This window comes from Scomber scombrus, chromosome 13 (genome assembly GCF_963691925.1).
Source record: "Scomber scombrus chromosome 13, fScoSco1.1, whole genome shotgun sequence".
Classification (NCBI taxonomy): Eukaryota; Metazoa; Chordata; class Actinopteri; order Scombriformes; family Scombridae; genus Scomber; species Scomber scombrus.
In genome coordinates, this window is record NC_084982.1 from 20,178,823 (window position 1) to 20,323,001 (window position 144,179).

The window sequence follows — 144,179 nt, forward strand, 5'->3', positions numbered from 1 at the left end:
TATATATCATTTGTGTACGTAAATTAAAGATGTTGCAAAATTAAGTCTATTCAATTTAAAAAAAAATCTTTTCAAATGGTTTGACATGTTTGCCACAACTGTTTTTGCTGATAACTGGCATTTACACACAAAAAAACTGAAATGTGTAACATCAAAGTGGATGATTACACTGTCAATGTGAACACGTTTATGTATATAAACATACATTGCATAAGAATAGTATGTATATCAGTAGACCTTATAACAGAGAAGACATTTTTTGGCTCTGTGAGTCGACATGTTTAGGTTATGCTAGAACATAGGAAAAAAATAAAAAACTTGATTATATGTCACCACCAGTGATAACACAAGGGTCAAGGAATTGTGTAACCACCCTTCTGACTCCCTTTCCTTCAGCTTCATTTCAGTCTGTTTGATAACAGTTTTTTTTCTGCATGGTTGGGGGGGTTGTGGTATTCCTGGTCAAATTGCATGGCTGTCATCAATCTGCTGTCGTCGACTGTCTCTTTAAAAGGCCTCACAATAATTATGTAGGACAAAACATGCATAAACAACAAAAGGAAGGTCATTCATGTTTATGTCCATAGCCCTTTGAAGCACTCCAAACCTTGCCTTCAATCGTCCAAAAGCACATTCAATTACCATTCGGCTTTGACACAGAGACAAGCCACAGAACTGTTCTTGAGTGTTGCAGCCACCATTTGCATACTCCTTCATGAGAAGGGCAATAAGGGATAAGCTGGGTCACCATGCAGAAAAATTGGGATCAGCTCTTCGTCTTCTACAACCCATTTTTTTAAGACAGGGATATAGCCATTCTTGAAATGGTGTTCAACTGGGATTTGACAAACACTTCTGATCGTGAATGCTTCTGATCACAGCATAGATGAATTTGCACTTACGGCTTGGATGTTAAGTGAAAACCACCCCTATCTTAATGTCACATGTGTTGGGAAGTTGGTGAATGTGTTTCATTTGCTTGTGATTAACCTATTTGCATTGTTTTTTCACCTCATATTCAGAATGATTAAACTATGATCTTCATTTGCTTGTTCCTTAAGTTGCAGTGCATTGAGCTTTCTCTGCAATCATAGAAAACCCATAATTTCACATTGGATTTTTCACTGAAGACATTTTGACACAGCTGGAAATAATAAAATGAATGATGGCGTAATTCCATTTAGCTGCTTTTGGTTCAGGGTCCTGGTATTGTGCACACGGCTCACACTGTCATGGCTTACTGGGACACTTAAATAGTGCAGAGCCATCATTCAGTTACATTAGTAACACCTGTGTTTATGACAAGAGAAAAGGTGAAGGACAAGACCTATTCTCACACTGAGTCAATAAACACCATATCAGAATAATAAAAGCTGGGTTTTTGAGCCGGCTGATTACAAGCTTTGTTGTCCCAGTTAGCTGATAACATGGACCAAAGTTAGGTTTAGTAAGGCCAGCTAACTCTAAGATAGTCTATGTTGAACTCAATTTGTGAGACAGAGACAAAACTAGCATGCATGCAAATGTCAAAAGAAGAGGGAGGACAGCAAAGAACAGGACTCAAGAAAGCTACAGCTAAAGAGAGTAACACAACCAGCACATCATCTCTGTTCAGGCCACTGATGTGATTGAATATACAATGGCAATAAGTTTAATTGGGTTCTCCAGCATTGTATACTAGACATTGTCATAAATGTTGCCATAACTTCTATCACCAGCAGATCAGCTTTTACGTTTTTTGTCTGTTTGTTTGTTTGTTTTTCAAACACATATACTGTCATATAGCGTATACCCCGGTTAAATATCAGGAAGGTATGAAGGTATTAAAAAACAGATACTGCCTGAGCCTAATATCTATACAATTTCTTTATTGTTAACATGAGAATCATATGTAAAGTGATCCACACATTTTAATAAAAACAAATACGTTTTTTATAATTTGTTAAAGTGTAAGAGTAGGATATTTGTGGGAAGAGCATGGTACAAGTACATGGTATTCTCACCTCCACCAGTGAGTCTGACTATCCTGCCATTAAAACTTTAAATGGCACCCATATTGCTCTTGCTGAGTCATATAAATACTCAGGAATTTGGCTTGACAGCAGACTATCACTCAAGACTCACATTCAGCATTTGACTCAGAAATTAAAAATCCAAACTAGGCTTCTTGTACAGAATTAAAGGTTTTCTTTCTTCTCCCAACTGTAAGACTATTGTGCATTCAGCCTTCACGTCTGTCCTTGACTATGGAGATATTCTGTATAGTCACGTTGTATTGTCAACACTTCAGCAGTTGAACCTTGTGTATCATAGTCCATTACGCTTTATCACACTTGACAAATTTCATTCTCATCCTTGTCTCTGTATCACAAGGTTGGAAGGAATTCCTTACAGTCAAGAAGAAAGATCCATGTAACTTTATTCATCTATAAAGCTCTGTTGAAGCCTCCAAACTACCTCACCTCTCTTCTCTCATTTAAATCTACTAACTACAGTACATGATCCAGCATCTACATAATGTTAAATATCCATCATAATGTTGGCAGAACTGGTTTCAGGTACTAAGCACCTTTCAAGTGAAATGAACTGCAAACTACCATAAACTTGAGTCTTACATTCCTCTTGGAGATTTTCAAGCTTTATTATCTCATGTTTTTTATTATTCCCCTTACTGTTTTTATCATATCCTTGTTTATAGTGTAGTTGTGTTGTTTCTGCTTGCTGATTGTGTTCTATTCTTATGAATGTTTCTTGATCTCAGATCTCTCTTGGAAAAGATATATTAATCTCACTGAGACTGCTTGATTAAACAAAGATTGAATATAAAAAATATTGATATTCAAATTATTTATATTTTAACCTGAACACTAATATGACTGTTATGCAATTGAAGATTTAACATGTTGTATTGTTGGGAAAGACTAAAATGTACACATATTTTTAGAAAGACATACAACGGTAATGAATGTTTCCTGGAACTCAAAATTGAGCTTTGCTGAATCTCTTAAGTACATAGAGCTAATTTTGGTAAATGGTCTATGCTGTTAAAAAAAAAATCAGCAGCACCATGAATTATAGTTTTTAAAGAATAACATTAAGTTAACCATATCCCCTCTACTTATTATTGATTATCTTTGAGTTTCAAGCATCCAACGGCATTCTTAAAGAACACTTGGAATCTTACCTGCTCCGCTTGGTGCAGTCAGTGTGTTTGCTGTTGATTCAAAACTCATCTAATTAATTATTCAAGGGTATTATTTTCTACGGTGAATCTATTTCCTGCATCAGCGATGCCAGTAATGGTTCCCAGAGGACTCTGGAGTGCCACGCTTTCAACTCCTCTGCTTATAACACACTGCCTTCATATTAGTGCTGCAAACAAATTCAACATGCATGCACACACAGACACACGAACATATACACACACAGAAGGGCTTGCAGTGTTTTGCAAAATACTCTACTAAGTGAGTTTCTGTTCTTGGCAAAGTGCAAGGTTTTTGTCAGTGTTCTCACGCCGACAGAAGACGTTTAAACATGCAGACATGCCGAGAGGCCAGAGTATATTTGAACAGTGTGACTGATATTCAGAAAAGACTTTGCTCCTCAATTTAGTTTTATGTCGTTGGAGATGTAACAATTAGACAATTAACAGTCAATTAAACAAGAAATTGGTTAACAGACAGAAAAATCAATCAATAGTTTCTCAAGTCATTTTTCAAGCAAAAATGTTTAACTTTCTCTGGTTTGCTGCTTTTGTGCGACTTATATCACAGTCAAGTAGGGAGTCAAGAGTTTTGGCTCAGATCCCAATATGAGTCCTTTAATATTGGATATCTGTTGATACCAAGTATAAAAACTATTAAACTAATCAGCTTCATTGTTTGATATGATATGAATGAAAGTCTGACGGGAAAATGTGACTCTGAAATTGATACATCATGTTCTGCTAGAGAGAAGACATGTCACTCTGTTGAAGTTGTTGGAAGTACAGACACACTAGCAATTGAACAGCAGGGATACAGAGTGGATGTTCCTCCCTCACAAATGATGTTTGGCAGAGTACAGACATTTTATACCTACAAGGAATAAACAATCTTATTATGTTATGAAGCTGCAATTATTTTACAGTGGGTTCAAACATGTTTTTTCTACATTGTAGAAATGACAACAGGTGTGGCATAAAGAGCGCACCAGCAGAGCAGCAACAGCAGCTTCAGTCCTCCATTTGTGTGAAAATAGACTAATGTGTAACAAAAAAAAAAAAAAGGGGAAAAAAGCATCCGACTGTGGTTAGGAATGTCAAGTGATATGTGAGCCCAAATGCAGCCTGTGTAAACTGCTGATTTGATTAAGATAGAAGCTTATCTTATGCTTAAAAAAGCATATCTGTTCGATCAGACACGCGTGAGACATATGACAGAAAAGTATGGATTAAATGTTTTCTGTGTACACCCTGTGAAAGTTGGAAGCACCTCCACCAGAGACTGAATTAAGGCCCCCACCCTGGTGGATGAGTACTTAAAGGATCCACTAGAATGGCTCTCAAAAAACTCAATGAATTGAAAAATGACATTTTAAAAAAACTCAACAAGTAATTTGTCTCTCTAACAATGTCCAATTACCCAGTACTGGCGTATATGTCAGCCGGTAAGTAATAAAAAACTACATTACAGAAATGCACAAGACAAGTTTTTTGGGCAGTTTTGAACTATTGTGACCAGAGAGCTCCAAAAACTGTAAATTGTCTCATAATTCTTAATTAATATTCAAACTTAAGGGATCCTTATCAAAAACATTCATGTAAAAAAATGAATATCAGCCAATATAACATAATCATTTATTTTTTACTCTCAACTATCAGTGTCTCAGCAATCCAGTATTGATCTGCTCTGAAAATGAGCTGGCCTTAATCTGTATTTGTTGGTGGTTTGTTTTTTGAAAAAGAGGCTGGTTGGAAAAGAGCTGCAGTCACTTATTATAGAGGCAGTTTGGGCATGTAAATTTCACAAATAATTAAAGTAAGCAGTTTCCAGCTGAAGTCAAGCGCGGGCAGAGCATCATGCAAGCGCTTTAAGGTGATTAACATTAGGAGACAATTGCAGAAAAGCTAATGGGCTGCCCTTCAAATTAAAAAGTCAAATGTGTGCAGAAAAAAAGGCATTCTCTGCTCCATTCAGTCAGTTGTAGTGCTCCAAAATGTCTCCTGCATTGTATTGCTTTATTCATCACATTTGTTATCTATCACTAAAACAGCAGCATCACTGTGGGAGACCTGTTGTTTTATATTCTACTCTGTTCATTTGTTGCAGGATAATGTTAATGCATAAAGTTACTGTTGAAAATTAAAAATGAATACTGGATAGGGTTGATTATCATCCGTTAATCAAAAATAAAGCACTCACAGTGAATTCACAGTGCTTCTTAAAGAGACAGACTCCCAAAGGTACTTTTATCCTGTAAAATTATGTCAAACATTACAAGCCATTGACTGTCAACTGCACCAGTGTGCTGGTAAGGAATTTATTGAAAAATGTTTTCAGGTAAGAGAATGAGTCACCTGATGGCGGCATCTGACAGTATTTTATCACAAACTGCTATACTGCGGATATAATCTCTTCTTTATGACCACTGGTAGTGCTGAAAGTTGACATGCCTTGTCTTTACACATGATGACAATTGCCCCATGTAGAATTCTTTGCTTTTGATAGAGGTAATACCCCCTTCAAAGAATCAGTTAAAAAGAAAAAGAAGATAGCAGGTTTAAGAATATCTGTATTACTATTATTACTTATTATTATATGAATATACGGCTGCCAAGGATCCATTAGCTTTACAAAAGATAATTGCATTTCTAAGAATCTGGCTGACAATAAGATCTTTTATAAGTGATTCTCCACATGTCTTGGTGGAGGGATGCAACCGCCATCCAAGGGTTCGATTCTTGGTAGTTCGATTCTTGGTAGTGCAACTGGCCGTGCTTGTGGTTAAAGCAGCAGTTTGTGTCCTCTGTGAAAAACCTGCGCACTTGCAAAGTGGGGGGAGTGGAGCATGGAAAGCTCTTATGGTGAAACTCATTGTATGCTGGTGAAAAGCACAGTAAAAGCCGAGATGTGTCGAGATCATGTGACACAGAGGTAGCGCACAGCCTTTTTACACCCTCATCATCAGTAGTGAGTTAGTGGTGACGATAATTTATTTTGAATAAAAATGCTTCTCAAATTTCAGTGTAGTTCTAGAGTCACAATTCTGTTCTTCTGTTTGGTATACAGTGGTGAAAACAATAAATAACATTTTTAAATATCTTCACTATAGTGGCCCATGGGCCAATATTGCACTGTATTAGTGATATGAGGCAAGATAATACATGATACAAGATAATACATCCTGTATTATCTTATCAATCATATGTATTGTCTTGTCAATCATCTTATGTCCAGTTTACATAATTTTCAATCTCCTGTTAGATACAGACTAAACCTAAACTTGTAAAGACATATTTTTCTCTGAAGACTTTTTTCTCATTAAAGATTTTTTGAGGGGCATGGGGGTGCTTTCTCTTATCCGAATTGAGGGTCAAACAACTTTGGAATCTAACACCTAGACCCATCAGTATTCTAGCTGTAGTGTCCAAAGTGGCTGGAAAATGGGTAGCAAAGCAGCTCAACTGAGCAATGGCCGTATCCCTCTACACCCGATGCAATTTAGAATTCACACCAACCACTTAACAGAAACAGCAAACTGCTACTTTCTTCAAAGTGTAATGTCAAAATTACGTGAAAGTGGTGAAATAGGTGCAGTTTTTCTGGATTTGAAGAAGGCTTTTGACGCTGTGAACCATGAGGCACTCCTGTCAAAACTTCCCTTTAATTTGTCCACTGATGCCATTAAATTGGTGAACTCATATCTACCAAACAGTAGGCAAAGTGTACGTATTGGCAATACTCAGTTGACAAACCTTTACTGTAATATTGGTGTTCCTCAAGGATCGATACTAGGCCCTATTTTGTCTGCCGATCTGTCAATAGACAAACCTATGCTTATGACACAGTTCCTCATGTACATGCTAATAATAAACAACAAGCTGCAAACAAATATCTGATTGGTTAAGTATTTCATGTTAACACCTGAACATAAACCCACAGAAACTCACCAACCTGATGTTTTTATTAAAGGAGAAAAGCTGAAGGTGGTGTCTGATTCTAAATACCTTTACCTAATCATTCAAAATTAAAATCTGTCATTTAAAAAGCATATTAAAAAGATGGCCAGTACTATCAATCTAGTCAATAATTCAATCTAGCTAATCTAAAGGCATATAAAACCTTACCTAATGATTGAGACAGCTAACCTCTTTATGCATACTATAATCTTCTCTCACATAGCATACTGTGTTCAAGCTGTTCATAAACCAGCATGACACCTCTGAAACCGACTGAATCTCTTTACAAACTGACACTAAAAACATTTGACTGCAAGGTCAGTAACTATGTAACTATCACCACTGCCATACAGTACAAAAGTACAAAGTCTTTAATTCAAATTAAGATACATTTAGTTTTAAACATTTTGCAGATGCTTGCTTCATCTTTAAGGTCTTACATGGGCTTGTACCTCCCCCACTGAGTCTTTTCATAATGCAGAAGGATTGTAGCAGCAGGGCAACAAGGCCAACTACTAGAGGGGACTGTGTTGTACAATACAGATGTAGCAATTTTGGGAAAACTCAGTCAGAGCCACCTACTGATGGAATAATCTACTTACTGAAGAGAGAGAGAGCAGAGCACTAATTACCTGACATTTAAAAATAAACAGATATGACTTAAAGCGAACCAAACTTACAATCTTGAGAAATCGTGCTGCCACATCTCTGGCACTGCCTTTACACACTTTCATTGTTTTTATATTTCTGTTACTTCTGTAATGTATTTATGTATTATATTGAATCGTACTGTATTATATTGTATTGTTGACGCATTACATTATATTGATTACATTAGGTCACTAATTTGTAATAACCTGCCCAGGGACTACGGATGAAAGTTAGCTCATTAACACATTAACACTGATGTGGAAACTGAAATTCTGATTAATGTGCACTGTTCCTGGTAAATAAATAATTAAGGATAGGGAGATGTCGTATGCTGTGCAGATTGTAAAGCACCTCGAGGCAAATCTTTGGTTTGTGATAGTGGGCTACATAAATAAAAACAGACTTTACTGAACTGCAGGTAAGAGGACAATTAATAGCAATGTCAGGTGCCCACAAATAATGTCTTACACAGATAAACCCCATTTCATTTAAATTAATGTGCCAAGTAAATCCAATGTCTTATTACCGCCAGCTGATAATTTTGAGTGTTTTATAAACAATGTTTTGTAAAGCCAGGAGCATAACAGATTCTGCATGACTATTCCCATCAGAATGACACTTTTTTATCTACAAGCTTCAGCAAGAGCATTTAATTTAGAGAGCAAAACTCATTATATACACAGAAGAAAAAAAAACAGATGAGGAGACTGGAGGGCACCAATATTTTAAAAAAAAAAGTGTGTGCATGTGCAATAGGAGAAGAGTGAGCAGTAGTAGAGTGGGGGGTAGAAAGAAAAGGTTGGGTAAAAGAGAGAGAAAGATAAATCAGAAATTGCCCTACACAAAGGATCCAAAGGATCCATTAATATAGCCAGATTCTCATTCAAACAGACAGCATTATAGAGACTGTGTGATTAAAGTGGTAGTGTAGTGGAAACTAACCAGAGAGATTTCACATATTTTTTCTCCTCTGATGTATCTATTCTCATTTGCATCACTGTATGTACTTATTTATTTATTTGTTTATTTAAGAAAAAGAAAGAAAAAACAGCTTTTCTGCACGTTTGGTCTATGTTAATGTTTGCTTGCATACCATATTCCTCAGAAGATGCAGTTTACATGTGTAAATCAACATCCCAGTGTTAAGATTTTGTGCACTCTACTCATGAATATATCAAAGACTAAACAAACACCTGCTTTTAGGCTTATGTCTGCATCTGCATCTAGCAGTGGGATCCCAACCTTCTGAGCTGCAGCAAAGGTTTGTTCGATCAATAAGAAATGTGATGTATTTTAATTTTTGTGTGCTTTGCTGTCCTTACAGGTGCAAGGGGAAGAAATAAAGTAAAAGGTAAAAAAGCCTCTAATGCTAAAAAGTGCCACAAAGTCAACCAAATACATCACAGCTTTGCTCAAACACTGCAATCACTGGGGATCACACACAGGACGCCTGGCCTTAATGAATACCCACAGTGCCCTCTACTGGAGAAAGAGAGACTTTTAACTTGATCTTTGACAAGAGTCATAATGAAACCATTTAGGAAACAGGGGTCTTCATCGATAAAAAAAATGAAATTTTGTTCCTACTTGTAATTGCACTGCCCTGTGTTTTGGCCACACTCTGAAAATATGGTGTAAAAACTGGCCGAGTTGGTAAACCTCTGGAGATTTGTAAAATCAACAGACAACAAAGAACAATAAATAACAAATCAATGCCCATTATTGTGTATATCTATGTTTCTCAAATATCAATATCCACAGGGACTGTTTGTAACAAGACAAGGACGTCACAATAAGCTGTAAGTAATTGTAGTGGGTATTTATTGCTATTTTCTAATATTTTATAGAAAAATTAATAATCAAGAAAAAAACTGGCAGATTCAGCAATAATGAAAATTACAATTAGTTGTAGCCCAACTTGTTTAATCTCGTTTGAAGCATACAAATCCTCATCTGAAGGTTACTTTTCATTTCAAAAATCTAATTAGGAGGTTTTTGTCCAAGTTATGGGTTTTTGTTTTTGTTGTAAAAATAATTTTCAAAATAGCAGGATATCCAACAAAATCAGTAATTGGTAGGCAGAACATATTATTCTGACAGCACAATGTGTGAACCGTTCTAGTTGAGTAACCTGTATTAAGAGGAAGGGAAGCTGATATGTTAGTGAACATAACTATACTTTGACAAGACATCAATATACATAAGTCTATTTTAATGCAGGAGCTGTCTGACAGCTGCTGCCAGCACAGCAGAAGCGAACCCCTCCACCCCCCCACCCCCAGGACAGGCTCCGCAGACGCTTTAATCTTAAATGTACGAAATGTGCAGAATTATGATCCTATGGAAATGATGCAAATAATCATACTGCCGTCCTCCATTAGTATGTGACAGCCCTGCATTATGTAATGCAATGCATAGTGCTCTGTCCACCCACCACCACTGCATTCAGAATGCACTGATGGTGTACATGTCTAATAAATATTGCAGGAGGATACATTTGGACCATCTACCTCGCTGCATAAATCAAGACTCTTTCCAGCCTCACATTATCAAGGCTTCACTTGGCTGCATGGCTGCTTGGCCCTTCTGCTCTCCAGCAACTGTCAGTGGTTACTCATAAGCATCTGTGTGACTGTACTACCATATGTTTCTACACGTTCTATGGATCGGGGTCTACTCCACAGTATGTGTAGCCTGTTTACACTCTGAATACACTGAATTCAAGCACATAAAGGTTAGTTCATGAATGGCAAGAATAGGTACTGGTTTAAAGTCCAGAGGTCCTCCCCCAGGAAATATTGGTCATTTTCCCCCACTGCACACTTAACCACAGTGTGGATTTTTCATTATGAAGAACAAATGACCTCAAAATCCTGTAAGACCTCAGACAAAATTTTACTGTGTAGCAAACATTTTTACACATGTAGGTTCAATGATGCAAAGTACATAAATACTTTGTAAGCTGATTTACTTCTTTCACATTTAAGCATATTTTTATATAGTATTTCACTTATAATAATTAACCTCGTTCCACCATTAAATACATGCTCTTTCTTTAACATAATGAGGTGATTAAAAGCTATGTATTGTTTAGCAAGTCCTATGATTGTTATAAACAGGTATGTAATGCATATGCAATGCATATCAAAATTATTAACTTAAAATTGTTGTGTATATAGGCCTTTGCATGGCAGCATTATTTCACTTTTCACAGCAGAAAAAAACACTAGGGTAACAAATAACATTAACTATGATTCTTATTCAGCCAATGATACAGTTGGGGTTCCGGGAATTTTCAAAATGGGAAACTTTCCATGGGAATTAACGGGAATATATGGGAATTAACGGGAATATATGGGAATTTACGGAAATAAACTGGAACTTACAAAATTGACACACTTTTGAACCCAAGGACTACATAAAGTCAAGTAAGTTTTGATATTAGTGGGGAAAATATATTTGATTGATGTTATTAAAGTTTGATTTGCAAATATTAAATTAAAATGTGTTTGTAGCTAGCTGGTAAATCAGATATGCTATGTGAGCTAGCTAACACAATTTCATTGGCCATTTAAGAGGCTAGTTTATCATGGTGTTAGCTACCTCAAATGTAAATGTAAATAAACGTTACAGTTGATAAAGTTTATATAAATTGCCCCCAATTTCCAGTTAAATCCCATTAATTCCTATATATTCCCATAATTCCCAACAAGGAATATTTCCAAAATTCCATAGTTTAATTTCCCATGGGAAGTTTCTGGAAATTTACCGAAAATGTATTGAAAATGTTCCCGCCATTTGTAACTCTAAACACAGTATATTGAATACTAGTATATTGGTTAATTAGGCTGTTTTAATCAATATAAAATATATATTTAAAGCTACAGGTTATCATCTCTGATACAGACACCTGGTTCTTTAGAAGTCACATAAGTTTAATATAAATTATGTCTAATCAATCAGGGTAGTGTATGTTTGCATGTTGTTGCTACTGCTCAACATTTAAGTTCATTTAGCTAACTTTCCAGGTACTAACTTTCTTATATACAGTCTATGGTACTAACACCAAATTCATCATTTTGAACTTTATGTTGGTTGATTGATGACTTTATTTAACGACACTTACCTCCCTGCTAGGTGAACATCCTCTATTTTTCATCCAGGTAGGATGAAAAATTTCTGTTGCTCGACATTGGTCTGAAATGTAGGTCACTCATTAGTTTGTGGACTCAAGCCTCAAGTTTGGCATTTTGAACGCAGCTGTCCTGGATTTCTCTTGCCAGAAGTGTTGAGAAGTGACTGTGTATGGGCGCAAGGGTGGAGCTGACTTTAACGCCAGCTGCTAATTAGCTAGGTTAGCAAGGTGAGTCATTAACTATGCTAATGCAAATGCTAATTTCCACTTGCAATAAATCGGAAAATATGGAAACGGAATATCCGACTCCTTGGAGGGTATTTTAATACAACCAAATGCTGAACAAGACTTTTTAAGCAACCAAATGTTATATTTTACAATTAACTTTCATTAACTGACAACACATTGAAATAGCAATGACTACGGGTATGCCTATATTCTGTGAATAAGAGTTCACGTTACGTAACCAACGTTGATGCCGCAGTAACGACACAAATGCACAAATGTTCACCTTTCAAGCCTACAAAAAGGGTATTTGATGATAGAGATGAAATGGAAAAATGTCACTCCACTTGATGAACACCAACTTCTAATATACAGGGTTGGGAAGGTTACTTTGGAAATGAAATAGGTTACAGCTATGACCCTATTTAAAATGTAAGAAGTAATGTAACAAATGTTACATAATCAAAGTAATGTAACTTATTACATTTGATTACTTTTCAAATTTTCTAACAAATGTTTTCAGCTGTTAGAGTAAGTGTACCCATTAAGCCCACCAAAAGTTCAGGTATTTTTCATGGATACTGACATTATATTATAACTTATTATTATAAGAGATTATAAGGACAAAGATTTATCTCTCATTTAAAGTCAAAGTCTGGCATGTGTTTAATTGACACCATTTGAGCCCACATGGGCTCCAAATAAGCCCACATCGTGATTTATGTCCAAAATATAAAAAATAAATTGTTTTCAAAGAATTATAAATATCAATAAATATACATATTCAGTAACAAGTTAAATATTAAACAAAATGGGAAAAAACTCTCCTCCTGAGCAAAATCCAGGACAGCAAGGAGAGACCATACCATTCAACCATGCATATCAATAAATAATATTAAAATAATTAGGTGAATACTCTTATCCTCTTGGAGGTAATTAATCAAACAATAATATAATTATATAATAAAGTAAATCATAAAGTAAAATGGCTCTAACATATGGGTCATCGGTGTGATTTGTTGATAGTGTCTCTATATATAAATGCTTTGTCGATACGACATATGTATTGAAATCTAACTGAAACTTGATATATGGACAGACTGAGATTATTATACTATATTCCATGTGTTTCTTTTTCTTGAGGATTGCATAATTAATGTTTCCTGGAAGATTTAAAAAAAGAATAGAAATGTGTTTGAGATTGAAAACATGACATCTAACCAATCTCTCCCAAAGCCGAGTTAATTGTTAAAATAAAAATATTAATGCAAATTTATTATGTGTTCGATTTTTAACAGAAATAACCACAAACTTTATGAGAACTTTTAATCCTTCACCTGTTAAATCAGGAGTGCAATAAACAAAACGTCCTCTTATTTACCATTTAGTGCATATACATACTCATTGTGTTTTTGTTATTAAACCATTTACATAAACAAGGGGGGCAAAATATCAGGAACATTTTTCAATAAAATCCACACCCACTTCGACAAATACAATAATTTCATGAAGTAGAGTCATCACCTTTCTGACAATTTCAACACAGACTGGAAATGTATAAGCTTCATAAAAGTAGATTTTGTGGCAGAGCCTTTGTATTGGATTGCATTAGATTGCACAGGGCTTCTTAACAAAGTGCTCAGTGAGTGTATCAACAGGCAACGAAGAAATGACTGAAGGCAGAATATAGCAGATCAAAGCTCATAGAAAATTATACTAGAATAAAGGTTATGCAAGGAATCAAACAGAAATGACATTATTCAAAGGAGGCTGCACACAGTGGACAAAATAAACGCCATAGCACCTTGTATTACAACAAAGTCAAACAGCACCACAAACTACAAAACCACAGTGATTATTCAATACAGTATAGTGCACAAAGACACAGTGGCTCACTCAGTGATCATGCTGATAAAAAAAATAAATGGCAGATTTCACTGACAGCACCTTATGTTACAAACAGACACTGCTAGCTTCAATTATAGAGACAAATGCATATAATCGTTGTGTTAAATCACTGTAATAAGGTATCAATCTTTTCGTTTTATGAGAAATATGTTATCTCTAATAAAAGATTAGTTAAGTCAAAACTGTCATAAACCCTTGCCATGATGTATGGGATAATGTACCTTAAATTAATATATTTTTGTAGGCTAAAAAAGGTTTTTAAAAGATATCAGGAATTCAATGTGACTTTTTCTTGCATGATCTCATTGTTATTGGAGTGGTTTAAGACTTTAAGGCTTTTCGAAAGCTTCCTGCTGAGATGAAGCTCAAGAAATACAAAGAGCAGCTGATGAAATCAGTCATGGTCAAAGCGTTTTAGAGATGAAACTGAAACCCGCCCACTGCCAGGTAGAGGTGGATATGAAGAGGTGCTTCAAAACTGAGACATATATATGGTGAGATTGTAAGACAGCAAAGCTGGAGATCAGTGGCTTTTGCCCAAACTCTGTGCTTTTCAATCACATCTTTACGGGTGTAGAATATTGGATTTATTAAAAGTAAAATAGGACAATGAAATAAAAATCACATACAGGGAAAAAAATGTTTTTTAAAACTCTGGGGAAGCTGAAATATGCTATGGGTAAGGTAATATTTCAGTGTCATTTTATCATTTTTGTACTGCATCATAGCTCGATGTTTGCTGCTCCACAGTTGAACACTTGCATCATTTAAGTACAAGTGAGCGATCTGAGTATTTTTAACCTGAGGGCAGAGTCTGACTTTGGCACCCTGTTGGTTTTGCGGCAGTTGATTTGTGGTTTCTGGTCCATGACTGAAAATACATTGCATGTCTGAATGATGGGGAGAAGTCTCCACTGGCTAATTTGGACCGCCCGGGAGCTAATGTCAGTCTGCACAAGAGCAGTAAACTGTAAGAGATGCAGAAACCGTTTTGCAACACCACAAATATTTAGATGTCCTTTGTGATTAATTACTGATATGTTATTTTCATTCTGGTTGTCAGTCATTGATGAGTCTTTTTTTTTTACACTCAGATATAAGCTATGACAGAGCAGATGGAGGCATAGGATTATCATTTTAAATAACATAAACAACTTGTTATTTACACTTCATAAAAAGGTGTTTTTCATGTTCTGACACATTTCGTCAATGGAAATTACTTGACTTGACATGACTCATTGCAGTGCTGACACATTAAAGCACTACTCTAACAGGGTGCAGAGATCCTGTAGCCAGAATTTGTATGCAACTGATTGTATGAATTGCAGCTGAACATAAACATAAAATGAGCACATTGCCATTTCATTTGATTCAATTACTATGTTTAATATCATGTAATAGGCCAAATCACTGAAAATATCAGAGATGTGCTTTACAGGTGTCACAGTTATGCATGCAAGTTAACCAAAATGCAGACAGCAGGAGACAGGAACTAAAGAAAATAATTATTTATTTAGCAGATTCTGGTTACTGGCAGATGGAGACAAAAACCAAACCGACTGACTTGCAACATGAGCTGCAAACAAACGAACAGCTGCACTCACTGGGATATGTTGACCATGAACTGACAAAGAACATGCAGGTATAAATACACAAGGACTAATTACAGAGTAAGACACAGCTGGAATGGGACAGGCACTGGAAAAGGAGGGAGCACAAGGACTGGTTATCAATGAAGACAACGAGGGTGTGGCAGGCAACAAACAGGACGAGGCTAACAAGACTAAACACTGAACAGGTGTGCAGGGGAAAAGAGCCTGATCAGGGCTACAGCAACACATGAGGAACACAAGGTTACAAACTGCCAAGAATAAAAACCAAAGCAAGGCAAAGATAAAACTAAAGAGAACAAGACTCAAAGGGAAAACAACATCGAGCACATCCATAATGCACACAGAGCAACACCAAAAGAAAACCAAATAACAAACACCATGACAACAGGCCATTAGGGGCAGAGGAGGCAATTCAAACAGAGATTACCCCTTTTTGGACAGCTCTTTACTATTTAGTATAGCAACATTTATAGAATATGCAACATTATGTTTTGAAACATGAAATCCACTGGATACATCTTTCAAACTGATGACAAATGAGTGCGGCAAAAAGACTTTTTGCCGCAGACTAATCATTTTAAGTTGCATTAAGTGATTTTTTGATCAGAGCCAGTTTATGCTATCAACTTTTCAAGTGCTTTTTTGCTAAAGTGTCAGCAAACACTTACAGAAAGTGGTCTTTTTGTCTACCATCAAATACACGTATTACTGAAATTTTGGCTCTTGTCCACCACCTCCTGTGAAAACACAGTACACAGTCAGCTTGTGCAAATAACTTTGGGTTGAAACAGCTACTAATGTGTTTATATCAAGGGAAGGAACTGTAAAAATGGGCTGAAAGTGGCTGTAATTTACATAGAATTGTGGAGTGATGTGTTGATTTCTATCACTACTTTCAGTCTTATAATACAAAAAATTTGAACTTAGCAAGCTTTAAATTACTAATATGATCATAAAGACTGCCAGAATGTTGTTATTCATTCACTCAGGTATTAATTAATGTGTTTACAGCACCTGCTCATGTAACATGTAGACCAGTGCATTGTTGTGTCAAGTGCTGTAAGTAAAGCTTTTATTTGGCCAAAGGTCAACCACTTTGCACCAATGGTCCACAGTCAGACACTAATAACACCACAACACTGCCAGTTCAAAGTAATGAGTGCAATATTTTGTGTGCAATAACTTTGTGTAGTCCTGATGAATGCCTCATTATTTAATTCAATTGTTTTACTGTATAGTCTGTTGGGGGAGGGGAGATATTTAAGCCCAGACTAGTTTGTTATTTTATTAATTCCTGTATTACATATTTAGAAGCCCTCACCCAGTTTTAAAAGGAGCAGAGATGATAGAATACAGTGTGCTGTGCTTTGTATTGCAAGGTTATGGCAGCATTGTACACTGTGAGTAAAAAACATTCACCCAATTTCATGTTCATGCAGTTGTACTGCTCCACATTTAACGATTTTTACATATTTTCAGACATTGTCTGTGTTAAATCCTGTGTTAAAAGGTATTTGACCAGAGAGAGAGCAGCCGCGTTTATGAGAGTTCAGTCTGCTGAGAAGTGGAACTAAGACTGTTTTCAATGTGGGGATTGTGACGTGGCTTTAAGCCCCTCAGTATTAAACTTGCCAAAGCATACAGTGGAAGAGACAAAAATACAAATTGAGGTAAAAAAAACATGGAAATGGGGTTTAAATCATAGCAACTTCATGACTTTATGTCAAAATCAGATGAAAACTGCCAGCTGCTATAGTGCCTAATCACAACCACACCACACACACTTTTGTATTTAGTGTATTTAGTGAAGGTTCAAATCACATCAGTATTAGTCACTCAATATTTTAGCAAAAATGTCAGCGCTGTATTTATCTTTTAAACCGTGACTCAGTAAGTCCTTGTCCAAGGACACTTTTCTGAGGATATGTTATTGAGTAAATAAAAACATGAAGAGAGACGAGTGTGTCACATACCTCTATAAATATACATATGAGAGGATTACGTGACAAATTCAGACTTATTTAATTTGTTTGTCTCATCAACTGCAACTGAAAATTTATAATACAAAAATACAATATTTTCAGTTATACACATTACACTTTTTCCTCTTTTCTAATATTCTGTATTTCATTGAAATGTCGTAGTAACTTCTTCCTCTAAAGTAGCCTAATGCTCATTCCACATCAGAGTTTTTTAGAGTTGAATGATTTAGAGATGATTGAAGGATTGTACATTCTGCACAGTGCTGACAGTAAGAGCAACTTAAAATCTTCAGTGTTGAGGCAAACTTGTCATCTAGTTTCTGTCTCAGGAGGCATTACATTGCATTTATCAAAGTCAGAAGTCAACAACTCTGACTTAACATCTGTGGAATACAGCACATATGCTGAGTGAGGAACAAAAGCACCTGCTTTACACCTCTAAGGGGAACTGGGGAAGTGGCACTCTGATGTTGCAGAGCAGAGTGTAGCAAAACATTAGCATTCACTGGTGATGCATGACAGCCAAATGCTATTTTTCTTTACCATGTGAATTTGAGCAGTGTGAGATGTCAGTTTCTATTTGACAGCTCATTTGTCAGTCCTTTAGGCCTCGGTCAGGCATCATCCTTTCAGTGTACAGACACGCAAACCCTCCACCTGCCCTCTCAGGTGGAAACATCCCTGGACCTTTGCCCGCAGTCAACCTTGCTTCCAATGCCAGACCTAAACACACACACACGCAAACACACACACAATAGCTGGGAGGAAATAAAGGCCGCTGGAGCTGATTTTCTTTTCTTTAATTCTTTAATATCAGCAGACATTGAGTTGTCCACTGGGGTGCAGCCAGTTATTCTAATCTCTTAGCTGGTCTAAACAAAACAAAAACAAAACAAAACGTGATGATAGTAACTTCTTTGCAATTACCTTTCAGTGTGGAAAAATCATAGACATCTGTGATAGTGTTTGCTTTGCTGTTTATTAACACCGGTTACTTAATTGCATGTGTTATGCAAACTAATGCTGCTGTATTTGGTTGATTTCTGTTTTTAAGGCTTTCAATCCAGTCAACATTTCTTTACTGTTAATATGTTGGAAATCTTTCAATGTGACAAAGATATTCTAGATGTTACCAATAAAGAATCTCGATTTCAAGTTTACTGCATAATCACATACTGTGATACAAAAAAACACCCTAAAACAATAATAATCACTTATCTCCTGTTAATTTTCTTCCCTTGTAAATATTTATATTGTGAGTGTTAAAGCTTTGCCAAAAGCGATCCACTCTGCAGTTTCCCTCTTCGCAGTTAATAAAATTAGTAAGAGGAAAATGTCCCAAGTGTCTCCAGCAGTGGGGGTGTGTACTCCTACCTCGCACGAAAGCTGTTATGATGTTTGATCTTCTTCTCTTGCACCTTGTCTTTACAACTTCTCATCTCCTTTACAGAGTACCTCAGGGGGAGCAGCCAGAGAAGGAGACGTGTTCTGTTTACGCTCAACAAAGTGGACTCTTGTTATCCGTGGCCTTGTCAAGGATTGCTTTGGAGAAACTAAAGGAGACCAGCATCACATTCCGCTCCACAGTCATTTAAGAAAGGCCTCAGGTATTTAGTATTAGCTTGTTAATTATCTGTGCATCTTAAAAAGCACACACTGAAAGAATACAGATTTTATGGAAGAGGCACTTCACTCTCATTCGACACACTATATTATTGTAAGCATTGCAAGCAGTGGAGAATAAGTCCCTGCTCACACCTGAATTGACTCTATGCAGTTATCAAGATTGATTATATTACATAAGCTTTTTTGAAAATCATTTTTGAAGCCTGGGTTTTAGGTTTAATAGTAACACTCTTCAGTAGTTGGAAGCCAGTAGTATCACTATAGGACAATTGTCAGTTATTTGCTATGCTTTGCTAATGGCTTTATGGATTGAAATTCTGGTCTGTCAGTTGTTCCAGAGTGAAATATCTCAACATCTATAGTGATGGATTGCCATGACATTTTTTAAAGTCGTTTATATCCCCCTCGGGATGCACTGTGATCTTGAAGAATAAGTATTTTCCATATTTCTCTTATTGTCAACAAATCTTGTATGCAAGGCCAAATCCTTTTAATTTTTCATTTTGCACTATCATTATTTTGGTTCCTGACCAAATACTAGCAAAAATAATCCCAACTGTCTCAGTTAAATGTTGTGTTTAGTGCTCTAGCAAATTATATCCCACCATTTATAAATATTATACGTGCTAAACATCAGTATTTTGGTATCGTCATTATAATAATGTCAGCATGCTGATGTTGGCATTGAGCTCAAAGCATAGTCTCACAGAGCTGCTAGCTGTAAGCCCCACAGCATCATACGTATAATCTTATTGTGATTGAACTGGTGCTAAATTCTGATTGGTGCAATGAGGTACAGTACGTGACATCACATTTTGGATCTCACCATTAGGTCAATTGATTATCAGTTCTAGAGCTTTCCATTGTATTGTATGATCTTCCTCAGCAAAGGGTGTAGCTTAGTTGACTTTCTGTCTTTGTACTAAACCTCTACCCAGTTGTAAATTGGCTAGTATGGCTAAATGTGGTTGAAAAAAAAAAGCTCAGCAGCCAGCAACCTTCAAAATCTGTGCCTCAAAGAGATCTGAATGTCAGCAGAGGACATGTAAGTAGCTGCTAAAAGGACTTCGAACCTGTGGAAGTGGAAGGAATTGATTTTTAAAAGAGCATATTTAGATGCCTGCCTTGAAAGGGATGTACACTTTTTACCTCCAGCTTTCAGTTCCTAGAGTAGTTTCTTTGGACCACTTTTGTCCAAATGGCAATTTAACACACGCATGTAGGCAGTTATTAGAGATCTTCAAATAATAATGGTAGAAATACAATAGGAGTGGTTGACACTGAAGTATTGTTATGCTACCATTGATAATGAACTCAGGTTGTGAAATATTAGTATGTGCATTATTCTACTCTTCCAGGGTAAATATGTTTGTGTCTGTATCATAGTAAGGCTACATATACCCTGACATAGCCAGAACACCTTGTTTACTAAATTGACACGGATGTGAATATTTGCAAGCACCTTTGCTGTATTAATGCCCTCGTTTACAACCTGCACTGTCACATCTTATTGCCCTCTGATCAGCTCATAACTCTTACATGTATCCTCATCACAGACTCCTGTTAAAACAGTGTGACCATAATGCACTCGGCCACAGGAGACTGTCCATGGGGTAATTGAAGCACTTTGGCTTTCCTCATGCTTCATTTACAGATGACCTGTTATACTTTGGTGAGCACAACCCCCGGCATAACAGCGCCTCGTCTTATTATGGAAGTCGTTAGTGTAAGAAAAGCCTGAAATGAGTTGCAAATACATCATGGGAATACGGGAAAGTAAACACCTACAACATAATGTGTGACAAAGCTGCCTCCTCGACTCACTTTGAAGCTTTTTATACATTTTGTTGTGCCTGCCACAGAGGTATTGATTCAACTAAATTATATTATTTGGCAGTATTTTGTGGTTGCAAAGTATTGAACAGACCCTTTAGGGATTGGTGGAGCATCTTTTTTAATGACTGTTTATTCTTATAGCATCATAAAGAATCCACAGTGTCAAATGGACCAGACGATTTCATTACTTGTTTGCCTTTGATAGTTGCACAGAGAATGTCTGAGCCGTCTCTGATTCCCCTTGTGAGAAAAACACTTTCATTTGAACTAGCAATGAGTGAAGGTATTTAATCTGACAACAGTTATCGTCAGGAACAAACTACAGAAAGGCGACATCACTGAGGTGGCAAGTCTCAAACTTGTGTTGGCAGCAGCAGTATGATGGCTGCTGTGCTGTTTGTTTGATTGTTGGACTTGTTCTTTCTGGTTTGACCCCTGAGGAGACAGTGCACTGCACAAATATCACAGGGGGCCTATGATTTGAATTTTGTTTTTTAACTTTTTTTATTTTGTCGAACTGCAACGCCTCAAAAAACATTTTACTGAGCAGTAAACAACATTGGCAGTGTTTCCTTTACAGAAGCTTAGAACCACCATGATCAACATGTTATACAAAAATATGGAAGAAATTAAAATGTCAAGAAGAATATGATACCAGTGGGGTTTTGAATGTGGTCCTCTCAGCATTAAGGCTGTTATTCTGGACTCATGTTTTTCTGAAAAAGGCTGTTTTCTAACTTCACTACATTAAAAAAACAACACCAGTTTATTTAAATATACACTATACTAAACTAGTGTGTCAACAGTTCTCACCTGTGACATTTTCTTTCCCCTCACTTGGTGACCTAAGGTTGCCTGGGACACATTATAACAAGAATTATAACCAGAAAGCACAAAGATTTGACTTGTTATCGTTGTTATTTTTGTGGCAGCTCACTAACAGTGTCACAGAAGAGCTGCCACCTTTGAGTGACCTTTTTTTCTTCCTGCTGTCAGTGCTAATTATTTCAGCTTGTCAAAACAAAGCCTTGCACCAAAGGCTACTGTGGGTTATGTCCCCATGTTAAGACTGTATAAATAAACAAGTTGCATTCATTTTTTAAAGACCAAAATATATTATTGACAAGGCCACAGTCCCATCACTTGCATACTTGGAAATTATACTAAACAATTATATCAGTACACCTGATAAATGTTATCTGGTGATAACAGTGAATGTTACTTATACAGGCAACCTACAATAAGGAGATTGATGAAAACAAACCTCCCAAAACAACAAGGGAAAGCTGTCAGAAAAACTAAAGGAGCAGAGAAGCTACACTCTTTACTTCATTTATATTTTATAGACTAAAAAAGGTGGGTACTGGGTACACACACTTGCTGACAGCTGAATGTCCTCTGACTCACCAGGTTAAAATGCAGCTCATGTCAGAAAAAAAACATCTTAAAAAGATTTAAATCCAGCTTTTGTCCCACGTCACCTTCGCTATCTTGTCCTCCTTTCAGCTTATGTCATCCTGTCCTGTATATTTTCTTTAAAAACACCCACATCCCTGGTTCTGTACTTCCCCTGCTGAGCACCGACAATGTTTCTGACCTCAGCTCCCTCTCACAGGCAGGAAGAAAAACCTGAACAAGCATTCAGCAACATGTTATTAACTTTTCAGTAAATAATTCTGTGTTTGGATCTACAAGCTGTACCCCCACTGTGGGCAGTTCTCAGCATAAACAAATGTAATGTTTCACCATTACGGGAGTGGAAAGCCTATTTGATCTAATATATTTCAGGGTTGCCTTTCATGTGGAGTGTTGAGGTTGTAGTCCAGTTGATAAGCATCCCACCAAGAGGATAAAACACTGTAATGAGGGGCCCTGGACTGGAGTGAAGCGCTTTTTTGAAGCAGCGAGGCATCTGAATAAACAATGAAACTCACAGGCACCTACATATGAAAGCTGAAATAAACCCGTCATGAATAAAAACGTACATTAGTTTGTTTATTTTGCCTTTCATCGGAGGTGTGTTAAGAGACTTGAGACTTAAAATATATTATGCTGCAGTTCCAGCATCACAATTTACATCACTTCTTAATAGACACTCTCATTGCAATAATTGGAACAAAAGTGCTGAAGTGATCATGAGTGCTCGAGGGCTTAATAAGTAAATGTTAATGTGCTGTATCCATAAACTACAACGGTTCCTCTTGTGATTGTGAATGCACAATTTAAGTATGTGCTGTTGCTGTTTATGTAGCAGAGCCTCGTGGCCCCCCTGCTAAGTTCACATTTTAAAAAGCAGCATTACTTGATTGCAATGTAAATCCCAACCCCACTGATTTATTCTGCTAGCAGTCAATGTTTTACTGACGATCAAGATGCTACAAAGGTCTTAATCAGAGCTTCACACAAATAATTACCTCTAAAAATTAACCACAGTCTGTGGCCAGTAATTTTTATTTTCTAATGTTTCCTGTTAGTCTCAAGTTTGACAAGAATGCCCTTGAGAGACATGTCATCATCTATAAACATCTTCTTTTTTTTCTCTTTTTTTTTTTTTACATCACATTACATCCAACCAAATATATTACACTAGTGTCAGCAGTAATTTTATAGTTCGGTAAAGTTAATAAAAAAACAATATAAACATCTGGCATGACAGCACTTTTCAAGGTGAATCAACATGCCTGATTAGCTTCTTCCTAATATTGCTGACACCCAATGATGCATAAAGCCTTGAGGACAAATATATAAAAATAAAAACCAGAACTCTAACTATTTAATGTATGTCCCATATCTTCACTTGTGACATCTTATATACAGTAACTCAGAGGCAGTGCCGGTGTGCGTCCAGCTGCATCCTTCATCAGTGACAGTAAGTGGACAGGGTGCAAGGAAGATTAACTAGAGAATTATTTGGTTTTTGAAGCTACGGTTGAGGTCTTTGTGTGGAAGGACGATGGAGTTGAGTATGATCACCTCGCAGGGAATGTTCACGTTACAACCTGAGGAGACAAACAAGGTTGTATTTAGTTTGTGCAGTGTAGTACAATGTGCAGTATCATGGCATTACGTTTCAGTTGTAAATCTCACTTCTGGCATTTTAGGCTATGATGTATTTCACATTTCTGGTTTGTTAAATGAACAAAAAACAAAAACATGTACTCAGCTTCACACAGAAGAATCTCACAGACAACGAAATGACAAAGACTCCGGAGAGCGCAGTGCAAAAACTTCAAAACAATGTGCATTAAAGATAGAAGCAAATAACAGATGACATAATGCATAAAGTTGCAGTAATGCTTCTTCATCTGATGAGCCTTTACTTTTCTGAGAAACTCAGAAGAAACTGCTGAAGAGAAATATACAGCTTTGGTAGTGATGAATATTTAACAATTCATCTGGGGAATGCAAGTTTCACTTAAGGTCAGATGATACTTACCAAGAATAGTAATAGATGGGGTGAGTTTTCCTTCTCTGAAGAGGGTCTCGCTGTCAATCTTTGCATAGGGATCGTTGGGATTCGGGTCACTTGGGGTTCCTTCTACTCTTGCCCACTTGCCAATCGTGCTATCCCATCCCACAATGCTGTTCAAAACACAGCAGTGATCCTTTAGGAGAAAGAAGGAGGAAAAACGTTAAACATAAACACTGTGTTTTAGGTACTCAGATATGGTCTAGATAGCAGATACTGTTCCTACACGTGGCAAAGCAGGGGACATGGTGAAGTCAGAGTACGTACAACATCAGATTAAAAACATTGGATCTTTATTTGAATGTGTAGTTCAACTAACAAATTGTCCTTGTAGGCAATACACAATGAAAGCCAATAAGTCGTCCGCAGTCTAAATTCATTTTGGAGGCACCCAGTCATCACTGGAGACATGGGATTCAATTATGTCAGCCTCCAAATCGTTAAAAATGACATCTTTGTGAGAGATATAGGCTATAATATTTCTTGTGAGACATGAGAGATTAAATATACAGGATGTCACCAGCAGTGAACTGGCAGATAAATTTGGAATTTATTTGAGACCCAGATTAATTCAAAAATTATTCACAAACAGCACATACACAGAAATCTGCACTTAAACCATGCGTACCAATGTTTTAAGCACAAATCCCAGATTCATTAATATGTTCTAACCTGAATTTGTTCTTACAGTAATGCAAAATGCAGTAATTTTGCATGCGCACTTATTTTGTGCTCAAAGTAATTTCTATGCACATATTAGTGAAGGAGGACCAATGTTTTGTACTGAGTGTGAAGTTAATATGTTCAGTGTGAAACATCTTGGCACCAAAGTTGCAATGGACCTCATTCCACTGCACAAAATCAGAGCAACCAGAAAACTCTGGAGCAGCTTACCTGAAGAGTTGCCCCATGAAGGATGATGGATTCACGAACTCTGACCCCAGCACCGATAGTCACTCCAGTTCCAATGGAGACATTGGGACCCAACTGCATAGAAGAAAGAAAAAAAAGAAATTACCCAAAGTGATCATCACTGTACAACTTCAACTGTTAAAACTGAAATAACTAACATCAACCATCCAGGTAGGAACCAGTGACACTGTGTAATGTGTTATGTGTAATATAATAGGGAAAGACACTTACCATAGCAGTGGGGTCAATGTTGGCTGTTGGATGAATATAGACATTACCTAGAAAAACAAAAGGAAGAATGAGAAGACTCGCCTCCGACATTATAAAGGAACAAAGCTACAGAGGGTCAATGAATCTTACCGCTGATTTTGGGCCCTCCCTCCTTATTTAAGGCGAGTCTTTCAGGATGAGTTGTGTGATACTGGTTCAGGTACAATCGACTGGCATAAATTGCAGACCTAAGAAAACAACAAACAACAAAGCACTTTTTACAGCCATACATCTGCATTATACTGTTCATTAGGGCCTGGATTGGGACCTAGACTTATTCCCTGTTGAATCTGACAGCATTCATTACACATGGACTCACCCTGCAGATTTTATCTGGCTCCAGAAGCTAAGGGTCTTATACACGTAGAGTTTACCCTGTCCTGCCAGGGCAGTGAAGATGTCCTGCTCCAGCCGGATGGCCTCTGCTCGGTGCCAGCCGTTGGTTGGCTCCTCTCTGCAGGAGACAGATTTAAACAGCAAAGCCAGGGGCCTCATTTACTGAGATAAATCCTTTTGTACAAAGTTAAAGGAGAAAATGAAAATCAAAAAGGGAAAACAATCAAGTAAAAGATTTATAGAGCGATCAAGTAGAGATTTATAGAGAAAAGTATAGTATAACCTTAAGATTGAACTGACTAAGTTCAAAAACTTAAATCAGGTATGGCTGCATAGATTTCAATATTTTCTTTCCCCAAATTTATTGAACAATCAAGTGAACATTTAAAAAAAAAAAAAATAAGGCCTGTTTCCCAAAAGCCATAGAATAAAATTGGGTGTATAACATGATAAACTAAATACAAAGTGGATGATGAAAAATCGCAGCTGAAGGTTCTCCCAAAAAATCCTCCAGGATCTGCAGCCTTACCGAAACATACCAATGTAAAAGCTGTATTTAGTCCTTAATGTCCAACTTTACCTTCTCTGACTGCCTAATGACCAGTGTATACACAATTTATACAGAATTTCTTCTGCCAAAAAATGTGCCAGTAATGAAAAAAAGAGATTTAAAAGAATTGAGAATAAGTTCTCAGTGCTTTAACTTCACTGCACTTGTACCTAAATAGTCTCTGAAGTTTCTAAAATATCCAGTAATGTTCAAAACCAACTCAGTCATCCTTCTTAAAGCTAAACAGAAACATGAATCTTTTGCTCTACTATCCAGCCTCCAGAATTAAATGAGAGCACAGAGTTAAAATGCATCACTGGTAATAACTTTGATGGTGTCAGTGCTGGATTGAAACCAAAGCTGATTACCTAGTAGTTATCCAAAACTTAAGTAGATGGGTCTACATGTTCCATATTAATTAGGGTCTCTGGCATAGTGTATTGTGAGAGCCCCAAGATGAAACAGTGTTAAATATTAATGAAAAGAATATTTTAAAGGAGTCCACCCATAATCCAAGTTTTACCAAAAAGGAGGGGATATGGTTAGAGGCAATGTCGTCCCTGAAAGATTTTGCAGCGCAACTCTTTTCATTTCTTTCAAGTATCTCTGATGTGTTCATAAATTGTGCTGATTCAGTGCCAATCTTGATTTAAGTACTATTGATGTTAGCAGATGAATTATGCACAGTGTGCTTTGACCTTTCGTGATACACTGTATTTCAGCTGTCCTTGGCGTGCCACACGTCAGATCTACCACACCATAATGAATATATGAAAACACAAAAAGTCAAAACAAATTTAAAAACAAACAAAAAAATATCCCATGTGTTATCACAGCCTCTGTGAGTGACCAGGGTGCAGTCCTTCCACGTGCACATTTAGGCTGTAATCAGAAAGGAGCTTTCTTTCAATGTCCAGGGAAAAACAAAGTGGGGAGTCTATCGACTAACAAATAGAGGGAGAATTCCTAACTACTCACTGGCAAATAAGTGAGCATCAACCTCTCTACCTAGTCTTTTGCTAATATAGAGAACAACAGAGACAGTGTAAAATAAAATAAAAATAGACATGAGGAAATGTGACAACCTCTTCAGGAGAACAAGCTTTAATAGGGTTTGCTTTTCTGGGCAAAGATTAAACCTAGTACTAGACTAAGGAGTTTTCCCAATGGATATTTTCATTGAATGTTGTCTTTAATGTGGGACAAGGCTTAATCTCTGCCATGCAAACTCCCCAAAATGCTTCAAGTATGAGATGTGTGTGAGTGCTGACCGAGGATGGAGCCGTTTTAAATTTCGTTGTATTGACCTCAATGCAATGACAATAAAGACAATTCAATTCAATTGTGACTTTTTTTTGGTGCAAATTAAGGAGAAAAAGCTGCATCCAAAATGGAAGTTTTATAATTTACAGGAAAAATGCGCAAAGGCCGGGCACAAGCAACATTCAAAAAGCATCCTATGCTCAATCTCAACCTTATAATGGGTTGTATTTAAATAGCTCACACCACATTCTAATTGCTCTATGACCACACCGTGCAGCCTAAATGTACCAACTTACCCATCGTATGGATATCTGATGATTGTGTGAGGAAACACAAATGGCAGGAGAAGGGAAGGAAAAAAAGACAAATGAAGAGAGCAAAAGAAATGGAATAAATAGTATTCACATGCATTCCCACGCACAGATCCCAGAGAAGGAGTACTTAAACTCACAACAACATGTCCTGTTGATTCTTCTGGAAGACGGTGCCAATATGCTGGAAGATATCTGGGTTAAAGAGGTATATACCGCAGTTGATGATGTCACTCACAAATGTGCTTGGCTTTTCCACATAATGCAAGACCTGAATAGAAAAAAAAAAAAGAGGAGCAGTTATGATTTCAAGTGAAACAGTAATGCGTGATTATTGGGGGAATTAAGTCAGGAAGGGTTAAATACCTCGTTTGTTTCCTCGTTTTCAACAATGCAGCCGTAGTTCATGGATTGCTTTCTGTTTGCCTGAGAAAAGAAGAATGGCAGACTGATTTAGGATACATTATTTTCTGTGTTTTAACATCAAGGATAGGATTCAAATATTTCAATATAGTCAAGATCTAAACCAAGGCAAAATACATGGTGACTTTTACACGTTGTATTAAAGACAACACTTGATAATGAAATCTCACCGTTGTCCCGAGGATAACACAGCTATTTGGTTCTCCATGTTCCTTCTGGAAGCTGAGCATCTCTGCTAGAGGAAACGCTGAACAGACGTCTGCATTCAGAACAAAGAAAGCCTCCGGATTGCCGGAGACAATCTGATCTCTGAAGTGATAGATGCCCCCTCCAGTGCCCAGGGCTGCATACTCCTGCAAATACCTGTGGTATAGAGTCAAGAAGACCAGCAAACCTGCAGTGATTCAACCGTGTAGGTGCACCATGGCAGGAAAAGTACTCCCACCATTATATGAAATATAGGTCATTGCTATATGAGTATGCAAGGTATTAAGTATGTCTGCACTTGTTTATAGAGATGTAGCTAGGAGCTCTGTTGTTTACCTGATGGAAATTTTGAATTCCTGCTGTGCATTACAAAGGAATCTGGTCAGCTCTTCGTTTGGCTGAAAAAAGCCGATGAGCAAAATCTCCTTCATATTCGGTACCTGTAGCACAAAACGTGTTCATTATTGGACTTAACACAGGTTAACACCAACCAACTAGAAAGACAAGCTCTTTACCATTTAACAGGATGTAAGGGATGCTATGCAGGGCCAAAGCTTACCAGGCCAAAATAATTGAATTTAACACTATCATGACCCAAAGAATGAAATCTTGAATAGACCTCGGAAGGAACCAATGAACATTCAGATATCTGAAACTGTAACTTCAATCCACAAAAGTTTCACAATTGGCCATGGAACATTGCAGTGACACTCACCTTTGCACATGCTTCAATGTGATGCTGCAGCATGGGCACACCGGCTACTGGAAACAAGGGTTTGGGCACTTCAAATGACAGCGGCCTAAACCTTGTGCCTGCAAAGTGATGTTTAAATCAAAGATCAGATACATTTTTCTTCCAGACATAATAACCCCCCTGAAAAGTAATCTCTTTTCCTCTCTTGTGGAAAAACTAGAGAAAACTAATTTCAAAATTCTGGCATTTATAAAACTTTCTTTACAGATAAGCAAATGTCTGTATTGTGGATTTGGTAATAAATACCCCACAAAAGTGATCTTCAGAAGAAGCACTTCATTTCTGATTTTAAAATTTACCACTGTGTGTTATTGAAAAAATTAGCCAGCTGATATTTTAAATAATGGTGGAGTGATTGCATGGCGAAGTGAAAAGCGTATCAAAATGCTATAATTGCCAGAGGATCTGAGAGCAGCTGGAACTGTTGACATTTTAAACTAATAAAGTAAACTCAAAAACCTACCTGTTCAGCATGGCTTTTGATTGATAATTGTTTATAGTGTTTTTATTCTGTTTTATTGTATTTGTTTTGTTGTTTTAATTTTTTTTCTACTTTATGTTACGCCATATTATTATTATGATATGGGTGTTATCTTCTTGTCAATTTTAATTGTCTTTTTCTCTTGTTTTTTTAATCTTTTATTTTTTTTAAAATAGTCTTAGTCTAGCTTTTATTAAACTTCATCTCATTTATTTCATTTTACTTTTCTTTTGTCATTGTAATTTATTTACATATACATTTTATCATCTTCATATTCTCTTGCGTGCATTGGTCTCAATTTTTGTCTTTTTATTTGTTCTCTCACCAATTTGATCCTTTTTCTTAATTTTGTCTCTTGTTCTGTCTTATCATCAGCTTGTCAATCAAATTGTAAAGGCTGTATGAAAGGTGCGATATAAATCAAATGTGATTGATTTATTAATAATTATTACACTATTACTGCAGTAGTAGATCTGCAGTTATGCTAAAATACCTATTAGTTTAGTGCTTAAATGAGCTAATGCTGTGCTACTAACTGATACTGTTGTGTACATGTTGTCATTTAGTATTGTGGTCATAAAACTTATTAGGATATTCATTCTTAAATGTTATAAGTCGGTGTGCGGTGCCCTCTCCTTACGCCACGTCAGTGATACTTATAAACAAACTGTTAGCATTAGCAGCTTAGCTTCGCTTTTATAACCACACACACATGACCCTTAACAATCATGACAGGGAAGAGATGTAGGTTTTTCTCACCTTTCTGGGGCCCTCCAATTAAAATGACCGCCTTCAGCATGTTGACCAAGAAGCCGTGGTTTGTGACAGATAAGTTCCTGCCTAATAAATCACACACTACCTGCTGCTGCTCTGTGTACCTTTATTTTTGTTCACATCCGCATTCCGCAAAAGACCCGCCTTCCTCTGTCTCTTATTGGCTAGTGCTCGCTGCGTTTCAGGGGCAGAGCCAATCAGAGGCAGCGTAGGGACGTCAGGTTAAAAAACGGAGCGGAGCGCAGTGACGGAACCAGAGTGGAGATTGTAAAGAGCTATTCACAAACAGGGTTGGGAAGGTTTCTTTAATAGGTTACAGATTACTAGTTACCCTATTTAAAATGGAATAAGTAATGTAACTATTTCATTATTTAATCAAAACAATGTAACTTATTACATTTGATTACTTTTATAATTTTCTAACAAATGTTTTCAGCTGTTAGTGTTCCCATTAAGCCCACCGAAATCTAAATTCAGGTGTAAGGGAGATAATTTCTTATAAAACAAGATTGAACTTTGAAATGTGCAATGATCTGTTAAATGAAGATCAATAAAGGGGTAAAAAATCGGAGTGCTTTCCATAAAAGGCACAAGACTTCTTCTATAAAAGAAGCATAATAAATTAATATTTTTAAAACACACAATTAAGGTAATTTTAAGGTAATTGGAAATTTAAGGATCCCCTCCAGACATTTTCATATAGTTTTTCTGTGGAAAAAAAGGGAAATATCCTGTTCAGATCCTTAAAATAATATCTACTACTTCTCTCCCTTAAAAAGAAGCAGATATATTTAATTTCAAAAGTTTAACTGCTGGACACAAGATGTCCCTTTTTCACTGCAAAGTCTATTCTCAGTGTGTGTGCACTAGAGGCTTCAAGTTTCCACATCACACTTGTGTAAATTGAATACTGGATCAGGAGTGGCTTCTTAACTATTTGTGATGTCACAAGTCATGCTTTAGGTCCACGCCTTAAAACTGGATTTTCAGTAAGCTCAGAGAAACTTTCCACTTTCTGCAAATGAATGTGAAAAAATGTTTCTAGTGTCAAACTCTGCACATAAATCATTCTGCACAGTGAAGCTCAAACATCCACATTTTTGAGTGGCGGTGGACTTTAATTCTTATTTCTAGTTTAATGTAATTATTATTTCTTTTTTAAATTTAGTTCAATGTTCAACTTATTATTTCATCTTTTTGCTGACACAGACCGTTCACCTGTCAACCAATCACTAGTGAGTAAATTAACTCAGAAACATGATGTAATCCCTAGCAACGGGTCTACCCTGCCCCTCCCTCTCAGGAGCTTAGGGATCTCCAAGTCCCCCAAAGGTGCTCTCAGCAGCTTTGTGAATTGGTCTTGACAGGAAACTCCTTGTGCTTTTATCCTGTTTCGGAGGACTTCTAAGATAAGACACTTTGTGAATTTAGCTCCTGAGTCCTGACTGACAAGAAAGTGAGAGCCTCGCAAATATTACGTGTAGATTCATTAATTTAATAATGAATTATTAAGTGATATATAACATATTTGTATTTAATGGTCAGAACAAAACAGACAGTAAAAGCATAACAATTAATAGATTTATAAGAAAATTGATATTAAACGTATCCATATGCATAGATAAACTAATTATAAGTTACAAGCATTTTGATTTTAGAATTGTTAATTTTATCATAATTGTGGCTTCTATATTTCCAATATAGTTGTTCAGAAAAATCTCAATTTTTAGGGTAAATTAATTCAGTTGTGGTAATTTGAAGAAGGTGATTAAAGTTATTGAGCATTTTGAACTCTGAGGTAAAGAGAATGAGAATTACACTTGAAAATCTCTCATGCCTCATAAGATATGCATGACCTCACACTCCAGACTTTACAGACGAGATTTTAGGTCTTCAAGGTTATTGGAAGAAAAAAAAAATCAGCAGCCAAAGCAAGTCTGCTCCTGACTGAGTCAAAAGCATCACAGGTTTAGACTTATCAAGGGTGTTATAGTGTTAAACTTAACAGTATTATCTTTATTTTCCTCCTTTTTGTATGATTGCTAATTCCCTACTACTTATGTATTCCTGTGATTTATACAGAGTATTTCAAATCTGGCTCCAGAGGTTACCCAGGACACAACAGTTTGTTGCTCCGTTGTTTTATTATACTCGTCTATCACCAGAAAGTTCAGCTTACCCTTTTTCTGTCAGAGTATTTTATACATGCACATAAGGTACGTTATAATCCTATTTGAGTTGAGGGAAGTTGTAGCAGTGGGAAACAACAGCTGTCAGTTTTGAAAACCCATAAAGACAACAAATAACACATACACACCTAATGGAGTTCACTTTCATATCTTCTCATTAAAACGTAACCTGAAGTAAAACAGTCTCCCATGTGGTTCTATTCATAACTCAAATGTATGCAAATAAGATGCGAAATCTGCATCAAACAAACAGAGTAACATTTTAGTAGATGATCACCAGGGGACAAGGTGCTTTGGTACGAGCTCTGCTGCTGGAGCAACAGAGGAATCTGAAGAGCTTTCATATCTCCACCAAACTTTAAAGGTTTATTCCTTTACGTTCTGGCCCATCCCCAACTAAACATAAATGACAGCAGCAACAGAAATATTCAAATGTGCATGGGAAGAAGAACGTGTTTATTATACTGAAATATCTTTCTTCCACTATAGTGTCATAGTATAATAAGACATTAAATATATTAAAAAATATGTACACTTTTGGTTTCCAAAGCTTTCAAATTGTTTATAAAAAACATTCCTTCTAAAATTTTAAAGCGAGTGTCACGATCAATGGCACATTCTCGTCATTTTAGAAAAGAAAATGAAAGGTCTCATAATTCAATCACCCTCTTACTCTGAAAATATGACACATTTCAAACATCAGTCAAAACTGTTTGAAAAATAAAGTGTATACAGATTGCTTGATTCAACATCACCCTGTAAGTTTAATCGACTGAATTATAACTGCTGGCAGTCAAGAGTAATTCAAATAACATAAATCATCCCCCAAACAGTGATTCAGTCATATATCTCACACATTGTAATGCAAAACCAGTCAAATCCTTCACATATGTTGCTATCCAAGTAGTTCAACTTCTAAACACTTGAAAAATACAATTGAATGAGAAACAGTTCAGCAAAAAACATCTGCGGAGAGGCACAAAACTAAAGGTCTAAACTAGAAAATATGTTTTCCACTTCAGGCCCACATGCAGATATTTTGTTGTTGTACCATGAACACGTTACTGAAATATTGGAGGGAGAGAGGAGGAGGGGAGGGGGGGCTGTTAGTGTCCCAATCACATGCACCACTAAGGACCAATGTGAGTTACATCTATTCTGAGTCAAAAGAAGACTAAAAATCAAAAAGAAAACTGGCTCCTAGATTCAGCAAACAAAGATTCACATGTAAGGCGAGTGTACAGACAGACTTTCATACACTGTGCTGACTTTAACACAAAATACCAACAACAACAACAACAACAACATGTGTTCGTGATTTGTTAAATGAACAGTACCATTCCTGTTGAATATAATATCAAATATTCACAATCAAATACTCAGGCTCAAAAGTCATACCTTTGTGGAGAGGGGAATTAACTATAAATGTGAAACAGCATTTGTAATACAGACGGCAAACCAAACCCTTTTATAGATAATTCATTACCCACCCTAAAAATGAACCAGGCTGTGCAATAAACAATAAAGTACCTAACGTGTTGAATTATTCTATGTAGTGTGCTGACCTTTTGTCACCTAGTGTTTCAATAACAATAATCAGAGATCTGGTTCTACCTACCTGTAAAATAATAAAGAGCTACTCATGCAAATCTACAGTTTTATTCAGGGCTGTTTAAAGAAGCAATAAATATGCATGTTCTGTCTGAAAACACAAAATTACCATAGTATACATGTGGAGAGGTAATGATTAGTATTATCTAATAATGCAACTATGCCCCTAGTGGTCACTGATACAGGTTGATAAAGGTCAAAACTTAATGCCACTTTAAATTTTACAAAACCGATGTGTTTAAGTACCTCACAGATCAGTTTATCATGACTACAACTGCAGATGCTGCTGTCGTACCACTGGCCAGTACAGGTGAGCAGACGTCGGTCTCAGTGCTCCCAGTACTATCTCCTGTTGTAGAGGTCTTTGCGTTTTCGCAGCTCCTCCAGCACCCGAGCCCTAAACTGGGTCCAGTCCTCATCCTGGAACTGCTGGAGGCCCAGGGCTAGATGGAGCTCCGCAGAGTGGCTGCGCAGGAAAGGATTGTAATCCTTCTCTTCTCCGATGGTGGAGGGACACTGAAAATGAAGTCAAATGTCAAAGAGCAGTCATCCTCAAAACTGACATGCATGAGCTGTGTCCCAAATCCAAACTACACACAATCTAAGCACATTTGTGGTGTTCCCACTGGAAAATTGGCAATATTTAGTACGTTATAGTATCCATATTAAAAGCTTTCTTTCAACAATATTCTCAACTTCTCTTTAACAATTTATTTACATTCATAAGCATTTATCTGAGCATAATCCACAGTGGTTATCAATCCAGATGATACAATCCTGGATTTCAGAAATGAGAGAGCTACAACAGTAACAAGGAGCTCAAGTGTCAAGTAAAATTTTTCCCCAGTGCTGACTAGGTGTGTAATAAGCTGAGCACTTGATATTCTTATTGTTTATTATAAAAGGTCTATGAGCAGACCCTGCATCCCTACCACAAAGCAAATTTGATAGGTAGCAAATGGACATAAAAACGTGTCTGTCTGAAGACTAGACAGGGCTGAGGTAATATCACACCAAGCAAGATAAACCTTTGTACTTGCTTTTTATATTGTGTGGATTAATTAAATTTTAGCAGTAGTAATAATCAGTACATCATGAAGATGATAATAGGCTATTCTGACAGAAGCCATTTTGACATGTCACAGGGGGAAAAGCACACGTGTAAATAATAAAGTTAGCCTTTAAAGCTTCAGGGTCTTAGTATTGGGCATGTGCTGGCTCACTGTCACACTTTCAGAACAGAACCATTGTTAATGTTATTATTAACACCTGTGCTTTTTCTTCTATGATGAAGTCAGAGTGTCTGCTATGAAAAGAGACAATTACAGACCAGGCCTTTAAATATGAATGATCACAGTCGGATAAAGTCTATCTGAAGACAATCCCTGCAGTGTGGTATGTACAGTGAGATGTTTACTTTGACTCACTCGCTCAAATTCAGCATCTCACACTGACTATATGATGAGTTCAATTATTTTTCTAATTATATTCATGTAATAGCAACAACCAATAATCTCTGGGATGATGTGTTTTTAAAGCCTGTGTAGGATTTTAAAATTGTGTCTAGCAGTGGTGTAAAAAAACAAAATGAAAGTGACTCTGACACAACCAGACACAGGCTTTCACATTAGCTAATTAAAAGTATAATGCCTGCCCACTGAATCTTTCTTTCGTGGCTCAAAAAAATGGAAATAGGTGTTTGGTGCATCAGTTTATACACTGTCTTTGTTGTTTGTAAGCATTTTTTTTCTCTTTACTTTATCTTTGCTCTGCCAATCCTATTCAAAAACAGGCCAAAAGATCAAAATATGTCAAAATCACTCTACCCACATATACCCAGCATGCACATGGCACAGAAAAAACAGTGTAGTCAATCATTTTAATTTGTTTGGGTATAAAAATTACTTAAATTCAGGAATGTGCAAATGTGTGAACTAGGCTCTAGTGCCATGCAGTATGGATGGCACAAAAAAACTCATCTAAATTCTGCATACACACTTAACAGCGAACCTTTGCTCCAGTGCAGACTGTATCATAGATGAGACTCAAGTGAGAGTCTGAAAGAGGAGGAAGTGAGAGGAGAGTGAGCACTCAGCCACTGACAACTCATACACTGTAGGCAGGTGATAAGCCCTTCTTCCCAGGTGCTGGGCAACATGAATCCTTTCTGGGCTGGCGTGCTGGAGAGGCATAACAATGGCAATATATCATTCTCACCGTGCACAGCTTCTGGCCTCGCTGCTGCAGCACCCACTGATATTTGTTTTCCCTGGCAGTGCTGCGTGGCTCAACCTCAGCAGCAAACAGCAGATTGTCCTCTGCATACTCATGACCTTCAGGGTAGCCAGAAGACAACAATTACAAAAATCATGCTGACACGGATACACTTAAAATCTTACAATCCATAGAAGTGCACACAAAACTCCTTTCAAGACCGTGACTGTAAGTAAGTGCATTTCTGCTGTAAGAGGAAATCAGGCTGTTACACATACAAACCACATCCACATGACAAACGCTGACACACTTGTATGGACTGAGACTCTGACAACTGTGAAGACGTTCCTACCAGGCCATAATAGAGTATCATCATTTAAGGAGCCAACCGTGTCCAGAGATGACAGCATGGTCGTGGCGCTGCCTTCAAACATCCTCCCTGAAAAATAACAAGAACAGATTTGACTGAACTCAAGTTTTAATTCAGGGTATCTACACATTTTAGGGGGTCTTCTTATATTTAGAATATCACATTTTTAGGATATTTTCTTTGCTATCTGACATGTAACTTATTTAACTTAATTTATATTAAGTGATACTGGTTGTATGTTACTGTACTACTGACTGTTCTGACCTGTAGATTCCTTGTAATTAAATCATATAAATTAAAGGCCAATAATGAATTTACCTGGCATACATAATATACAAGGTAGTAAAAACCATAACCAAATGGTGCAATTAAAAAGCAAATAACATTAAAAGTATTCAATACTAGCAAAAAGCCACACTGAAAGGATTTTTACTTTGCTTGAACAATCACCCCGTTACATTAGGATTAGCAAAGCAAAATTAAATTGCTTGCTGAGGTGAAATAGGACATGACTAAGTAGAGTAAACCACAACAAGCATCAAAGGAAGGCAGATGAACCATGGATTCATGAATTTAAATGTTATTCACTGTAATTTAAGACAGATGTAGGCTGTAGAAAATAGCTGGTCTTGAGGTCTAAGATCAGTATGTGAATATATAATTGTGGTCCAGATAAGCCACTGAGTATCTGCACAGACAGGATTCTCCCACACAGATAAAAATAGTACAGAGATGTTGTGGCATCTTCCTCCTTTTAAGGTTGACCTGACCTATGGATACCAATGCCATTGGACACTATAAGCCATTTATGCCAAATAATTACATATTCAAGTAGAATCAACTTAACTTCATGCAAAGATCTGTATTTCTTTACAATGGCAGCATTTCTTAGCTTTGCATTAGCCAACAATCTGTTACTTATCTCCTTATAATCTCTGCATTCAGTGTCTCAACAATTGCAAACAAACACATCGCAAATGTCTCTGTGAGAGGTTACAAAGGTTTCTGTGTCTCTTCTGTATTTTACCATAAAAGAGGGAGTTGCTGTGGAGCAGAATATATTATTATTGTATTTTGTTTTTATGTAAATTAATTTTGTTTTATGTAAAGCACATTGAGTTACCCCTGTGTATGAAATGCACCATATAAATAAGCCTTGCCTTGTCTTGTTATGGATCCTGTCTCTATGTAACTTACCGCAGCCTGATAGGAAAACCAGGTCACCAGAGAAGAGACTGGAGGGGGCACCGACTGCCCGACCATCCAGGAGGTAGATCATGTGGCCCACTGTGTGTCCAGGAGTGAAGAGGGCCTTAAAGTGCAAACGACCAACTGTCACCGAGTCCTTGTGTGAGAGAGGGCTGACAACACAGAAAAAACACACAACAGCAGCGTCAATGCAATTACATTCACTCACTACAGCCTGCTGCCATGAGGAGCCACTATTTTGCCCAGCTGCACTGCGTAGCTTCAAATACTAATATATATGTATGTATAAAAAAGACAAATCTGAGTGAGAAGTTGATTTTTAATTAATAATATATATAATCAAATCAAGGTAAACTTTACATTTAGGGAAATCTAGCAGCTCTGATGTAACACACTGAAAGTGTCTGATGCACATTTTGAAGTCCACCTATTACTTTAAATGGATGAACGCACAACCAAAAGTATACGAGGTGTGTTAAACTGCTCTGCTCTGCCCTACCTACTCCAACCTTGTTTTGATTTTGGAGCGTCAAATGAAGACCCAATAACCAAAGCTGATTTCTGAGCTGCAGCACAAGTGAGCTAAGAAGGAGACAACGCTGCAGTAGAGAGAAAAAAGCAATGAATGAGAGAAATAAAACATTATTTTCTCATTGTTTCATGGCAGTTACGTTCTATGACACAAATAAATAACCATCAGACACTCAAAAGATAATTCAGAAAAAGAGGCTGTTAGGCTGATTTTCCTCCTCTGCATTTTTCCTTTTCATTCATTCATAACAACGCAGCAGTAAATACAAAGAACAACAGAACAAATCTGTGTTGGTTTTGTGGTGTTGGCATTTCAAATCTGAAGCCTGCAGTGCCCCATACAGGCATCAAATGAGGCGAGTCAAATTAGGAATCAAATGAAGAGTCAGTTATGACTTTCAGTGTTTGGGTCTTGATACCATACAGTCGGACAGTCAGAGCAGCAGGTCGTTAAAAGAGAAACTTAGGCCACCCCCCCCCCCAAGAAATAACTCAACAGTTTATCATACCATCATAATTTACTGTGAAGTCAGCTGCTCCGAGTGCTGACAGAGAGAACAAGACAGGACTCAGTATGCAGAGTGCTATACTGTACTAGCAGGGACTTACTGTGTGAGGCCAGGAATGTTATCAGCTGCATTTCCATAAACTCGGCATGAGCTGTGAAGCCTTTTCAACCCTTTGTTTCCCCCACTGTGATCCCTGAAAACAGGACAGAAAGCAGATGCTTGCTGTGGTGATTTGGACAGGACAGACTGCAGAAACATTGGACATTTTTAATATTTGTTTGGCCTTCAATCTATGCTCTCCATTTTCAACCTAATTTACTTTATTCTAGTTGTAGTCTGGATGGTAAACTACTAAAATATGAGAAAATATATGATGTTTCTTTTCAGTTTTTTCATTAGTGTGGGTGTTTCCCTTTGATTTGATATAAAATATGTTTAAATCAGTGATTGTTAACACCATATTTACTTCCCTTCCTTTCCAGTTTTTGTAATATGTCCTGCTGGGTATATTTCACCCCATCTTCTCAAGTTATTCATACATAAAATCCTAAAAACAAACCACAAATTAAAATAATAAGGACATATGAAAAAAAAAACTATAAAACTCACCAATGCTTGTGTGTACAGAGTATTGCCTCCAACATCACACCCTCCTCCTTAAGGACAGCCTGAAAAGTTATGAGAGCTGTTAAAACCACCAATGACTGTGTTAAATCAACTATTCAGCAGCAGTTTATTCATAAGACAGCTGGGCTACTTCAGATTGTTGACACAGTACGAAGTTAGTTATTTTACTATCCAATGCAGCTGAGAATGCCCTTCAACACACACTCATTCATTACAACTATTGATTGTCAACAGCTACAGCTATAGTTAAATCAGTGACTGAAAATGTAAGCACACTGAAATTGATGCTGAAAAGACAAAGAAGTGACTTTATGGTAAGAGAAAAGGAATAATTGTTACCAAGCTTCTTTGGGTGTGTGAGTTTAAAATAACTGGTCTTTAGTCTATAATTACATCATAAGAGATACAATCACAAATATACCTGCAATTTTGTTTCTGAAAACCTAAATCTCACAATGGGTTCCTCTATGTTAGTATGCTGGCTCTCTTTCAAAAAGGTAGCTTCTGTAAGTATGGGATTATGCTATTAATGTTATATCTATTCTTATATTAACTAATATAGTCATTATATTGATTGCAGTTTATATTTAATCTTTTCTGAAATAAAACTCAGATACCAATCAGTATGTCAGAAGAGGTACACATGCAACAGGCCACTGAAAAAGAGGCGAAGTAATTTTTTTTTTAACCCAAATGGTGTCGCAATGAGATCTGGCAAATATTTGGCTTGTCTCAATTTTTTTGTACTGCCAACAAGCATCAAATAATCTCCTCTTGCAACAGAAAAAAGGCCTATTGTTGAGGGAAATGTCTACTGCTTTTTTCAGTGTCAGTCTGAAAGTCCATAATCTGTCTGAACACAGCCAGGAACTCTGTGTGTGTGTGTGTGTGTGTGTGTGTGTGTGTGTGTGTGTGTGTGTGTGTGTGTGTGTGTGTGTGTGTGTGTGGGAATCAAGCAAACACGTAGCCGACAGTTGAGGCTAACCCTTGAGGCACTCACCTGAACTGTTTGAGGGTCTGCTGGGTCTACAACCACTGCAACACTGGAGGCAGTGTCAATTACAAGATAGCTGTAGTTGTCAGACAGCACTGGGATGGGAATTATTTTGATACCTGTGGGCAGACAAAGACATGATACATTTTTCATCTAGATTGGTAAAAGACTCAAGATTCAACATGTTTATTGTTACTCCGGTTATACAAGCATAATGTTTGACTGGGAGGCTCCATTACAGTAAAAAACAGTGACTAAACATACATAAAAAGAAAAGGATGATAACAAAATATAAAACGCAATAAAATAGATATAAAAAGACAGAATCAGGTAATTTAAACCCTATACATAGTTATTATACACCCAAAAGGCTGAAAAGGCACAAAAACATTGCATATACAATCAGTGGTTTGGAATATGGTAAAGAGGTTAGATTGTACTTTGTGGTGTGTGTCAGTTTGTGATGTGCATATGTGTGTGTGTGTGTGTGTGTGTGTGTGTGTGTGTGTGTGTGTGTGTGTTATTTATAGTCATATGGCCTGTGGGAAAAATTTGTCCTCAGTCTGCTGATGTGTATACATGTAGTACTGTTTCCATATGGTGCATTCAAAGTATGTTTTGAAAGCAACTTTGCATTGATTTAAATACAAATTACTAGAATTATATACTTTATGTGTATATTTATATATTGGTACATCATAATTGACACCATCAACAGGGCCTTTTCCTCTTTGTGAATAGCACTCACTCAGCCAATCACCACAGTAACAAGGGAACATATGAGCAACACTGAATGAAGATAGTGTACAATACAATCCATACTATTGTTTAGTTTACCATTGAACTCCATGGGTAGAGCTGTGGAGTGTCCAGCAGGATAATTTTCCCGGGCTTTCCTCACCTGCCTCTTATAGTACATGTAGCCCAGTCTGGTCCTGGTGTACAGCGTGTACCTGGGACACAGGTCAAAAACACAGGTAAACAACACTGAGGCTTTGCTAGCTGCTGCTTCTTCCGTCTATCAAACGGGACGCAGGTCAAATATCTGCGAAGCTAACATGACCAAAGCGCTAAAACACCACGTAATATAAGATTAAGCGAAGCCATTTTTCCATTAAATCACTGATAATGAGACAGCTCCTAAACACAAGTTAATGGCTCCTCCTATATGTCAAATATGGCAGAGGATACTGTCTCTCTAGGAAAGGGCTTTGACCACATTATCAAGGGTAATGTGAGTCCTGGCAACTTTAAAATGCAACAGATTGGAGTACAGTTTGGTGGGACTGCCACTGTATAATAGCACCCATAGGGGCTAAACGCTAGATGTTGCTACACCACGCTAACCAGGATCAGCCCCCGTTGAGTGACAACATCTCGTTTTCATTAACGCGGGTCATACGGACACTCACGCGATTCTGAACAACGGCCTCTCCGTCCGAGCCATTATCTTGCTCAAAAAATTTCTCCACACCACTTGTCCTGTGCGTCTGAAGCGGACACACAGACATAAGAGACAGAGGAAGGATGCGCCGGCAGTCAGCGTAACTATCCAGTCAGGAAGCGCCATGGCAATCTGAGGTGGAGCGTCATGACGTCAGCGACGACATACGCCGAACGCCGAACCAAGAGATCACCAGTCCTGTATTAAATAACAAATAAATCCGCACCTTATTCCAAACTGATTGTATCTCTGTCCCATATGTAATTGCAACCTGGAATATCTACTGGTTAACAAAGTTAAAGAAATTTATTTTAAGATCATTCATCGCTATTATCCTGTCAAGTCATTTCTAGTAAGATTCAAGAAGGACGTTGATGTATCTTGCACTTTTTATAACATGCACCCAGAGACTGTCTTCCATTTATTTTGGACTTGTGAACACACTTTTTTTTTGTGGCAGTTTGTGGCAAGGCATATTGGACTATATCTATGATGCCTTTGTATACTTTGTTTGAACGATGTATTATTTGGTTATACAAATTATAGGAGAGACTTAGACGATGTATTTTTTCTATGTAATCTCATCATATTCCTGGCCAAGTTTTATATTCATAAACGTAAAGTGTTAAAAACTAAACCTTCCTTTTGTAGGCGACCTTTAAACATTATCTACCCCTTGCAATAGAAAAGCTGTGAACACGTTGAAGCTGTGCTCCAAATTTAAGGTATTGTTATAATTTTAATATATAATTTTTTTATATTGTGTACAGCATTTTTATTTCATATTTGTGTTTTGTTTGTAACCCCTGGCGTTGTATATCTGTTTGTTTCCCTATGTTCGTATTACTACTGTTGTTTCAAAACAAATTGTTTCTGTAAATGATGCTTATTGAACCAATAAAATTGTATCCAAAAAAAAAAAGAAAAAAGAAAGCCAAGAGATCAAAACACTGTAGTATTATTATCTCGTATGATATATAGTGTTATTATCAGTGGTGGAAGAAGTATTCAGACCGTTTACTTAAGTAAAAGTATAAATACAATGTAAAAATACTCCATTACAACTTACATTGCAACTTCATTGCATTAAAATCCTATTTTAGTAAAAAAAAAAGTAGTATTAGGAGTAAAATGTCCTTGTTTTGTATTGCAGTAAAAGTAGTGGTTTGGTCCCTCTGACTGATACAGCCTATTATTATAAATGACATCATTAGATTATTAATATTGAAGCATCAGTGTTAGAGCAGCATTTTACTGTTGTAGCTGCTGGAGGTGGAGCTAGTTTGAACTACTTCATATACAATTAAGTATTTTGGTTAACTGGGGGTCGGGCCCCTCCAAAGGGTCACCAGATCAATCTGAGGGCTCGTGAGAGAATTAATGAGAGAGGAAAGAAGAAAAAAAAGTTGTGATGTACAAACCTGTTTCTGGACTTTTTCTCTAATCTTTGATTTTTGGTGAAATATTGGATCATTTGAACATTTATTGAAGTTTAAAGGGGAAAATCCCTGTTTGGTGGCACTGTTAACAACTCATAGACATCTGAAATGTGACCCCTGACTACACACTGCTTTTTGTAAGATGTCGAAAGACAAAAAGGCTTAAAACCACTGATTTCATCTTTAACAATGTGTTGTATTTTAAAAGCTTGTTATATTATCCATTGTGTCAGATCTTTATCTGAAAAAGTGACTAAAGCTGTCAAATAAATGAAGTGGAGTAGAAAGTACAATGTTACCCTCTGAAATGTAGTGGAAGTATAAAGTAACATCAAATGGAAATACTCAAGTACCTCAAAATTGTTTTGTTTTCTTTTTAACTTTAGACTTTCTATTATTTTGTCTGCGGGATGTCTAAAGATATTTTATTTCTTAAGAAACATTCTGGAAAACATTGCCAGATGATTTAAATTGGTTTGCAATATTGCTAATTCACATTTTTAAAAGTTTATTTCTTTATTTCTCTCCTTTAATGTCGGTTTTATGTATCCTTTACATTGTACAGTTTTATTTCTGCTTGTGTTTTTGTGATCAGTTTATCTTATTTTCCCCCTCTGTACTGTTGTTTGCCTTATGATAATAATAATAATAAAAGTAATGATAATAACAAGAATAATAATACTAATACTAATACCAATAATCATAATAACAATAATGATAATAATAATAACCATAATAATCATAATAACAACAATAACTCATATAATTTGCACTGCACATTTAATTCACAGTGAATCTCAAAGTGCTACAGTGTTAAAAACATATAACATAAACAACATTACGAGACCTGACATGAAAAGTGCTGTGCTGTTAATAAGGTTGAAAACAAATTCTAGTACAATGTTAATATCAAAAGTAAATCTAAAACAAACAGAAACACCAAAAATGTAACTAACATGATTGTGTTTTCATCACACAGAAAGCTACAAAGTTGTTTTTTTTTTCCAGAAAACCTGACATTAAATTAAGAAAACCTTAATTTAATGAAACTGCTTTTCTCTTATTTGTATTGCAACTTTATTTTTAGGTTTAACTGTATATTAAATTTGAACTTATTACCATTCAAAAACACTGAAATGCTTTATCCAGGATTTTATTATATTATATCATATCCTTGTGCAAGCTCCTTTCACCTTTGGCATCAATGTGGAGTCAAGCCAGCTGGTTTCGGTCCACTGTTAAATAATTTACTGATGCCTGACGTTCCTGGTGGGATGTTGACCAACATTAGGCTACAGCTGAAAATGAGACACTACAACAAGCTTTATAGTAGGCTATAATAACATTTGGGTCAGATGACTGCTTAAAAAAATCATTTTTTTAAAAAAGGCAGCTAATGTTGGCAGCATGTGTCTTAACATCTAATTAGATGTTTGTAGGTTACCTCACTTCACAGTCTATTTTTTAAAATATTATTTTGTTAGGACCCTGAGCAACCGGAGTCTCCAGCTTTCTGAGAACATCAGTGACAGTGTGAGTTTCAGTGACCATATCCTGTTACAAAGAGGACATCCTCCTGTGCTGCTGCAAGTCTGCGTTTGCCTCCAAGGAGACAGAGGAGTGAAGGGCACAGTGCTCCCATCTGAGGGTAAAACCACCAGGTCAGTACGAACTTATTTATTTTTGTTTATGTTTAAAGTATAATCCAGATTAGAGTATAATGTACACACAAAGTCTCATTTGTGCCATTGATTCTGAGGTTATAACCTTTCCATAAATACACTTTTTACTTGTTAAACTGTTGTTATAATGTGATTTTAATTGTGTTTTAATTGTCATTTCACTATAGTATAAAAACCTGATGTTATTTTATACTTGTGACTACATGACAATAGGACAACTGTTAAAAAATACTGACCACATATGGGCAATTGTAGGTTTGTACATATATCATTATTTTTTATTGAACATCCAGTAACAAATGTCTACAGTCTGTCTGATGAAGCTGATCACTTATCTCTTTAAGGTGGTCCTGTAAAATCATGACCTCTAAAATAGATGATCCTCCACCCTACGAGGAAGCACTGCACCATCCCAAGCATGGAAATTACCCCCAACAGACGCAACATGGCTCTGCTTTTCCACCACCTCCATCTTACAGCCCGAGTCCTGGCATGTGCCCCGGCCCGCCTGGCTACTGGGGCCCGCAGCCTGCCATGTGGGCAGCGCCTGGCTTCTCTCCATCTGGGATGCCCACCACAATACCGACTCTGTCTGCCGGAGTGCCCACATCCAACCCAGGTTCTGAAGAAATGACACAGGACTTCACTTAATCGCACCCTGCATTATATATAGATTAGCTCCCAGCTGTGATAAGTATAAATCACCACTTTGCTCTCCCCAATTCTGCAGGAGAGATGGAGGATTTTCTGAGCGCTCAGTGGGAGAGCACAGCTATTCGACATGCCTTCATCAGAAAGGTAAGTATTTTTACCATTGATCATGCCACACACAGACTTGATTGATGTGTTTCTCTGTGTGTTTATCAGAATATTGTTTTTGTGTTTGTGGGCAGGTTTACTTAATTTTAACAGCCCAGCTTGCTGTCACTTTTTCAGTTGTCGCTGTCTTTACGTTTGTGTAAGTGTCCCAGTTCATCCCAGTTCAATACATCTGACTGCTCAATTGATCTGTATTCGAGTGGAAAGTAACAGTCTCCTGAATGATTCCTTACGTCTGTGCTTTCATAGTATCCCAGTGAAGCTGTTTGTCATCAAATATCCTGGCATCTACTATGCATCTTTGTGAGTTAAAAACAATACAGAAATATTTGAAAAAAGGAGAGAGAAAGCTGCAACACCTCTGAAACAGCTGATATTCTCACTGCTATTATTCTCATGACATGCTGTTATATAAAGTTATAATTTCAGTGTTTTATATTTCCATAGTGTGGTTTATTTTATGGTTTACTGCATTCTCGTCTGCTGCAAAGAGCCAAGGTAAGCATGGCCCCGGCCTGTAGTAGAATAGGTTAAATAGTTTACCTACGACTAGTGTGATGTTTTATTTAAATATTCATCACCAGCAATGTATGCCTTTTACAAATAGGCATTACAATTTGTATTTGCAGGAGGCGTTTCCCATGGAATTTTGTGCTGCTGGGAGTATTTGTAAGTATTGCTTGTGTGAATGTGGTCCAGCAGATCCATACAGCAAAATTGTAATATTGTGAAGAGTTAGATAACGTCTGGATTAAAGACTGGAAATGGAAAAAACTAGGCAGCCAGTAAGAATGAAAAAAAAATCTTTAAACGTGCTCTTTATGAGACAGTATTTTCATGTATTATCTTACAGACTCTGGCCTTGTCTTACATGGCTGGAACAATTTCGAGGTATGTTTTTTTTGTTGCACCAACTCAATGCACATCAATATGCAAAAGCACTACATTTTGATAAAAATGTTTTAAATGCTGTGACATATTTTTCTTTTAATAATCCTATTCATCTTTTTCAGCTATTACGACACAAAAGCAGTGCTCATCGCCATGGGAATAACAGCATTAGTTTGTGTAGCTGTCACAATCTTCTGCTTTCAAACCAAGGTAGATGTAGCTGTAAACTGTGTCTCTCTGTATCTCAGTAGCCCTTGGCTTGTCAGAGAATGTCTTTGTTGTCAGTGTAAAAGAACGCCTTTGTCTCGCATTACAATAGCGCACTGAGTTCTTTTAAATATTTATAACATTTTGAGATAAGATGGGAATTTAACTTCACTGTCTGATGCAACGCGAGATGACAAAAAGTTAAATTTTGGCCCGTTCATGACAAATCAAGCCTACTTTTATTTATTTTATTATTATTTTTTACCTCACTCTGATCCTCTTTTACATTATCTTGACTGCTTTCATGTGGCTTGAAGCTGATTCACTTCTCTTTCATCCTGTTAATGACTTGTTTCTCATCACAGGTGGACTTCACCTCCTGCGGGGGACTTCTCTGTATTGCTGCTGTTTTACTCATGATTCTTGGGATTGTTACAGCCGTCGTCCTCTCCTTCCAATACGTGAGGACTCTTTGGTCGAATTCTCTAATTTATTTTCCCTGCTGGTGTTTTTCACTGCAAGGAGTTCAGTAGAGTGTATCTGTGTGACTGATTTCACATTCAGAGGCCTTTCTGATGTCACTCAACAGGTCCCTTGGCTTCATATGCTCTACGCTGCAATTGGAGCCATCGTTTACACTCTGGTGAGTCTGCACTCTCTGAATTCATGAAAAGCTTGAGAGCTTGGTATTACAAGCTTGTTCTTTTGATGTTGTTAGTTAACAAGCTGAATAATGGGCCTTACACCCTGAAATACGTAATTGTTTGCAAGGCCAACAGCTCTAAAAGCCTTATACATCCAGCAGGGGGCAAACAGGAATAATAGAGTGAAAACAAATTCTTATACATTTTCAAACATCACTCAAGGCATCCTATAGGATAAGTACATCTTCCAGTAATCAAGCCATAATCTGTGTAACCTGTGTTGATATCCGTGTTTGCTTTACGCATTCTGGCTCCATCTTGTGGTTAAATCAGATCAAAAGAACAAAAAATTAAATTTAAAAAATGGAGCAATGGTGTGTTTAATTTATGTGAAAACCACATTTTTTTGTGTCCTTTTGTCTTCCCCACATACATCATGATGCAATTATCTTACAGGATGCCTTGTGTGATCTTTGAGAATACATAAAAAGTGGTTTTCAACCCATTATTCCTGTTTGGACCCTGATGAAGGTGTAATCTGAAATGTAGGGCTTTGATTCAGCCCCATGCTGTTTGAATAAAGAAGAAGCTGATGAAACGAGCAAGTCTGCGTGCCGTCCTTCTACTTCAAGCAGTTAAGAGAGCCAAGGCTACCAGCAACAGCATAAATTTGACAGGGCTGAGGTGCGTCTTCATTTGACTCAAGAGCTTTTTTACCCATCAGGTTTTTTCTTGATGCTGACGCTGCAGAAATGGCCATGGGATCAGTACATTTTTCACCCTAGAAACATGAAGGTGCTCAGCAAATTTATCGTCAATCTTACTATGATGTTATGAGTTATAATCTGTGGTAAATCAATGTTTTGCTCTGAGAGTAGCATAAATGTAAATGGAGGAACGTGGAGTGTCCAAATTTCTTGTTCTTTTTCCCTGCGTGAACGGCAGTATCTTTAGTGCATCTATCACTTGGGTTTATTATCAAATACCTTAAAAATGACAACGTTCCCATCTGCTGTACGCTGTGTCTACTTAGTAAATGTTAGTGTGCTAAAACATTGAAGTAATATGATGAACATGTTACATTTAACAAGTATAATGTGCGAGTCTCTTCTTAGAATATCTACACATTCTTGATCTTTCAATATGACTGTGTGACTAAATTTAAGATTAACAAGACAAGCAGTAGATCTTCTATGGTATCTCTACACTGCACGTAGCAAAGACACTCAAGCACACAAAACCATGTTCAACCTATTTTGATGATTGAACTTTGGCCCGCTTCTCATTCTGTTTTTTCCCCTCAGTTTTTAATATACAACACCCAGCTTCTAATTGGAAACCGGGAGTTGGCGATCAGCCCAGAGGAGTACATCTTCGGAGCCCTTTCTCTCTACATTGACATTGTTCAGATTTTCCTCTTCATCCTCCAAATCAGCGGAGCTGCAAATGAATAAACTCACAGGTAGAACACATCTTGCCCCGTAGGAGCTTGGACTTACAGTATCTTGTGTTTGTCAATGAACATAACACTACATGTGCACAAGAGTGCAAATTAGGATGTTTCATCACTCGCTATAAATGTTGACAGCCTCAGCTATAAATATAACTATATATATTCATATTTTTCATGTTACTACTTGAGCACTTTGGTTTATTCTTGCTCTGTATGAAGCAGGGAAGTGATTTACAAATTTGAGCTTTGTACTCTGAATGGTTGTTATTTAATAATTTGTCAAGTAGTATTTTGGTAGGTAGTCACATTTGCTTGATGTACATACAGATTATTTGACAATGGAGACAAAGCAATTTATGGTTTTGAGAATTGTTTTCTATGTTTAGTCATTTAATTACATACAAAAGGCATGTAGTTACAGGCATACTGTAGGAGACCACAATCATTATTAGTCCTTTGTCTATGCTGGTAGTAGGCAGGATTTAGGATGGGATCTGTACTAAAGTTGCCTATGAAACATCTCCATAGAAAAGACAAATAGACAAATACTGACTAGTTGATTAAAAGATGGAATAAGTGTGTGCAGCTTTACAACCTTTCCCTAAATGACTGATAGACCTCTCTTTAACTTTAATATATCCATTATTTGTGGTTGTTAAGACGCACACCAATCAATAAAGTTCACCCTACTGTTGCAATGACTTCATTCTCTCATCTTAATGGTTAATTGTAGTGAAACATTAGAATCGAAGTGTGGTACTAGCTCATGAACCTGTTCCCTTTCTGGATTAAAAATGTTCCCCATCACAAGAATCTGTGTGTTAGTCCACTGATGACCGGATCTGTCCATGTGGTAGAAGGTTCAAGGTGTCAGGCGCTTAGGGTCGCGTGGGAACATGGAGGTCTGACGAACGTTGTGGAGACCCAGGTACAGCATGCAGACTCTCTCCAGGCCTGGGAGGGAAGATAGATCAGACAATGAAGAGACCTTAGTGATATTGAGATTCAGGTGCAACATTATGCTCATGCCAACTACCCACTTCTCTTTTGTATTACCATGAAACAAAAAAAAGTATAATCTCCTGTGTACCTGAAAATATTCTGAATCCTGAAGAAAAAAACAAAAAACATGGATTCCTTACCAATGCCTCCGCCGCCATGTGGGGGAGCGCCAAATCGGAAGGAGTCGATGTATGACTTGATCTTCTCCAGATCTGCAGTGTCATTTTAAAAAAAAGAAAAAGTTTAAAACATTTTATTACAAATGTTTTGTTTTAATTATGACCCAAACCATCAAAGGACAAGACAAAATCATATCCAAATAATTTAATCCCCCTTTAACCGATTTATCGCTGCACTTGTTCTTACCAATCTGGTGATGGTTGGCCCTCTCTGTCAGCAGCTGAGCATTGTGGATCCTCTGAGCTCCAGACAGGATCTCCTCTCCCCTCATGAACATGTCATACGAGTTGGAGTATTTCTGGAAAAAAAGAAAAAGAAAGTCACCTATGAGGTCAAGAATGAGGATATCAACAGTTAATGAAACTATAAACAAAGATTCACACACAAAACAAAGATATTTAAGACTTGGAAAGTTAAAAAAAGGATGGCAAGTTGACAGTCCTGAAGTCTGGATTGACACTGGACTACAGCAGTAATTAAGAAAAAAGTAGAAAACATGGCAAAGTCATCAAACAGTTTAGCAGAATTCAAGTTCACCAATACTGATTAAAAAAACTGGTAATAGAAGCCAAATATGGATCACATGTTCATACCACAAAGATATTACTAATAGTGAAAAAACAATTGTATTACTACCCAAGTTGAATTTGTCATGATGGCACTACAGGAAACGTTACTAATTTAAAAAAGAATTCCACTGTGGTGTTTGCCAGCCAGTATATCCAATATACAGAAGACTAAAGAGTCCATGGCCTCAGTGCAAGTTCAACCACAGGTCAACCACAAAACTCATTTGCAAAAAAATTGTTACTGCATTCCCCGCTATGCAGGCAATAACTTTGTGTGCGTGTGTGTTCGACCAAGAGACTTACAGGGTTGCTTGGATCGGGCATCGTATAGAAGGGTCTAACAGCCAGTGGGTACTTATCCAGCACGTAGAAGTCAGTGTCATACTGAGAAGAAAAAAGGGGAGATTCAAACAATCAAAAGTCTTTAATGAGTATTAATGAAGACAGGTGTTTTGTTACATTACATAAAGGGGAACAACTTCAATCATAAAGTACTTTTAATGAACTTTTCCCTTCTGAACTATAACCACATTTAACCACATTTCCCATTGTTGCAAAACACACAATGTGTAATGATTCTGTCACTTATGAAATTCTGTCTTTTGCATGAACTGCTCAGGCAAATCCACAAAGAGAAACATGACTCAGATCATTCTGGAAATTCTCATTGCCCCAGGTGTTATGACCTGATATTTAGACCACCTTGGCTTTTAAAGCACTATGATGAAGGCAGATGTGATAAGTGCTGTTTGATGCTGTGACTCATATATTAAATCCACATATGTGAGAGGAAGAATTTTCTCTAACCTGCTGAAAACCATTAACAAATTTCCTACTCTTATCCGAGTGCAATTACATGTGAAGAAAAAGAATATCAGAGGGACACCTTGCACAGATTTTTATTGTCACATTAATCAATATTCAGATTTATACACTCTGACACTAAATGGCCAAACACATTTGAACTTACCTTTTCCTTAACCAGGCGGCCAAGCAGCTTTTCATTGGGTGTGCTATAGAACAAAAAAAGGCAATCATTTTAACACAGATAAATGTATTATTGTGTCACATTTTTCTGCCTATAACTTGTATGCGACAAAAAAAATCGAATTAAACCTTGACTCGTGATTTTACACAGACAATATGACCATATCACCAACAGCAGCTTGTCAGCATTAATCACATGAAACAACCGAAAGAGAAAATGTTGCTGAGTTATGTGTTAGGCGTTTCACTTCCTTTCTTCACATACAAGTAAAAGTTTGTTTCTGCTTCCGTCGAATAAAATCATCTGACAAGATGACTGGGATCTAGGGCAAAGGGCGTATAATCATTTCTGACCTGAGGTCATCCTCATCACCCATCTCCACCCCGGCCTCCTGCAGCATGGCCAACGCCTCGGTGTACTCCAGTCTCAGAGTGGGCTCCAGGAATTTGAAAGGCTCACTGGGGAACTGCTTGTTCACCGTCTGGATCTCAGTCTGGAAGCTGATACAAACAGACACACACACACACATTAATTACTAATAACCTGGGTACAGATTTCCCACTGACTCACTGGTCCAAATTTACCATTGGCCTAACAAGGGTCAGATTGGTCAGTAAGATAATATTTTGATATTTGAAGGCATCGCTTACAATTTTATACTGTCTTTGAATTTCAAATGTATTAAAAATAATTCAGTGTAAAAAATACTGTTATAGAGGGGAGGGGATTTTAACCAAATCACCATTATAAAACACCACCACAACAAAGGGTTGGTCACAATGGGCTGAACACCAAATAGCATCATTTATCAGAAGACATCTGACAATCAATATTGTCATACATTTTCAAAACAACAAGAGACAACTAACAGAGCTCAATAGAGACTGACTCATTGGAGCTTGAAATGCTGGAAAACCTGTCAAATGCACATGAAAAATGATTAATTACTTCAAAGGAATACAGACTGGAAAGTCATGAGAGCAAAAAACAAACAAAACAGTCACTGAGAAAGAGGAACAGCAGAGCAGGGGTCACAAGTCAAATGCAATGACTTTATCAAGTAACCTATTATAATCATCTCTGTAATCGTTCTTTCCAACAGACATTTATTGACATCCAGTCTTGACAAGTCCTGTTTCAGTGGAAAAGAGTTTGTGTGTTGTCTAATATAATTCCCCCTCTTCTTTTCTTCATAAATGCTCTCGTCACGTTCTCCTCAGCCAGAATTTCCTCCACTCAAGCCAACAGCTTACAGGACAGAAACCAATAATAGATACAGATTTCAAAACATGTTAACAAAAAAGAGCAAAACAGTCAATAATAAATGACTGTCTTCTTAAAATAATAATTTGTTAAGGCACTGAATACCAGTACTAGATAGTGGACAGGAGGGGAGATGACAGGAGATGAGGGGATGTTTCAGCTCATAGTTAATGTTTCCAGTATGCGATACCACTGCCATACACAGATACATGAAAGCGTGAAAAGCTGCAGATTCCATCCATGATCAGAGCTTCCCCTTCTTTATTCACTCTGCTCCCACATCTCTGTACACGTGCTGCACGGTTTCACACCACTAGGAGGCAATAAAGCCACATCGTTACATTTTCCTGCTGGCAGTTCACTTGACAGAGTGAGTGAAAATCACTGACTTTCAACAGAGCAGACAGCAGTGGGTGACAGCATTTAATCTGTATTCAACTGCTGAAACAGTTGTGCTAAGACATAGATATATATATATATATTATTATTTTTTGACATTTTGCCATCTACTAAATTTTCCTCTCAGGAATTGATCGTGTCAAAATTAATCTCCTGTCAAATAGGAAAAGACACGAAACTCTTTTGCACGTGTATCTTTGGTGCAATCTGAACTTGCATCTCAACATGTGATCATTTGGAAAGTTTCCATTAATTACAACAGCAGGCAGGCTCAGCTGCATCTGTCAACCATGCCAGATAAAAATACCTTAAACTGTTTAAATCTTGATCTTACTTGTCTCTCAGGCCCTTGAAGATCTGGACCATGGTGTCAGTGATAGAGTCAATCACTTCGTGGTAATGGTAGTTGAAGGCCATCTCAATATCCAGACCCACAAACTCAGTCAAGTGACGGTGGGTGTTGGAGTCCTCCGCTCTGAAAACTGATGTGATTGAGATTTAATATTAATGCATTAAACATAGAAGACTTTCACAGCAGTGAGAAGGAGAGGAAATGTGTCATCTTCTGTTAAAAGGTTCACAATGCAGCTGCTAAATTCAGCCTCATCCAATGAAATTTCACTAAATGTCAATGCCTTAAAATATGAGTATCACTAACATGTCTATGAGCAATTCTAGTACAATGTTATCACAAAGAGTAACTCACATTTTTCCTTTGTCATTTCATCCGTAGTACAATGTAAACCCTGATTTGAGGAGTGCTATTAAACTAAATAATTACTTGTTTCCTTTTTGAAGTTGGAAGACTTCTCTACTTATGACAGGTGCATTTATGATAAGTGACTTAATGAGCACTACATACAATTAGCTGTCACATATAATTAGCCAGAGCTGTGCATAATGTTCATACAATTATATAATTGAAGAGGTATAATTATACGAACAACACGTAGGTGCAAGGCTATTCAAAAGGCAGAATCAATGAAAAAAGTGGCACCTGCACACTGATTCATGTATTCAAATAGACAACGTTTCAACAAAATGGTGGTTTAGAACTGGTTACCATATAGATTCAGTGTATATAAACCAATGGGCTGACAGGCTCTGTGATAATAGGGGTAGATTATCATCGAACCTGCACAGGGTGATTACCATCTCAAAGAAATTAGCTACATCTCTTGAATAGTAGAAGTTCAAAGGTAGAACTTCAATATATCAAGAATACATTTAAGCAGCACAGCTGTGAGCTAGAAAAAGAGGAAAGGAACCTTTTAATGTTGTACAAAAGCATCTGAAATGCATATATAACCCGAAAAAGAATTCATGTCCGAAACTCTCCACCTACTGATACTATATATGGGTGAAGTAACTTTTTGACCTGATAAAGATGCAACTTGGATGAAAATCATATCTGAATACATCTTATGACTTAGAGTCAGTGTGCAGAGATACTTTTTCCACTGAAGTTAGACGACCACTTAAATGTAAAACTGAGCTTCTTCCTTGTCTCTGCTCTTTTCATTGAGAGGTCAAAAGACAAGTGGAGTAGTCTTTACACATACATGCACACAGTTAATTTCTTCACTTCAACATTTGCCTGTATGGAGTGGAAATCCGCCATGTGCACATGCACTCAATTTCACAATGATTGAGATTTATAAAACAGCCCCATGCATATGTATACTGTAGCTTTATAAATGTGGCACACATAGTGTATTATGCATATTTCTCCCTTTGTATGCAGAGAGTTTCAGTTTAGAATCTACTCGGACTTATGCATCTGACCCCTGAATATATTTACTAAGAAAAAAATAAAACAATTCAAAACATAAAGCATGACACCTGCTCCTCTGTGCCAAAGACCAGCCTTGTGTTTACATTTGTTTGTTCCCTGGTGGACTTCTTTGGCTGATTTCAGATAAAGGCTCCATAGCTGTGGAAGCAACATTTAAGCACACCGGTACTTCTGGCCAGTGGGATTTCGAGGAGAGTTGATCCCAATTCTCTTTACTCGATGTGTTGGTGCAACTGTAACTACGGCGACAGTGGTGAGTACATTCTTGCCTTAGAAGCAGCGATGACCTGAAGCCCTTTGATTTCTCTGGTGGACTTACAGAGAAGCAAACAAAGACCTCAGTTCTATTAGTGAAACATTGAATGGGCATCCTTCTGCCAAATGTTTTATTATGTCTTGGAGCAGAATAATCTATCAACAGATACAAGTGGTTGGTGGTACATAGGATTTAATGTATTCATGCATTTTGTTAGATATTGTATAGTCAATCAGGTGGTGGCAGTATGTGCTTGCCTAAGTAGATGGGGGTACCCTTGCACCTGCAATTTTCAGCTGCTAAACTCAGAAGTTATTGTGTCTGGCCCTAATACATTATCTAATGATACAGTCACTCTGGATGGTATTACTCTGGCCTCCAGTACCACAGTAAGGAATCTGGGTGTTTCCTTTAATCAGGATATGTCCTTCAATTCCCACATAAAACACATTTCAAGGACTGCCTTTTTTTTTGTGCAAAAATTGCAAAAATCAGACACATCCTGCTTCAAAAAGATCCAAAAAAAATAAATTGTCCACGCTTTTGTTCTTCTAAGCTGGGTTTTTGCAGTTTCTTATTATCAGGCTGCAACAACAAGTCTCTGAAGACTCTCCAGCTGGTCCAAAATGCAGCTGCACGTGTATTGACAAAAACAGAGAAAGAGAAACCATATTTCTCCCATTTTAGCTTCGCTGCACTGGCTCCCTGTAAAATCCAGAATGGAATTTAAAATCTTTCTCCTCACCCACAAAGTCCGGAGTGGTCAGGCACTATAATATATCTTTAAAAGCTCATAGTACCCCATTACCCCACTGGAACACTGCACTCCCAAAATAGGGCTTACTTGTGCTTCCTGAAAAAAAGAAAAGGGGGCAGTTCCTTCATCTATCAGGCTCCTCTCCTGTGGAACCATTTTCCAGATTCGGTCTGGGGGGCAGGCACCCTCTCTACATTTAAAAGTAGGCTTAAAACTTTCCTTTTTGATAAAGCTTATAGTTAGGACCAGCCCAGGCTTGTCTTGGACCAGCCCCTCATTATTCTGCTATAGGCCTAGACTGCTGGGGGATTTCCCATTATGCACTGAGCTTTTATCTCCTCCTACCCCTCTCCATCTGTACACATTTATGTCCCATTAATGTATGTTTCTAACACTGCATCTTCTCTCTCCTGTAGTTTTGTGCTTTCTTGTTTCTCTCCTCTCCTGTTGCTTTCTGTGGGTATTTCTGACTATGAAGCTGCCGAATCTGGATCTGTGATTGCAAGCCATTTACTGCCCCTGTGATCCTGCTCAACACCCACTGCTGCAGTTATTATTATTATCACCATTATTATAAGTATATATCCTTATGTGGAATTTGCATTGCATTGCACTACCCTCTCTCTCTCTCTCTCGCTCTCCCTCATGATTTGGTGCTATATAAATAAAATTGACTTGACTTAAAGGCTGTACAGCACCATAAAGTCTTTTACTGGCCTCATTGTCTCACTAACACACTAAGCTCTGCAGCAGGTCTGGCCAAAGTGACAGCAACGGAGGGAGGTCTGTAAAAGTTTAACAATCCAAATACATTTGGAGTCATTTTAAACCGTAATCTCAGCTAATAGGGTCTACAGTTTTCATGACACTCTTGCTGCTCGTTTCGCTGTTTGGCATGAGTGAATGAACATTTTAAGGGGACAGATGGGAGTCATTCTTACCTGGACCCACACAGAAGACCTTGTCAAAGTCGGCACAGATGCACATCTGCTTGTAGAGCTGAGGAGACTGAGCGAGGTAGGCGCTGGTTTTAAAGTAAGACACTGTGAAGACATTTGCTCCACCTTCACTGGCAGCTAGAAGTGGACAAAGACAACTTTTAGACATGAACACCCAACAGCACATAATGACCATATTCTGCAATGGCTAACAGAGTTTATGATGAATTCAGCTGACTCATGGACCATCCAGCACTTTGTTTCAGTTGGAAATCTAATTCAAAACCCAGTTTTGAAACAGACAATATATCTGTGGCCAGCAAAAACTGTCCCAGAGACATTTTCACAGCAATTTGCTGAATTTTGACAAAAGTCATATAAAGCAATGGTCTTAATGAGCATCTAATAAAAACTATGTCCACAAACAAGGAATGAGGATCATGTTTTCCCAATAATCAATACACTTATATAATATTATATGTAAAATAGGTCAGTTACATAACTGTACTGTGGTTACTATCTGATACATGCATCAAAGAGCATCATTTTCTATTTTCATTTGGTCAAACACAGGGTGTGGTTTGATACGGCACAAACTGTTCAGTGTATGTGTTATGGGTGTAGGCAGGAAGATGTGGTTTTTGTAAAAAAGCACACGCTGTTCATTCACAGGTGCCGCCAAAACAAAAAAAGAGCGCCAGTTTTAAATTTGAAGGTGCCAGCCTCACTCGTTGTCATTGGCCCCTGAAGGAAAGAGGAAGTGAAAAGGTAAATTGTTTCGTCACAGTTCATTTCAAATATGAGACTCATGTGGGAAGTTGTGGACTGTAGATTAGCGTACAGAACGCCTGTTCTTTTGCGTGTCAGAGAATCTTTATTCAAATCAGTTTGACTCATAATGTCATTCACTTTCATCATCCAGGATATAAAACTAACAGGGAATTTTTTCAAAACTTTAAAGTATAGGTTGAAATATTTTTAAGCCAGTTATAAACAGGTGCCCATATGAAAATTGAAACAGCCTGTACATTAAGAGATCCCTTAATAATGTTCTCTCTCTTTGAAAACAACATATCTAACTCTTTAGAAAAGAATCTGAATATATATCTAAAGCTAAAATGAGGCCTCAGGTGTCCACATTATTCAAATCAAGTGGATATCATCCAAGGTTAGTATGTCCTTCCTAAACCTAAAACTTTAAAAATGATTTTTCTTCAGCTGCACAATTTTTCCATTGTGCATTTATTAAAGTTACATTTTATGCATGTAGAATACCAAATCTTCTGTCACACCTCATGTTAAGAAACAGACACCGGTATAAGAGAAACACTCAAATAGCTTCTCACTTCTGAATGTTGGTGAAAAGATTTCTGTTTGTCTTTTTTTCCAGTCTTCCCTTCTTCCAGTAAGTAATATGAGGTCTGTTGGGAGCAAGCTTAAGGAAAGTCTTCCATGTCAAATGAGAAGAGGCATTGTGGAAATGTGAAACTAGAGGCGTTGATGGGAGAGTTGGTCGATGCATCAGAATTCCCAGTGGACTGGATTAAAATCCTGATTTGTCTTAAAACAACCGAATACTTTCAAAAAACCTCTTGAACGTAGGAGTTTGTGTAGTACGTACATGTGGTTTGAGTCATCACTGAAACCATGTTTGTGAACTTCAAGTGTGGTTCATAATTTGAATTTCAGACATAAAAAAATGGACATACAGGAAATACAACCATGCAACTGTCACACGGTGACTCACAATGCACTTGTGGGTGGTGATATAGAAAAAGTGTTATACTACTGATATATCTAAATCGAAAAAGATTCAACAGGTTACTCCAAGTGTTCCCATGGGGCAAGAGCAGTGTGAGAGAGTATGTTTATACCTGATATGATTTTGGGGGTCTGGATCTCCACAAAGCCCTTGTTGGTGAGGGTATCTCTGAAGAGCTGACACACTCCTGACTGCAGGCGAAAGATGGCCTGGCTGGTGGTCGTCTTTGGGAGGATACACACACACAAACACACAGCACCATGACCACACTGAGCATGATTCACTGGTTTTATTACACAATCTGAACAGATGTCTGAAAACAAGGGCGCCAATATTCTGTCCATGCAGCTCTTCTCCACACGAAGGGTGAAACATTAATTTGTTGGCAAGGACAAGACATGCATTTAAACCCAGTGAGAGCCCCAGGAACTTTACACCCATCATTGCAAATCTAAATGCTGAAATCAAGGTGGGGAGTAACAGCTGTTCAAAGTAAACCAGGAGATTAAAGTGAAGTATGTAACCTAAAGCCCCAAAAAAAACCAAAACTGCAACAGTTAGGTGACGAGCATGTAGAAACTGTAAGAGGACACTCCCTTAAATCAACTGACTCATCTCAAATGGCCAAAAGATTTCTAAGATGAAGGCGAAAATATCTAAATTCTGGTGAACCCATTAATCTGTAGACAGGGATGTCTGGTCGAGACACAATCTCTTCTTTTGTTTCTAATATGAATACTTAACAAAAAGAAGAACTGATGGAACACGTCAACTACTACTTCAAAACAGTTGATAAAATCTAGAAAAAGCGAGTGAAGCGAATCATACCCTAAATACTCCCATGATGACTCATGTGAGTCACTTATCACAGTGTGGGCTGTGCCATGTGTTAAACCTGGGGAACCCACCCAGGACAGCGTAACAAAAAAAAATTAGATGCATTAGAAAGCACTTCCTGTTTACAACAAGTTTGTAGTGGCTGGGTATGAAGGTGGGTGGGCGGTTGGTTAGCGTAAGTGTCAAACTGGCACTTTATCTGATGGTGTCCCCCTTACAGCAGGGAGCCTCAAAGACACACCTAAACCCTAAAACCTAAAACAGGACTACCGTAAAACCCCAACGCAGTGGCATCCCACCACAGTTTGGTTTCATAGCTCCAAAAGGAAAGTTTAAACATTTGCTGGGGTTCGTTCATTTGGTGGGCTGAACAGTTAACTGAAATCGTATTGAAATCGCAATATGGCTTCCTACAATTTTCAAATAGCAGGAGGCGCAAAGCACATTAAAGGTAATATGTGCGTCAAAACAACATTTTTAATTATATTTTGTCGTGCTGCAGAAATGTCCTTTGGTGCAGATCCCTGAAAAAAAAATCCCCCCATAATAATTTTAATGTTTTTCAATCAAAATTTGAGTGAAGATGTAAAATTAATGATTCCCTCTAATATCGTGAATATCATATCACTATAGCAGTATCATTCAAAATAATTGCACTTAGATATTTTTTTCAAAATCGTTCAACCCAACTCAACTTAACCAGTAGATATTTGGACTGGATTCTGAGGTGTTAGGTGTTAATTCTCTCTGCGCTTGTCTAATGAGTTATGGGTCAGCAACACAGGTTATTTTGCAGCATTATGGAGGATTTTTACACCAATGTCATACATTAGTAAGTCAAGCACAACAAACGAACACATGACAAACTAAAGGATACTGACACTCATATATATCAACAGTATTTCCTATATGTCTGTAATACTGATGTAACGGCTACTGAAAGAGGATTTGTTTTGAGTCTACTTGAAACCAGAAAAACTGCCAACGTAACTGGCGTCAGATCGAAATGACTTATACAAACTAAATTAAAATGAAGATAGTAAACTTTTCCACCGTGTTCTTAGTCAGACACCCTTTATGTGTAAGCATGACCAAGTTGAATGGGGCTTCCTTAAAAACTAAATTATTATAGAAGAAGGTGTATGGTTCCCTTTTTGAGTGTCTGTCTGTCTGCTCTGCTGGTGTGGCAACCACTTTATAGCTTCACTGGTCTCTAAAGTGTCCATGAGCTCAAAGTGTAGCGTTAAAGAAACAGGTGTTGTTGCTCTGTGCTGCGGTGTGATATGATGCCTTCCTGTATGTGGCATCCTTCACATAGGTTGAACAGATCAAAACAATGAGACGCTTGCGGCTTTGTCTCTACTGTTGCTCACATAGGTATAGCACTTCACCCACACCGCACGAGGTTCATCCAGATAGTGTCAACAAACTAAATCACAGACTTTCATTTTTTAACTTTAGAGCAGCAGTGGTTTGCTGTGCGTTTAGATACTTGGCACATACTTGGCTTCTAAGGTTGTTTGCTTTCATTTTTATAAAAAAAACTGCTTTAAATTGTAAGTTTCTGATTACTACATCCATTAAACAGAATGCAGTGAAAACAACCTAAAACAGGTATTGCTTCAAATAACTGAACTGACGGCATTTTTTCATCATGCCAGACAACTACACAAGCCTCAAACGTAAACATGCCACTTGTGAGATTAGATACTGTATATCAGGACAAATCAAGACAAATACTCAGTACACTTTGTCAGGTATTCAGGGTTGGTAGCAACTTACCCTCAGATCAATCACCCTGTTGTCTAACTTGGTGTCCTGGTTGACTGTGGCTCTGCCTTCCTGAGGGCAAACAAAAACAACACAAAATCAAATCACCAAAAAGCCTCCGAACTATGAAATATTCAACAATGTAGGTGTTCATCTCCTTTTCTTTTCACAGGGGTCTTTGTGGGCAGTGATGTGTAAATGTGTTTTTAGAGGCTTTTCCAACCTTATAAGAAAGAAAATATTCAGAAACATGCAATACTAGTCATTTTTAGCATGAAAATCCTGGCTAAAATATCAGATGTAAGTCTAAAAACCAAAGCCATAACTGGTCCACTGTACAACTATCGAGATCATACAGCTTAAACACCAATGAGTAAAAAAATATTGACCTATTACTGGGTCAATTGCAACAAAAGACATCTGGGGAGATATCATGACAATAAAGGGAGAAAAAGAAAAGAAACCAACACACTAAAACAAATAAAAGAGTAAATGTTTCATCACAGGAGGAACCACAGCTTCCAGGGTCATGGATGTCAAGCTTCCTCAGAGGGCCGGCTGGGGTTTGAGCTAATAGCCTGTGTAGCCACATCCTGTTCCCAAAAGCCCCACGCATAGGGACAAAAGGTTAGATGGGCAGACAGTCACATAGACAGGGCTGTTAGGCCGCATTACTCTGGGGAAGGCAGGTGCTGCTCCAAGTGTGTGACTGACATGTTGAATACTGGCAGAAAACACCTGGGACGCTGCTGCAGCTGCACAGATAGGCTTACTGGATAAACAAAGACGGGCTCTCAGCTGTCTCTGGCAGGGTGCGACCCATATATTTATTTGCTCATAATATTACATATAAATTAGTAATATAATAGTAAATATTTGATATGATGGAACCACAGCTTCAGAAAATAAATGTGACACTGCATCCATTATACATTATTCAATAGTATTAATCTATTAATAGAAACAAACTTAGATTCAGAACTCAAACAAATTCATATTATTCAGACTTTGTTTTTCAAAATGCAGCTCAGTAACTCTGCTAAAAGGCATTTTTCTTCTCAAGGTGCAGCTAGTTCTGTGTTGTTAACTTTTTTTGATAAGACACAATGTCTGCTGAGGTCAGTATTAGCACAAATTTTGGAATTATTTAATGGTTAGACAATTTTGGATAACAGATACTGCATCAAAATATATAAAACTGAATTAAAAAGAAAGGACACAAATCTGCCTTGAGTGGAATAAGGAATTAAACCAACCCACTGTTCACATATAGCAGTATGTAATAGACAGAAATGACAACCTACAATGTAAGTGGCAAAAATAATGGATTACTGAATGCATCAAAATTTAACTGGAATTACGAGTTGCTGCCAGCTATGAAAGCACATTTTGCATGCAAAGTGGGAAGAGGTGAGATTATGGACTGAACGTGATATTAATCAACACGAGCCATTTTGTTGTTGATTTTGTTTAGTTTAACCGAGTTTAATTACCAAATATCCGAGTCTGCCAAAAACACATCTCTATTGTTCTTAGACAAAATATTCACTCATGCTTTAGATATTAAGTGTACAGATAGATTAAGGCTTATATTTTTTAATTATGTTGTTGTTATTGCATAGTCAGACCAAACCTTTCTAGTACAGTCATGCATAATGAAAATGTGAGTCTCATATATTGGACTCACACACAACATTCCTGTTTCTCACACTGAGTTGTCAGAAACTTTTTTAATTAAAGCAAAGTTTGGAGCACAGAGAAGAACTTTGTGTTTTCTGTCTGAGACTGAGCTACCTTACTGTCAGTAAGGAGCTTCACCTTGAGAATGTACCACACCTGAAGGTTCACGGTCTTCCATTTAAATCACCCTGAGTCCTTTAAATTATTGGTGGTTAGACGTTTCTTCTGTTCAGCTATAACACTGAACTTTGGGAGGACATGAGGCAACATTTTGTCATGAAAATATTGCACGACGGATTCTTGAGAGCGTCTTAATCACCCTACATAATGCAGCTAAGCTGTTCGACAATCACAGTGAATTGCAGTGCATTGCTTCATTGAAAACAACACATAAGCCTTAGGTATCAACCAATATTTCACATTGCACAGCAGAGAAAATGGCACTGGGGTGCCTCCAGTACTGAGGACATTCTCACCTCTTCCCCATCTCCATCAGGCCTGACAGCATCATCCAACTGCAGGGGGAGGCGAGGCTCAGCTTGGCTGATGACAAAAATCTGATAAGCAAAAAAAAAAGGAAGGTTAAATTCAGGGCTTGACAGTATGATAAGCCACAAGTGTTTCGATCATATGTACAAGGAATGGAAAGTACCGTGACTCCATTTACAGAACAACAGATTCACACACTCTCAGCATCCTCTGTTAACACCTCCTCTGTATGTGAGTGATTGACTAGGTGTTAAAGCTATTGGGTTTCTGTGCACAGGTGGAAGATGCTTTATCATCTGTGTTATCTGATGCAATCTACTGAGCCCTGCCATACCTGATGTGTTTTTTTGGCATTATATTCCGCCTAATGTTTTCACCCCCATCCCTCACACTGTATGTATGCTCTACATTGAAAGCCATAAATATGATGCACCAGTTACAAGATAAACAACTGACAGCCATGTAAGGTGCGCCATACTGTGAAAAGTTTAAAAACTTAACAATGAAGTTGTCATTGTTCAGACTGCTTACATCTCTAATACTAGTTAGTGAAACAATCCACTGTTCATCTGTTAATGGGGTTGTAATACTTTCAGTGATTGTATGTTTTATTTGTTTGATGCTTCTTGTTGTATCCTGTCCCTCCTCTGTTGTTATGTAATGTTACATGATGGGATCTCTAGGGGTTTATCCTAATAAATACATTTGAAAGTAAAATGAGAGTACACTACCTGTCTGACTTGCACAATAAAGCACACTGGTGTGTTTTATTAATGTCAGTGCTTAATGCATTACTGTGTGTGGACGTTTACATACTTACATGCTAAGACATGTGCGAACAATTATTTAGATGTGTAGAGGAGACTGTGTGTGTGTGTGTTTGTGTGTGTGTGTGTGTGTGTGTGTGTGTGTGTGTGTGTGTGTGTGTGTGTGTGTGTGTGTGTGTGTGTGTGTGTGTGTGTGTGTGTGTGTGTGTGTGTGTGTGTTTGATGGCTGAACTGAAAAGTATGCCCACCCTCTCAAGGTGAAGCTCCACATCCTGCTGGGTACAACTCTCGATCTTCTGCTCCACTTTCCTCACCAACGCCTCCACGTCTACGATGCTTTCCTTGGTGATACTGTTTGAGAAAGTTGGTGAATAAACAACTTAGATAATGCTTCAAAAACAAACACTCTGTGTAGGAGGCTGAATGCATGAGAATAATATTTCCATAAGTGTGACTGACACTTTCAGATACGCTTTCATTTTCAAAGTGTGATGTGCAGTGTTGGTTTGGGATGTGTTAGGTGACAACTCAAAGCCCCCATGACATTTGCGGACCGCGGGTGAAGAGGCTAGTTGAGAAACCACAAACTTGTGCTGGCTTTTGCAAATCCGTATCTATCCTCTTACCCCTCAGCACGAATTTGAAACTTTTGTTCTACTCAAAAAAAAAAAAGTTGCAGAGGCGTTAAAAAAAAAAAAAGAGTCACACATTTGAAGTTGGACAAATTTGTTGTTAGGGAATGTTTCACTTTGCTGGGGATAAAGAAAAAAAAAATGTCCGAATTGTACTCACATCAAAATTAATTGGGGAACCTTAAATGATTCACTACATTATTTTTCAAAAGAAGCCCATTTCACTTTTTGCTTTTAGAAAAATGTGTAGTGGCATCACACTGTGATTTAGTCTAAAGACCCTACTTTACCGAATTGTTAATTAAATATTGGCTGTGCTATTAAATCCAGTACCAGCTAACTTCAAAGCAGACGATAATAAACTGTATATTACAGTAATGTGCATAATCAGAGTTCATGTGCATTTCTTTACAATGTTTAGTTACTTTCAATAAAGTCCAATAATCATTTTTTAGCAAACAGGAGTGAAGGTAAACAGTAAATAGAAACAAGTGCATTGAAGGGTACACTGTCGCAAAAAGCCTGCAGCTTACATCATATAGAAACCTCCTGGGAAGTACCCAGAACTACTACAAAAACAGTTTGATACTATAAACAGAAGAGAATTTCCCAAAACATACAAGTAAACAGAAAGTTAAATGCAGCCTGTGAGGGGAATTCAATTTCAATTTTGTTACTATGGGTTTTCAAAATATGGCACAATCTTTTAATGCCGGTTCTTCACTGGAAACCAGAGAATCATCAGAGATATGATGAACAACACACACACTGTCATGCAGTGCAAAGCCAGATGGGGAACCCGCTGTAATCCTTCACTCCTCCTCATTAAAAAGCATTAATGAGGGGAGAGAACGCTGGGGTACTGCCGTCCCTTCAGCCCCACGACAGCTGCCGCCATAGTCCTTTCCCTCTAGTAGGAGATCAGTTAGATAAATAAATCCCCACATTAATAACCTCCGCTGCAGGGCCCAGAGACCGGCGACACCACACTCAGGACACACTTAGGCAAGCAGACTGATTAACTCAAGACTGAGAGATGACAATATCACACAGAGATGAGAAATGCGACTCGGGGAGAAATGAGGAGTAGGACCGCTTTCATACTAAATCTGTGCCCCAGGAACAAAAACGTTGACAAGTTCTGCAGCCCTGCTCACAAAATGGGTTTAATTTGGGTCCAATACTGCTTGGATTTTGGTGTTAAAAGATGAAAACGGGCTACTTAAGCAGCTTAATTTATTACTTAACACTAATTACTGGAGAATTACTAAACTAAACTTCTTTGAATTTATTATACATGAGCCTACAAAACTGATACAGAGTGCCAAAACATAACAGTTCAGTACTTTGGCTATCAAAAACACACATAGACTCTCATAATGCTTCACAATTTTATGTAAAAGTGGAGCTAAGGAAAAAAACTAGACAAGATTTTTGCATGTAATGGATGTTTCAACCATCCCTTGAAGCCCACAAACAACAAGTACCAGCAATACTATTACACAAAATCATCCTCAAAGCCTGAGCTCTCACTCAAACTTTGACTGGAAAAATAAAAGATCCGGATGACGCCATGGCTGCAAAATAACAGGCCATGCTATCAGCAGGCATTGTTCTCTAAGACCTGATGAGTGAAGTATTGTGTGTATTAGGGCAAGTACTAATGAAGCACTGAAAGTTAGTTTACCCAAATTAAATCCAGTACTTTCTGCAAAGAGATGTTGTTGGGGAATTTTTGAAATTCAATTTTATTAATGAAGTGGGCAGCACATATAAAGTTTTATTCCCTTCCACTGTATTACAATGAAGGCAGAAATCGCAAAGACTAATATCTCAACATCACAGCAAATAAAACCACACACAGCTGCACGGCTACATACGACAAGTGATAAGTGGAAAATATGTTTTTCTTTAACTGGGTGAACTGACCCGTTAAACTACTTTTAGCAGGTCTATTACACCATACTGGAACTCAGCTCTCATCGGCAATCGAAGGTCTAACACAGTGCACCAATATATGATCATTTTAAACAAGTGTGATCCATAACAGCAAGTCTTCAAGACTCCCTGACTGTATCAGGAGACTCAGCATTAAACTTACAAACAACACTCAGACATGATTATTGTTATCCTTTAACACACCTCCCACTGGGTTTCTGCAAGGTTCACCAGGTTTAAAATTGATTTCTTTAAATGCTTATACACTACAGAACGCAATATCCGTTTCACTATCATACAGGTTAAAGTGTGATGAAAAACCAGAGACATTAGGGACAAAATGGACACAGAGGATTAAATTGGTTCCTGCTCTACTGTAGTCAACAATCCTTTCAGTTTATAGATGAATAACTTAACACGACAGCCCTGCAATGAGATAAAAAAAACATTTCCTAACTAATACTACTGACTACAGAAGGCAAGAGAAACTAATTAAAACTGTTATAAAGTGAATTTAAGGACTTCAGGAAATTAAATTAAAAGTTTTTTTTACAGCTTTTCAGGACCTGCAGAGATGCTGCACCCAGTTTCAGAGGCCAAACCTGCCACAGTTGTCTTCTGCTTTACATTCAGCATTTCTGAAGTACTTTAACAAAGTAAAGGTTGCAGAGCCTGAAGATCACTTAATTCAATTGTGCAAGTGAGAGGAGGATGACTTGGACATACAATATGTTAAAGGAGATTTCCCCAACAATGTCATCACTGCCCTCAATGTGATTATGAGAGGATTTACTGGTAATCCAGGGTCTTACTTAGCTTGTCAATCATCACACCAAAGTGTGTGAAATAAGACATGAGCCAGAAACCAAAGGGAATAACAGTAGCACCTGTTTTTAAAGATTTTAATATAATAAAAAAACAAACAAACATAACATTTCATTTCATAACATGAAACTCTCTTGGTAACTTCTTACATAGCAGTGTGACTTTGTCATTTTTGAGTGTTTGATACACAATCATGTTGTCTCAACAACCGCTTTGCCCCTTTCACTTGCACTGTAGTTAGGTGGCAAAGTGTTACATTTGTTACACAACAGCCTAACTGTCCAACCACAACATTGCAGAACCAGATTGGGGAACTACTGCACATGAAAGAAATCATCTGACCGTTACAAAAATATATTGAAATGTAATTTATGTCCTACACACATGAAAAAACAATCTCCTCTGTGACGTGCCTTCACCTTTCCTACAATATTAAACAAAATACAATTTGGAATCACTGGACTTTTATTTGTGATTCTTCTGAAGCTACAAAGCACTACCAACAGTGTTTATAAAATCCTGGTCCTGTGGCACCTCTGACCGGCATGTTTTAGATGTTTCCCTGCTCCAACACACTTTATTCACATGATCAGCTCATCATCAAGCTCTGCAGAAATTGGACAGGGGAAACTTCTAAACCATGCGGTTGAGGCGGAACAGGACCAGGACTGAAAAACACTGCACTACAAGATGACAGAAACTGAAGCTAAAATCTCAAAGCTGAGAACGGGTCAGCTGAGTAACTGAGAGGAACTAATAGTGCAGTCAGGTCAGGGGATTTTGACACTTTTCAACAGAGTCAGGTCAGCGTGTTCAGACAACAGTGGTCAAGACTCAGGTCTGAGCAGCACTGACTTTCCCCTTAATAGCAAACAATGCACGTGTTTGATTTTAGCTTCCTATAAACCTCACTGTACTGTAACTACCAGTGAAGAGGCTCCTTGGATTTATGATGCTCATTTATGAAACATGAGTGTAACAGAGTAATGTATGCGCATTGGGGTATTCATTAAACATCTAGTAGCTCTGACATGTTTACATCTGACTCAGGCAGATATGTACATACATCACATCGTTCATTATTGACTTCTTTCATGTTTTACAGTTAATATGTTGATACTGAACATACAGCATGGCCTTGTTTTCTCAAAGTATTTATGTATAATAAAATAAAGAAATAATGATATCTAAAATAATAACTGTTCAGTGTTTATAATGCTATATCAGACTATTGAGAGAGAGAGAAGAACCTGGAGGGAGAAACCTGTGACCGGGTCAACGCTCAGTGATCTCAGCTCTCTGTATGAGGTCACTGTCTGGAACAATGACGAAGGCTTGTGTTTCCCCACTGATGTCTGATACTGCTCTTATTGTCTTTGATGTGCTGTTTAATTAACAGCTTTCCAACATGTCAATCTCTGGAAACAGCAAACACTTGTTTCTGTATTCTCTGTCTACACGGCAGCATTTTCTGAGGCTTATTTTAAAACAGGATTAAGCACTGCTGCAATCTCCGAATTGCCCAAGTTCTTCATTATCCAACATCATAACTGCCATTTTGGTGTGGCGGATTGCAGTTGTAGGTGTTGCCCCTCTCCTAATTTAGCAATGTCTGAGGATCAGCCATTTAGGTAATTCATGGTAATCAAACACACTTCCCCATTTACAAACATATGAGATTTATCAAGCAGTGAAAACATCATTCCAAGCTGTATGTTTTTTTTCTGTAAATTATGACAAGAATTTTTTTTGTGGATTTACACCTAAATATGTACAATCACTGCATGAAACAGCCCTGCTGCGATTACAAGCCTTCCCACTTTAGCTCTTTTAATAAAGTGCACATCCGCTGATATTCTTGTTCATTCATAGACTACCAGTAATGGGCTACAATTTGACTGCTAACATGACTAATGACGCTTGGCATTTAAGTATTTCTTCCTTCTCTGATCCAAGTTGCTGTATCTGCCATCTCGACAGGAACCGCTCCATTAAAACACTGCTGTATCCCACCCTGTTAACAGCCAGCTTTTGTTGTCAAGTGAAAAATGATTGATTCTCCCACCCTGCACTTCTCTCAGTATGTGTGAAAATGGATCGGCGGATGATTAGGCCCCAGGATTTTCCCACCATTGTTTTGCCCCTCTCTGACAGGAAGCGCAGTCTCTGTACTCACTTTGCGGCAAACTTGACCATCTGCTTGCTGGCACGATCTCCCACTGCGACTAGTGCCTGCACGTTGAACTGCTGTTGACGCAGGACCAAGAAGCATTGCTTCCCTGAAAAAGAAAACAACAACAGTTGATAGTGACTGGCTGTTAAAATCTGTTTCTGGCCATATCATAATAAAAACTGAGACGCTCTCTCTGAAGCAATGCAAGTTTGTTCAGTCTAACGGTTCCGATCTTCCTTTTCATCTGCAGTACAATGCATCTAACGTGTCAAACATTTGTGAATGGATCCTTGTCTTTGAAGAGCTCTGTGTGGAGAGAGGGTGATTGCTACCTTCCTAACAAACAGAGACAAACACACACACACCTAGGAACAGTGTAAACAAGTTAGCCAACCAAGTCCTGGGGCAGTAGACAGTTAGACCACCCAGGTACTTTGATGTTTGTTGCCTGTGAGAAGGAGGTGGGTAGTGGGGATAATAGCAATGTCACAATCCCACCAACAGATGCACCTCATCCCAGACCAAATCAGGATGTTGTTCTGCTCACACGGACATCCTTACAGCGAGCAGAGAGAATGAAGACATGAGTAGGGAGGAAGTGACTCTTGACTCTGGAAGTTATCTTGGATGGAAATGGCTAAAAAGGTCATCATTTAGACCTCTGTTTATTTGTAATCAAACAAGACAGCAACAAGGTGTTTCATACAGGGTTGATATAATGTGTCAAAGCTGAGTAGGTCCATTGTATTCAAATAGAGCAACTTCAATGCTGCCAGTAGTTGGGAACCCAGAAAATAAGAGGTTATCTGATCTTACTGCTGGCAGTGACATGCTATTCTGACAATGATATCACAAACACCCTAAGGTTATCAAACTTTGCCAAACATGAGAAGGAAAGGGAAAAAACTGCTTGTCTGCACAATTCCACACAGAGTAATATATTGCAGTAAACCGGGGACAATGTCAAATTCTCAATACTTCATTCAGGAGAACAGTTTGATATGATCTTTCTCAGTATAAGCTAATTGTTTTGTTTTTAGTTTACTGATTTTCAGTTTCTGAAACTGAAGAGACTGATCAGTCATGTAGGTCATGGGAAATCTAAAAGCACAGAGTCAAAGGCAACAGGAATGGTTGTTTGGTCTTAAAAAGAACAAAGTGATGTGAAGAACTGGCCCAAGGGCAGAAGTTTTAGATGTGTATCCCTATAGTACTCCAAGGATTAGCACAGAGGTCATCTAATCTTTGCTGTTTGTGTCTTTCGACCAAAAGAAAAAGCTGTAAGCTGGAAAAAAAAAGGTGAACAAAGACGGGGGGGTGATCTCACCTTTGGCTCTGCTGGTGTGAACTCGGGCACGCAGCCAGATACGCTGGTCAGCTTTCTCTGGAGTGAGGTCTTGGACAAGCACCAACACCCTGTCTGGCTCACACAAACACACGCACACGCACACGCACACGCACACGCACACGCACACGCACACGCACACACACACACACACACACACAAACAATTGTTATTACTTCAAAAGAAAAAGCGGGGTCTATATTCCCACCTCTGCACAAAGAACCTCATACCAATCCTAAACCACCTTGCACGCTCCTAGAGGAAGAAATGTGAATAAACATGTATGTGCACGTGTAGACGTATACAAAATAAAAGGCTCAGGTTACAGACGTACCTAATAAATAAGACACACTAAGACGCCTGCTGAAAACCTGTCAAACTCTCCTATTCTGTGGGCTTCATGACAAATTGACTCTAGTTTCACCTGTGTCACTCAGAGGCCTGCTTTCTCCTTATTATCAGCAGGCAGGAGAGGCAGACACCGCGGCTACACCGGGGGAAACAGAGCCGCCCTTTTGGCTGAGAACTCAGTGTCAAAAACCCACATAAAAGCTCTCACCCCGCACCCTCCACCCTCCACCCCGTCCCCATGGCTGGGCTTGGCATGCAGGTGAGCGAGGCCCCACTTTGTTTTCTGCCACTGAAGCTGAAAGAGCAACCAGACAGACGGACGACCTCGACAGGTCTGCCTGCTGCCTGCGTTCATCTGAAAGTTATCAAACACTATTAGTCACTACAACTATCAGTTGCACCACTGCATTCGTGACGAAAGAAAGACTAAAAGAACATTTCACGATATTAATCAGTTCAAAATGTTATCTGTAGCTTTTTACAGGCAGACTAACGTAATCTGAGAAGTTCTGTGCCAGGATGTCATCTTGCATCAACACATAATTTGAGTGTTGCTGCATATTTTTTCATCATGATAATTTCTTCACCTCTAGAGTTAATGTCGGAGCAGAATATACTGTTTATATCTCTCATATTCCAATGCTTTATGTTCAACCTGCATTTCCCAAACCCACGGCTAATCATGTGACCCATTTTATATCAATAATGACTTTGCAAAGTCTGCAAAGACCATGCTGCTCTAGCCTAGTTTACATTTGCACCAATCACTTTTCATTATCCAATTTCAAATAAAAAATGTTTCAAACGCTCCTCTAGATCAACAATCCTACAAAACATACATACAAATTATTAAATAGATAAAAAGACAAAGTTTGTAACGAGTTTTTGAGGGATTATTATCAAGGGGAGACTTCCATTTTGGCCAACTGTAAGATGATTTACAGGAAATCTAGTGCAATAAATGAACTGATAAAAAAAACCTCAACTTAGCTGGCACAGTGAAAAAATATTTAAAAAAAGACGTCTACTCAAACCAAAAGGCAGGCTTTGTGTTTCCTGTATATCCTGTCTCTTTCTGTGAAATTCTTTTCATACTGCATGACGCTGAACGAACAAAGGCTCCTGAAATGCAGTCATGTCTTTCTTTCAGTACACTGACAGTGTGCACAAGTATGGAGACGAACTGCAACAACAACTCAACACATAAAATAGTCCAATGTCATGCATTAAGACTGAGGCGAGGGAGCAAAATGTTGATTCTAACCATTCAATACTTCCTAATACATGACTAATATGAAAGGGAAGTTGGTTTAAATCAGAGGTCACTAAAAGGTGGACCGAGGTCCAGATCCAGACCCAGACACCGTCCTATCAGGACCCGGACCTGTAACTGATGAAATATTGAGGATTGTTACATTTTGTCTGAGCGTATCTCTTTTAACGAGTGCAGCATCTCCAGCTATTGCGATAAAAGTGGATCGGCCCTCGGAAACTCACAGACCACTGTGCATAGCCAATCTTATCAGGTGACACTAATCAGCCAGTCAAATCCGTGCATTCGGACATGTGGAGAGACTCGACTGTCAGTGAGATACACGGAGAAAAGAGTTTATGTGTTGAGATGTTTTGTTATAAAGTTATTAGACGTGAAATTAAGTTTATAGTTTAAGTTTAAAAGTATAAAGGGATTATTTTTTATTGTTCTAAAACTAAGCACTTTATTTAAGAAGCACAGTCAAAAGCTTTCTGTAATGCACTTCACTTTAAAATGCCATCTTTATTTGATATAAGAAAAAAGAAAATGTATTGATCTTACTCTTTTTTATTTATTTTATTATTTATTTGAATCCCACAAGTTCAGTGTAAATACTAATAAATGAATTCTACTGTATTTATTTGACAGTCTACAATCTACTTTGAGGTACTGAAAAATAACACAGACATTATGATGTTCTGGACCTTCACTTGAGAAAATTGGACCTCAGTGAATTTTAATTGAATACCCCTGGTCTAAACGGTCAATAAACATACGAGTCCCATCAAGGTGAATGTGTCCCATTTCCAGAAAAATATCAAATTGATCTGTTGTTTAGTAGTGTAGATGTTTGGGTGGAGGAAGCAGCTGCCATACTAACCCAGTTTTTGTTGGGACTGGACCATTGCCGACACACCATATCGGTCCTTCGCAAAGTCCTGAAAGAGTAAAAGCGTGTCATCTTGCAGCATTTAAGATCAATCATTTGAAAAAAACCACTGAACAAAACATCATGCTGCTTTTACTGTATTAACATCAGCTCTCCATTGTTTTCAAAAACAACTCTGCCACTCTCCTTTCATGTGAAGCAGTCGGTCTGCTATATGTCAGATAACAGACATGCAGCTCAGATAATGAAGCTTATCACAAGGGAAAACAATATCAAGAAAATACAGAAGTTCAGCATGCAGGGCAGGCATTTGCAAAAAAAAATGCTGCAGAGGTGTGAAAGCAGAGGTAGAGTCAAGTCTGGGAACTGGTCGCAGAATATAAGTACTGTGATACTTACATCTTCCTCTGTGCTTTGTTGTTCAGCAGCCTGAAACACAAAGACGCAAAATGGGTTTAAAGGGCACTGCAAATAAACAGGCAATAACACCAGGAGGACAATCTATTAAATTCAAACATGAAAATATTCAAAAAAAAAAACAACATTCAGCTTCAAATGGGGTTACATTTTGCAACAACAGTTATGTAAATTGTGATTTCATCTTGTGCTATCAGGGATTTGAATAAAATTAATAAATCATAAACGGCTCTATCCTACAGCCAAGCCTCAGATCTTCGGGATGCACAGCTCTTCTACACATTGCTCTGACACATCATAGACAATGAGTAATGGCAGTGTGAGATATTACTTTGTAATAGAAACAGCATAAGTGGACAGATATTCTTTATCTCTGCACTGATTTCTAGGAAAATGACTCCCTGTGTACGATGAGACTTGGCAAAGTTGCACCTCCATTTTCTATGCAAATTGATATTGGTGTATGGAAACGGCTGGTGGCGGTGGAGTGAATTGGAATCGCCTATCTTTGATATATATATGATAATCCAGTCACAAGATGGATAATATTTCAGCTTATGATCCATACTGATATATCTATCACTATACACCTGCAATAACCATGAAGCAACACACTTAAAACAGGGGCAACTAAAGTGACAAGTGTCAGCATAAAAAGTACACAGCAGAAAATAACACAGCTAAAGCACAATAAACATTTAATTCAGCTTTCAAATCTTCCCCGAGGCCGTGCAGCAATAGTCGAGGTGCCAGCCTCTTCCATTGAAACATGCTGACTGGGTGGATCCAGGTTGGAAATCAGGATACTTTACAGCTTTCACCAATAAAAGCCACTTGAATCACGGCAGACTGATGAGTATATCGTGGACAAGCCAGAGCTGAGCTAGATGCTTCATTTACTAACAATGGATAAACTTTTTCTCATTCGTATCCTAAAAATTTTACTTTAAGTGGTTGTCTAATGAAAAATCTAGGGATGAGGCTATATTGATCCCAATACTGGTCTTATTCAGTGGTCCAAACATCACTGAGCCACATTTAATACCTCAATATTTTCTGTTCTACTTCACTGAGCAGTGAGTTACACATCATTGCCTGCAAGGGCTTTACAACCACGCAATGACACCAGATGTGTTGTTTACACTACTGGCGGTTAGTGTGTATCATCAAAAGAAAAAAGAAATGGTGTGTGATAGTCTCCACTTATGGTTAAGGTGTTATGTTTTACAGTAAAAGAATGATCCCAGCTCAATGGAGCAAGGGAGTACATAGATTTTAAATGAGTGAAAAAGCGACTATAGGTGTTGGATCAGTATGTATAGGTATTGGTATATGAAGAGAGAAAGTTGAATAAGTCTAACCCGTTCTACTTGAACTTGGCGCTGCATCTGTACTGTGAAGAAGAACACAAGTACTTTGATGCTGGCAGCTGATCTGCATGGTTCATTGGTTATAAACAAACAGTACTTTACTTTAAGTAGTCCGTCAACTTGTCGGTGGTCATGCTGTTGAGTCTGTGAATGATAGAGCCACTTTTTCCACCCTGTGCCAATGAAAGGCTGAGACCTTATCTGAGTAGAATGGTTGCATGTTAAGAAGGAGCTGCTAATACGTGGTACACTCAGTGTAGAGGAAAATAGCACTTTGTTTGGGTGGACATAAACAAAGCCAAAATGACAGGAATACTCAGACAATAGATACTTTTGCCCCCTCCCCCGACGCTACCTAACCCTCCTGGACCCACAATGCCCAGCAACTGCACGTAACAGCCCTACCAGCTGTAAGAAGGGGCAACGGATGTGAAAAAACAAACTGAGAGGGGGGGAAAAAAGGGCAGCACTGACCAGCTTGGCCTGTTTCTCAGCCTTTTTTGCAGCTTTCTCCGCTTCCTTCTGCTGTTTCTTCAGGCCTTTCTTTGACTGGGCCTGCTGCTCCTCCTCCTGCGCCCTGAAACAGGAAGAAACACACAACATAAACATTTAAGTCCACTTCCACCTTCTATTTCTCCTGCATCCCAGAAGGAAGTTATTGACCGCCTGGGAAAAGCAATTCTGAGACATCGTCACGTCTAGCTTTTAAGTCTGACCTGCCTTTAATCCCATTGTTTTTTAAAAATATAACAGCTGTAGCCTGTGCGAGTGGAGGGATGGGAGGTTGAAGACTGACTAAAAGCAAAGATGCCAGACAAGAAAAAGATGTTTGTCTACTAATTTGTGAAGAACACAGATGACCGAACACATTTTGATAACCTTTCACCATATCTCCAAATAAAGGTGTCTGAATTTGCTGTCAGAGCTGATAAGCAGGTTACACTTGCCTATGAAGAAAAGTGTGTTTAGTCATAGCAAAAGGATGGCAGACTGAACACAATACTACAATTTTTAGTAGACAACAATTAGGGCAGATTATAACATGCAAGAAAAGCAAGGAGTCCTGCAGCAGATAGTATATGGCCGCCCACAGAGCCCTAATCTCATTGACATCATTGAGTCAGTCTCAACAGTGGCTGGTTCTCCAAGAGGTTTGGAGCAACCTACCCGCCAAGAACCTTGAAAAACTGCACCGAGGAAAACTGGTGCTGTTTTAAAGGCGAAGCATGGTCACACTAAACATTGAGTTTGAGGTTTCTATTTTTTACTGAACTTTTATTGAAGTTAACTGATAAACAGAAGCTATTCAAGGCACTGTTTTTTTAAAGCATCGTGCTCACTTTACTTTTAGTGCCTCAAACTTTTGCACAGTCCTGTATGAATGATGTATGAAAGTCAAAGCTGCCATGAAACTTGGTAAGCTCTAAAAAGCGTTTGTATGCTTGACAATTTAATTTTCTAACTATGATGTTAGAATAATGCCCAAAAAATGTAATTTAATATTTAGTTTAGTTTGAAATTGAAACTAAAAATAAAAAAGCCAGTGATTTATGCTGCTGGTCTACGACAGTGAAAAATTAGAGCTGTATCAGGTACTTGCTGAGATTTTAGGGTCAAAGCTTGAAAGGATGTGAAAGATAATGCAATAATAGTGCAATAAACTACGTGATTGGAGATATCATAAAAAGACTACACTTTGCACTTCTCCAAATTAGCCTTGCATGGACTTTTGGAAACGAGGACTAAGACTGCAGGGGGATGAATGAGTGCTGTTTGGGTTTCCCAGTCCAGGTGTTCAGACCTCAAGGAAGCCTATAAGCAATATGGGTTACTCATAGGAAACAACAAGGACCAAAGGCTGACTATAATTAGCAATAAAGCCTAAACAAGGAACTAAATTCACAACGGATGATGCCCTTGACTTCCGCGGAAAAACGTCAGACCAGTTTTAATACTTTTTGTAGTTTCCAAACTAACACCACTGTTCCAGCAAATTGCAGCCAAAGTGCTCGTCATGACATCTAAACCTGGGCATGTACTTTTTGGTCATCTGCTAACAAAAAAACCAACCACATGTAGCATAAGTGGCTTACTGATACAATCTGTTTCAGCTCTGTTATTATGCACCTGTAATGCACTCTGACGGAGAGCGGACTACTACAATGACCATACACTCAGATTGGTTTATTTGCATGTAACGACTGAATCTGTTAAACTGGATCACTATCTTGTTTTACCCCCAGGCTCGTCTCGTCAGTCTGACTGTCTGGAGCACGTAAAGTCTGCCGACTCTTAATATAACTAAATATATATTTGGTGACTCCCAACAATTTGTTAACGCATCTGGAGGACATGAGCACATTCAACAAGTTTAGTACACCCACATGTCCTGCCACAAAAAATATATATCATAAAAGGACAGTAAAAGGAAGAGTTAAGACAGTAAAAGAAACAGTAAAGATGAAATGTTATCAGTTCATGTACGAGGCTCAGACACTAAGAACACTGAGTTATAAAGAACAACTAAAAGCTCTTTACATTAAAATGCGATCCAAAACAACCACATTGTTTAAAGCTATGACTTATTCCAGTATCTCCAACGTGATGACTGACTATTCGACTGACTAATTATATCTTTGGGTTTTGTGTATTGATACACCAAAACAGCACATTAGAGTTTGCCACTTTTGGCATTGAGAAATTATAATTGCCTTTTTTCAGGCATTTTATTAGCAACTCGATTAACCGGAAAACTGTCAGATTAATGTATAATAAAGATAAACTGCCCTTGGGTTTGCATCTTGTCTTTAAGTGTTTCAAATACTGTTGCTCCTTCATATTTGTAAATGTGAAAAACAAAATATCAGAAACCTTTTAATACACTGCAGTCCAATACTATAAAAGTGACGTAACACGCAAATTGTAAGGCAAACATTTCAACCAAACATGAACGTTTTAAGATGGGTCGTATTCAATGCAGGGTTGGTGTATTACATTGCATCATAGAGGATTTGGGTTTTTCTGGTCACTCGGTGTCTTTTCTACATTAAGGTTAGGTTAATGACTAACATTACACTCTTCCTGTCTGTGAGTGACGTGGCTCATGCCCAAAGGGTAAACTGACAGGAGCACAGCTGAAGAATGTGCATGAACAAGACCTGACAGGTTGATATTTGCACGTAATGTTGTGTTTTATGTAGCTAAACCGTAAAAGCACGGATACTCAAGACATAATAAAGATATTATTTATGATGTTTTGCACTCAGGGTATACTTGTATAAGAGTGTTTGCTACCAGTTCCCTGCCCCTTTTGAATAAAAGTTATAAATACTAGAGCCAGACAGATATTTGATTCTTCTTCTTAATTCAAGTTTGATATGTATGTTAGTGTTTTTTGCCGGTTTTTGTTTATAGTTATTGATAATTCTCAGTGATTCTCACTTAATACAATAAGGTTTATCCCTAAACTTTAAAATATGTGTCTTCATTACGTATAGTTGTCACAAGTTATAACCACACTTGATTCATCATTATAAAAAATGCTTATTCATGAATATATTTTATATGTCTATAAGTATATATAGACCAATATATCAATGTCAGAATTGTTTTACTCTCTGATATCGGCATCAGCCCCAAAAATCCATTATCAGTCAGGCCCTAATAAATATATATGAATGATAGATGATGAATTTTGGCATCACTGCAAACACATTTGGAAACATTGCATTCACATTACAGCTTTGAGTCTCCAAAAGTAAAGAAAACCAAGTATAAAGGTGGATATTCTTTTTAAGTTGTATTAGGCAGAATGTAACAGTAAACCTAAAAGACTTACAACAGATCTTGTCAACCAAACCCAACATAAACTGAGATGTTTTCACTGTGTTTTGTTGTTTAAACATGAACATGTGTATTAACCAGTATCACTGAGGCTCGTCCTGGGTTGTGTTGGGTTTTATATTTCTGCTCTTTTAAAAACATTTTGCTTGCACTGGTGAACTTTAAAATGTCTCATCTTTAGCTGACAGCTGACGCAATCTGCTGCATGTTAAGGCAATGCTAAGGTTAGCTGTCAGCTAGCAGCTAGCAACGCCATAACACGGCAGATGCGGCTAATCTATGACATTAATAACAGTGACACCCTTCTTACCCTTTCAATTCCTCTTTAGTCATTTCGAGTTATTTTCTTTTGGGATAATGAGGAGAAAATGTTTCACGGCTGTCTGACAGAGTTGCTCCTCATCAGCTGTTCACAGCATGGACGGCTAACCGGAAGGAAGGACCTGTTTGGACGGAGCACCGAATTCACGGATGTTTTGGCATCCGACTGCAAACGAGTGAGTGCAGGTCGTTCCCACTGACTTATCCGTCCGGTTTGTACGTGACCTAGACAAAATAATGTGAACACCCAATGGAAAATGACTGAAATTATTAGTCGACTTGAAAATAATTTGGGAAGATACACTTTTTGATTTTCTCAACAATATTACTCCCTGAGCCATAAGAACATTTAAGACAGTTAAAAACAACTTAAGACAGAAATACAACATTAACAATCTATAAGAGCAACAAAGTGCATTATGCAATATAAAAAGGTGCAAACACAGCAAACAGTAGATATATACTAATACTGGAGCCAGACAGATATATCGGTCAGCCAAAATTATTGACCGATATTGGCCTATCACAGATATATCAGTATCGGCATATATGTGGTCCAATATGCACCGATAAATTTTAACTTATAAAAAGTTATATGGGCAACATTTTATGTAGCTATGTTTGATCTTAATTCAAGTTACATATCTTTATCACAAGTGTTTGATAACCCAATGCAAAAGATGTGTTTTTACCAATACGTCAGGATTAAATGCCCTTTTCTAGATTGTCACTAAATGTGACAATCTAGAAATGAAAAGTGAAAGAAAAAATGATAGTGCCCTGTAAAGTACCCCCAAAATGAGAAAGCGATACGTGTGTCTCCTATGAGTTGCTGATGTGATGGGGTGTGGTTGCCTTTCTAGTGAACAATAAAAAGAGGGAAAGTACACTCTAGGTTCCCCTAAGTCTACCACAGTTAAGTGCAGATTTGGGTGCCGTTTCACTGAAAGAAAATTCCCCCTTTAGGGTGCACTGTATGTGAGAAAAACATGTTGAAGTGCCCTTCCAGTGAAGAATATGAGATACTTATATAAAATGCCATTACAATAGAGTGAACTGACTGTTTCCGTATAAATTAATATATTGTTAATGTAAGCTGACCATTAGGAAAATAAAGCAGCCTTAAAAACATGCTGTTGATGTTTTATTCAGTTGACTTTCGTAAAGTCCTACTCACTGATTTGCTCAGTCACATCCTCTTTAGTTTGTTTGCATCAGTGCAGTTGAAGCTGTAACCTTGATCCTGCAACAATTTATTTGTCATATAGCAAGGCTTTTTTGCAAATAAAATAAATTCATGGAATAAATATTATTGAGGACACATCACTAGTCTATATAGACTGTATTTTCTGAGTTAGTTTTATTTTGTATGTCCAAAGGTGTATAACTGTATAAACAATACTAAACAATATGCTAGATGGATTGTAAACTAGTTAGATAAATGCCTGTAACTAAATATTTGGTACAAACTAGAATTCAGTCTTATGGTGTGGTCAATTCTTATAGAAAATCATTGGAGTATCCTTTATTCAAAATGTGTTTACTACCCCTTAGCTTGGATTAAGTTGCACTTATAAGAGGGAGATTAGAATTGTGTTACCCTACAATTACAGAATGCCAAGAAGAGACAGAAAATTGGAGACAATACAAAGGGATTTGCAAAATATAGCTGGAGGCAGGCAGCAAGGGAGGCGATGAGAGAGATAAAGGTACATTTAAAGGGATGCCCAGTAGAACTTCAACTACTGCCTTGTCATGGTAAAAAGCAAGAGAAAAATCCTGTCATGAAACTGTTATGAAATCTGGAAGCTAACCTTTTAAGTTACGCTGTTAACAGATAAACAGACAGGGAGAAGTGAGAGCAACTTCCTTGGTAGTGCTAAAAAAAAACATGCGTGACAAGGGAAAGAGGGTACGTGCTGTTCTAGTGTCATCTATCAGTGCTTTATCACGCCACCAAACTGGAAAGGCACAACAAATGTTTGAGGTGCAATCTTTTAAGGATGTTTGCTAATTCTGTGACATGGAGAAAGACTATAATGTCACTCAATTTACTCTCCCTACCAGCAATTTTAAAGCCATGCTCACACGACAGAACACCTCAAAGTGAATGCTACGTAGCCAGTGACGACTGCATCAGTTGATCGATCATTCTCCAGACTGATGCTGATCCAACTTTGAGATACATGATGAAAAGGAAGACTCTCAGATCTGTTTTTGTCTATTGAGAGAAATGTCCAGACTGACCAACTTTTACAAAACACCAATCTTTCTTCTCACTTCCCTGACAAGAAAAAAACAGCAAATTCTAAAAATATTATTAGTTCCATGTTTTTCCTACAGATGTTTTTGAGAAATAAACATTTCAAACAGTACATATCCCTTGTCTATTGTAAGATATGTTTGAAAATGAATGTTTAAAAAGTAATTGGGGATGTAGCCTTTTTTTTTACCAACCATTCATCATTGTTCTTTCCTGATGGTGGCCAATTCAATGTATCAGGTGCCGTTGATATTTTTCTCCCCTGCCCCTCAGACTGCCTGAGTCCACAACTGCACGTACTGTTTTTAATAATTGTTACAATTGATTGATGAAATCAACATTTACATCATATAGGTGTTGATAAATTTGTCTGACTGGCAAGCAGTGGTGTAGAGGGGTTTATTTTGTATAGATTGCATGTGGTGAGTCTCTCTATTTCAGCTTCACAAATAACATTATCTAGACAGACAAATAAATATCAACTGTGGGTTATTAATAGCACATTGGACAAATGTTAGTCTGTGTTAATTTGATAGTCCCTTAATACTGAAAAACCTTGAATAGTATAAATGACATTTATATTTAAAAAAAAAAAGCAAGTAACTAAATCAACATGGTAGCTACAGCAACAAAAAATGGGCACATGGAAGTAACAGCACTGCTAACAAGAGATCACCATGTGTGGGCTTTTTTATGCATCCAGATGAAGTGGCATAATCCAGGAAATTACTTTCACGCCTTTGGTCAAGTGCACTTAGTGCATTCAGGTATGAAGTGACCTTTGCAGGAATGGCCATGCATGGCGAGAGATGGTGGTTTAAATACAGTGGGGGGTCATCAAAGCTTTTCTCAGGCTGTTGGCCACAGGAGCTCCTCCTGATGCAGGAAACAGTCTTCCTGCTGCTCACTTTCCAACAAAAACAATGCACCCATTAGAGAGGCAGGTCACTGCTGCCCAAAAGGAACCTTTGGTATTCACAGTATGTTCCTTTCATTATGAATTGGCAATAGCCTGTAACAATGATTTTTGTACTTATTAAAAAAAAAAAAAAAAAAAAAAGATTCTGGGGTGCATTATTGCCTTTGTTTGACAACTGAAAGAACCCTGTGCAGAGACAGAGAGAGGTGTATAAATCCAGCAAATGTCCATGCCCACAATCAGACCATATATATTGTGGTTATATTCATCTGATGCAACTCAGAATTCAAATGCTTTTCAACTGCAAAATTTAAAGGACTGGGCAATGGTGTCAAGTTCCAGTTTGAAAATCAGCGCTTGGATGCACACTGGTAATGAATCAAGTAGAAACAATTTCCTGTCCATTTCAACAGCTTTGGCCTTTAACCCAGAAAAGCAAACATGAAACACAAACTGTAGCACGTTTGTTTTAACTGATGTTCAAAAGGTAGCATTTGTTCCTTATTGCACAGGAAGGGAATGACACTGATATTTTGAAAGATATCAGATGATGGCCACAAGAGTCAGTATTTGTATTTTTAGCTAAGTGTTATTGAGCAGTGACTATTTTGTCATCACAAAGACAGAACAAAAGCTTTAATTATGAATGAAAGCCTGCCTTCGTGGACCTAACGGTTAATTCCTAAGGGGCCTATAGCTACTTAAAATATGTTCACTCAAGCAGGCACTTTAAGCAATTTGGGTAAAAGCATTGTCTTTTGTGTTTTTTTTATATGACAGTCATGGTTAAGTATTTGGAATTGATCTGAAATACATATTGATAATTGGTCAAATCAATCAACATGGAAATGCGGTGGACTCAAATCTGTCCTCCAAGTGCAACAACTGTTGTGCTGTATTAAATGTATATTTGTCTCTTTGTGAAAGATCAGTTTTTGTGTAACCCTACTATAGGCACACCATTATAATTCTTTGTAAGTCAGTTAACATGATCCTGAAGCCATGAAGCCCACAGTCGAACATCAAGGTGTCCTGACAGTGAAAGAAGGAGATAAAAATGATTTATCTGAACACAGTGAAGTGTTAATCAAAGATCTCTCCTTGCACAGTCTGAGGCAGTCAGGCTCTTATGCAAATTCAGAATCATTTGGGAACATTTCCAATTGAAAAGCACCCCTTGTTTTATCCTGTTCCACTGTGAGAAACCAGAGCTCCAAATATCCATTAACCCTGTGTGATGGAGGTACTTCGCACCTTTTTTACATGTAAAGAAATGGAAATGTATCACAATTGCAGTCTTGAATGAATCCTGCTTTGCACAGGGGCCACTTGATGACTCCGTTCTCCTTGACGTCTATTGTTACCTACTTCCTTTGGTCTCCAACTTGAACATCATTCTGTCACCAGTCCACCTAGATTAAATCTGTAGTATGTGCAGATAAAAGAGCTGATTTCTGTTTTTTATCTTTATATAATTCCAGCATAAAGATTACCTTGATACTCAGCATAGACTATATCTGCCTATTTGCATATTAAGAATATACAGCCTGTGTTCTGCAAACTATTATTTATTGTTTTGTGAGTCAGGGAATGGCTAAAATGACCCGTTGACCCATTCTGTGAAGCAAATGAGTATAACACTTGTTTACAAGCCAAACATAATGAAAGCAGTATATCTTGTTAACTAAAAAGAAAGAAAAAAATTCCAAGGGAGAACTTAACATGCTATTTTCTTTGTTAAGGAGCCATATGGGTGCAAATTATAACAGGAGATTTTAGCTTTTGTGTCGTGGCTGCTTAAGATGTAAAAGTGCACAGATGTTCCTGCAATTACAGGGCCTGCTCAGTCCTCCTTCTGCTTTCCAGCAAGATCAGGTGGAGACATTTGTGTTAGGGTTAGGACCCCCACACCCCTCCCTCTCTTCAACAAACACACACACACACACACACCTCATCCCCCAACCCCCGACCCCTGAGGGAAAGAGGAGCTGGTTTGGGTGAAAATGCACACCACACAATCATTATGGGAAGCATTGAATTTTTATTTTTACATAAAAACATATTTAAAAAGGATAAAAAAGCAGCATGCAGTTTCTTTTTTACAAAACTTCCAGTGTTAATGACAGCAATAAATAAAAGCTTTCAGATAATCACACAACTTAAGTGCGAACACACAAATGCTACAAACTATATACAGTTTCCAAAAGCAACTACCATCCCTGAAAACAGACAAGGCATTCTATGCCTTATCTTTACAACAGTGTCACAGTTTGCAAAGGTGAAATGAATCGTGGATTGTAAAGCTGAAATGAGGCACTGGCAAAAGTAAAAATCGCTTTTGAGGCGCATACAATTTACAAAACGTACAATGAAACCATCACAGGACACACAATTGCAGTAAACATTGCAAATCAAAATGTATAAAAAAGTTTTCTTTTTTTCTTTTTTTACATCTGTACAAAATGTAGTAAGTTCTTTGAAATTAAGCTTAAATTTTTCTCTCCTGAGAAGTCACAGACTCCAAGGTTGATTGATGTTAACTTGACAAAACACTTGAGGACTCTGACTCAGTTGATACAGATGAAATTGCGGCTCGCTTTTTTGTCATAAGAGTCACTTTCTGACTTGATCTGCTGCTCAATGCGCTTCTGGCTGACTTCTTGAACTTAACTCCCAGGAAAGCATAGAGGATGGGGTTTAGGCAGCAGTGAAAAAAGGCCAGGGCTTCAGTGATAGAAATCCACTTATTTACTGCTTGTTCCAGTTCACAGGAGCGGGAGACCACATTCAGCATGATGAGGGTGTCCAAAAAGATGCCCACACAGTAGGGCAGCCAGCAGGAGAAAAAACACAGAATGAGGATGACTGTGGTTTTCAGTGCTTTCTTCTTCAGTGCCTGTCCCTTGGTACCTTGTGACAGCTTGGTGATGATGATGCAGTAGCAGATGAGGATGACCAGGCCAGGCAGTACGAAACCCACCAGAATATGTTGGAAGCGGAAGACGGCTGTCCATATGAGATTGCTTTCCTGCGGGTAGATGCGCTCGCAGATGACCCTGGAGTGTGCGGTGTCCATGCTTTCATCTTCCATCAGGAGGAAGTTTGAAGACCCTGTGGTTTGTGCTCTGGCAAACACCATGTCAGGTACAGTCAGCACAACTGCAGGAAGCCACACAGCCACATAGATAACTTTGTTTGCAAGAAGCTTCCTTGTGGTTTGGCTGTTGGTAGCACGCACCACGGCCAAGTATCGGTCCAGACTGATGAAGGCCAGAATCAACACGCTGCTGTACAGGTTGACTGTGTAGATCACATGTACAGATACACAGAGGAGACTTCCACCGTACCAGTTGCTGGCTGCATCCACAGCCCAGAAGGGAAGCGTAAGAACAAACAAGAGGTCAGCCACGGAGAGATGGAGCCGGTACTTGTCCGTCATCGTTTTGACCTTTTGCTGGTAGCCCATGACGACAATGACTAATCCATTGCCAATGATCCCAAGAACGAATATTATTCCGTAAACTGTGGGAAGGAAAATCTTGTTGAAGCTGCTGCTGACAGCTCCATCACATGGCTCCTGGTAGTCTGGTTGTAGTTCAAAGTCTCCAGACATCTCTGTTAGGTTGTCAGAACTGTTATCAAACACAAAAGAGTACTCGTACTGAAAAAAAAAGAAATTGAAAAGTTAGAAAAATGTAAATTTGGGTAGCTGATAACATCACATAAAAGGCACAGACTCTAAGTAAAAAACTTTTTTTTTCTTATGTTAGAGGTGTCAAAAATGTTGAGTTTTTAAAAAAATGACCTAAAATTCTTAACTTAACTCAAAGTCAATTGTTACCTGACTTCTAGGCAATTTGCCGACTGATTATATATTATAAAATATAATTTATCTACCTTAATTGCCATTTATAAAAATAACATGCAGCACATATCAGGTTAGAAATATATAAAGAAACTTACCTCCATGTTAGCTACTAGTCAACGATTCAACTTGAGGACTTGTGAGGACGTGAGGACGTGCGTTTGACCGCATCTAAAGCAAAGTGATCTGATGACTGAGAGTCACACACGAAGTCATTTTACCAGTTTTTTGACCCCGCCCACACCCATCGCACGAGGGAGGAGGAGAGAGGTGGGCACTCTCCAAAAACGGCTTCACTATAAAGCAACGGCTTTGCTTGTGGTAAAGACGTCAGTGTGTGTTATTTGTACACGAGGAACCAACGTCTGTTATCATGTCATCTTTCAAAACGGAAAAAAACCCCGACCTAAACCTCTGGGGACAAAGCAGAGAACAGACTGGTGTTACTATTTGACTACTGTGAGCGATTATTTAATGACAAACAACTTAAATGGGATAGTATTTCTTAAAGCTCTTTCCTTTGTTGCAAATCTGACTTCCTTTATGTGTATTTTTCATGCTATAGGAAATAAAGAGCTTCACTAACAAGAACTATACCATTATTATGTATTGGTGGATGAGGACAGGTTGGATTTTACAAAATTATCAATAAAAAAAAATAAATAGATTAATTAAACTGAGAAACTAAGCAGAATATTCATTTTAGAGCTAGAAGTAATGTGATAATGTCATTATTAATGCATTTCTGTGTGCAATGAAGACTCCTACAGGAATACACCACAGCACGCAAGAATGCTATTAAGTTCAGTAAGGCCACTAAAATATAAAAGATACTATGTCAAGTCCCCATATAGGTCCCTAGCCTGCAGTGAAGTTATTGGAAAATTAGAGCAATTTTAGGATTACACAGGTTTTTCTGGTGGTATATCATCAAGCTCAGCATCCCCACATTTTGCACTGCCCTCTCCATTCTGCACGGAGCGAGGCTTGACATTTAAATTGGCTGCTCAGGGTCTCCTCTCAGCCTCATATTTCTCTCTACAAATCACTTTATAACCGTGTCTGATGGCGGTTTTCATCAGCGGAGGTCTGAATCTGTCCTCACCTTTATACACACCCTGTCACTTCTCAAGTACTGTTATGTCTGCACTCCCAAGTGCTAAATGACCCTCAGAGGATTTGAAAAGAGCCACACGCCCTATAATGTGGGATTTCTATCAAACAGCTTCGAGCATCAAAGTGTTCAACATTCATTCTCTTACAGCTTTGCCAACCCTCTCTGATTTCAGTTGAGTTAGTGATGGCAAGGCTGGGCCACACGAAACTCTCCGCCCTCCTCGCACACCAAGCTGACAGTTGTCTGAAACTGAATATCCACCACGAGCCATGCCAGTGCTATTTGATGTCTTTGATATATGAGAGCGGTGATAGATTCAATGAGTCGATCTACATCATTGATTCGACTGATGTAACATTTTTGAAACCACCGGGACTGCTTTGCTGGATGAAAACATCATCACATTTCCAAACAAAGAGACTTATATTCTATATATCAGTGCCCAATTACTCAGTTCTCTATTCTTACATTATCAGAGGTCAGTTGAGGTTTAGCAACTCTGTAACAGGCACAATACACTTTATGACCTTATAGTGCCTCGAAATCCCCCAAAACTCACCATGGTTCAGCTGAGTTTCAAAACATCAACAGCAAGCTGTAATGAAACTTTGGGGCTAAGGTGTTATATCACAATGATGAAGCTCAGAAGGAGATTGCAGTCATGGCTGAATAATAAAATATTATTAACAGATGGGATGGAAACCAGAGCAGCACTGAATATTACTGACTGTAATTATGTGTGCCCTAAGTGTAATCTCCATTGCAGAATAGTTAAAATGAGTATTATATTTTTGTGAGCTAAAAACCTAATAAAACGGCTTTGCTTCTGTCCCCATATTGAAAAAAGTGATTCAATCTGTTGCCACTGAAGGATTTTACATTTTCTGCTGCATAGATGTATAAAGAGAACACCTGGTGTCTAGTGACGCTAAAATCCCCCGTTGTGACAAAAAAACAACATGCATGTTCCATTTTCATTTTCTTTAGAATTAGTATTGTTAGCATGAGAAGCAACAGGCTGAAAAATCAGTGAAAAAGCGCCTCAGTAATGTGCGCCGATTAGCAAAAAATACAGACATTAATAACACATCACAGGATGAAAACTAGAGTAATAAGCATTTATTGGGGCTTATCAAAGTGGTTGTAGACTAATCCTGTGTGCTTGTTGTCCTCAGATCTGCCTGCAGCTGGACTCCTGAGGAGAAGAACAGAGGGAATCTGCAGCTCAGAGAAAGGCCACTGTATTGGTATGTTGCTCTTATCAACGCCATTCAGACGCAGACATTTTCTCCGTTATCAGTCTGCAAGCAGAACTCCTGGATTTCATCTGTGTGCTGAATAACATACACGATTTCATTTTTTACATTCCCCCAAATCGCTTCCTCTGCAGACAGAAATTCCACTGACTCACCTTCTGAAGTTTGGAGGTTTTTTTATGCTTTCAGAAGTATTTTTTCTAAAGCTTTCATATGTTGTTACTTTGAAATTACATTTTTCCTTCAAATTTACCTAAGCTGAAAATCAGTTGTATGTGTTTTGAATTTTGAGACCCAATTAGATGGTGTTAGATCATTTTACTGTTCTCACATGAAACAGCTACAATCATAAGTAAAGAAGAAAGTTTGAAATATTCACAACTCAATTCAACTCAACATTGGAGTTTGTTAAAGATAATATATGACTATCTGTTCAATTGTCTTTGGATGTATCAAACAAAACTCAATGAATGTGTACAGGAAAACGCTGAAATGAAACATTTAGATGATTAAAACAAAAGTTACACAGATTTAAATGTGGTGTCTTAGGTTTTCATTATCACACCTTTTAGAAGAAGAACATTATTTCCAAAAAGAAGCACACATTTGTGCTCTGTCTTGCAGCTTTGACGAATAAAACTAGGTGTAATCAGCACACTGCAATCAATCATCATTCCTGGAGTTTGTGTGGACATGGAGCTTATTGTTTTGCAGGATTTCAACAAAAAGAGATGTCACTCCTCATAATACATAAGACTTTTTTGGCAGCTCCAGCAGTATATCTGCAGCCTCCACTGTCAGTGTGAAGATTCAGATTGCTGTCGGCCCAGAATACAAAGGATCTCTGAGCTACTTGAATACAAATCCCAAGAAGTGTGAACGCAGTGAAGGGGGCTCTTCAGTGAATAATGGCTATTGAAATGAGGCAGAAGAATGCCAGTGAGATAAAGAGAAGAATGAGCAGTGCCGTTCAGTCAACACCAGCCCTCCAGTTCCAACTCATTCCAGCCCCTCAGCAAGTCGGCACGGGATAATTTCTCATAATGATACCTCTGCTCAAATTTCACCTTCACTTTTTTTTATTTAAAGCACCACATAGAAAATAACATCCAGTCTTTGTTGTTGAAGCTGCCTTTGGGTGTCACCCATAAATGCAGAAAAGGTTTTAGGTAACTCAAATAGCTTTAATCTCTTGTCTGGGCACTGAAAAGTGGTTTATGTGGATTTCAACTAAATACATGTGCTGTGTGTGTGTGTGTGTGTGTGTGTGTGTGTGTGTGTGTGTGTGTGTGTGTGTGTGTGTGTGTGTGTGTGTGTGTGTGTGTGTGTGTGTGTGTGGGGACTTGCGTGTGCGCACGTGTGTGCTTTCCAATGCATTGTAGACTTGTTGTTTTTTGTGTTGTAATATTGAACATCTGGCAGTTTGATTTAGCGAAAACATCCTAAAATTATTTATTCCATTTCATTTCATTGAATTTGTTACTGTCACACTATTATTCACATTGATAGAACCATGTCGCAAATGTATATTAAGTCAGTTTTGTGGCATATATCATGTTTTTCTGCTCTCTTAATGAAAAGGTATGGCATCTGTGATGTTAGTCAGGGGTCTGGAGTGTGTGTTTTGTTGTTTTTAAATGATTTAAGATGATCTGAATGTCCCTGCATGTTTGTGCGTAGAGTTATGTTCATTATTCGCCCAGGAATGCATAACTTCTCTATCTATCTATCGGCCAAGGCTCTATCAGGGTGCCTTTGTTTTCCCATCTCTCTGTGGTCGATGTGTGAAGTCTGCTCAGGGAAGAACAGACTTCATCCTTCATGCTCGCTGAGCCTTTGTTTGGGTTTGGTGTTCGGTCAAGACCAGATGCATCAAGCCTCAGTGAGTAAAACATGACACCAGGAAAAAAATGATACTCAGCCCTCAACTTATCACAAGAATGCAGATATTGTGAAGAAGTTACCATAATCTCACAGGCAGTGTCTTTGCTTGACTTGAGTGGCGTGTGTAAAAACAGAAGCTGTCAATGCTATGAGGAAATCTTTTTTTTTTCCCATGAAGTTATCACTGACGAATATTAATCATTATATTTCCACACAAAAAAAATATTTGTAAAAGCATCCGGCTTGCTTGCTTGCTTAAATGTTTGTGTTTGAAGAAAGAGCTTGAATTTTGAACAATAGAGCCACTTTAAAGACAAAGCTTGCTCCTTATCTTTGGACAGCACCCTTTTAAACTTCCTACTTTGCTGTGAGTCTGCATGTGTTGTTGGCCCATTTAAAACTCTTTCCTTGATCTAAGTCAATGTTACAGTACCCCAGTGAATTCGGCATGAAATGCAAAGGGTGGGCAGGAACTCAACCAGTATGCTCAATATGAATTACATTAATTAGTACTTTCAGTATCCTGTTTCTTTTCACGACAAATTTGAGTCTCCACAGTGTTAACAAGGTGGAAGGATGCATTGGTTTACTTCCCTCGAGGGAATTGTAGTTTTAACTTGTCTGAGAAGAGTCATAACCTGCCTTTGTTTTCTGAACAAAATGTTTTCAGTCTTTTTTTGCAATACAGAATAACTTTCAGACTCAAGTGAACAACATAATAGAGTTTAGGGTATCTATCTTAACGGAGCCTTCATGTTTCTGCGGGTCCATTTGTCAGTTTGAAATCTATTCATCACTCTGACTCGCTGTATGTGGTAAAGTTATTTCGGGGTCACAGCAGGACAGCAATAACAACTCAAACACACATTTCTTACCCTCAACTTGTTTTCATTTTTTTCTTACTGGAATAGTAACAAGCTAATTTCTTAGTCACCAGTCTGAATACGTCGGTGGGCAAAGACTGAAAGCAGACGATATTTACTCCAGAACATTTTCACGCTGATTACCCTGAATCCTGCCGCTGCCTGTCCTGACATGGAGTCCCTGTGGAATTAAAAAAACGGGGCATGAACCAATAAAAACTGAAATGGGTGGCACTGGCCTCGGGCAGTTAAGAAAGGAATATATTTCCACTTGTGGCACAGATCCAAAGCCACAAGGCTGCTTGAGAAATGCAGCTTGTTGGTGCATAGGAAGGGTGTTTTCTATGAGTCCACGATAAATGCAACCAGGGTTCCCTTTCCTTTTTCACCAACATCTCCACTGCGGTTTTGCTTTTCAACAGCATTAAAAAACTGGTAAAACGGCCTGAATTGCATCATGGTTTTTTATCTGTCATGTGTTTGCATTATGTAGACACAAAGCAATCTCACCTGCTTAGATGATTTGAATGTAATCATTTGCATAACAGTTTAGATGTTCAATTAGGAGCCTATTCTTTTCAGGTTTTTACAAAGGCGCGGGGTTAAACAACTGCCACCGCCTCAGCACATCAGAGACATGAAGTAGTAGGAATATCAATCGCATTCTGTATGCGATTGAGTTTCTCATGTCGCTTTTTTCTCCAGACACTGGGAGCTCCCTCTGCTGCATTTGTATACGACAGAAGATCACAGCGAGTGTTCTTTCAGGCTCTCTGCAGGTGGAGGTCCTCCATCTGGCCTGTGAGGACAGTGGAGGAGACATGAACAGTGGCTCAACTCAGGCCTGATCACCTCAGATAACAGGGACAATAGGCCAGATGACAGCAGATAAGATTTCCAGAGTCGAGTGACCAGAGGAGGGAAAGAGGGAATAAACCAGCTGCCAAACCAGGCCGCTTTAAACAGTTACTTCTAACAGCAAGAGTCTTAAAGGAGAATCTTTTTAATGGACATGTCGGCAGCAGTTCATCTCAAAAACACTGGCCAGCAAAGAACTTACTTTTTTTCCCTTTAACCTCACAGCCTTACTCAAGTAATAATCAAAAAATGTTTAAATATTATTTGCATCGAGCCACATGTATTATTGCTCTCATTTCAAACAGCAAAGGATACATTTAGTTTTGATATGTGTAATTTCCAATAATGTATGTTATTTTGTGACATAATGCTAAAATATGGGTGTGTCACAAGGTACTTTGGCAGCGCAAGCAGCTCATATCATTCTGTAACTCAGCACCTTCTGCTGAGCAGCACCAGAGTAAATATGGAAACATTTAAGCATTAACTTTTAGTGTTATATTTTTCAAGTTAACGTAACCTTTGCTTTCCAGAGACCCTCTGTGCATAAAACCTATCACCTCCGGCACTCTCCTTTTAGTGCTGATTTATAGCACCACTCAGCAGAAGAGAACAGACTTTATTTATTATTTAAACACTGTGATGGAAAACCGACGAGTTGGATTTGTGTATATGAACATCCTTGTTGATGGACAGAGCTTCCTGTGACAAGTGATGTAAGGCTCTGGTCTGGAGCGAGGGGTCATCTGTCCAGCCCTAGACTTGAACAAAGCATCAGTGGAGGAGTATCTATCAGCCCAGGCCAAAGAGACGTTTTAGCGCCCCTGCGGTGCCTCCACGTCTGAAAGATGACACCGTCTACATTGACTGCCTGAAGCAGAAACAGAAAACAAAATAGTTTTATTTTCTTCTTCCTACAGTCTCCAGGAAAGGGCAGTGGATAGTAAAAGCTGTCACTGTTTGTTAGCACAAACAGTTTATACTTGTGCTCTCTATCAGTTGGTGAGTCAAAGCTCATTGCACACAAACATCTTACTCATAGTCTACTCATCAGACTGGAGCCTGTTATGAAACAACCAAATCAAATGCCAACTTTTTATTTTACCTCAGGTTCATGCATTGTTTTGCTGAGTGTGTTCTCCAGTACTGATGATTTTTATCCAACACAAAGAATGTGGAAACAAAGGAAACTGTGCGTCTGAAATGTGTATTACTGAGTCTGTCCTCCCTATAGGTTGTCATGTCAGTTGCCAAAAATGACCACTGAGTGATGGACCCCATCTAGCAGCTGTAGTAATTATGACCTGGAGAAGTGACACAACTCAGATGAAGTCTTCATAAAGTGACAAAATTCAGAGGCGGCAGGTTGGGTGGCTGGTTCGATCCTAACTTGCAAAAAGTGTATTTAGTGCCTTTGATGCAGGAGATCGTTCACTTCCTGCTTCCAACTACAAGCAGGGACAGTTTAAAAAAAAAGTAACTACGATTGTCGTGGTGTCTACTGTTACTATGACAATGAAGGTTGCCTAAGTAGTAAATTTAACCCACACTACGTTTCAAGTGATAATTTTAATTCAAACCATGACCTTTTCCCATCCCTAACCAAGTGTTTTAAGTGCTGAAACCTAAACAAACCGTTGCCACAGCATTGTCACATCATTATACATAATTATATAACAGTGACAGATGATGTTATTCTGCCAATTACTGCTGATAGAGGTGGTTGATAAGAAGACACTCCTATCTGTTATTCTGGAGTGCAAGCCCAACGACTTATGTGGTTGTTTAATTTGGAAGACTTGTTGGTATTATTTCAGAAAGAAGAACGCCATAAGGCCGTTGAAAAGGAGTCTTGGATTTGTTACGACTCATGTTTGTATCAAGCAGACAGGGAATTCCCCCTTGTGTATTAAAAATGCTGGGATTTATAGCTAAACAAACTAAACCTCTGTGCTCCCTCAAGCCTATGATAGAGTTTCCTCCTCCAGCCAACTCTTCAGCCCAATCCTAAAGGCAATCGCTTGGGACCTTCGGCCCTTTGTACTCGGCTGCCTTTGGGTTTATTTTCTCAGCACAATTGAATTCTTTTCTTTTCTAAGGATTGCAGAGACTATAGATCCCTCCACTGATACAGAGTGGGGCTTTTCCTACCCCCCACTGCTCCAAATCTGTGAGGATTATTGTGTTTTTGTGTAAACAAAGATGTGGAGTAAATGATACATTAGACCAACATCCGGTCTTCTTGCTTTTTGATTATCCAGGAGACCCATGCTTTAAAGTTGTTTATGACAGGAAATAGAACAGGCACTGGTCAGTCTGTCAGCATACCAATAGCACCGTGTTCCCCCGTGACTGATCAGGATATGACAGGTGCTCTTTGTTGTTGTGTTTGTTTTGATTGAGATTTCTGCTGGAAAACTCAGCTCTGCTGTTGTTAGTTCTTATTATGCTTCTGGAAATGTTAATGCAGTCTCCCCTTGGCCTCGGCGAGATGATATGGACAAACACACTCTTCTCTGAAAAAACAGTGAGGCAGTAAGAAATATCCATGAATTAATTTTTAGCAGCAAGTGTCCAAGACTTATCAACACTTTGAAGTTGAAGAGCAAGACGTGATAAAGTGTTGTCTTTCTGGAAACAGCCAGAGGTTTTCCAGGCATCAGGCTGGCACAAGCCAGTATGAACTCTTATTGTTTAGACTTATTATTATATGTTAAGCAGAGAGACACTTAGATATTTGCTTTGAGCTGCACTAGCCAGAGAGGGAAGCCTCAAGGCAACTGGCAGAAGTGTCATTATCAGAAGTGTCAACAAAGCTACTGGGTTATCATCAATAACATCTGTATGACAGCCAAGGCAGTGTGTATGTTTCAGTTAGGGTTAAGGTTGCCCTGGTGTCATTCAGTGTTTATTTTGGTCTTGTACATAGATAACCTTGTGTATTTTGAATTGTTTATTGCGTTACTTTAAATCTTTAGTTGTTTTTATTTTTTCTCCACTTGTGTTGCTTAGCGCTCTAGCGTTTCTGCACTCTCCCCAAGATCACCTGTCAATTAAATTGCGTGGGAAGCACCGGGATGTTTCTTGTATTGGATTTGCTTTTGATAAAGTTTTAGTTTCTGTTCTTTGTTTGCTCAGTCTTGGTTTACATCAACCTTTTCTGTTTTATTTCAAACTAATTACAGGTGCAAAACACATCACTTCCTGTGCATCACAGGGGTTTCCCTGAAATATTTCATCAGTAAATGTCTTTGTGAACTTGTTATGTGTTGAATCACTGTTGTGGAAACTAGGAATAACAATAAAATGATTCATATATATACATATACAAATATATAAATAATCACAGTATGTAGCTCAACAACAGGACACATGACCACATTTTGAAACAGTCATTGAATGTACATAAAATCTGATATAGTTATATGACATTAGTAAACTATAGTGGTATGTGTTAAACATACAAAACAAACTTAAAAGTTTATTTACTCAAGTACTAAACATAAGTTTAATTTTGAGGTACCTGAGTATTTACATTTTATGCTACTTCTACTTCACTATATTCAAAGGAAATATGTTCTATTTTTTGAACTTATTATTATTATTTTTATTTATTTGGATTTAAGATATTAAACAATTCCCTTGTCTTGTAAAGCATTTTCCAGCCTAATGGTTTTGTAAACATAGACTGCAAAAAAATAATGAACATAGTCACCATGATGTCACCAGGTTGAAGCCTGGTTTTTGTATTTTTACTACCGCCATCTTGGATTTTTGGAGCCAGAAATGACATATTTGGATATGAGGGTCGGTGCAGACCATAACACTGGCTGCTAGCTTGGTTGGCATGGTGCATTTACAGTCTGTAGTTAACTGTGATAATGCTAATGCTAATGCTACTTTTTGCTTAAAACCATAACAGCAAAATGTACATAAACAAGACCAACCACAATGTTACATTTACTTTTTGTGAAAACAAAACAATGACATAGCAGTAACTACGGCTATGCTTATGCCTAAAATGTGTACTTTCACTTTTGATACTTTTGCTGATTTTGGAGTATTTCTACAGTGTGGTATTGTAACTTATACTTCTTCCACCATTGCATACAACATATTATCTACCCAATTGGTCTGTGATGCTTTATCCTATAAAGGACTGAGAGGTAACAGCTCTAACTGTGATGGGTACAGTTCTTTTTAACTGCTCAGAGACACATTTGGATTTCTCTCTGAAGTTGTAATTCATCACTCTGTGTAGGCGGAGATCAAGCCAACACAGCATTTTATTATTGATAAACAAGAGAGTCTCAGGTATCTCTACCGCAGCACTCCTGCCTGAAACCTGAAAGTAAACCAATTCTAAGAACATGTTATATTTATTTTACCATGCAGAAATAGAATAGATAATGCATTATATATCCAATATATATATATATATATATATATATATATATATATATACATACGTGAATGTGTGTGTGTGTGTGTGTCTGTGTGTACACATTAACTTTAACAGCCCTAATGGAAAATATTTAAATATATATAAATATTTTATACGCGCGTGCAAGAAGGTGCAACTCAAATATGGTCTGGTGGAAGACTTGGCAGCTGGGACTTGCCCCCCCCCCCCACTCTGTGAATCGACAATTCATTTCCAGCCGATTTGTACAAAAGGTGATTGTTAGCAGCAGGTCCGGTCTGTCCACTTACAGTTCTCTGAGTGAACCCTCCAGACAGCCATTGCTCAATCATGGCTCACCTCTCTGGCAGAGGGCACAGACAGCAGCTTTCACACTCACTTCAAATCAAATCAATGTCTGATCCATCATGGGCCTCTTGCCTTCGGGGCAGCTTTGGATCTGTAAGAACTACTCTCTGAGGTATTTACTAGCTGCTTATGTCTTGGACTGATGTGTGTGTGTGTGTGTGTGTGTGTGTGTGTGTGTGTGTGTGTGTGTGTGTGTGTGTGTGTACGTGTGTGTGCAAAGAGTAATAGAATTAAAGAGGGCCCCCTGTCCCCCTCAGGAGCTATCCATCTGGTTTTATATGTTATCTGACAAAATTAGGGGACTTTGATATATATATATTAGCAGATGTTGAGAAAGGATGTTGTTTTGAATATCCTGCACATGTTAAGCAAACTGTGAAATAAATGTCTAGAAGGTTCTGTAAGAAGAGGTAACTTCTTAGTTGAAAATTTGCGATGACGATGTATTGTTTAGTTTAATATGCCCCTCATGTGACGGTTGGTCTAATTTCTGTAACCTGGAAAAACCATTTATAGAACTTCAGTCACACCCAACATTTGGTGCGTATCAACAAAAAAGTAGTTCCTGTTTCCTCTCCTAACCACATTTCCATGTCCTCAATGGAGGATGTCATCAGATGCAAGAACTTGTGACATCGATCAAACATTTTTTAAAATATTAATCTTTATCCAACAAAATATCAAAGCATATAATCATATATCAGTGGTACATAAAGATATTGTCTCAGGAGCTATATCATTCACACATACATTAAAATTAATATAGCCATAGAAACTGGGTTTTGTTCTACTGAAACAGAACAAAGTCACATCAAAATCACACACACCACAAAAACAATAAAGCTAAACACCATTGCTGCTCAAGAGTTATATAAACACAAAATAGTTACATTGTTTAAGTTTAATGAGTTTTGAGGATCTCTTTCAAAGTTTTACACAGTAAGTACAACAAACAACAACATGTATCGTCAAAAATCAATTTTCAAAGATTCATAGCATAAATGCAAGCCACTTGGTCAGAAACACCTGCTTTATGGAGTTTATCGCCGAAGAAAAGGTATTTGGAGGAGGCAATATCTCCTTGCCTTATCATAAAGGAGGCATTTTTATGTGTGTCTTGGAAGCCCTGAATCTTTATTTCCTTGACATTTCTGGATTTGACCTGTTCCTGTCATGACGGCTCACTCGGGTAGCATTCATCACAAAATGACGTGCACATGTTTCATACAGTTGGCAATCTGCTCAATGCCACATGGTTGATAGAGTATTCTTCAGCAATGGACCTTATTGTCTTTCCCTGCCTCGCCTCATCTGACGAAGACTAAAGTACATACACAGACAGTTTTTCACACATACTGCATGCTGAAAAAGGCATAGAGAAAATATGTTTAGTTTTCATTATTGGGTTAGATGTTAGTTTGAAATTTGCATGTATAAAATGGCTCACATTTTAACTAACACACAACTCTTTAATCTAATAACAATTACATAATTCTAACTTCAACAGTATCAGTACTAAGCAAAATAGAGACGTGGTCCAAAAATGACTTTCTTATATGTGTATCAGTGTGTTGGCTGTAAAATCTCTACAGTTCTTCACACAGTTATGCAATTTCACATGCAAGGACAGGAAGAGTGATGTCATACATGAAAGTGACCACATGCTTCTTAGCTCATCTTCTCTTGGTGAAAGTGGTGCTGTTGTAAACAACCTTTGTCTTACAACCATCCCTGGCCTCCCATGTGTTTGTAAATCTCTAGTTAGATATTGCTTTAAAGGAACAGTTTGACATTTTGTGAAATATGCTAATTCACTTTCTTGCTGAGAATTAGATGAGACATGATAATGATATAGAGTGGTACCACTTTCATGTCTATACGTACAATATGAAACTACAGCTAGGAGATTGTAAACTTAATTTAGCTCATCATAAAGACTGGAAAGAGTGGGAAACAGTTACAGCCAGGCACCGAGTGGAGACCCAACAAAGTCATTATAACGGGTCAAGAAATAGTTATAAAACACAACCCTTTGTCACGATAATGTGGTGTATTACTCTTAGTCTTTGTGTGGTGATATGGTAATAAGTGACCTTCAGAGGTGATGGTAGACTGATTTTTCATGCTTGTACAAAGCAAGGGTTGCTGTTTTTATGCAAAACTAGGATTATTTTTCCAGCTCCATATGTAACACACAGACATGAAAGTGGTGTTAATCTTATCATTTGACTCCTAGCTGAAAGGCAAATGTGCATAACAGAGACCTGATATCCAGAGACCTGGAATATTAACTGGTATTATTCATGTTAACATGGAAACATAATCACACTTGACCATGTAAGCAGTTCAGCTTGAACAAGATCTTACTTCATGCATGTAACCACAGGCAGCACTGGTATGAACTGTCAAGGTAAACATAGAGCAGCAGACCTTCTCCTGCACCTGTAACCTGATCTCACCTCTCTGTTGTTCAGACTTTTATTAGTCTTACTCACCTAACATTGTCTGTAGTCCCTGACAGGGCTCCGGTAATGGTGACTCATTCAACGCCCACTGCATTTTCCCTTTTCCCCTTGCCAACATCAGACACAGCTACTTCTTACGTTCTCCTTTTCTCGTCCCCCATGATTCATTAGATTTACTGTTTTTTGAATGCCCAGCGGCTGGCTGCCATCATAATAGGTTGAGAAAGATCGTTTCTTCCATCATCAAGTTTCTAAATCATCTGCAGGGCTTTTCAATTTCTCCTACATAGATAATGCTAGTGCACTTTGTAACACAGAGGAAGCAAGATGTCATAAATCATGTTTTTAAAAGAATCCATTTTACAATTGATTATATAATGCATACCTCCAACAAGTGCCCCGATCTATCTCCAAGCTGTCTATATTCTTTCTTTTAATAACGGGATCTGGTTTTATTATAAGCTCTCAAAGCATTTCTAACCCAAATTTGTGCACAGCAAAGATGAGCATCTTTTGATCTATGTTTGTGAGTCTTTGCCATAGTGTCTGTTTCGCTTTTCACTGTTATTTTCCTTTTCATACAATCAAATAATCTCAGGCAAATGCCTGGACAAATTCTTTTACAAATATATGCACGTGTAGCCAGCAGATTGGCTGCATCTCCAAAGAATGTTAAGCATCAGCCCTTTAGTACATTTTGTTGGCACCATCTATGATATTTGGCCCAAACAAGCCCATTTCCTTTATAATGAAATGATAGCTGCAGATACACTGCTTATCTCTTTTATTTCTACTTTTTCTTTTTTGAATAAAAATCCAACAAATCTTGTTAACTCCTCTTGTGCAAGTGCAATTTTCTCATACAGACATGCAGTGTTGAGTGCGGAGACAGGGAAGAGAGGGAGGGCTGTGTTGAAAAAGGACAGAGAAACAAAAACAAGTTGGTTATGTTGAACCACTGTAGAAACAGGCTGAACTCTTTGTGAACCTGTTTGTCTCGCTGTTGTTGTCTGCCTACTTCATCACCCATACGCACATAAAACCACTCCACTCTGCCCTCACTTCCCCTGTCTGATGACTGACAGCCCTCCTGATAGATGCCACAGATGTCCACAGTGAGATCAATAAACTCCCACTCCTCCACCCCCACTCTGACACATATCACGAGACACTGTAGCAGCCATCGTCTGCCCGAGTCGAACTTCCCTTCTCTCAGATAGCGTGAGAGGTTGGAAAAGATGAACTATTGACTGTTGCTGAGAGGCTTGTTTTTGTCTCCTCATGCTGCCAGGCTGGCGTCAGACTGTGACAAAAAACAGTTCTTTCTTGTCGTTACAAAGTGTTTTGTCATGAGTTCTTACGCAATGAGCAATTGCAAGTTTTAGCATGGGTAAAGTAAATTTGACTTTTGTGATGTGTGTTGCTTAAAAAACCACAGGTGATTAAGTCATCAGCACTACAGGAGTTAAGCCTGTGCTTTGGAAACAAACAGAGCAGGTTCCTTACATGAACCCTGGTTTGCAGCCACAGCTGTAGCGTGACTGCAGAAGCTGCAGGTTGTTTGACAAAAAGAGGCAAAGAATGGATCTTTAACGACAGAAAAGTCTTGCTCATTTGTGGATTCCTCTGATCTGGTCATTGTGGTGCTGCTCCTGAAGGCAGATGGCCGCCCCTCCCTCAGTAATGGGGGAGGTGCGTGTGTGTGTGTGTGTGTGTGTGTGTGTGTGTGTGTGTGTGTGTGTGTGTGTAGTAATCTTCATCTATAATAAGTACTTTGTTCAATTATTGAGAACTAAGATCTTATTTTCTCATCTAAAAAAGTGAAAAAGATCTGATCATTTCACCTGTTTTCAAAACAAATCCATATCTTTGAGACATTTGTGAATAATGCACTGCACTGCTATATTTATCTATTAAATTGACAATGATAATAATGTTTTAAGAAGAGACCACAAGCCCTGTAGCACATTTATTTTTTAAAAATAGGTTAAGGAGCTTTCCAGCCTGATCTCCTCAGGGAGGTTGTTCCATAGAGTGGCCTAACAGAAAGGAAGATCTGTACGCCTCTGGTCTTCAGCCAACATTGTGAAATAGCTAGCAGAGCATTGGCTGAGGACCTCGAGTTGCGACCAGGCACATATGGTGTCAGAAAATCTAAGATGTGCTTGGGTGTGAGTCCAGGGTGTTTTGGACAACCTGTAATGTATGTAGACTCTTTTGGCTCAGAAATGTATAGAGAGAGTTACAAACGAGAGTGAATAAAAGCACTTATGACAATCTCTAGATTTCTATTTGATAAAACTGAACAGATCTTGGAGAGTCTCCTGAGCTGCAACAAAGAAGACTGAGCGACTGTGTTAATGTGCTTGTTGAAGCGGAGGTGGTTATCAAAGATCACCAAGATATTTGCAGTTTTGCAACTGTGCCAGGGCCAGTAATTATTACCTCAGTCTTATCAATATTTAACTGTATGAAGTTCTGGGCCATCCAGCATTTGAAGTCAAAGATAAAGTTGTTGGATTCAGGTCATTATCACAGAGGATGACTGTGACTTGCCAATGGCTACACTAAAAGATCTATTTTTTAAGTAAGAATAAAACCCCTTTAAAACTGCCCCAGAGATGCCAACCAAGTGTTTGAGGCATTTCAATACAAAATGATCAACAGTGTCCAATGCAGCACTTAGATCTAACAGAACTAAAACTGAAGATTTTCCAGCATCAGTGGCAGCCAGCAGATCATTCATCACTTTAAAAAGTACAGTCTCTGTACTGTGGTTTGCCCAAAATCCTAACTGAAATGTCTCAAAGAGTCCATTTCTGTTTAAAAAGCAATCGATTGTTCAAGTTGTACAAGTTGTACAAGTTTTTCCTAGAGGCAGTTTGGAAATTGCTCTGAAATTATCTAGGGAGTTAAGGTCTAAAGAAGGTTTTTTCAGAAGGGGTTGAACAGTTGCATTCTTCAAATAAGCAGGGACTTAACCAGTCAGTAGTGACATGTAAATTATAGGAAGAATAAAGGGGCTGACAGATCCATATACCTCTCTTAAAGCCAAGACATTCAGTTCTGATCAATTTCGGAAACTAGGGAAACCACACGAGGAAGATTTGGAATTAAGTCACTCCACTGGCAGAATATTTTCTTGTTTTGAGGAAAAAAACCTTAAATGCTGAATAAAAGAATAAATGATTGTTTGTAGCGCTCAGAGAAGGCGGGCAGGCACACGCAACAAAAACGTTCATGGCAGTGTATCTCATTTCGAATGTGAATAAACAACGAGCGCTGAGCCTGGTGAGTAGGCTTTGTTGCTGCCGACAATGCCGAGTTGACAGCACATCTGGCATCATTGCAGGGCCACAGTGTTTGTCTCCCCCACTTTCTGCACCATTAGCTGCTCACTAGGCAGGAAAAGACCAGCTACAGCGCTGTCCTACTGCCAGTCATTCATGATGCATCACTTAACACACTCAGCTCACATCCACACCAATGCAGATGAAAGTGCTGTATGTACCCATAATGACTGTTTTCTGTTCACACATAGCATTTTCAGTTTTCTGAGAGTTTGCCATCGTCATTAAAATAACAAGACAGCTGATTCCTCAACTGACCATCTAAGGCAGCTGGTTTATCTCATTTCCACCATGCAGTATCTGCTTTTCTCCAAGCATATTTCTTATTTAGTTCAGCTTTACATATTCACGAAAGATAAAGATGTCTTTTGCAAAAGAGATCTGACAGGATTTACACGTAACTTAACATCAAGACAAGTCTAGTCACATAAAACAATCACACACACAGTAATTACAACAATCACAGTCAAACAGTGTGAAGAACAAAATGTGCCAGATATTCAGAATTCTCCAAAACATATCAAACGATTATCAGAAGAGATCACACCCATACCACAACACAAGGCTGCTTCTCTTTTTCTTTTCTTTTTTTAACCGTCTTACTTCATGTAAGTTTTGTTCTTACAGGAACATTTACAGCAAACAAAACCTCCTTCAATGTTTGTTTTAAGTCAGACAGGGGAATTGTGAAAGGTGAAAGGTCAGTGACTGAAGGTATAGTTAAATCGAAGCCTCATCTAGTAACCAACTGGTAACAGTTTATCATGATGGCTAAATATATTACAACTAACCAAGTTATATCTTGCTACTCATTGCTCATAGTTCCACTTTTCCCTAAAGATGTGATTATTATGAGAGACTTTCGAAAGGCAAATAGGATTACATTTTTTAACCTTTGGGTTAATTGAGGGCCCTAATCCAGAATTAGGATGATTTACTTCTGTGTCAAATTGTTAAGAACCCTTCAAACAAACAAACAAAACTGACACAGCAATGAAAGAGTGAAAGGAGAGCTGTGTGACCTCTTCCCTGCCTCTATGTTTGTTCAGGGAATTTCAAGTCATTAAAGCACTAACAAGCACAGAGCCATGAAAGGCCTGATAGTAAGTAGTTAAAGTGACCCACAACTAATGGCTGAAATGGAGTGACATTTGTACAATGACTTTGTTTGGTCCTAAGTCTTCTTCACAATCAGTGTGACAAAGCTATTCCAAATCGTTACTTGGCTTAGAGCTGAAGTCTATCAAATGATTAGGATTCGGTGCACAGGCCTATTGAGTGCAGTTATTTGTAATTTTAAAGTGATGCACCAACACCTCACGGCAGTCACACTGAGAAAATACAAAGCAATTTTGAAAAGGTGAAATGAACAACACTCAGCGGCTCCAACACTATTTAAATTATTAAAGCGTCCCAAGTTTGATACTACACATTATAACTGAAATAGCTGGGAAAATGGAATCATATCGGGTGTGAAACATCATGAAATATGTTTGTATGGTATCAACGGCTGTGCCTTTGCTGCGGTTTTACTCTTCCTGCACACATATTTTATGGCATAAAACCCAACATTGTGCTGTCACATACCCGTTAAACCAGTTGAATTTACTACCTAGTAAATTTTGTTATATGCTTCTTTCCAGGAGCTTCCTGGTTTCAAAATGTGACATTAGCAACATGAATAAGTGCTTGTGTGACCCCTGTCAGACTATAATATCTCTCATTGGTTAACTAAGACAGATCAGGGTCAGAGATGCTTGTTCGGACCACCAGTGATAAAATTATAGTCCTTTTAAAGGTTGCCGTCTCACTTTTCCTTCACAGAATGCACACCCATCAACAAACAACATATGCCTTTACCAGCTGGTGAAAACTGTCTATCATAAGTGGAGTGTTTTTGTTTTTCTTTTATTTATCCGTGTATTTCTCTCTTTCTATAAATAGAGCACAAACAGCCCCGAAGACGTAAAGCTGACAGACTGCTCTGGGTGGTATTTTATTGCTGAGCATCATGTTGTAAAGGGGAATCCTGTCTGAGTAGTTAGTGACCTCCTCACACTGACTTTCCACTGTGTCTGTTGCAATAGAACCTGATTACAAAAAAAGCCAATGCAGCTTGTAGGTTTTTTCTTATAACATTCAAAATGAATAAATGCGCAGTTAAGGCCATAAACGACGAAATCCACCAGATGGTGCTCATCACTTCCTCATATGACTTATTGTCAGTTTTCACAAAAATGTTCATTAATTTAAGGGCAAACATCAGTCTCACCTTGTAATCTCGCCTAAGTCACCCTCCTCACCTTCAGGCGAGCTTACACTTGGAGCGGAGATGACTGTGATTGTCAGCGTTCTTGTTTCTGGTTCTACATGTCTGCTTTAATGACTTATTGATGGAAGACTGCCTTTCATCTGAGAGGGGCTTTCTTGCCCACTCGAGTGTCCAGCCGTTCCCATGTCTAAGGTTTCGCTCTGGACTTTCAACTTTTTGATCATCCCTCTGCCTTTTTCAATCTATTTCAAGTCAAGCAGACCCACATACCACCTCCCCTGCCACAGTCCCTCTTTGAATTCTCCATGAGGATAAATGTGTTGAAAAGAAAGGAGTTAGAGGAGGGCTGACAAGCTTGTGTTACCGGAGAGAGATTTACATGGGGCCATAAAAGCCAGGGTGAAAGGAGAGGAGGTATAGCCCATATTAAAAGGTCAGTGAGTGGGGACAGAGAGGTAAACTGACCCAGCCTGGAAGAAGGCAGGACAGCCCACACACACCACCTGCAGACACTCCCATTCACGCCCTGCCCTCCAGTCAATAACTTTCTGGCTCTGGACAAAACACCAAAACCTAACTATCCCTCCTCCCTCACTTACTGAGCTTTCTACTGTTTCCTTTGGAATAATATCCGGGCCTCCACGTTATTTTATCATCGCTCCAGCCCATAAATCACCAAGAGGAATGGTAGCTACCAACTCTACCAGTACAGCTCAGCTTGTGCCTTAAAGCCACGTCAAGGCTGAGCAGTCCTCTGACACCCAGTATCCCCATTTGGGCCAGTGTGGATGGATCCCTGGGTACCGTACTGCCAGTAGAAACAAAAGAAACCTTGTAATATTGTGAGTGAGAGCCCACAGGCTGACTTGTGAGGAGCAAAAAAAAGAAAAAAAAGCCGTTCAGCTCTGAGATGTTTATGAGAGGCCTTGGGAGGGAAATCCATCATTGCGGAGAGAGCAATTTATGTCCAACACAAGATAGTGACTGACATCTCCCATCCTGCAAAGAGACTTTCTTTGTTTTCATGCACTGAATTTGTCAGCCACTGCACACTCCATTGTTCATTTGGCCAGCAGACAATTAAAGTTTGCTACTTTGCTTGTGAACAGATGATTGCAAGTTGCTGTAGTAAAATGATTTCAGTACGAGGCGTTAAAAGTGGATTGCGTGTGACACAGTCTGGTGAGCAAACCACTTCCTCAAATAGTTAGAACATATTGTACCCTGTGTAACACTGTTGTTGTTTTCAATGAGGAACGCTATTTTTGACTGATCATGCCATATGTGGTTTTTTTTAATATATGACGCAGATTGACAAGCACAACCCATGCATGTTATGTATGCGCATAATCATTACATAATTCTATATACAATAGATGACTGCTGTACTTTTATGCCTAATATGAATACCCACGGACCTTTAAATGTACAGTCAAAAATTCAAAGCACCTTACAAGCTACTTGATCTCTAAAAATAATTGAAAGGACTTTTAATAAAAGATATAACACTGCCCAATAAATAAAAGTTGTTTATGTGTACATCAATAAAGATCAGGCCTGTAGAGACCACCTTTTGCATTAGAGCACCATCTGCTTTCAAAATGGACTCTGGAGTATGTTCAGTAACCTGTTATCATCAGTTGTTTTCCTTTTCTGGAGCCAGAATTAAATAACAATCATATCAGGTCTAATGAAACATGACTCCTGAAGCGGCAGCACAGTTGGGTGCAAGGGCCATCTAGTGGGAAAATATGTGTCATTACACAGATGGATTCTCATACAGATTACAGATTCACATTCACTTATTTCACCTTATAAAAACAGTTACAACTGGCTGGCTGTCATTCATTAAATCAGATTACCCCCATTTTGGATCAGTGATTGTTCACTAAAAAGCAACAGATTAAGTATTCCACTCTCCGAAAATAGTCCATTGTTTTGGTTGTCACTGAGTCCATTTTTGTCCATTGTGTCTAATAATTTGTATTCACATTTAAAGAGGACAATGTTTCTTTTAGCACTGCATTTGCTGGAAATAAACGAGGGTTTAAGAGTTATGTGAAGTGATTGGTTTGGAAGGCTGCCACTGTTCGCTACTTGCAGAGAAAACGGGGAAAAAACACAAATGCATGTGTCATATTTTCAGGATATTGGCCTGCTGGTTAACCTATCTGAAAAATAGTGTTTCAGCCTGCGTACCATATCATTTGAAAGTTGATGGCATGACTAAGTGAGTGAATTAGTGAGTGAGAGAGACAAGGTTGTATTTTTGGATCAATTTGATTGCAATACACACAAATTTAGGAGGACGCCAGAGTGGGAAGCAGAGATAATTTAGTCCAACACAAATTATATTGCTTTTTTGGCTTCTATAGAAAACATATTTACTAGTAAATCACATATCCTGTCTTCATGACAAAAAAAAAAAAAGATAATTTCATTTCTTGTATTTTTTGGCTTCATGATGGCTCCCCCAGGTCTCCATCTATATGGAGACTTTGTTTTTCATACAGCCAATTAAATCGTGCAGGAAGAAATAACGTGGCATTCTGTCATAGGCGGACTGATCACACTGAGCCAGACAGCAGCCTGCTACATAATACAAGAGCCACAGACTCTGAATGACAACACTCATTAGCTTTCCCACTAGCACACATCTTGTCCTGCACCTGTTGAACAAGCAACTAAACAAACAATCACCAGGGATAAGTACGCTGCTAACACCACCCTGCATGCTAACTAGCTGCTTAGCTGAGGCACACTAAACAGCATGCAAATGCACATTAGATTCTCCTGAAGAAACAGTCCCTACTAGAATTTCCGACTGTGTATTCTGTGCTATTATTAACTTAATTTTATTGTGCCAGAAATTATTTTTTAGCCTGTGTTGCTTAGTGGTGGAGGTAAATTTTGTAAAATATGTCTTGAAATCCGACCAAAAATCTTTGCATGGCGCAATAGCAGTGGGAGATTCTTTTTTTTTTTTTTTTAAGTTTGGTTGAAATAACCCTTTAAAAAAAGATAACAAGGATACCATTTTTTTAATGACTTATAATCTCTAGATGGATGCACTGAAATAGTATTTTTTCCCCTCCCAGTGTAAAGCTGAAATCTGTTATGGCATGCACACTGTAGATCTTTCCATTAGTGAGAGTTATTGAATAAAGTTGTATGGGAGCTGTTTCAGTGGTAGCTATTTCTTTGAATCCATTGTAAAAGTAAAAGTATGCTGGAAAAACAACAAACAGTAAACACTCGGTTTTCACTCAAGCACTACAGATGTTGACGGCGTGTCTCCTAGCAACCCTGACTCTAAATTGTCACATTAGCGAAATTCATTTTCGGAGGGAAACAGATAACATTTTCTATGGCCATATCACAAACATTATCCATTTTGAACAGGTTTGCATTTATGAATAGTAAGTTTCAATCTCCTCATAATGAGTAAGGTGCTTTATCATTTGGGAATTCAAACACCTTCATAAATACACTAATATGACACAAAACCCAGGCCTGTGTAATTGATGTTGGATACAAATGATTTATATGCCCATGCATTGCTCTTATCTCCACACTTTACTGCACCATATTAATATAAGAGATTTTAAATTTATTTGACAGTATTCTGCATGCCAGTGAGTAGATTTGGGAGGATATACATGTGTAGTTATAAGAAGGCATATAACTCGCATACGACTAAATCAAAGTGACAGCGAGTAGGTTGACCATGAGATTTAGCTTAAGCCTGAAAACAGACTAAATGAAAGTGTCAAAATGGACACTGTTCACTGCTCTCTGTCATTGCCTTCTCTGCTCTCTCTGATCCATCTTCTTGTTTGGGTTTTTGCATCAGTTCATAAACATGAAGCTTTTCCAGGCTTATTTGTGTGGGATCAACAGGAACTGAACAGCAGCTTGTCCTTTTGCCCCTGCCCACACAGTTTGATTGACAAGTCTGTTTGAAAATGAAAATGCAAAGAATTTAATTTGTATTGTATTTTGGCAGGGTAGATAAACAGCCATGCAAAAGTAATCATGTAAATGGCGCTGAATAAGATTAGAGACACTCTTGTGAAACAAAAACATGATAATGAGATGTCAATTGGCTTTTTCAATTCTTATTTCCTTGTCATCATGGGATCATGCGATTATGATAATAAACTACAATCCTAAAGTGTGTTTTTTATTTTCATTTCAATTATAACTGGGTTGTATAAAGAGGGCAGGGAAATTGGCATTGCATTGTCAGATACAATAATCTGTTCATTATATTTGTATTTTTCACTCAAAAAACAAAATGTAAATGCTGATCTGCATTTTCAGTGTAGTTGCATAATTAAATTTCCACGGTGGATGGAAAAAGAATCATAATAGGAGACTATGTTATCTGTTATTTATTCATTTAGTACCTGGACTTTCTGCTTCAAACTGAGCTTTGCAGACACATGCAAATGTTATTTGGACAATGTTGCTGTTCTGTGGGACGACGTCCATCTTAAGACAAAAAGGCAGTGTAGAAAAGTTTACTGTACATTATGAAGTATCACCCAGCTCGTTCTGAAACATTAACAAACACTAAGTGGCTACTGTAAGTGGGCCACTGATACACTCTGTAATCCAAACGTCTTCCTGAGCCTGATTCATTGAGGCATTTTTCCTCGTTTCCACAAACAGTTCTGTGTTTATCAGCCACAATTGAGATAAAGTTATCTCATTTTACTCAGCATTCAGGACGACTAAAGACCCTAAGTACATAATGACACCCGCATTCTTGATTATTTACTTCCTTCATTCACAGTGAGGGCAAGAGAATGGCTTGGATTAACTCATTAATCTCTATATAGACGGTTTGTCCATGAAAATGAGCTTACACAAATCAAGGTAAATGCAGATTGTTTTTCCTAATGTCAGCAAGGCAATTTGGGGACCAGTTGTCTCACCAAACGGTTTTGTCAAAGGTTACACAAGCTTTTAAATTACATTCTCAGTATTTCTATCTGTTGTTGTTGGCGAAATGACATTCATTTCTCCTGCTCTAAAGCTTGTCGGTGTTGCCTCCATTTGCTAAACTGCTATAAAGTGTCCGAAAGGAGAGTAAAGTGATGAAGACAGGGTCTTGGAGGAGCTGCAGGAGCATTTATCTGAATGAAATGGAAAGTCTCCTGACAGGTATAATAAAAAAAACACTGTCGTGTAGTAAACCACGGATCAGAGTTTGCTGCATATTAAAGTCACCCTCTCGCATCCAGTAAATGACTTTCTCCTGACATCATTGGTACAGGATATCAGGGTTTTAATTTTTATATGCTTATAATTAAACCTGAACATCTTGACATGACTTTTCCTTAATAGCTCTGCTACTTTCTGCATGAATTGAGATGCTCCTAATAGTGTAGAGGATTGAAGTGGGCAGGTCAGGGAGTGCTGTGAGCCAGGATATTGGGAACAAATTGACAAGGCCGTCTATTCTGTCTCACTCTTCATTTAGACCAGAATGATCCAGACCAGCTGTCTGGCAGCCAATTTATCCCAGAGAAGATGAGAATGTGAGGGAGGTTCCTGTTGAAACGACTCCAGAGGAGATCCTCATTCCCCCTGGGGGAAAATTACACCGTTTTTTCTTTCGGAGGTCAGCCTGTTTATCTTTCAGTGACAACACAGACTCCTTAAGATTACAGTTTTATACTGCTAATTAGCTGGGCCAATAAATGCTGACCGACAATGTTGTAAAAATTATAATCATAATATATAAAGTATATTTAACATATGTGCAAAAAGTGTAAACGTCTTTCATTTGTTAACTACAATATCTACTTAAGGTTTAATGAGGGGTAAGGGAGTGGAGATGGCGGACACCTACAGGTTGCAGGGGTCTGACTCAACAACAAACTGGATTGGTCAGACAACACAGAGTCCCTCTACAGGAGAGAACAGAGCAGGCTGATCTTTCTGAGGAGGTTCAAGTGTTCTCCCAGTCTGTAGTGGCCAATGTTATCTTCTTTGCTGTGCTGTGCTGAGGAGGTACACCACATTGGCACCACGCTGGGTCTTGTGGTGCCAACAAACTGGGCAAGCTTTGAGGAAGGGCAGCTCTGTAGTGGGGATGAGACTGGACAGTGTGGAGGCAGTCACAGAGAAGGGACTGAGAGGGAAGCTATCATAGATAGCCCCTCTCATCCTTTCTATCTCGAGCTGAAGCAGCTCAGGAGCATGTTCAGCCACTAACTCCTGCAGCCACAAGCCTACAGGGCTCTTTTGTGTCATCACATCAGCCATCAGACTCCAAAACACTACAGCACCCAATACCTCTTACCTCCACTGACTGAGACTCAAAACTCATAGTAAATCTGGCACCACCACAGACATTGCACATGTAAATATATACACACGCACACTGCACATGTATATGCACACAGATCTATTTTTCTTGTATCTATTTATTATTTATGTATTCCTATTCTATCCTATTTTATCTCATTTTTTGTTATAATGTATTTTTTTACTTACTTTTTTGATGTATTCATGGAAATGTATTTCTTTGGTGTAACATCATTCCCTTGTGCTTCTGTGTCAAATTGAATTCTTATATGGAGGAGTTTAAGCAACATAAGGTAATTAACTGCCAGGAATGAGTATACCGGTTTATGTAAACCAAAAAATCCAAACAGGATTAAGCAGAATCTCAGGATAAGTATTGTGTGTCGAGTCAAGAAATGAATGACAAGCGCTGACAGGGAAATGGCACTGCTCAAAAGTAGACTGCTTGCTGCAGAAAAGTTTGCCACAATAACAGTATTGTTCAGATTGATTTAGCCTACAGTGAATCATTCTCACAATGCTTACATCGCCATTATTGGCAGTGTGTGTTTATGTAATTTACAGAAGCTATTTGTCTCTGCATGAAGGCTACAGAGCTAAGCCTTCCTGAGTAGGAGGAAGGCAACTGGCTGGAAACAGCTGCTGCTGGACTCAGGAATAAAGTAGCACTGCAAACCCACTGATGAATGATTTTAATAAAATGATTCGTTTTCTTGCCACTGAGGACTCCTTATAGTCCATGTAGCTTTTCAGCTACATCTAAGATTTATGTAGAATGGTGCCCCTTCACAGTGTTCAGCTCATTAATGAAGCTAAATGAACTCAAACACAGCCTGCCTCAACACCCTTCCCAAGCCGCACAGCATACACACCTCCTCACTAAGTGAAATAAATGCTGCATGTTTTAGTACTTCCCCTTTGCAGGTCAGGAATTGTAGTGCTCAGGAGAGACAGTTGCATCAACACAGCTTTCAGTCTTTTTGCATATGAATTGGATACCCTATCATCCGTGCATGCCATAAGAACAACCATCGACTCAGCCGGGGCACCTGGTGACACTCGCTGTCTGAAAAAGTTCAGTAAATTTAAATTTAAATTTAATTTGACTTTGAGCGGTGTACAAGTGGAAAATTTTGCCTGAAGGTGAAGTTAGAGGAAAAGTCAGTGGGTCACTATAATCATTAGAAATTGTCCTGAGTGGACCCATACCAAATTAAATAGCACTCCAGCTGATGATTGTTAATCTTACTCCAAACTAAATTGCTGGCTGCTGGATGGATGGACAATTTGACCAATGAACCAGCAGACTGAACAACATCACAATCCTTGGACCTGGCTGTTTGTGAGGGGCGAAAGTAAACAGACTTACCTGAGATAATAATTTTTCTAAGTTCAATATGAATTGTTTTCACAAGTCATAGGTTTTTTATAGGTTTTTTTAAATTTAAAGTGTGTCTTCCAAATGTTATTCCTGTAGAAAACAAAAAAACAGCACTTCTGACAATTCTACTTTTAAAATAATGATTACATGCAACATTAATGGTGACAAACCCACATAGATTTATCTATGTGGGTTTGTCCAGATGAAGAGGGCAGCTGTTTTTTCCAGATGAAGAGGGCAGCTGTTTTTTCCAGATGAAGAGGGCAGCTGTTTTTTTTGCAAGACGCTTAGATAAATCCACTGTAGCTGGTGCAGCTAAATAGCAACATATTTTTCTCAGAAGGCCAAAACAGAGCTAAACAGAGTGTGAATATTGGAATTACATTCAACAGGTTGCCAAAAAACATCTCCAAATTAAATCAGCAAATATGTGTGCCAAATCACCTTTATTAGGTTATAATGTCACTTTCAGCGTGTTATGCTGCCCCAAAGTGGCCAAAGAATGGATTAATGCAGGTTTAAAGTGAATAAGGCTGAGTGTATATGATGGTATGGAGAAGGGGAGAGACAGTTGCAAGGTATAAAAAAACCTGCATAAAATTCATTGACCTGAATGCTTGAAACATCAATGCAAATATGGAAGTGATTAATCATAAATTCATTATTCTTCTACATCATTGACCTACTTATAAGATCACAAGCTAAATCTTAAATACACTGTCTTAAAATCTATGAACACTGAGCCATTATGTATCTGTGATCATCCACACTAACTACATTGTAATATTATTTTCAATGTCTAATTACAAGTCCAAACATTTGCTATATCAAAATAGTCTTAAATCTCTTGCCCATCGTTTAGTTACTCCTACACAGTTATATCATTGGTCCCTAGTGATTTCCAGCTCAATGTTTGTTGGCTGCTGAGCAGCGAGGCTCTTTATGCAGGAGTTGTTTGTTTTCTGAATGCTAACAATGACCTGCCAGTCATCCCTGCTGATCAGAGTACTGAATGAGCTTTGCCTTCCTGTCTGTACCCTCGAGTCTGATGTTCAGCTCCCCCGGCAATTACAGTTCATTTGGCAGCATGCAAGAGAAACTGCACTGCCCTACTTCTCAGGCTCTTCAACTGTGTTGAAGGTTGAAGACACACCATGCTTAAAAGTGTCTATTATATTCTATTTTATTTCATTCTATTCCATATGTCTGTGGCCTAGTCTGATAACATTCTCTATGCCGAATCAAAGCCTGAAGAAATGTATTTCTTCAGCAAATGATCTCTCTCAAGCAGAAAAGTGACACCCAAAATATCAGCTTTTGTATCTTTACAGATGGTGTTATGAGCTTGCGCCTCAACACCACACCGTATTAAAATGCCACATTCAAAGATTAAGGAGTTGATATGCAGAGAAGAGAATTCAGCAGAAGCACAGTGGGCTCGGCGCTTGTCACAGGGCTGGTGCTGTAAAACACGAGGAGTGAAGCAGTGTTTAATCACAAAAGGTTTATGCGCTGTCTTTGTCCCAGTGGTTGTGGTGTGTTCCAGTATGTCTTTCTCAACACTTTTTTTTTGGTCTCTCCCCATTGTAAGGTCCTGTGTTGTTCATTTCAGTGCTGTTGGTCCTCGTGATGCATGGGGAATCAATGATGCTGTTCATAATCTATCTGAGTTTATCTCCAGGCCATGATCCATATTACCAACCCTCCTGCCCCTCCACCTTTATTGTAATGATCTGTCATTTTTAGAAACTGCAGCCATTTGTAAAAGCTATGCCAGATTGATCAATGTTGTTTACAAATTCAGCAGGTAGGCTGCAAAATTATCCCTGATAAATCATGCAGCCTCCGTGCTCTCCAAGATCCCCAGATAGATATCCACTCTCAGTGACATCGCTGTCAGGCTATGGGAAGGGGGGAAGAGAAGCTGGCTGCCAGAGTCAGCTCTCTGTATTCCCAGATGTCTTCTAATTAATCTGGACAGCTTCCAACTATGTGAGAGGCTCACTCTGGTTCATCTCTCACCCCATGAGAGTGAGAGTGGGTCATGGCCAAACTGTCACTTTTCAACACAGTTCGGCGTGCAGGCGGTCACACTCTCTAACCTCGCCTATGTCAGCCTGGCTTCCTGCCAAATTCCTTGAGGGTACATTAAGTGGCAATATCTGTGCCAGTGGAAAGCAACAGGATCTTCAGTGATGAGGGGAGAAAAAACACTCCCTTTTTTTCTCTTTAACGGAACCAGTTGTTGTGTCTTTATATATTAGACATCTTAAATCTAACTTTTCACTTGGGAGATTTCAACCTGGTTTTATAGTCTTGTACCTGTCTTGATTTTGTAACCTTTTTCCTTTGTCCTACACATAACCAATTAGAAGGAGAAAAGGGAAAATATACCTTTCATAAAAGAATCAAAGGAAATCCTTCTCAGTTTATGCACCACTGTTATCAGCAGCACATGTCATACCAAGATTCTAATTTTGAAGATTGACTTTGTTGAGGTCAAAAGACAGGGATGTCAGTGTATATCTCAGATATGAATTGTCAAAGCCTGAAGGGAAAACTCCATAACTAGAATGCCATAAAGTACCTCAGGTTCATGTTGCTTGGCAACAAAGAGGCTCTGAGAAGATTTGAATGCAGCTCAGACATGGCTAAATGAAAATCTGCTTGAGGTAAATATCTGCCTCAGCTGCGTCTTCTCTGTGATGTTCTCTAATTATAAGGCTGAGTATGGAATATGCAGGCGGCATCAAACCAGAAAAAGTGGTTATCTCTACACCTCTTCTCAGCAGTTCATGATGAAGAACTTTGCTTTATCTTACAGAAGCTAGAGTTAAGGTAATTAGCTGTTTGTTTGGGAAGCTTAATTAGAATTGTTTAATTACCCCCATTAGGTGTAACCCTCAATTTACACTAACAGATTTGGCACACTTACTTTGCAGTTTATCCCAACAAAAGAAAGAGAAAAGTTTCTAATTGAAGAGTGAAATCCAACCAACAGGGACTCATTAGCTTGTTTTAGATTGCGACGCCATCTCGATCATTAGAGAACAAACACTGTATTTAGATCCTGACGGTCATTCAGAGTTTGATAAATTTGGCTCTTTTTTTGACTAAAACTGAGGACACCTTACTCTTCTGGTAACTAAGTAAAGACAGCTTTAACCTTCATCGGACTACAATAAAGAAGGACAATCAATTCTTTGTTTACAAGCAACAAAAAAGAGAAGAAAAAAAAGATAATTTAAGGTGATGAAATACAGAGAAAAACCATCTTCACGCATAGACACACATATATAGACAGATCCACCCCCATACTAACATTGCCACATTCTCAACCATACTGACAAATCACCTATAGCTGCATGCAGAGTGAGCCCCCCTCCACCCGCTGAGCAGCCCAGAGCCTTATTACACAAGGGGAGCCAGGCTCAGCGATCTACTCTGCTGAGCAGGGCGCTGCATGTTTTAACTCCTGCCTTGTAGTCTCACCAGTCACTACAAGCTACATGCAATTCTCCATCCACTGCTCATTGATGCAATTAGAAAGGCATTAACATGAAATATGCATGCCGTCCTGAGACACAACAGACAACACAGAAAGTTTGGTCTCCACTTGAGTACCAAAGCAGCTTGAATCAGACATTGTAATGGAAAAGAGGGGGCACCTAGAGACTGCCCCCTCTCCGATTATTCTCCATTCTTCTTTGAAGGAAAAAAAGGAGAGCATATATGAATAGATTCCCCATTGCCAGGGTTTTATTTGACTGAACCAAATTAGAAATCATACAAAGCAAGTGGTGTGCTGATGAACGCTATCTGTAATTCTCTGAACTGGTGCCAGTGTAATTCATTATTATGTGACACAATTATCTCACTTTCTTTTTGCTCTGTTGGTCAGGGTTGTTAGTAATGCTTGGTCAGCAGAAGCAGGACCGGCCAGCATGTGTGTCAGATAACATCTTAAGGCTCCTGGTCTCCATCTGCCAGTCGCTTATTATATCGTACCTTCAATTTGTCCATAGGATCTTATCTACATTTCCATTAGCCTCTGGCTGAGGCTTTGCCGTGATTGCTAATTGGATGCACCGACCAAGCCGGGTCCACTGTCTATTTCTGTGGCCCAGGTCTGCCTGCTTTCTCCCATTAGTGTCTCATGGGATAAAATCCACTGTGGATATGTATAGAGAGGAAAGGTCAGAAAGAAAGTGTGCTCTATTATATTTCTTTTGCTACTCTATATCTACTGGTGCTTTCCTTGTGACTCTCCTATTTCTATACTCCTGCTACTCAGCAAACAGTATTCCGTTAAGTAATAGAGAATATGTCCCACTACAGCGCCGGCATGATATGTAATTTCACTCTCTGAACCAGCCTGGTATTGTACCAAATGAATGGTTTCTACCTCTATTGAGTGCAGGAGTTTTGATGCCAATACCCTGCAGTATACCTCTGTATAAAACCTCATGTGTTTTTGTTCCAATTACAAAAAAAAAAACAACAAACAAATATTTGGATTTAATTCCTCTATCCGGTCCTGTAAACACAATCAAGCCTGTTTGAGCTCTGTAGCATTGTGAGGAAAGCAGCAAAACTGGAGTTGACTCAACAGTGTTTGAGGTAATGCACTTGTAACCGGTGCAGTCTAACATCATGTACATTGTGTTTTGATGAAGAGCCTCAGAACAGGATGTCTTTGTCATTCTGACGACATAAGTAAATAACAAAATCCTCTGGTCAGTTGTGATATGTAACTTGAGCTTCTTCCCCATAAAGTACAGCAACAAAAGGGGATGTTGCAGCCAACGCATTAAAACACAGAAAACGTACCTGACAACAGAAGTAAATAACAAAATCCTCCAGTCAATCGTGATATGTAACTTGAGCTCCTGCGCAAATTAAATGACACAGGAATATGTTAGCGCACAACACAATAAGTTTAAGATGACAAGTAAACTTATAGCCGTAATTTAACACAAAGACCACAATGTCGCTTACCCCTCCCATGGAACACAGTAATAAAAGGGAAGAAGTAAAGGTGGGAGACATCATTAATAGGGGGGACCCACAGAAGTGAACATAGGGGTACAGAAACTGAAACTCAAATGTTCCACATATTGACTCTGGAAGAATAGTCAGGTTATAACTATTTACACCGATTTTATGTAATTATAATACTACATATTGCTACTTCATAATTGACTGTGTTACACAATATTGGTGGCCAATAAGCATTTATTTCTGTGATGAATGTAGATGCTCTATGGAACCCCATTTATCTGCTTCTCTTTTAAGTTAGCATAGACAGACAGGATCAAATGAATATTCCAATTTTCAAAAACTGTGTCCGGGTCAATAACATGCTCAGATCAACTTCTGTGTCCCTGCCTCATTACACCACTCATCTGTATCATTTGTTTGGAGAGACAGATTTGCATTATACAAAGTGGCTGGTAAATAAATGCAAAGCTTGGATGCACACAGCTTGTCCCATTTATTCACCTTTTATTGGAAACTGCCGTAATTTGTGTTGTTCTCCAGGCCCCCACTAGATGGTACAGTTTCTTCTCATTATGCAGCAACAGCAGAGGAGGGCTGCTCTCAATTCAGTGACTGAAGCCACATGAGACACTGCAATCAAATTTTAAACCTTTTGTGTACAGCTAACTTAGTTCCTCCAATCTTTCTTGTGAATGAAGAATCACTGTGTCTCCATACAGTCTCTACCGTAACCAGATCTGACTTTAAAAAGAGAGATATTACTGGTACTGTTATTACAAGCGACAACTGATGAGTCAATTTTTTCACATCAGTTGCAGATAGAGATGTTTTGCTTTCGTGCTCATTTTGTCATATATTTAGTATGTGTAACAGAGAGGGGAAGAGCTTGCCACAGTTGTTGCTTACCAAGACAAGAGAACGTGCTGCAAGAATAATTCAGGTAAAGTCAGGCATTGGACTTTCAGCTCCAGAAAACGATATTATCCTTGTCATAGCGTCAGACACTGCCAACGCCTGGAGCTGGCTCTGGTGTATACATTTGCCAGAAGGGGGAAAAAAAGTTGCCTTTTTTCTTTAACACGGATGGTCTGGAAACAAACAACCTTTCCTTGTTAACAATACGGCTTGCCATCTAGTCGAGTTTTAAGGGTTCATTCTGTCCTGTGGCTATTTCTGTACCAGATGTGACTAATGTTTTCTCAAAAATCATGACCATAAAGCAGATGCCTCATGCCCATGATTGTGGTGGCCATTTGGGATCTTAGTAGGCAACTGTGTTTTGGCCAAAGGGAGCGGAACAAAATGCAAAAAAAGCTGGCTGTTTCTTCAATTACTAACTGGACTGGCTGAGTGTACACACTTACAGCTGATGACATCCATCACCACTGTACCATTATTTTCTGGTTTTAGCTTCTCGTTTGCTTGTCTGCAAAGGTGCCTGGTAATATCATGCGTTGTAATCCTTTGGTTAGTACCATTTTTACAGGCTTGGCAGTGGAATCAGAAGAGACACACTGCAGGTGTTTTCCTGCTACAGCTCAGTAAGCCTCTGCTCTATCTCGTGTAATTAGGAGATAATGAACCCCCACCCCTCTCAACTCTGCCGAATCATCTGCCACTACTGAACTGTCAAATCTGCACGGGTGACTCTGTTAGATCTTCCATGCTGCTTTGCTCAGCTCTGACATCAAACTTGTCAAAATGTCTTCGTTTGCTTAAAAAAAAAGAAGCAAATGCCACATTTATTTGCTCTCACCATGCAAAATTAAACCTTACAGAAAAATTGAGGCAAACAGCCAAAATGAAGAGTTGGTCGCAGTATGCTTTCACTTCACTTTTTAATGATGATATTACTTTTACAAAACTAGCCATGCTATGGATTTCCTAGAAAAGCAGCCATGTCACTCTCTGATGTTTGCTTCCAGGTCTTTGGAGCAGTAAAGTGGAGGCTGTGGGTTGTAGTCAAGGTTTTAGGGAAAGAGCTGCATGCCTTGAGAAATGATTGAGATCTGCAACAAATATAACAGCTGTCATAGAAGCTCTCTGCCTGGTAAAGACAGAGCTGGACCAATTTGGACACATTTAACCACCACTGTGCTTCCGAAAGAAACTATCAGCAAATCTTCCACTGCGATGATGACAGCCAAATCACCTATTTGAGTAGAGCAGCAATGAGAAAATCTGATTCGGTAATGTGCCAAGAACTGTAGTATGGGACTCATTTCTTTTTAAACGAGCTCCATAAACAGCATCAGCCTTCTAAAAGAAAACAAACATGCACCTGTCAAGGAAAGTAAGGGACTGCGCTTAAAGGAATTTTTTTTTTTTTTTTTGCTTTGACTCGGCATGAAACTCCCCTGTTACTTTGTTCAGCCTGGGAATGATTTAAACACACTGGGAAGATTTGGTTTTTTAACATGAAAATACCTTGAACTTCTCCTGTTTGTCTCTCTAGCTGACTCCTAGAGAGATAAATGGGGAAAGTTTCCATCGGGTTGCAAACGTGAATATAGATAGTTTTAGCTGTGCTTTTATAGATTTTTTTTCCTCCATGGTGGCAAAGACAGTTGGGAAAAATGCTAGTTGACAGATGAAAGAAAGATTTGAACCCTTTTTAGCACAAACACATGGCATTCACCTTAACTCACTCATCCGACAGTTTGTTGTGTAATACTAATGAGTCTGATTAGACATAGCAATACAAACATGCCAGTAGATTTAAGAATGATTATTCTTCTGGAAATAATATGGCCTTCATTCAGAATCATAACTATTTACAAGCTATTACATTTTTCAGACTGTATTTCCTGGTGTAGAAAACTCTGATAAGTGACTGACATGAAAACCTCTAAATAGGGCAGACTGAGCCTGTGTATAAATTCATTAGGGATTTTTTTAGCATTCAGCTGCAATGTTATAAATACAGTGTAGTGAGCTATTGGCTTTTGCAGGTCCCCCAGAAAATGCAGTGCATAGCTACACTTTTACTACATAGATTAGAATGTGTGGAGCAGGTTTGAGTTTTCACACAGAGACAGACACATTGACTTACAAGGGGGGACCTTCCTGTGACCTTCCTGCCGTAAGGTGGTCTCTCTAGCCGCTGGGTAAAGCTGCACATTGATTTCATTGACCATTAAAGTGATATACTGTATTTACAGAGCCAGGAGATGCCACAGCTTTGCTCCTAGAGCAAACCTGTACTCAGAAAATGTGAGGTGAAATTTAGATACCACAACGGATTTCTACACTGTCGTGTCAAAGGTTTGTCTTTCCTGTTTCCTCAGTTTCTCTAGAGGCCAAAGTGCAGCTAAGCCTATCCCCACAGTATTTACCCCATATTACTACTTATATGACATAAAATAGACATATTAAAACAGTCTGTGAGAAGTAAGATATTTACGATCAGCCACATCACTACAATATCATCTTGCTGCAGTCAAATAAAGTATTCTATTGTGGAGATTTTTCTCTCCTTTCTCTCTAGTAAAGTGTCATATTTGTACACTAGATGTGAGAACTTATCCATTGTTGAAGAATGAAAAGGAACACAAGAAGTTAGTAGAAAATGTTCAGTTTTGTTTTAAAATGCCATGAGATAGTGAACATGAACAATTGCAAACAAGACAAAAACAGTGTCACTTTATTTTACAATGTTTAGGTTTATCAGCTAAGTTATACCAAGTGGTAATAATACTAGTTATTTTGGAACATTTTAAAGAAAGCGGCCTGAAAATGCATTTGATATTGCTGAATATATTGTAATTGTAATCACTAGTTCAGAAAATCTTTATCAGTCATGAAAACTCACTGTATATGAAAAAACAATAGGCAAACGATCCCTCAGACAAATACCATGAAGTCTCGAAAGACAGGAATCATTTTGGACTTCAGTTGATTTCCAGAAAAGCCTTTTAACTAAGGTCCGATTAATCAGAATGGTACATTATGGTGGTCTTTAAAGTAAACTTTCTACAAGTCATTGACCCGTTTAAGTGCAGACAAAAAAAAAAAAAACTAACAGCAATTTATAGAGAAAACAGTCAACCAAAAAAATCAAGCCTCCACCACTGCTATTGATCTGACAAGTGCTGTAACTTTGCAAGAGTCAAAACTGTATTTTAAGCATTTCACAGAATTGCAGAATCTCCTTCACGTTTGCAAAATGGATCAGCCCCCAAAGAGCTTTACAGAACACTTACTTTTCATTCAGGGCTGCTAAATGTGTACTTAGACTTACGGCATCATCTTTAAACTCTCTTTAGAGTTGATTTGGAGGCTATTAAATGCAACTTGATCCATCAACTGAATTTACACAAAATATTTAAATTTGTGTCAAGGGGAAGATAACAGGAGTTAGACCCAGGCAAGGGGAAGTCTATAAAAAGGGGCTGAAAGCTCACTTGGGCCTTTCCTCCTATGGGCTGCTAAGAGATAGAGTGGGTCATTCAGTAAATGCAGCAGTAGAGCAAAGTAGATGCTTTTTAAAATTTTACATTAAATGTTAATGTTCATTGCAACATTGTTTTTTTTTTTTAATGTCCCTCTGCTTAATTTAGTGTTCAAATTAATGTATCATATGTTGCAGTATCGGCTTCTTTTTTGTAGATACATTTGTTTTGTGGGTCTTTTTGCCATGTTAAGGCAGGGCTGAGTAGAGAAGTAATAGTAAGTAATGTTTTTTTAATTCAGTTGGATGGTATGTGATAGTGTACTCATTAAGTTAATACCTCACAAGGGTCCAGTCTAACCCCACAGCATTTATTTATTAATATTTGATATTGAGTTAACTATTTATTTATTCTTTTTCTTCTTTCTTTGACCTATATTTAAACCTTCTGTTGAGCCTTCTTGGTGCTATTTAATCAAAGAAGAAAAGTCTGTTTCATTTTAATCGATTGCATTTAAAATGTTTATTTGGTGATGTGGTTTGCCAAAAAAGTCTGCGGGCATGAGAGGAGTGGGTCTAATTGGCCAATCATAGATCAGCAGTAAAATGAAATATGAAAATATGGTATTTCAACATCATGAGGTTATAAAAGAAGGTAGTTAGTGCTTTCATTCAATCACAGAATTTTTAAGGCAACATGTTGTTTTTATAGTTTTGGTATTGTGTGTTAAGTGATTACTGCTCTCACTTTCAAACAATTTGGGTTTCAGTGAACTTGCTTCTATTTCAAACATGTCTTTTAAGAACCTGCCCATACACAACTAATTTGCATTAACTATTATGTCTCTTATCAGCATAATACTGAAATGTTTGATATACTGTGCATATCTGAAAAATATCACTGTCACTGTAAACATTTTTTCATTTTCCCTAAAATGTCTGCTTATGGAAATGTAAGCGTGATTGTATGTTAGCAAGTTTTTTTTTGGTTATGTTTAGTCAACTTAAGTTTGATTAGATGAGAGTTTTTGAGTTTGTGAGTTTTTTCTTGTCAATATTTAACCAAAATCACAATCTTTTCCTAACTAACAAATTTTAGTTACCTAACAGTAACCACACGTGGACCGTGGGGAGCAAACCCCGGTCGCCATGTCAAAGTCATCTGCTCAACCATCCACTTTCCACTTTCCACTGTGTGTAAGAATAAAACATTTTACTCTCATTGGGGCATTGATGAAGTATTGATGGGGCTGGGATGCAGCAGTTATGTTAGTGAGTAAATTATATCATATCTGACAGGAATAATACTCAAAATGTCAAACTGAGGATCCAGGGGAAAAAAACCCAAACCAATCAAACCGTTTTCTTTACTTGTTTGTGTAAACCAAACAGAGTAAATACAGTTGAGGCAGCTATAACTGGAGTACCACTTCATCCTTCTTTTATCGATAAGGAAATGATCCCCAGTCCCCCTCATCAAATGCAAACCCATGCTCCTCATTGTGAATACTGAATGGCTTATTTTTATCTTATCATTTGGGTATTTTAGAAAACAAGTGTGTGTGCATCAAGGGAATCCACCCTTTTAAAGGTTGTCGTAAAGGGCAGCAGCCACAGGGGTGGGCAGGGCCCCAGATGATATTGGCAGCATCTCTAAGTGATGTCTCCAGATCCGTCATGCATTATTCAAGCATTGACTGGGGGGACAACTCTCCCCAACCAGCTTCCCCCAGAGATTTCACAATGGTCTGTTTCTGTGTCGGCTTTGTTTAGGGTAAAAAGCATACCTGTAGGGGAAATACAGTATATTTATCCTTTCCATATTTATTGGATGTTAACGCTCAGAATAAACTGGGCATCTTCCTCTGAACGTGGGAACAAAACAGTGAAACAGAAGTCTAGTATTAAAGCAAACTGTCACTAAGTATTGAGCAAGCGAGAACTACTTTTGAATTCCTCTTACATATGTAACATTACACAGAACTCTTCATAGGTCACCTCTGTGCTAATTAATATAGATAAACAAATGAATAATCTGCCCTTATCTCAGACACCTGGTAATTATGTATAATAGTCGAGAAATGCATTCATTTAACATGCTAATTAAAGGCTTAGCATTTTATGGCTGTGCCTCAGAGACTGATTTTGTTAAAGAAACACAGCCAACAACTTTTTTAGCCACTAAAATGTTTTGGCCTATTTCTGTAGATCAATGTTAGTCTTTCATCAATTGATGATCTTTTAGCTGCCGCACCATTGTTCATTTATCGCAGCAAAGGTGATGGATACAAGTGACCTTCTTCTCCTAATGAAATGGCATTTGTACTGACAAGCTGTGCACAAAACATCTTGTTGCGCTCTGAATTTTGCTCGTTTGCTGCTGTAATTTTCACCTTTTTTCAAACCTGCAAGCAAATGTTAAGGAGAAAAAAATGGATGTCTTAACTAAAAGTGGCAGTGACATATGCTGTATGTTTGGAGAAGAAAAGAACAGCATACATGAAAAGAACACCTTGCCAACTGTTAAGCATGGGGGTGGATTTATCATGCTTTGGGGTTGCCAGTGGCACAGGAAACATTGCATGAAAGGAGGAAAGAATGGATTACACTAAATACCTGCAAATTCTTGAACATCACACTGTCTGTAAAAAACCTGAAGCTGAACATAACTTGAAAAATACCATGGTCTACCTCAAGAGATTCAAGCTGAAGGTTCTGGAATAGACCAAACAGTCCACTGATTTAAACATAAGTAAGAATCTGTGGGTAGATCTTAAAAGAACTGTGCATGCAATATGGCCCAAAAATATTGCAGAGGAATGGAAGAAAATCCCAAATACAGTACAGCAGTGTAGTCTATGTAGGGAGCCCAAACATTTCCACATGCCACTATGATGTTTTTATTATTTCATTTTTGTTCAATTTATGACATAAAAACAAACTTATTTTGTTTCAATTAAAAAATCCCCAAAATATGTTATCTGTCTAGGGGTGCCCAAACTTTGGCTTACAACTGTAGCAGCATCTTGAAGTCGTCATTTGCAAAAAGTGATTTAGAAACAAATGATGTTTGTAGGAGCAGTTTCATTGCAGGCACAATTAAGAAAATGAGACCATCTTCTAATACCAGGAATAAATGTAGAGTCCCATGGATTGTACATCATTATCCAGATAATGGACCCAGATACAGATTAGATATTAATACTAGGTGTAAATGGGGCCTATAATAAGGTGAGCTGATTTCTTTCTTTCATGACCACTAAAGCTGCTTTGTCAGGGGTTTGTCTCCTGAACATAAACATGCCTTTTGGGGCACTCACTCAAAGAATTGATTCTGTTATTTTCCTTGCGAGAACAGTCATATGGGTTGGGTAAATTAGTGACTGTAAAATGTAGATGTGATTTGTCAGCCTTATGATAGACTGGCCACCTGTTCAGAGTGTACCCTGTCCGTCACCCAATGTGAGCTGGGCTCCGACCCATGGATGGATGAATGGATGGAGGTTGAAATATATCTCAAACTGATTTTCAATCATTCATGCTCCTTTTGTTCCTACATTTAGTCAAATGTCATGAGAAACAGGTGTGCTGGTGCAGTTGAAAATAAATGAGAAGGATTTACATTTTTAAGTGTTGATGCAGTGTTTCTTTTTCAGGTTGATACGCCTGGTTCTGATTATCCAGGCTGCGATAAAACAGTGTACATAGTTTTCGGCATATCAAGATTTAGAGTATTAGTTGGATAATGTTTGTATGAATGTCAGCTGACACAAGTGAATTGGAAATCGTTACGGAGGAGAAGACACATGGCAAAAGGTCTGGGCGTGCAGGTTTTAGTTCAATGTTAATTTATTGGAGGAAAGTTCATCAAATCTGTGTCAGTGGTGTAACACACTAGTAGATATAGGACACATTACTATGTACTGTTGTAGATATAATTCAGAGAGGGAGACACTTAAGAGCAAAAGTACATGACGCAGGGCAGGAATGGAGCATAGTACTAAGTACAGGTCAAGGCCTCAAGTAAATCAGACGGGGGTTGAACCTAACCCTAACATAATTCAGTTAATTTAATGTCATGGATTTACACACTGATACAGTAGCTGGAGGTATGCACCTTTTATGTTAGTTTGCAATCCACCAGTGAACACAAAGAAAAAGAAGGAGGAGAAGCAAGAGTGTGATTAAGTGTGATTTAATTGTTTGCTCTTTTTTAAAATATATTTTTGAAGTTCTGTTTCTTTGTTGTGCAGTAAAAATAAATCATCTTTTAGTTATTCAACAGCTCAGAGTATGCCTCCTATCACCTTCCAAGTCACTAGGCACTGGCTAGACCATCCTCACACATGTGATGAAAACTTAAACGAAAGATGATTAATTGAATGTGATTCTTTTAAATGCAGTGAAGAAGAAGAATTGCTCCAGTTCAGTTTTTTTTTCTTTCCAAAAATGGTTAAACGTCAATCAGCAGGAGTACTGAGGTTTTTGTTAGGCCTGCAACAAGAGGTCACAGCCTGATAAATGGAAGATAGCTGTAAGGCTTTATGTGCCCTTCCCAGTAACGTGTATGGACTGTCTGAAAACTGAGAGGGACTTGATAATGACTGTCGGGTAGACACTTAATTGGTGTATGCTATTCATGGTACCATTTCACACGTTTTTCTTGAAGTTTAGTTGCAAATTTGCCTCACCTATACTTTCTCATTAAAGTATTATTGTTATGCATCATTACATCTACAGACTATCTATGCTTTTGAGCGAGATAGATGTAATTTTCCACTATCATGCATAATTTTACATCTGCAACATCCAGTTCACTTAGTAAGAGCTTCAATACTTTCAATGTGGCAGTTACACAAAAATCCAGTCATTTTAAGTCTTTTCTGACAAACTGAAATGTCATTCCTTGTGATTAAAATCTGGTGATGGAATTCTTGTCACTCGTGAGAGATCTTTCTTCTTTCTATTTTTACAGATTGTTCCATGCAGAAAATGTGTGTGTGTGTAGGTGTTTAAAAGCACATGGGCTGACTAACAAAAATAATGTAACGAGTAATGTTACTAATTACATTTACTGTTGAGTAATTATTAATTTTCCTCTTTCAATTAATATTATCTAATGAGTAATTGATTCTATTTTTAAAGTAACCCTGTTTCCAACATTGTTAAGGGGATCAATTAAATCCCGGAAACACTGAAATCCCAAAACGGCGTCCTTCACAGTAGAGAGCAGTGTTCTGTGTATAGAGAGGTGGACTCATCATTTAATTGAATCTCACAGATGAACACACTTGATTAACATGAATGTGTGCTACAATTAAGTGAAAAAAGAAAAGCAATTTTCTAAAATTGTAAATTCTCCAAATAAATTAAATTTTTTCTGGCCAAATGTAACAATAATGTGCATTTACTATATGTGTGACCAGTATTATACTCCTGTTTGGCTATCCTCTTTCATTGACACTGTTCTTTTGTGAGAGTGATGGGGTGCAGAGCTGACATTAAAACCAGTCTTTGCCTGTCCTAGGGGAGCCGCTGGTGTTTCTGTGCATCAGATGTTCTCTCTAATCTGTTTCTTCCTTCATCTCTCTGTGGGACCAGCACTTATCTGTGCTGTTGATGGAGGGAATTGGGCCTCAGACTGAGAGAGAATGGAGCCCTTGTTGCATTGAAGGTTGGGAACAAAAGGCCTGCCATCGTCACAATCCCCTTGTATCTTACCGCAACCCTTAAATTGCTCTTCTGGTGGCTATAGGCTGTTATCTCCCATTCACTCATTTAGCCCCTTTAGCAGCTGTACAGGCCATTATCAGATCCAGATTCAGCTGTTTCCATTTCCCTTCATTGTAAAAACATGAGCAAAGCCTGTGCTGAAACGCTTACCATGCACAATCATAAATGCCTGTTCATGCTGGGAGGGGCCATAAGGTTGGAATGAAATTATGAAAAAAGCTCATTATTGCCACACCATTTAAAAAAAGCCAGTAGTGGTGACTTAAAAGTATCATTGAAGGTAGGCCTATATGTTAACTGATTGTTGAGAAGTGCTGCCACCAATATGCATGCCCAACCGTTCTCATTCCCAGGTCATCAAATATAGACAGTTTTTGTCATGTTCCTCTGCGTCTCATGCAGCTCCAATGTAGACCCATCGGCAACTTCATTGCATGCTCAAAGCCTTCTGTTGATCTCAGTGTTAGTCGGACTTTAGTGCCATTGCCACCATCAATTCTCATGTTAAGGTTTTCTTTTAAGGATCTCCTCATAATTTCTCAACACAAAAACACGAAAGTCTCACTGACTACTTAACAATATGATCATTTCATGTAATGGCCATCAGTTATTTCTCCTTCGATTCTGAGAAATCGAAGGAGATCCATCACGGAATTTAGTGTTAACAGGGGTCGTGCCCCTGTCACATATTTCTGTGAGATAAGGTTGGTCTATCTATCTATCTATCTATCTATCTATCTATCTATCTATCTATCTATCTATCTATCTATCTATCTATCTATCTATCTATCTATCTATCTATCTATCTATCTATCTATCTATCTATCTATCTATCTACCTATCTATCTATCTATCTATCTATCTATATCTGTAACACATCCAGGGGTCTCATTTTGACATTTTTTGGGTGTGCAAATTAACAAAAACAAGCAGTATGACTAAATGATAAGTGCATGAACTTTGCTTTTATTATGATATGACAGAACCTATGGAATTTTGTTGACTGGCCAGGGTATAGCCAAAGTGGAATAACTTTATTATTCCACTTTGGCTATACCCTGGCCAGTCAACAAAATTCCATAGGTTCTGTCATCAAATTAAAAACATCTAACACTAACAGTGTATAACTTTAATTATCATTAGGGAAGAAGCCAGGCTACAAAGACACCTAGACATATAAGCATATTCAGTAGGTGTCCGACAGGAATTAATAGGCTACTATTTACCCAACCATGGAGATTTAAAAAAATATATTTTTATGATTCTTGGTTTTGTCAGCATGATTTAGCCCATTCATTCAGAATAAGAATCAGTTTTATTAGACAATGCAAGCATACAAATAATGTGTTTTGACATTGGCTTCCACAAAAGCAACACAGAAAAATAAAAATAGACAAAAGTAAGGTAATAGCAACAATTAAGTAAACTGAAAAGAACAACAATTAAATGTGATGTGACTAATCAAATTAAGTAACAGTGGAGGTTGAATGCAATGCACATTGTAAAGTCCACTTTGATGAAGTATATGAAAATGACAAGTGCAGGGATTAAATGAGGGATATGAAGTGTAAAGTTCAGTTTGATAACCCTGTCTTCATCCCGTTTATGTGGCAATGGTACAAGATTCAATGCAATTTAGTGCAAAAGCAGATTAGGAAGGGCATTATGTTGTAGTTGGACTTGGCACAGTCAACTACTGTTTTGGGTTGTATGTCCTGGGTTTCATTCCATTTAAAATTGCTGCTGATTACTGCAATCACAACTATCTGAATCCAAACGGCACTATCTCTGTTAACAAAAGGCGTTTATAGCCTGTGATAAAATGGGAAACTGCTCATTAAGTTTTTCATAATTTCAGAATATGTGGCTGAGGATGTTTAATATGAAATCATCATTTTTAATATTAATATTGAGCCACATCATCCACTAAAGTGCTCCAATGTTATGTATGTTGTCGTCGTTGGTGTGTGTGTGTGTGTGTGTGTGTGTGTGTGTGTGTGTGTGTGTGTGTGTGTGTGTGTGTGTGTGTGTGTGTGTGAAGGAGGTGACTCCATGAACAAAAACAGAATCTTAATCAGTTTGAAAAAAATTCAGTAATTGTGGACTGGCTTTGTCTCCATAGCAACGGAGGCTGAGGATCATGGGTAACATAGACTAAAACAACTTGATTTCCCAGAATTGAAGGAGAAATAATTAAAACTAATGGCTATAACATCAACTTATCATACTGTTGAGTCATCAAGTTAGATCATTAAAAGAATACCTCAACATGGGAATTGACAAGGAAAATATTTCCAGGATGCTCGTAGCATTGTGCAGCGTCGCAGTCGAGCCAAATTTTTTCAATCAATAGAGGCCGGTGCAGTTGCTCTGAGCGTCTAGTAATGATGCAGATGGATTTACATCACAGTTAGTTGAAAGCCTGGTTTGTTTCATACAGTTGCTAAAAAGTACCTTTTTGCGTCTATATGAGGCCGCACAGGACAAAGTGTTGGTATTTGATAACCTTGGAATGGGAATGGGTCGGTATGTCCCTTGTCTACCTGACAGGCCTCACAATATTTAACACATTTACCCACTTAGGAAAGAAATCCACTAAAACTCCCACAATAATGGAAACAGACAGAGCAAGGTAATCATTCAAAAAAACTCAACATCAATTTGACACATAGCGTTATTATAGGCTACAGTCTGTATTTTTTTCTACACTATTAAACAGAAAGAAAACCTTGAACATGAACAATTCTTTTGAATTTGTGGTCCGTACAGGCAGGATCATTGTGAGTAAAAGATATTCAAGGTATTCAATACAAAACACTCTTCTGCGTTTTAATGAAATGAAGGTGAAATGCCTTGTTTCACTCCTGTTACTGTATGTCTTTCAACATTTTGCACGGTCCTGTCACAAAAATATTAAAAATTGCACTGATTTCCTCTTATTAGGAAGGAACAATTCTAAAATGAACCATGCCTTTCATGATGAAATAGACTGAAATGACAATAGTTTAATGGCCTCTCTGAATCTGTATTAGCCATATGCCAGCTTGCACTTCCTTAGTTTGATGAGTCATTAATTCAGTGTCTCAAAACTTAAATTGCATCATCTTTAAGCTTCAGTAGGTGATAATTTGTGGCAATTACACTCTTTCCAGTGACTTTATGAATAATGAATAGGTGGACAAGTTGAGAACTGCCCCAGTTGGAGAGCACTCATGATTGTGCAGCATGGATGACCTATGTCAAACGCCATCTGTCTCCTGTCACTGAGATGCATGGTACGGTTACAGACAACTCACCCGACCAGACGCTGAGGAGGGGGATGGTGTGTCCTAGTGTGCATGGTTTTGCTTCGGCTTTGCCCTGAGTAGTCTTATTATTTACAATTATTCAAGTTCCAACACATTCATAATAAAACTCTGAGAAATTACCACATCAAGAACTGATTAACTGTACCACTTTGTTCATGATCAAAGAGTCAATTATCATTTTTTTATGGGCCTTAATCACAGAATAACCACTGTATAACTGTGTGCCAGGTTTGAAGTCCTCTGAACTGCATGGTGTGCAGTACACACTATATTTTTTGACCATGAATTTAGACACAATCTATATTGTATTTCAAATATGCCACATAAAGTTTGTTTTGTCAAAAATCCAGTTGTACTTGGAGTATCCTTGTCTTGCAAACTGTTTGTCAGTAGACAGAAATAAAATGCATCAATTAAACTTTTAATGTGATGTTTTGGAGTTGTGGAGATACATGTTGGGTAAATTCACAAAACCTTGTTATGGCATTCTGCTGGAGTATTGCTAAAGTACTGTGTCACTTTGTGAGCATAACAAGCTGGAATTCTGTTTTCTTGTGATACATTGGGAGTTGTGCATAGGAATGTTTAATGTTTGTGTTTCTGAATAACCAGATTTGCAACTTTTTAGTAAAAGTTTTATTAGGAGAGTATTGTTGCTTTTGGTAGCCTTGTTGAATATTGTTGAATTTATGGTTTCCAGGGCAAGAATTTTGATGATGGTAATGTGGATGATGCACAGAAACCTAATTCTGGCCCTTTTAAATGTTGTTATAGATAGGTCTCATAAGTCATGTCATTGTGATATGAATGTGCAGTCATGGTGCAGAGAACAATCCAGACTGAGGCAAAACACTTTAATTTATAACTGTAATAAAAAAAAAGATATCACAGAGTTTTACTTAATGGAAAGAGGAAACCAGATGTCTGATGTTGGAAACCTTGCAGAGATTGAAAGCTAGGTCCACATTCCTCAAGATGTTTGAGGATGATCCATTTTTTCTTAAAATGTAGCCATTTTCAGAAATATTGTAAGTGTAATTTTCCATAAAGTGACTGCACTTATCAGCTACATAGCAGAGAGACAAGAGAAGACCGATGATAGTTTTTTTTTATAAGAACAGGATGGTGTCATTTAGGTTCTTGTATTCTTCAAATTTTCAGGCAGCTGAAAGTAGATTTTGTTGGATATTTTTGGGTGGATGATAATACTAAAATGAAATGATCTCTTTCATATTTGGGAGCCATGAAACAAAAAGTCATGTGCTTTAGGCAGTAAGATCAGACCACAGACGATTAGAGTGAATGGAAAGTTGTTTTTCTTGAGATGGTGGCAGTGGATGGTAAATGGCTGCATTTATGCTTTTATCCAAAGAGCTTTACAGCATTTCTTCTGCTCATTCATGATGGTACCATGAATAAGCTAGCATGCAAGGTACTGGCACAACCAACGGGAACAATTTGAGGTTCAGAATTTTCCCAAGAACCAGTGAATTGTCACTGATTACTGGTCACATATTATTTCATTGAAAAAGTTATAATTGTAGAAATATAAAATTAGATGTTTGTGGTTTAAGAATCAGGCAGGAAACTATTTGGAAGAAGTTCCGCCCTCAGCTGCACGATTCACACTCCATCCAATTCTGAAGTACACTAGCGTCAGGTGACTCCTGAATGTTGATGTACCCATGGCTAACGTGAGCAAGTCAGTTAAGCTACAACGCAGCTTTGAAAATTACTGTGAGTTGCATTTCTCCTCCTCTGGACTGTCTGTCAGCCCACACTGATGTCAATCCTCCATTAATCCCAGTAAAAACAGTGATCACACCAACCCGAAAGTGTAAAAATGTAATGTAATGGAGCGTTAGTGGGAATTTTGTTCCCTTTACACTACTTGTTACTGATAAAAGTACTGACAATACTCTAGCATGTTACTGCCCAACACTGCCAAGGACACTTTGACATTTGGACAAGAAGATCAACCTGATCGAGGATTCACGACAACCTAGACAACCTGTTCTACCTTTTGAGCCACGACTGTCACAAAGACTGTTGGAATACCTAGTCATAAGCAGTTTGCCTGTCAGTGGGGAGGATTCAAGCAATGCTGGGTAGCATTGCAAGATTTAACACCTGAGGGCAAACAGCTAAAAGTACTCCACTCTTGTGGTTTCTGATCACCACATCCTCCCAGGTGGCTTGAAAGTTGGGAATCAGGAGATGAATACATGGAGAAATCTGATAAACATATAGTGAGTTCATGGCTGAGATATTTACAGCCTGTGTAGAGTCTGGGTAAATGAGACTTGACAAAAGTGATTTCTTATTCACTTTATCTGACAAACTCTGTATATCCTGCTTAATGTTCATGATGTGCATGTTTTTCATCAGAGGGCATTTTGATCTTTTGAGATAAAATAAGACAAGATTAGCCTTTATTGTCTCCCTTAGTAGAAAATCGTCTCGGGCATTTGACACAACGCAGGTGATGCAGCAGCCCATAGCCTCTCCATATGCACACATTATATCTGCATACACGTACAATCAAACTGCAGTTAACATGCAGTATTGCCCACAGATCCATAAACATAACATACACACACCAGAAATATTGCATGATGCCCTACACAAAATACTGCACTAAAAGTGGGCTGTGATCACCAAAAGACCTTGGATGGAAGATCTATCTACACATTATACATAGCAATGTCTGAATCTTTTGTCAGTAAACTGAGTATGGCAGTACCATCATAAAACTTGATAATTTAGTTGTTAGTATTGGTTTCTACAATCATTTGTATAGAAAGTGAAGGGGGGGGTTAACACAGCTTGGAGGAGCTCCAGTATTTATAGCCTGTATGTCAGAAAGACTTTCACCTGCTGTTGTCCTCCTATGAGAAATGCATGGTACCATCTGATTATATACGGGTTCACCTCAATCTGTTTCAACTTGTTTAACGGGTCTGAGGGAGTATAATATTAAATTCTGAGCTAAACTCTGGAGAGACTCATCAGCTAGACATTTCTCTGTTTAGGAGGAGCTGAGATGGTCACGGAAATGAGAATAGCTGGTCCCCCTTACAAGTCGGGCTAGACCATTGTCACTAACTGTGGGATTAACCACCTTCATTTTAATCAGTAGGTGGCAAGCAAGACACATGAACTTGGCGTGGGTCTTAAGGAGTTGTAGCATTTATTCACTGACAAATAGTGCATACACTGAACTAAGGTTTATGAAACACCAATGTGTTTCCTTTGTCTTGTCATAATTTGGATGTAAGAGTAGGGAAGTGCATTTCTGTCTCTGTTTCTTGGAGGTCACCACTGTCTCTGGTCTCTGGGTCGTCAAGACTATATTTCTGTATTTTATTAAATGTTTTCTTTGATTGGTTTCAGGAGTGGTCAGGTTTGGCCAGTCTAATTTCTCTGTTTAATGTTCAAAGCTTATTCTGGTTTTTAATTTCCGTCCTCCAATTATCAGTGTAGCTTCTTTTCAATTTAATATCAAGTGAGTTGAGCTTTGGTCCTTAGTGTGCAGTTGTTGTTGTTTTGGTGTTGGACTATGACATGAAATTCAGATGCTAATAGACCCAGGCCGTCTGATTCAAAATATCTCACTCTCTCCCTCAATTTCAATTCAATTCATTAGACTTCATTGGCATGAATGTAACAAATACAATATTACCAAAGCGTCAAGTGAAGTTTCTCTTTCATTTGATTAGTCATTTCTGGTGCATATTGTGTTATTGCTTTGTTTGATGAACTTTATTGTATAGTGGATGCAATGCACTTTAATAAATTCTGGACCTGGCTCTGTCCTCTCTAGACTGTTTATTTATATTTATTTTATTTTTGTTTATTTTTTCTTGGCTGTTTTATTTTGACCCTGTTTATTTTGCCCTGAAGTGATATCCCTCCTATTACTGTTGTAGCAGTAAGAGCACATTAATTAGGGTGAGTTTTTCCCAATATCCTCATGGTAAAATTAACTGTAAATCCAGCAACTCCTTGACCACCCTAGGGTTTGCATCTTTGTAACCTCTTTCACTCCTGATGAGTTTGCATCCCCGCATATTGTAGGAATGGTGCATTTATCAACCGAGAGCTGGAATAAAGGGCTCCAGGCTGGAAACAAATGTTTTAAGAAAAGCTGAAATACAGTCTGGACCACCCGCCTTCTTAATGAGCAACTTTTTAAAAACCAAAGCACTTGGATCAATTACTATTCTATCCTGTGTTGGATCACATGTCACTGTAGTTTTGTGCATTCATCAATATAGTCACTGCCTTCAGGATGAAAATGTTTATAGACATTGTTGAATTTGTTTGCTTTTTCCAGTTCTTTCAGTAGATGCATTTCCCTTTTGTCAGAGTTCAAGTTGGTCATTTATTTCATGGAGTCCCACAATTTTTAGTTGAAAAGACCTCCCTGACACATAAACTATGTTGGCCTTGCGCTTCCCTTAGTTTCCCCTTTAGTTCTCCTTGAACCAAAGCGGAAATTATTGTTCCTGATGGCTTGTTTTTTGGGGTTTTTTGGACTGATGCACTGCTTGATCAGAATTGTAATCATTGTTGATCAGAGAAGTAGACCAAACTTAATAAAAGTTTTCTTGGTAATTATTAGTCCTTGCCATTAGAGAAAAGAGGCAATGTCATCAATCACTATTCAGCAAAATCTGGTTTTATCTGGCTCATCCAATGGCGGAGAACAATCCATGAAAGAAGAGGCCGGTCTCCTAATAAGCACAGCTGGGGAGGCTCTGAAAATGGCCCATGCAACCACTCTCTGATACTTTTAATTACTTGTTTCCAAAAATGAGAAACAAAAGAACATTCCCACATTAAATGAATAAAAGTATCTGTTTCATTTTCATACTTCCAACAATAATTGTCAGCCATGAATATGAGTGTTCCTTTTCCAAATTGTGAGCCTCCTGGCTAAAAATAAATCAAGCTAAGCTAGCTGCTCTTCTAGTACAAAGGATAGCAATGCAGGTGTGGGATAGAAGGATTAACAGCATTAGCTATGAGACAGATTCAGGACAGATTAGTCAGGAAGTCTACTTTCTCCACCGCATGCACATTCCAGCTTCGGACAAAAAAATAGACATCTCCTGAAACTACTTTAGCTGCAGTGCTTGTCACTGATGCATCTAGCCATCTATGTGATAACTTGTGCCCCTGTTGTGCATTTTGCCATGCATTTACAATTACATGTTGATTCATTACCGACAGCTATACCAGCAATTACCTTTGATGTTCAAGAAAGCTGGGTCTTCTAAGAGTGACCAATTACATAATCTAATTTAAAATTTAAAACTCTCTTGATTCCTCTCCCACTTTACATGTATGTATGTATGTACGTCTCTCTTCAACGTACATTCTCTGACCATGAAAATGTTTACCCCAAACCTAGAAATAACCATAAATTGGATGTACTCTTAAAATTGGATGTACTTTTAGTCACTGAAATGTGGCTGAATGCAACTGTCTCCTTTACCCTTACCAAAACTTCACCCCAAATTACTTTTTCTTAACAGTTTGGCAGGATAAGTGTGATAAATGTGGTGGTGTTGCTATTTTTTTCCAACCACCTTAAATGTCATGAGGTTTCACTTGATAATAAACATAGCTCTCGCCCTAAATATATAGTGTGATGTGTCATTCCTATTTCTCAGTCTATTGGCCCTTCTGAGTTTGCTGATCTCCTGTCAAAGATCTGCTTTGATGACAAGAAGACTGCTATTAGTGGTGACTTTAATATCTGTGTAGATAAACTCTGCTTCCATGAATGCAGTTCAGTTTGTGACCCTCATTGTGATTCAACATGCTCCTGAGCTCATTCGCCAATGTGACTGTAACCTTGAACTTGTTATTTCTCTGGATACTGACATAAGAGTTACTGATGTTCAGGGCTCTGCTATCTCTGATCACTAGTGTGTCTTTTATGAAACAACCATAAAGCATAATTATTAGGAAACAGTGTGTGAAGCATTAATTAATTATTTCTGTTCCATGTCGCCACCTTTATCATCAAACTGTGATGATCTTGAGCAGTCTTTAATGAAAATTTGCTAAACAGCATCAACTGCTGCACCACTTAAAACTACGATATTATCTGGCTAAATGAATGCTCCATGGAGAACAATTAATCAGTTAAAATGTTATTGTCGTAAAACTGAGAGGAAGTGGAGTAAATCTAAACTCCAGTCTGATCAGGTACAGAACTTCACTCCTACACAACAACAAATCCATGAAGCTAGCAAGAAAATGCTACTTCTCAAATCCATAATAGAAAAATAATAAAGAAATTCCTGTTATCTACTATTGATTGACTGAGAAGACCTTCTCCTCCTTCGACAGAAAGCGGCACTCAACAATGTTTGATCTCCTACCTCTCTGGTCCCTTTGGTCTTCTGGAGCATCATAGACCAGCTAGGTTGGTCAACATTCACATGCTGTGTGCACTTTGACTGATGGCACTGCGCACAATTTCTATCTTATTTTTGAGCGCAGACCATTTTAAGGCATTCCCTGTTGATTCCCTTTGCAGCAAGATCCCTGTGATGTATTTTTAGGGAGGTACTCACTGCTTAGCTGCTTTGGTGGTCCTTCCTTGGTTAATCCGATCCAAGACTAGTTTATGGTTAAGGATTTCACATCCCAATTGTGGGTAGAATCACTCCAATATCTCATGTCTTGTTTTAACAGCATGTTGGTGTAACACTGCAGCCTCAGCACGTTAACTATATTTACTACCACCCTTTTCTGCAGGAAATTGCCTTGGCAGGGTGAAGAAGGACTAGGAGGGCATTTCCTAAATTTAAGTCCCTCTACAATTTATAAATGGGCATTTCCAGAATCATGTCACATTTGTAATTCCAACACTTGTCACGGCTATAGACTGCAGCTGCAAATGAGACTTTCTCCATTGTGATCTGTAAATGCTAATAGTAAATGACATCGAGGGCAAAATGAGAGGTGTCACAAACATGCTGTAATAAACCATCTGTCGTGGTGGGTTGAAAGGGGGACGGGGCTACATTGCGTGTGCTAATTTCATGTTACATCATAGAAACTGTATGGTAATAGGTTTGCATGCAAAAGAGAATATATGTTATGTATGACAGTGTGCCTGGTTGTGTCTTCACATAGCAGCTGGCCCATTGAAATGAGGCCATAAAAATATATGTGTGGTATTTCCTCAGTCCCTCACATAGTAATTGCACAGCGAGCTGGATATCTAAATTTACATCGAATTCACATCAATGTTTTGGTATCTATGTGACTTTAAACTCTTAGATAGTACGTCAATCTTGATGTCTTTCCCGCGTGTGTATTTACAGGATGCTTGTTTCTTGTTCATTCCCATCATTTTATCACAGATTGTGACCTCAGATACTTTTCTTCTTCAAATAACATTCATTCACAAACTGGTCCCAGCTTGCTTGGTGCAGCATCAAGACAAAGGTGAGATTGACAGCAGTGTGAATGTTGCTATGGACCAACCTGACATGGGAGGAAGTATCAGAGATGAAATAGTGGGACAAACAGTCACCTAGAAACTGTCAGGGGAGATGAGGTTGATCTGCTGATATGGCCGTAGTTCTTTCGGGACATTGATTAAACAATATTTTTCAGACAGAGTATCATGGAGGGAGTGAGATAAACCATACATGGGATTGGGAGCCTTTGTGTGAGGCAGTGAATGGTTTGGAAGAAGAAATCTGATATTTTCTTTTTCCACAGCACATACCATCATCCTCAGACATTCTCACAAGGAAAACTGGGGAATTAGTCTTGACTTTCAAGCAGACTTAACTTACCCCAATTTTTTGTCTTTTAACTGCTGACGCGGGCTTGACATTGCAGATGCTGCAAGCAGCTACCTACACTGACTAAAAATTAGATAGCTGAACATTTCCAATCAGATTTGATCCTTATGTGTCGTGTTCTGCTCTCCCTAATTATGCCAACATCATGCAGGAAAGAAAGCTCTACACTCCTGCTGGGGGACCAATCTGATGACCCTCTTCCTCATTTTGATCTTAAGACCATCACACAGGAGACATCACCTTGAATCAGCAAGCAGTTTTCAAAGGTTTTCGCTCAAAATATAAATAATAGAGTGGTAGTAATACATTTCATGCATTAATATATTTGAACTGTTCAAGCTTCGTCCATTGTAAGGGTTTGCTTTAAGTTTAATTTCTGCCTACTGTCTTTGTTTCTGTTTGGTTCTTCCTTCATGGCATTAATGCTATTTCACTGTGTGACACCAAACCTCTTTGACAACCACTGTGCTTTTAGTAGCCACAAAAAGCACTTTGCAGAAACACTGCACAATGATAAAAGCTATCCAGCGGCATGTTCATTGTGGCTGTGGAATAAAAACATGTCTTTCATTTATTTTTATTTTTTTCGCACTGTTCGTGGTATTTTGGTTTGTTGTAAGCTCTCTGTCTTGTGAGTGCCTCCAATATCTGCAGCAAGTGATATGTGCTGTTTAAGACCACTAAATATGGCTGCATTTTAAATATTGTTTTCATTAAACAGGACATATGCTTTCTCTATTATTAATATACTGTTATGGAGTTGGATATCAATGCTATATATTGTCAAAGATCCAAAACCTGAGGTTAATGTACATATGTAGAAATTCTCCCTGCAAGTCAAAAGCCAGGTATTCAACCTGCCCCGGTCGCCAATTACGTTTGTAATTGGGTTTTTTCTACCTTGCTGACGAGCTGACGTCAGCTTATCTTGCATGGATATAAATATGTCTGTTGCGTCACCTTGGATGCTAAGGTTTTGTCCATGTCAGGGTGGGAAATTTGATCTAAAAATTATTTATATATATTCTACATTTGGTGTCATTGGTTTTGATTTAGATACACGGTTTTATGGTTTGACTACTACTGCATTATGGTTTTATGGACTTCTTATTGCATGGTCTTATGGATGTATTATTTTACCATTGCATGTTTATAATGTTTAGACTGATGATCAACGTGATGAAAACCAACTATCATTAACTGGACCACACCCACAACACGATGGACCGAAACAAGACGGAATATATTTTTTAAGACTATGTCTGAAACAGGTGAAAAGGAAGCAGGAAATGAGAGAGCACATGGAGAATACAACACACAAAACTGAGTTTGGACTGGGCAGTTGAAACTGCTCTGTTGAAGAAATCTGCCATTGTAAGGCATCAGAACTGAAGTAGGGCAAGTGACAAAGTACCGGACGAACCGCCATAATATTGAGGCAGAAAGACTTAGGAAAGGGAATGGACCAAGTGTGTGTGTGTGTGTGAGAGAGAGAGCATCAATTGAGTTTGTACCTACAACTGAGGGTGCTTTCCTCTCCCCCTGCAATGGCCTCAGCAGTTCGAGCAAGGAGAAGCAGCAGGACCATGTGGTAACAACAAGGCACTGAGGTAATAAAACTAGAAGCCAAGAACAATGTCCACACCGACACCCCCCCCTCTGTGGCCTCTGCAACTTAAGTAGACAACTCCCAATTCTATCGCCCATTAGAGGTATTGGGTTTTAAAGTGGAAATAGACAACTTTTTTGCTTTAACTTATCATTATGAAGTAAATGCTGATTGCACAGTGTAATGGCTATGGAATAATGGCAGCATCAGCATTGAGATTAGTTCCCTATAAGCCTCACTCTCACTCTGCAATTCTGTCTGCCACTTGGTACAATCTCTTGGGAAATGAAGGCTCAAGTTATGGCACAAAGGAAGTGCTTCAACCATTGCGCGACCAAAGAGGAAGAGGATAGGCTTTTTATGTTTAGGTAGCTATATCTCATAATAATTCCTAAGGTGACCAACCTCTTTTTATTGTCTTATTGTTGTATGATAAATATGGAATATTGCACAGGCAAATCTGATGACACGACTTATTTTGTATATATATTTTGTATACTACTTGAATGAAATAGTCTTTTGATAATCTTGTCTTTTGAAATCGTACTATTTTTGTGTTGACGTCTGCCGTGACACAGCTTCTGGAAGCTGGCCAATCAGAACAAAGTAGGCTCAACAGCAGAGGGCCCTTAAAGAGATAGGAACCTGTTTCACACAGAGGCTGAACTGAGGGGCTGCAGAAAGGGTCAGTGGAGTAATTAAAACTGTAAGTCATGCAAAGATTTTCCAATCGAGCTCCAGACTAAAACCAGATCAGAAAATGTATAATATGCACAATATGTCCCCTTTAACAACACGTCTATGTGTTAACTAGCTACTTTCAAATGAAGAAAGACCTTGCAGCTAATATAAGACAAGATTCATGATGTAAAAAAAACAGACTTTGCAGTAATTACTGACCATTTTGAAGCCTAATTGTCCCCTTTGAATTAAAACATGATGTTAATGGTGCTGTGTCTACTTAGCTATAGATTAGTGTTATAGTTTTTTTTTCTATGCCAGCTTTGTCTTTTGTCATTTTAGTATGAAGTGGAGTTTCAAATGGTACTTATGTAGCTTGTGATTTTAAAGCATAATAGAGAGGGATCTCCTCACTAAATTCATGGTTATTCACTGCTGAGATGCTATTGAGAAGGTCGGTTTGAAAAATTCAGTGTCAACAGCACCAGCCCAATACAATGGTGATCAACAGAACTGAATGTGTACAGCTACTTAATTATCCTGTATTAAATGTATATACTGTACTGTATATTAAACCAATACTCACACTGACATGGGTGAGTATTGGAAAAGATGTTGCATGTATTGCGTTTGTATTTATATATTTTGATATGCTGTGTGTTACTTTTGCATGGGTATACAATATTAAAAAGGATTTATCTGAATTATTAATGCAAGATTTTTTCATGCAGTTGGCAGTCATTAACCCTACAAAGTTCTCATTTTCACATCTTATTTCTTGCAGTGGAGTACTAATCATCTTACTCATGGCCTCTGAGGGACTCGTACCTACCTTACAGCATTCTATGTTTCCCAAAGGAATACCAACACTCCACAAAACAAAAGGGATGAATTACAGATTCAGAGGCACCCATGTAAGTAAGACAGAGTAGTTATTTGATAGAAGTTATTTTCTGGTACATTGGAGTAATTGGAATGGTTGGAGTACTTTCCCTGTAAACACATTTGTAATTATGCTTGCTCAGGAAGTGGATGTCTGTTTTTTACAAATTACAGCTCACTGACGCTCAAGCTTAAATTCAGCACCCAGCTGTTCTTCAATATCCGACTGTAGAGGTATTTTAACATGACACTGTTCAGTATAATTTCAATTTTGAACTTTATCTTCAGAAACAAATGCGCTCTGTGTACTTCTCAGTGACAGTACTTGCATTTCTGAGGACACCTATCAGGGGATACACTGAAATTATATTTTGTGCACTAAATGTTGAAGTATGTGTAAATATGCCATTATGGAAGAGTGGAAGTATCCATTAGGTTTTTCTCACATATTGTAGACGCTTTCATCCTTGCTTTTGTCCCCTACTTAAGACATGAGACATGAAACAATTAAAGCAAATGGCTTTCTTTGAAAAGAAAAAAAATGGTACAGGCAAGCACAGGGTTTCCAATAATGCACCTTGCATGGATCCCTGAATTTGTGAACACCACTCCTACATTCAATTGATGTT

General features: G+C 38.2%; 5 protein-coding genes across 5 annotated transcripts; 1 reads left to right on the forward strand and 4 right to left on the reverse strand.

Moving 5' to 3' along the window:
- Window positions 1-23,043: 23,043 nt before the first annotated feature.
- Window positions 23,044-31,000, reverse strand: gmppaa (GDP-mannose pyrophosphorylase Aa). The gene is made up of 12 exons (XM_062432079.1): window positions 30,871-31,000; window positions 29,592-29,689; window positions 29,213-29,316; window positions 28,840-29,032; window positions 28,613-28,672; window positions 28,387-28,517; window positions 26,106-26,240; window positions 25,877-25,974; window positions 25,748-25,794; window positions 25,499-25,591; window positions 24,572-24,740; window positions 23,044-24,134 (listed from the first exon to the last, which is right to left on the reverse strand). Exons 1-12 carry the CDS (start codon window positions 30,908-30,910, stop codon window positions 24,034-24,036), a joined length of 1,269 nt encoding a protein of 422 aa, XP_062288063.1. The 5' UTR covers window positions 30,911-31,000; the 3' UTR covers window positions 23,044-24,033.
- Window positions 31,001-33,024: 2,024 nt separating this feature from the next.
- On the reverse strand, window positions 33,025-42,709 carry pnkd (PNKD metallo-beta-lactamase domain containing). Its single transcript, XM_062431663.1, has 9 exons — window positions 42,552-42,709; window positions 41,977-42,092; window positions 41,146-41,258; window positions 40,128-40,186; window positions 39,619-39,711; window positions 38,467-38,630; window positions 37,252-37,338; window positions 36,903-37,018; window positions 33,025-35,201 (listed from the first exon to the last, which is right to left on the reverse strand). Exons 1-9 carry the CDS (start codon window positions 42,707-42,709, stop codon window positions 35,028-35,030), a joined length of 1,080 nt encoding a protein of 359 aa, XP_062287647.1. The 3' UTR covers window positions 33,025-35,027.
- Window positions 42,710-46,064: 3,355 nt separating this feature from the next.
- On the forward strand, window positions 46,065-49,719 carry LOC133993165 (protein lifeguard 3-like). Its single transcript, XM_062432033.1, has 11 exons — window positions 46,065-46,323; window positions 46,435-46,502; window positions 46,598-46,662; window positions 46,773-46,826; window positions 46,971-47,021; window positions 47,153-47,192; window positions 47,377-47,414; window positions 47,537-47,624; window positions 47,987-48,082; window positions 48,211-48,264; window positions 49,570-49,719. Exons 1-11 carry the CDS (start codon window positions 46,065-46,067, stop codon window positions 49,717-49,719), a joined length of 963 nt encoding a protein of 320 aa, XP_062288017.1.
- A 368-nt stretch (window positions 49,720-50,087) lies between these two features.
- Window positions 50,088-80,648, reverse strand: dars1 (aspartyl-tRNA synthetase 1). Its single transcript, XM_062431746.1, has 18 exons — window positions 80,519-80,648; window positions 76,840-76,942; window positions 74,978-75,007; window positions 74,570-74,627; window positions 72,066-72,158; window positions 70,742-70,844; window positions 65,419-65,521; window positions 64,391-64,471; window positions 62,247-62,306; window positions 59,740-59,851; window positions 57,869-58,003; window positions 54,454-54,601; window positions 52,811-52,957; window positions 52,440-52,482; window positions 51,773-51,853; window positions 51,087-51,198; window positions 50,861-50,932; window positions 50,088-50,672 (listed from the first exon to the last, which is right to left on the reverse strand). Exons 1-18 carry the CDS (start codon window positions 80,539-80,541, stop codon window positions 50,581-50,583), a joined length of 1,596 nt encoding a protein of 531 aa, XP_062287730.1. The 5' UTR covers window positions 80,542-80,648; the 3' UTR covers window positions 50,088-50,580.
- Window positions 80,649-85,738: 5,090 nt separating this feature from the next.
- Window positions 85,739-87,743, reverse strand: cxcr4b (chemokine (C-X-C motif), receptor 4b). Its single transcript, XM_062431632.1, has 2 exons — window positions 87,675-87,743; window positions 85,739-87,372 (listed from the first exon to the last, which is right to left on the reverse strand). The coding sequence occupies exons 1-2, from the start codon at window positions 87,678-87,680 to the stop codon at window positions 86,248-86,250; spliced, it is 1,131 nt and encodes a 376-aa protein (XP_062287616.1). The 5' UTR covers window positions 87,681-87,743; the 3' UTR covers window positions 85,739-86,247.
- Between the last annotated feature and the right edge of the window lie 56,436 nt (window positions 87,744-144,179).

Excerpts from the sequence above, each read along its gene's own strand:
- LOC133993165 (XM_062432033.1), top strand. The coding sequence starts at position 46,065 with ATGACCTCTAAAATAGATGATCCTCCACCCTACGAGGAAGCACTGCAC. Across the intron at positions 46,827-46,970 it reads GGCATCTACTATGCATCTTT|TGTGGTTTATTTTATGGTTT; the intron begins GTGAGTTAAAAA and ends ATATTTCCATAG. Across the intron at positions 48,265-49,569 it reads GAGCCATCGTTTACACTCTG|TTTTTAATATACAACACCCA; the intron begins GTGAGTCTGCAC and ends TTTTCCCCTCAG.
- pnkd (XM_062431663.1), bottom strand. The coding sequence starts at position 42,709 with ATGGCGCTTCCTGACTGGATAGTTACGCTGACTGCCGGCGCATCCTTC. Across the intron at positions 37,339-38,466 it reads GGTTTTCCTATCAGGCTGCG|GGAGGATGTTTGAAGGCAGC; the intron begins GTAAGTTACATA and ends GTTATTTTTCAG. Across the intron at positions 35,202-36,902 it reads GAGGCCAGAAGCTGTGCACG|TGTCCCTCCACCATCGGAGA; the intron begins GTGAGAATGATA and ends CTTCATTTTCAG.
- gmppaa (XM_062432079.1), bottom strand. The coding sequence starts at position 30,910 with ATGCTGAAGGCGGTCATTTTAATTGGAGGGCCCCAGAAAG. Across the intron at positions 29,690-30,870 it reads AATTGGAGGGCCCCAGAAAG|GCACAAGGTTTAGGCCGCTG; the intron begins GTGAGAAAAACC and ends ATCACTTTGCAG. Across the intron at positions 24,135-24,571 it reads CCCATCTATTACTATTCTTG|GTTGTAACGTGAACATTCCC; the intron begins GTAAGTATCATC and ends TTGTCTCCTCAG.
- dars1 (XM_062431746.1), bottom strand. The coding sequence starts at position 80,541 with ATGACTAAAGAGGAATTGAAAGG. Across the intron at positions 76,943-80,518 it reads ACTAAAGAGGAATTGAAAGG|GGCGCAGGAGGAGGAGCAGC; the intron begins GTAAGAAGGGTG and ends TTCCTGTTTCAG. Across the intron at positions 51,854-52,439 it reads GCCGCCTGGTTAAGGAAAAG|TATGACACTGACTTCTACGT; the intron begins GTAAGTTCAAAT and ends TTTTCTTCTCAG.